This window comes from Megalops cyprinoides, chromosome 14 (genome assembly GCF_013368585.1).
Source record: "Megalops cyprinoides isolate fMegCyp1 chromosome 14, fMegCyp1.pri, whole genome shotgun sequence".
NCBI classification, from domain to species: Eukaryota; Metazoa; Chordata; class Actinopteri; order Elopiformes; family Megalopidae; genus Megalops; species Megalops cyprinoides.
In genome coordinates, this window is record NC_050596.1 from 32,494,115 (window position 1) to 32,619,149 (window position 125,035).

General features: G+C 44.5%; 3 protein-coding genes across 7 annotated transcripts; all 3 read right to left on the reverse strand.

Annotated features, from left to right (window-relative positions):
* Positions 1–4,253: 4,253 nt before the first annotated feature.
* On the reverse strand, positions 4,254–60,638 carry grb14 (growth factor receptor-bound protein 14). 5 transcript variants are annotated; one of them, XR_005005449.1, is made up of 15 exons: positions 50,582–50,903; positions 46,939–47,068; positions 28,284–28,440; positions 25,788–25,909; positions 25,172–25,246; positions 24,549–24,686; positions 22,495–22,605; positions 21,239–21,334; positions 20,775–20,837; positions 19,019–19,135; positions 18,471–18,540; positions 18,004–18,091; positions 17,319–17,412; positions 15,890–17,078; positions 4,254–4,273 (listed from the first exon to the last, which is right to left on the reverse strand). XR_005005449.1 is itself a non-coding variant. In XM_036545405.1 (15 exons), exons 2-15 carry the CDS (start codon positions 50,740–50,742, stop codon positions 16,932–16,934), a joined length of 1,569 nt encoding a protein of 522 aa, XP_036401298.1. In that variant the 5' UTR covers positions 50,743–50,766; positions 60,565–60,638; the 3' UTR covers positions 15,385–16,931. The 5 variants fall into 5 exon arrangements, 4 of the variants coding, with proteins under 4 accessions (XP_036401298.1, XP_036401300.1, XP_036401302.1 ...); XM_036545405.1 differs by lacking the exon at positions 4,254–4,273 and adding an exon at positions 60,565–60,638 and having other exon boundaries at positions 15,385–17,078; positions 50,582–50,766; XM_036545407.1 differs by lacking the exon at positions 4,254–4,273 and having other exon boundaries at positions 15,385–17,078; positions 50,582–50,766; positions 50,890–51,223.
* Positions 60,639–61,794: 1,156 nt separating this feature from the next.
* Positions 61,795–107,187, reverse strand: cobll1b (cordon-bleu WH2 repeat protein-like 1b). Its single transcript, XM_036545050.1, has 15 exons — positions 106,869–107,187; positions 106,351–106,447; positions 81,628–81,816; positions 76,316–76,523; positions 74,824–75,049; positions 74,404–74,445; positions 74,086–74,183; positions 73,374–73,601; positions 72,165–72,300; positions 67,347–67,599; positions 67,023–67,096; positions 65,311–66,342; positions 64,418–64,839; positions 62,406–62,549; positions 61,795–61,945 (listed from the first exon to the last, which is right to left on the reverse strand). The coding sequence occupies exons 2-15, from the start codon at positions 106,398–106,400 to the stop codon at positions 61,904–61,906; spliced, it is 3,144 nt and encodes a 1,047-aa protein (XP_036400943.1). The 5' UTR covers positions 106,401–106,447; positions 106,869–107,187; the 3' UTR covers positions 61,795–61,903.
* An 821-nt stretch (positions 107,188–108,008) lies between these two features.
* slc38a11 (solute carrier family 38 member 11) lies at positions 108,009–114,851 on the reverse strand. The gene is made up of 10 exons (XM_036544788.1): positions 114,777–114,851; positions 114,475–114,609; positions 112,972–113,037; positions 111,864–111,970; positions 111,697–111,776; positions 110,940–111,010; positions 110,560–110,721; positions 109,729–109,841; positions 108,971–109,102; positions 108,009–108,302 (listed from the first exon to the last, which is right to left on the reverse strand). The coding sequence occupies exons 1-10, from the start codon at positions 114,835–114,837 to the stop codon at positions 108,009–108,011; spliced, it is 1,221 nt and encodes a 406-aa protein (XP_036400681.1). The 5' UTR covers positions 114,838–114,851.
* Between the last annotated feature and the right edge of the window lie 10,184 nt (positions 114,852–125,035).

Sequence of the window (125,035 nt, forward strand, 5' to 3'; positions counted from 1 at the left end):
CACACATACACACACACATACACACACACATACACACCCACACACACATATACACACACATACACACCCACACACACATATACACACACACACCCACACACATACACATACACACGCACACACACGCACACACACGCACACACACGCACACACGCACGCATACACACACGCACACACCCACACACATACGCACACACCCACGCACACACACACACACACACACGCATGTGCGTGTGTGTTTGTCTGTGTGTGTGCCTATGTGTATGTCTGTGTGTGTGTGCATATGTGTGTGCTTGCCTGCATGTGTGCATGTGTGTGCTTGCATACATGTGCATGCATGTGTGTGAAGAGGCTTACAGGAAACTGTCAGTTCGCTTGTTCCAACACAAACATGCCTGGTTTAACGGGCCATCCTTTCTCTGGCTGTTCACTACCAGTGGTTCTCCTGGTTTTATAGCACCATAGTTCAAAATTTTCCTTGACTGTTGTACCCATTGTATAATTGTTCATAGTCCATAGTCCATTTTTATTCCTTTTATACACACTTTATTTTTCAACAGTTATTTTGTATTTCCTGGTTGAAATATGATTGTTTACTTTCTCATTTATGAATATTTTTCATCCTTTCAGTTTCGTGATCACTGCGCGTAACCCACAGGCCGATGGCACACACCTGGCTGGGTGTGCGTCCACCCGCGGCAGAGACACAGGTACAGGGCAGTGAGACGGGCGAGGCCTCCCGTGCCCAGAGCGGATGGGCAGTGTCAGCGTCCACCCGCGGCAGAGACACAGGTACAGGGCAGTGAGACAGGCGAGGCCTCCCGTGCCCGGAGTGGATGGGCAGTGTGAGACAGGCGAGGCCTCCCGTGCCCGGAGCGGATGGGCAGTGAGACGGGCGAGGCCTCCCGTGCCCGGAGTGGATGGGCAGTGTGAGACGGGCGAGGCCTCCCGTGCCCGGAGCGGATGGGCAGTGTGAGACGGGCGAGGCCTCCCGTGCCCGGAGCGGATGGGCAGTGTGAGACGGGCGAGGCCTCCCGTGCCCAGAGCGGATGGGCAGTGAGACGGGCGAGGCCTCCCGTGCCCGGAGTGGATGGGCAGTGTGAGACGGGCGAGGCCTCCCGTGCCCGGAGTGGATGGGCAGTGTGAGACGGGCGAGGCCTCCCGTGCCCGGAGTGGATGGGCAGTGTGAGACGGGCGAGGCCTCCCGTGCCCGGAGTGGATGGGCAGTGTGAGACGGGCGAGGCCTCCCGTGCCCGGAGCGGATGGGCAGTGTCAGCTCCTGTTCCGCCCCACTGCACGGCTCACACCACGCATCCACAATATCTCTGAATACATTACAGCCTGTCTGCTCGCATGGAAACAGGAATAAAACACCTCCGATTACAACACAGTTAATACAGAGATGAAGAATATGAAGAGTGGTAGCAACATATCCTCATTATAATAATCAATAGTAATACTTCAGTGGACATTTCCATGTGGACATCATGAACTGGAAAAAAAGGCGGGGGGCGCTGTGAACAGCTGATGGGAAAAGGATGTGGAAAGTGTCATTTAGTCATATATCAACAATGGTCATATACCAATAACTAATAATAATAATAATAATAATAATAATAATATACCATAGTTTTTTTTTTTATTTTATTACTACTGGAATATTTTTTTTCATGAAATGGTCCATGTTAAATCCTTATTAAGTACCTGGTTTTCAGAAAACAATCTAAATTGTGGAGGTGACTTTTTAAGTAATTTGTATTGGTAGAAAAAATATTATTATTTAGCGCACACATAAACACGTTCCTCTTGTTACTTCCTGAAACTTTTATTATTTGGATTGATATTATACAGGCACACTAAACCTCTATATGTCAAAACCCTTGGCAGTCCATAATGCATAAGCTATGTAAGAACATACAGGATATGTATAATGAAACTATCCTTAAAGGTGAATGTAATTCTGTGCTTGAGGTAAAACATCACTGTAGTGTTGGTACGCAAAGCTAAAGGATGTGTGTGAACACAATCGCTTCCTCGCATGACAGTCAGAGCAGGCTGTGAAGGAGTGGTGCTGGCTCACGGTCACTCAGAGACACTAATGACTGATCGATGGAGGAGTGTAACGAGTGAGTCTCGCGTCCTTCACCGTGTCGCTTTCGTGTGCCGCCTGGGGGCTCGTATCCCGCACCCCCTCCATCAACCGACATGGAGAGGGATCAGCCTGAGAGAGCAGGCCAGGCGTGGCCTGTACCCCTGACTGCACACGGACCACCGTCCCGGGGGCAGGGGTACAAGGCAGGCCTGCCTCTGTTAGAGCCATGCTTTAATCTTGGATAGATTTTTCTGGACATCATCAACATCCTTTTTTTAATTTTACTAAACGTAAATGTTATATATGAATGGTTTTCCCAGACCGTCTGCTGTTGTCATTAGATTCAGAGTCATCTGAGTACCCAGATAAATTATGAAATTGGTTTCTGGTGCTCGTTACCTGGTGGTAAGAAGAATGTGATATAGACTCAAAAAGAATTCTGTTATTTGATATTTCACATTTTTTCCCGGATAGTTCAGAACAATCATGTTCAATAACAGCCTTGGATTTGTGATATTCACTTTCAATAATTAAAAAATTATATATATATATATATATATATATATATATATATATATATATATATATATATATATATATATATATATATATATAATTATATATGTAGAATGTTATGTCCTTTTCCCACTAGCAATACAAGCACTGCAACATATAAAAGTCATCCCTAAATTTAAGGATCACAATTTTTCATTTTAAAAAATGAAATATACAGGACACAGTTCCCTGTGCCTCTAAATTAATATGCTAACATGTCAAAAGTAATATACCCTGAATAAGATTAAATTAATCATTTCAATTATAGTCAAGTGTACAGTTTTGCCAAAAATCTCAGGAATGTCTCTGTATTCCAGCAGCTCTATTATTCAGACACAGAGTGTGTCTGTAGGAGAAAGGGAGAGAGAAACGCATTCAGCCGTCTGTGCAAATATCAAGTGAAAAGAATGATACTGTAGCGGCCTTCTTTAACAAACACTGAATGATGAAAAATGGGACAGGGACTTATCCCCGTTCACAGTGCAGCCCAGGTAGACACAGTCACCAATCAAAATGTATGTTTATTTCTGAAGGATCATTTGTGACACTAAGCACATTACCATCACAGCAAATATACAGAGCCCTCTATAATAGTGTTCAGTGTCACCTCTGCTTGGGAAAATCTTCTGTAAACCCCAGACAAGGAAATACAATTTGATACGCTCCTTTTACTGCTAAGACATGTATGAGGCCGGGCTCTAATTCTGAGCTTGCCCGAGAGCTTTGCACACCAGCTTTGCAAGAAAGGCAAAAAATAAACTTAAGTATCATGTTTCATTTTTGACCGCTGCTGAAAACAAATTTTTCAAGCAAATTTTTTACGCAAAGGTATTTCTTAATGTTGTCAGTTGTCAGTTCTCTACCTGATCTTTACTAAGATGTGGTCAATGTAACATTACAATTATGATCATAATATTATTATCATCATCACACAAAATTTTAGTTTTCAATTTTTAATAAAAAATCCCATTGGCAACCTCTTAAATTATTGGATTTGATTTTTTGATGGTATGCATGCCATGTGTTCAGAATACTACATATTTTAACATTTTTATTTATCATCCCTGGTATAAAGACAAAGAAGCATAAACACTCAAATTCACAATGACATTGATATAAACTGTACTTTAAGGAATGCAATCACTGTTGGTTGAGATGGCTCATTAACTAACCGAAATTTGGCAGAGTTTTGAATGCAGAATATTTTATAAAATTCAGCAGAAATGCTTGTGCACCCTGGTGCAGTGCTCAGATGCTAACCGTTAGAGAGGAACGCTCGTTGATTTTCCCCTGCTCTGGGAGTGGGAGAGATGGAGATCGAGAGTGAGTGCGATGCCCACTGAAAGGTCAACCGCGTATCGAATTTTTTCGACAATTCCGCAAAACACCTCCTGGCGTTGCGAATATTTTTGACTAGTGCCTCTGACCGTGGGGAGGACCACGTCTCCCGGCACTGGAGGAACAGCGCTTTGGGGTGTTCATCGATCGGGTGTTTGAATCCCGGTGTACGCTGCACCCCTCATCCCCTCTCTGTGCCCCGCTGCCGCACACTCAAGCCACTCACACACCATGGAGAAGAGACAGAGACGGAGACCAGCGCGGAGGTGTGTGTGTGTGTGTGTGTGTCTGTAACTGTAAGTTGGTGTGACTGAGCATGTTTGCATGTGTGTAACTGTATGCTCGTGTGACCGAGTGTGTGGGTGTGTGTGTGGATGAGTGAGTAGGTGGGTGTTGGTCTGCATGCCCATATGACTGTATGCAAGTAGTGTGAATCTCCACGTATGTTTGTGTGACTGAGTGCATGTGTGCGCACACCTGTGTGTGCATGAGAGATGTGTGTGTATATATGTATCTGTGAATTTGTTAATAACAACCTGTGTGTGTGTGTGTGTGTGAATGCGTGTCTGTATACTGTGTATGTCTATGTATGAGTTTGTATATGAGCTTTCTGTATGTGTGTGTGTAGGTGTATTTGTACATTTGTGTACAGTTGTATGTGCATGTGTGTAGGTGTACAGTATGTGCAGGTGTCCAGTTCTTTGATCGTCTGATTTGAGCTCTCCATTGGCACTCTGGAGAGAGCACGCGGGTCTGAATCAGACTCACTGTTTATGCCCTCTGCTCTGTCACCAGCACACTGCAAGGCTGCTTTGTAAGAAGTAATTAAAGGGAACACTGTTTCCAATCACTCTGATGGACCCAACCACTGCTGTGGGTTGTCCTCAATATTAGTGTATTCATATCTGAGCTCACACATTTAAAATTACGTTCATTTTTGAAGAGCACAGTTTCTAGAATAAATTAGGGTTGATGTGGGTTGATGTCAACTGCACGAGAAGAATTCCAGCGTTGGAAGAAATACTCCTTGTTACATTCATAAAAAGATTATTTTTAAAAAGGGAAAGTAACGGAGAGAAGCCAGATCTTCAATTCCACTCTTCCTTCGTACAATTAAGAACGGAGCTCTGCTCTCAGTTCTCCGCGCAATAATTACCTCTCAACAAACGAGGGAGATGAGACGGCTGCCACAGCAGTCTGCGCTCGGCGTTCCAACCATTTCGTTTGCGCACGTTTAATCGCCTGCCTTATTAATAACAGAACAACACAAAGTAACAACAGGGACCCAGAGCTTGCTGAAGAGAAGTTAATTTGAAAATAAGCTCATTTCTGCCGAGTGCCCTGCCTGCCTCTGTGTAAGAGGACGCCAGGCTTGCTGTGGTAATGTAGACATATTATTCTCAATCTCTTCATTAGCAAAAGCGTTTCCCATTTGGGAAAGGGGGGGAGGGAGGGGGGGGGGTGTTCCCTTCTGTTCCCATCCCCCAATCCCAGTCCCCCTCACAGGCAGGTTGCTATGTAACTGATTTCATTTTCAAGGACCGCCACCCTTTTATAGAATTAATAAAACGTGGCAGTCTACAGGATGTTCTTACGATAACCACCAATGTACCTTTCTGCAAATTTGTAAAGGAACAATTTATTGTTTCACAGATCATTTTCATGTTTAATTACTGTCCTTTTTAAGTAGGACTTTAAATGAACCCACAGATAATGTCATAAATAATTTCATGAAGAATATGATACTACTAAAACAATGCTATAAAACAGCTATATTTTAAAATATAACTACACACTTGAATATATATATATATATATATATATATATATATATATATATATATATAAAAATATTTTTTTTTTACTACACACTTGAAAGAGAGGAATGAATAAATCTGTTTCATACAAATCAAATTGAAGATAATTGTACCTAGGTACATATGCCTCTAGTGAAGTTTTCCCTTTAAAAAAAGACTAATATATCTCAAATATATCTCAATTTGTAAAAGGAATTTATTTGTGCCAATAAGTGAATGATCAGTCTGACAACAATAGCATTTGACCCTCCCCGCTTAGCTGCACAAATTGTAACACAGCGTGCCCATCCTTAGCGTAGCGGCGTGTGATGGTAAAACCAGTCTGAGTTTGTGCTGTCTGTCCAGTGTGTCTCTGTCCGCCAGCATCTTCCTGCCCTTTCTCAGCTCCCTCCAGTTTTCCTGTCTGTCTAACAGCTTCTCCTCCTCCAGCAGGGCTTTTTTTCCCATCAGCCCTGCATCCACTCCACTCCCCGTCACTTCCCTTCTCATCTGGCTGTTTGATTTACTGCCGTTTCAGTCCATCAGTGGCTGCAGCTGTCTGTAACCCCCCTCTCCCTGCCTCCCCACAGGGCCAAACCCCGCTGGCTGGCTGCAGGATACCAGCGAAGAGCTGGAGAGCATTCAAAGGTGGAGTCCTCCTGATGATCTCACAGACTCCAGCCACTGAAGGATCTGTGCTCTGGAGGGGCCCATGTCCTGCTCTAGGCTGAAGTCCATCCCAGCGTTTAACCCTGAACACAGGCCATCAGAGCAGAGCACAGCCAGCAACCATCTGAAGAGTGAACCATCAACACCGAGCCTATGGGTTTTGAAAAGGTTTTCCATTGAACAGATTTTGCGATTCCGGAGCGCTCTGGTTCCCTGAACGAAATCAAACCTCCTCCGATGGGCAAGGCTCATAAAGCATCGTGCAGATTTGGTTTGTTGCCATGCAGCGAGAATGTGGCTGAAACACATTAGCTGAATCTGAGCTGCACTGCATCAAGCAGGCAAGGATCCAGCAGGCCGGGGTACACGTCATGCCCAGTTCAGTTCAATTAAAATATACATTTCCACAACCTTTTTGTCCTATTTTACTATATAATCTTGGGATGGCAAATACTATTATTCTTAGTAGTGGTGGTAGTAGTGGTATTATTACCTATTTGTTTTGACAAAATGCCAGTATCCACCTGCACTACATACATAGTACATAGTGGACCATCCACACATTGCTGAAGGAATTCTGGCTAACCAATGGTGCTGCAGCAGCTCCCTGTCTGGAATTCAAACGCACAGATTTCTGGTTTGTCGATTCAGGGTCTCTCACCATAAGGCTGGGATCCAGTTAAGACGTATACAACTAATACATTAAAAGATGCTGGTTCAGCCCTCTGAAAAGCCAGCTGTTTTCCTCCACAGTATCTGAAAAACTCAGACAGAATCTGGGACCACAGTGGACTCCCAGAAAAGTTTTTACTTTTTCTGCCATATCTAAATAACCTGGAACATATTTACCACACCCACCTTTCTCCTATTCATGAGCAGTATATACATGTGCAAGTGCATATCGCACAGACGCCCAGCTTAACCTGTTTTTTCCCCTTATCACCCTTCAGCAATGATGAAGTTCCCTCTTTTCAGCGGGGGATGGGGAGAGGAAGAGGTCTCCCTCACCGGGGTCCGACACAAGCAGGAATCACTCCCTCCATGCTAATCTCCCATGGGGCCGCAGTGTAGCAGAGTGGTAAGGAGCAGGGCTTGCAACCGAAAGGTTGCTGGTTCAATTCCCTGCTAGGGCACTGCTGCTGTACCCCTAGGCACAGGTATTTAACTCAAAGTTTCCTCAGTAAATATCCATGCTAAATAATGACAATAATGTAATGTAATTTAATGTTGGAAAACTGCCCTTCTAACAGGGCCACTTTCAAGAAACACAGCCACAACTTTCCCGCGGCGCCACTGAAAACAGCACTGCACTGCATGTTAAAGAGAAAACCACCTTCACCGCACCACACAGACCACAGGGGCCTCACCAGGCCACAGAGATCCACAGCCGTCTGGAGCCCTGGCAGCTACCGCATGAAATATCAGAATCTGGCACTGCACCAACTCTCCGCCGTCTAAAAAGCAAAAAAAAAAAAAACCCCAGAAAATAGACTGTTGCTTTAAAATGCGGCAGCCTCTCTCTCAGGCCGAGAGTGGATAGCTGCTCAGGTCACCATTTGCCAGATAGGCCTCTGCTTCTTATTATGCAGAGCTAACTTTTAATATGCCAGGTCTAAATGAGATACTTTGCAGCGGAATCGGGGTGGCAGAAAGCACAGGAACTGAACAGTCTCCTCCCTCACGGACGGTAAAAATAGAGCTTTTGACATCGCCGTGTTCCACGCGTTTTGTCTTTTGAGACTTAACGACTCTCCTGTGACTAAATGGAGAATTACTTCCAGTAATTGATTATTAAAACTGGAAATTGCAAACCATATCCATTATTTGATGAGTGTCTGCGTTCGCCTTGTAATTAAAAAAAAGCCGGGGACTCACTGTCCTCCCATCGTAAGACCCGAGGAAAGAGGGAAAAAAAAGAAACAGCCAGGGTTAGGGAGCAGATGAGAAATGTTACAATGAAACTCTGCAATTAGCTGAGAGACAATCTATCAGAAGTTCCAGAGGAAAAAAAGCAAGGCATTATTACACTTTAAACAAGCACCGTGTGTCTCTGCAATGCTACAATTTCAGCTTTACAGACTCAGTATTGTGGAGATCTTTTAATCTTCCAGTATACCCTCAACAGAGGTACAGCACCTTTCAATATTACATAAGAAATATGCATAGTCCCAGAGCAGTTAGTTATTTTACAAAATAATGAGTGTTCCTTGAAAAATTAAAACTGAGGCTTTAAAGGAAAGGACTGACAAGTGCTTTTTTCCTTGAATCCTTTCTGTATTGATACACAATAGTTATTCTAAATGTGTCTGTAGGTGTCTTGATCCATTTTTAACACCAATGAACATTCTGTTCATATCATATGAACTGAAATAAATAATTGCACATTTGCATATTTTACAGTACATACAATGACCCAGCCTATAACTATTTGAATATCCCTTTCTTTGCAAATCCTTTCCTTGAATCCTGACTGTGTCAGTTTCATATGTAATTTCCATAACTCAATGGTTTTATTTCTTAATATTGAGAAGAAGAATATTGGAAAAGAAGGGCAGACATGTAGAAATGGGCTGGTATAATTAATGTGACATGACAACTGGCAAGTTAATACCTCTCTTTCCACCTTAGTTACTCTGTAGTGAGCATCAAAATGGATGTTGTGCATCACCAAGAACTGTGCTCCACTGTGGGGATGAGCGAGGTACCCTCTCACTTTAAAGCCTTACAAATACATGAACAGTGCTCTGTAAACACAATCTTATAAAACCTCATCATTATACAACTGTTATTTTCAGCAATCTATAAACTGTACTGTTTTGGCCTGTTGGTGAGTTACTGTAGGCCAAGGAAACGCTATTTCAATTCCAATTCCCAGAATGCACCACATAAATCCCAAATGCCCTACAGTTGGAAAAAGCATGGTAGACAATATTCGGGTCGTTGGGAAATAGGTTAAGGGGAATCGCGGTAGTGCCAATAATACGTAAAAGCTCCCTGTTTTAAATGCACAGTAAACTAATATTAAAAACAATAAATGATGTACATTTAAAGCACGACAAGAAATGTTTTACTTACACTTAAGTGCACCCAGCAATACTTCCCTTCGTTGTAGCCACACGTGTCTTCATAGCTCTAAAGGCTAGTTTACACCCTCTGGTCCTTAGATTATTAAAGCAAAAACAGTGTAACGACGTTCGCCATCCGCCTAATTCAGGAGGTGGTGACAGTCTGTGGAAACACAAACCGACGGGGTTTGTGGGGTTATTAGTAACATCAGGCCTGCACGTGCGCACCCTAATTATTTTAAATCACATGCACAATTCTCCATTCGTTTGCAACAAATACTATTTTACAATGGCCGTGCAAATGGACCGCCACTGCGCCGATTTGGCTCGTTCGGTTGTTTTCGACTAAACGAGCAGGGGATTTTGCGACGTTACCTGTTTTTGCAAGCGGCAGATATGTGCAAATGCTAGTAACAGAACCAATATACATGAGCACTTGGAGGTCATCACCCAGTGAAGTTAGCAGGAATGCTATCTGGGAGCAAAAGCGTTTTTTTTTTTTCTTTTTCTAAGCATCGCCTATGTGAATGTAATGGGTACCATATCGCCGATGTTCGATGTGATTGTCCAAAGGAACGACTCGTCTGACGGTTTATTATTGGTGTTGGGCTGGCTGTCTCCCTTTTCCCTCGATTTTTTCCCCTCAGGGGCCACTAAGGACGCACTGAATGTTAGATTCAAGTTTGGAATGGAGACCTATATTAAATAATGCTCTATGTGTTGAAAGCAGCAGTTGAAAAATTCCAGAAACAGCGAATACTTTGTTATAATTAAAAAAATGAGACCTAAAGCGATTCATAATGCCACTTTATTTGATGCACTTCATAAATCATTCTGGATTAGAGCATCTGCTAAATGACAATAATGTAACATCAAATGGTTTCTTCTCCAGGTTAAAATTTTTGAAAACCCTTTGCCAGACCCATTCCGCTAATACCCGAGGACCAGTCTGCTGTAGGCCAGGGGTGTCCAAACCTCACCTGGAGGACCACTTGTCCTGCATGTTTTAGATCTCTCCCTGCTCCAACACAGCTGATTCAAATGATCAACTCATTATGAACTCCTGAAGCTACTGAATAACAAACTGATCATTTGAATCAGTTGTGTTGGAGCAGGGAGAGATCTAAAACATGCAGGGCAAGTAGCCCTCCAGGAGAGGTTTGGACACAAATGCATAAGTCAACTTTCCCAATAACCAAAATGAGAATGTTTGGTATGTTTTTATGTTAATATGACATTTTGAATGAAAGCCCAGAAAATGGCTTTATTTTGCTCTTGAAAATACCTTGGCACTGACTCTTACGTTTACAAACGTAAACATTAAGGCCATTTGTGACACACCTGTAACTGGACTTTTGAGGGAAGATTAATGACCCTTAAAACTGCACAAATCAGCAAATAGTTTTACAATCAAACCACTCAAAGTGAGTGACACCATATTGTTCAGATATTAGGACATCAGACTTCAGCCTCAGCATGACAGTGTATGTCAGCTGGCATTTAACAGGTTTTTATGGATGTTTATGTAGTGATTATGAGTGTTGTGTAGTGCTCATAAATGCATTTTGTAGCTCTTATCTAGTACCAATGTGAGATAGACCTACTTTTATGACGTGGAATTGAATTAAGTCTTCCTCGGTTTTACTATGAGGCTTTGACTCCAGCACATATTGCACATTAATGCCAGTCTGGGAACACCTTCAGAATTATGCTCAATCCTCAATTAAGCTATCTCTTAACAAATTTTCAACTAAACTTAATTGTAATTAAATTTACAAAAAAAGTTTTTTGTTTTGTTTTGATTTATTTTATCCACAAATAACTAATGTGAGCCCTGGAATTTGATGTAAACCAACTGTTTTATTTTTCTACAGGATGCAACCTAGTCATCAATAATTTTACAGTAACTGATAATGCATGGTGTGTTGCCAGTCAGTGAAATATGGCCCATGATGGAACGATGATGGGCCTGGATGAGAAATGCATCAGTGCGTAAATTGGCGCTGAGGTTTGCACGGTTAGCTGCTGCTGGTGCACCGGTCGTGTGCCGAGCTGGTCTCATTCAGACAGCCTTTCCCACGCCTGGTGACAACTGTGTGCTTAAGTGAGATAAGTACAGGCCGCCCTTAATTGCAGGGAGAGGCATTGCTTGTTACCCACTTGTCCCTTATGTAATGAGAAACGCCCACTGCGTGCTGATTGAGCAGGTGAACCACCCGCTGCTTTTGATTGCTTGGCCTTTGCGCATACGTTATCTCAGACAGGCATGTCACGGGGTGCGAATCCAGGCTGCCACTGGTGCAACAGTAATATTGCTCATGTCCCCTCCTCGAGCTAATGTCTCCGCTGGCGGTTTGGCAAAAGATGGGTAACGAGTTTTATGCAGCGTCATATAAGAACAATGTGGGCGGCTGTCCACTTTCATGCATTATTTAATAATGACTTTGCTTTAATGGGGCCTCCCGCAAACCCATGCATTTTAATAGATCACCACTGCTAGTTCATGCTGCTTTCGCACAGTAATCCAATTTATCACTTCAACCTATTTCACTGATCTAATTTTATGAATAAAGGGAAAGTTTAGCACAAAGAATGATTTTTTAGAACAAAAAAGACCCAAGTGAGTAAAACTGGTACATGCCACATTCGCTGCCTTTTTACCAAATGCAAGAGATTAAACAGATTTTATCCTTAGATTATCCTTTCATGTGCAGAAAGTATAAGTGATAGGTACATTATTTATAAATTATATTATATAAATTAATATAAATGTATAAATATATTATGTATATATTTTATTTTAAAAAAATCACATCCTTTTACTTAAATTGCCTTTACTCAAAAAGGGTGGGGTTTTTTTTGGTTTGTGCAATGCTGCAACACATTCTGTATCAAAGACCTGAAAGGAAACCTGACAAATGTATGTTTTCATGTAGTATGAATCAGCGTCTGGTGACTTTTAATCTTTGCAACTTTACAAAGGGTACAGTATTTCTTCATTTTCAGTATTTATTTGTACCAAGACACTTGGTTTGAAAATGGTTACTTATGTAAATTTATGTGAAAAAAATCTATTATTCTTCCTTTTCTTCTCATTTGCTGCTTTTGTTTTTGTAGTTATAGCCAGATAAATGCCATTTATTTACAGAGATACTCGCCTGGCTATTCCCTGGACATCTCACTGATTTATCTGAAATGCAGTCTTCTGAAAGCCTTTGCTCTCTCTTAATGAAACAATTGAATTTTTTTTGAAAAACAGTGCTGGACTTGGCTTTCTGTGTTGGCATAGTTCCACCCAGATATGCATAATTCCCACCAGCGTCTGCAGCAGTAAAGCCCTTATGCTCACTGGAGAACTGTCTGTGGCAACATTCAGCTCTTACAGTCTGTAAACTTGGAGCGAGTTTTTTTTTTCTTTTGCTTTGTGAGTGTATTCGGACTAGGTGTGTGAATGTGTATATGTATGTGTGCACTTGCATTGTGCGCGTATGCACGCATATGTTTGTGTGCTTGTCTCTGTGTGTATGCATGTGTGTTTGTCTCTATGTGTGTATGCGTACGTATGTGCATGTGTGTCTGTCTGTCTGTCTCTATGTGTATATGCGTGTGTTTCTGTCTGCCTGTCTGTATGTATTTTTGCGTTTGTGTGTCTGTGTGTGTGTGTGTGTGTGTGTGTGTATGTGTGTTATTTTTGCCTTCCCTTCCCACAAACCTTACTTACATCTGTGACAGTGCTCTGGTGGCAGTGGCCAGAGCAGTGACACTGTCTGACCTGCCCCCGGGGCTTCAGTCTCTGCAGAACAGGCCCTGTTAGAGCACCTCAGGGGTCACCTGGCCACCCGCCACGCGCTCAGGTGCGCCTCCCTCAGAGCGGTGCGGTGCTCCAGGGCTGGCCTCGGCCAGGGAGAGCCGTGGACCGGCTGCTTTCAGCTCCGTCTGGCTGCAGGAATTCATTAAAGGAGGAGCCGCCCGACGCCGCCGCTGTCTCCCCCTGCAGCCAGAGCGGGATCGATGTCGGAGGCGCACCTGAGGGTCCCGAACACCCCCAAACCTGCAGAAGGGGCCCGTTTCCCGCTGCAAGGTGCTCCCAGACAGACAGCGCAGACGCGCGTGCAGACCCAGCGGCCAGACGTTAAACATGCTAAAAAGAGGGGAGAACATGGTGTCGCACCTGTATGTGCGGACAGAGCTCATCCAGCCGTTCCCGTTAGCAAGGGTTACTGAAGAACTGCTGTCACAGACACCCAGTCATAGCAAAGATGATCTTTACCTTTATATAGAACAGCATTTTAAGACCATCCGCATGGGATTACCTTAATTCAGAGTTGACCTAATATTAAATCTTCCTATCAATAAATTATTAGTGCATTAAAGAAAAACAGGATTTGTTTAAATTAAATTTTGAATTAAAAAACTGAAGCAAAAATAGGCCATTTTTTGAAGCATGATCTGGAACAAAAGATTAAGTCTGAATTTGAAAAAAAAATAGATATCGTACAATACAAAAATATTCATAGAGTGTATCCATCTGAAGCTCTCTGAAGCATAAAACTGATACAATGAACTTAATTACTGTAGTGAACACTTTAAAATATAATTTATTTTGATAACAATTGAATTGTTTACTTATCTCACTGTTAATAGCAGTCTCAGTAATTCCCAAAAATGATGAGTGGATAGGAATACTTCCTGTGTACGTAATTTATCAGTCTCCGAGAACAGCAACGCCTGCTGCTGGAGAGCTGTTATATCAGCAAACGAAGCCTTCACAAGGTGAGAGAATGTTCTTCTAGCCAGCCCTCTTCTGCCATCTAGTGGCAACACTAAATCAAAAACGTTTTAAAATCAGTTTTGCCTGTCCTCTTTAGACAATATTCAGACATTATACAGGTATCTGTTAATGCTGAATTACTGTTTGTATTTCATGGAGGACCTATGAGTCTAAAGTTCTTGTGATGTAAAACTGTATTATCTTCATTGTATTTTAATATTAAATTTACTTTACACATCACGGATGCACATCAGATTGTTGTCTCCGGAGAAAACTGGAACAGAGAAACACAAACATGTACCCAGTGATGATAAAGTCTCAAATATATTGGTACAAACAGTGGGAATTAACACGTAATTATATCATATTATATTGCCAGGATGTGAATATTTTATCAGAATGATAAATTGGGAAATATGTAAACATTGCACCGGTAGTTTAAAACTTTTTTAAAAAGTCAATAATTTCATGATGGCCCAATAATAATAATAATAATAATAATAATAATAATAATAATAATAATATTTTGGGGTTGTGGAACATGATCTCTCCATTTTGCAAATACATTGATGCAATGTAACAGCTTTGCGGCTGCAACAGCGTAGCTGGCATCTCCTAAACTATTACATAAGACAGCAGTGGCTTTTTATACAAGGCAGACAGGAGAAGAGAACAAGGGATGCAGATTTAGGAAATAAAGAGCATGTCAGAGAAAGCTTTATGTAAGACATTCAATTATATGTACAGTGCATGGTCATTTTACATACATCTTAGGCTATTTAGGTCCATATAAAATGTAAGCAAAGCATACCTGACCACACATAGAAGAATGCAAACTGCAAGCATTGAACAACTCAACATATTTTAACAGTCTTTAACAGTCAATATCAATGATCAGAATTAGAACAGTTTCCAGTGTTTAAGCTACAGTGCCATTAAATTGTCAACTAAAACCATTTGAAAGCAATCCTTTTTTATCATGGATGAAAAACATTTTATAAACATACGTTTGCTCAATTCTAAATCCATAAAAATTACAAAACAGAACACATACAGTGCAAATTCACATTGATTTATACAAAACATTGCAGTCTGTCACATTCATTTACTGTTTTCAATGCACTGTTCTCAGTTTGTGAGAAAGATGAACCTCTCCACCCATTCACTGAGAGGACATGGCTTTGCGCCTCCCGTAGGTTTGAAATGCAACAGTCTGGATGTCTTAAAAATAGTTTTAGCATCAAAAGGTTTGGATATTCTTTTATTTGGATAGCTTGTCCTCCAGTGGTATTTACAGCCAAAGCAGCTGTGCCTCTTATTTTTTGGACAGTGGTGTTTCAGATGACATTATTTCAGTGATTAGAGTGCTGCTCGTGATCTTCTTTAAATTTGACACACAGCTTGTGCAGTGCTCATGTTGTGCAGTGCTTATGTGGTTTACTTAGACAAAGAGAGCAGTTCTTTTGCCTTCAGAATTGAATCTTACAGATGTAACCAACTGAACAACTTCCCCTCAATCCCCTCAAACAGGGGAACAGCACAGATGCTATGGATTCAGCTACAATCAGTACATTCCACATATTACAGTACAAGTGAGTGACACGTGTGAGTGTGACATGCCCTATAGTCAGCTTGTTTATATACTATTTATATATATGTGTGTGTGTGTGTGTGTGTGTGTGTGTGAGCATGTGTGTCTGTGTGTCCTTAACTATAGAAGGCATAGTTCATGGAAATCAAATCAAATCCTTGCCAGCCATCTCATGAAAAGAACGATCACGGTTATAAAATACCTGAATACTCTGAGACGTACATAAAACCACAAGCGAAGGCCGGTTTACCCACGAGATAAACGGAGTTGATACGCGAGCGTGCGAGTGGAGCCGTCAGAAGCTCGCCGAAGCAGAAATGGGGGGGGGGGGGGGGGTGTCTACCGCGTCCCCCTGCACCCTGCTCCAGGCGGTCTCTCTCTCACCTGACGCTTCCATGCCCGCGAACCCCGAAAACAAAAGGAAAAAAAAAAAAGCAGGCTGACTTCCTCCACACCGCCTCGCACACAGTGATCGTGGCTGTGGGGCAGCACTGATTGTACTGCAGCAGAGGAGCTGTGGATTTTTAGGTCTGACCGGGTTTATTTCAGAGGCGGTGATCCCGCTCGGCTTCCTACCGGACTGAAGTTAGTGCTAGCGCTCCCTCAGTCTCACTGACAATGCAAAGCCCCATGTGCTGATATATTATGCAAACAAACTGAGATCTACGTTATATACAGTACATTGACTGGTGCTGGATGTGTACAGTACGTATGGCCATTGTGCTCGTAAGTCCTCTCCTTTATCCTCTCCCAGCAGGCTGGCCCTCTCAGGCCTGTCAGTGTGAAGGGGAGGAGTCTGGCTGCATATTAGCCTACCTGTACCCCGCACTCTGAGTGTCCCTGACAGTTCATTCTCATAGCTTTGCCTGTTCTGTCCATCTGAAAATGTTCTCGTCTCAGAGCTCAGAGAGGAACTGCCAAGAAGGAGAGCCAGGCTGGAGGAATGGGTGGTGTCTGGAGGGTCTGGGCTGCGCTCGTTCTGGTGCGATTTGTGTCCAAGGCACAGCATGTGCTGGTTTCCTCCCACGCGCGCAGCTCTCTTGCGCCCCCTGGCTCACAGGGCGATTCTGGCGCAGTGGTGCTTTAGCCTGCAGGGCAGCACGCCGCGGTTCAGCTGGTAGAACTCCACCAGCTGGATCAGGTCAGTGAAGCGAGTGTGACCGTCATCCAGGCTGAAGAAGAGCTCGCCCTCGTCCTCCACCTGCTCCACACGCACATAAAAACACACACACGTGCATGGACGCCCACGCACACACACATAGACACGCACATACACGCACACACACACACGCATGGACGCACATGCGCGCACACACACACACACACACACACACACACACATACACACACAGGGGAAGCACAGTTGCTTAGTGTGCAAAGATCAGACAGAGAGGAGTGGAGTAGAGCAGGCAGAGGCCTGGGCAGGGGGGAACATACTCACAGGCAGGATCTGAAAGTGTTTGATTCTCTGGGCGTGACACAGTGACAGGACAAAGGTCTTGGGGTTGCTCTGACTATCCCTTAAAAGAAAAACCCTAAAAATAAAGCAGGGAATTGAAGTCAGTAGGTCCCATAATGTATATTTCTACATTACTTGCCTCTGTACATGCCTCTGTCAACAGGAGATATAGACACTGGAGGATCTCCAGACTGGTTATAGATAGACCTTCCACACAGGAGGTGGCCAACACACCTGATTTCTGTGTTACACTCCACGTTCTGCAGAAATCAACAAGCTTTATGACAAACTGTAGCAATGAGAGTAAGAAATGAAAACACACTTTTTCACACTACAAGTACCACAATGCACTGCAGGAGAGTGAACAATGATTGGAGGACAGCTGCTGCAATCTCTCACTTATTACTGCTGAGGGACCTATAGAGGGCGCTGTAGAGCAGTGAGACGAGGATCCCTGGCCAAAATAAGCTCACGCTACCCAGGCAGAAGGAAGCCATTCCCTCCTGGCGCTGTGGAGTCTCAGTCAGTACTGGCTAATGACACAGCTCAGGCTGGAATCGTGTGATGTTTTGGGCTGTAGGTCTCGGATGGTGTTAAGGAGTGAGCGCCTTTGCTGTCTGAACCCCTCGGGAGTCCCATGCTTTCTCCTTTTAAATAAGGCACCTACCCATCAATGAGACCTTGCTCGGTGATCAGACGGTGAGCCTCCTCTCTGGACAGCTTGCTGTGGAACCAGGGCTGCGCTCTGTGGATAGCTGCCGCAAAGACCAGCGTATTAGCCAACGTTTTAGCCAGCCTTAGCCTGGAGGACAGCCTTAACTGCTCTGAATCTGAGTAACATATTTTAACAGGCACTGTTGCCTGCAAATCCTCTTTCCCCTGTTTCAGTGATTGTGAACTCGTGTAAAAACAGAAACGCTTGGCAGGGGTTGTCTTTCAGATTCACAGAAACCATGAGGTATATTTAATCTTAACTCTAAAGAACTCATTTGGGTCTGTGTCCAGAGGGTACAAGGTAATACAGCTCTTAGAAATAGTATACTCTAGAGTAATAACTTGGCTGTGCAACCGTAAATTTGACAGACATTGTGAATAACACAGCGCATGCTAGAGCGATGACTTTGTTGTACTAACCTAGGTTTGACATCGGACTCTGGGAAGTGGAGGGACTCCCATGAGAACTCAGCCGATGGCAGCTCTTCCTCTAAGAAACACATAGGTTTAAAGTGTTAGACATACTTTTACAACCAGCAGAAGGTTTCACTTTAAATATTTTCATACTCTGAGTCTGAAACAATATCACCCTGGCCTCCTGTCAACGTAACTACAAAATGCTTTGCCCTTTACTTTGAGGCATTAACTCAAGCTAGTGTTGTTTTTTTTTCTTGCGCAGCCATTTTAATATTTCATTATTGTCATTGACTGCAGAATATATAATATTTTGTAAGTACTTAAAAACATGCTTCAGATAAATGGCTTAAAGTTGAGGGAAAATTACTCTGGACTTAGATATGTGTCTGGGTACACAACTCTCACGCAAAGTATGTGGGATAAGACCCCCCTGCTGTGCAACACTGTTACGTGATTGGCCTGCTGTACAATGCGGTCACGTGATTGGCCTGCTGTACAATACTCTCATGCGATTGGCCTGCTGTGCAGGCTTAAGCAAATCAGCGCCTCACCCTCCAGGAAAGCCCTTCCTCCACGGCCACCGACAGTGCTTCTGACGGGTTCTCGATCACTCGGGTCTTGTTTCCTGAGAAGTCCATGGCCACCAGGGAGTTTTCCGAGATGCTTCTCTGGAGAGGAAAACACGACCCCTGCATCATCAGTCTCCCAGACCAGCAGGGTTTATTTTCAGAGAGCACTACAGAGGGACCGGGGGGGAGGGCTGCAACCCACCAGCTATGGGGTTTGACCTCAACTTCAACTAAATAAAACCAAAATATGTACATTTATATGTAATATATAGTGCTACTTTTTCCTTTATTATGATTTTCAGCAACTGTCATCCTCACGATGTTGTGTGAGAAAGGACTAAAGTCCCCCCAAAATTATTACTCATTACAGTTGATCTGAATCTGAGGTTTGGAAAGCATGGCTCAGATTGTGGTACTGTGCTGCCACCTAGGGTGTGAAAAGGGAATAAACAGTAAAATAAATGGAATACTTTGATGGAGCCTGGTGGACTTGTGGTGACGAGGGTAAAACAGGATTGCTGCTAGACTCTGTTTAAGCTGTTACATTTGCTGGCTCTCTGATAAACTCCCACGCTAACAGAAAGCCCTCCTTCTCTCCAGATAACTGAACATTCTCCTCAGTATCCAGTACACGGAGCCCTGAACTCTGCGACAGTGACCAGTGTGTGAACACACCTGTTGTATACCTGCCAAACGTGATTGTGTCAGTAGCGTGGCAGGAACTGGAGCTGCAGGTTCAATTCCCACGCAGAGCTCTGTTTTTATAGCCTTGAGCACACACCTGAAGTGCTTCGGTATCACATCCATCAGTATATACATGTATACTATGTGTAGAAATGCAATCTATGTAAGTCACCCCTGCATGACTTTTAAGCAATTATGTAATATGTAATGTGATGCCATGATATGCACCCAAACAGGTAATAGACAATACTTACAGTAAGTGACTGTGACATGCCCTCACTGTGCTACACTATTATATTATCTATAATAGCGTAGCACTATAATAGTGTAGCACAGTGCCCTATATACAACTTAAATATGACATCCATTTTTTTGATATATTTTTTTTTTTTTTTACTGGAGCCAATCAGGTCAAGTGTTTCACTCAGGTATGCCAATCCTCCTTGCTGGGAACTCGAACCCTTCACCCTCCACCAGTCCTGTCACCCTGGCCTAATCCCCGCCCTGCCCCGCCCCACAGAAGCCCCATGACCCTGGCCTAATCCCTGCCCTGCCCCACCCTGCCCCGCCCCACAGAAGCCCCATGACCCTGTGCTGTCGCGGGCACCCCGCTCCCCCCCTCCCGGCAGTGAGGCCACAGCACTGAGGTGCTAAGACTGGGAGTGGTTCGCGGGGCGGCTATTTTGGGAGCGCCGCGGCTGCTCAGGCATTCTCCCCCGCCCAAAATAAACCTGAGAGTTTACTCGCTCAGCATTGTCTCACTGCAGCATGAGAATGGAGCTATTTCAGGCAGCCCGGCCAGCCCACACTCCAGCGAGACACAGTGTGCAGGGGAATATCTCCTGGCCCAGCTCACTCCAGCATTTTGGGTCAGGGCCACGCCCACTGAAGAACATCTTTACAGCAACAGAAACACTGTATCCAGTTCTATAGGCATGAAATGCTGGGCATTTGAGTTTGTATGCTTGTTTCAATAGCAAATTATATTTAGATATGTATTATTATATTATGCTGTTAATCCAGAGTTGAGACAGAGAAGATGCAGAATGCTTACCATGGGTGAGGCTCTCTGCTTCTGATGTGGCTGGATGAAGTTTTGGTAAAGCTGCATCCCATACTGCAAATACAAAACAGGAAAATCACCATGGAAACATCAGAAATCAAAATGGCTCCAAAGCTAATGAAAGTTGTGAGGTAAAGTCACTGATATAAATGAAATATTCTGATATATACAGATCTGTACCTGGGTGTGTTACACAGGGGACAGTAAGCACACCTTTATGGTGTTACTGTAAGTGAGGGTTACGTGCAGGTGCTTGGCGCAGCTCAGAGCAAAAATCTAAATGAAATAAGGACACCAAAACACCCAGCATGCACCACTGCAGAAAGGAGACACATTTTGGGGGAGCGGGGGTCTAACTTCGAGCAAACGTTCCTGGTCCCTGCGGCTGTGAGCGTGGAGGACCGCTGTCACAGTGAGAGGGCAGTCTGCAACGCAGCACGACCGCATGCGGTCACCTTGAACAGGCGAATGGCAGTCACCCAGCAGGTCCTGACGTGCTCCTCGTCTGCGCAGAGCAGCTTAAGGTCCCGCGGGGAGCTCGACTTGTTGGGCTGGAGGGTCACATCACAGCACAGTTAGCAGCACCTTCACACAGGCAATGCAGTGTATGGTGCAGGTCAGATTTGCAATATGGATTACGTTAGTGATACAGCTGCATATTCTACAATTCAGGAGCGGGAATCTTCCGAAATTGAAAGTGCTACACCTCTTAAGCTCTGCATCTGAAGCAGTTTTGCGCCCTCGTTCCAGTCAAGGTTATTAAAGTGCTTGTGGACTCATGCGCCATGGCTAACAGTATTCTGTGAGGAAAATGTTTTTGGAAATTCCTGTGGATCCAGATGATGGCTGAACACGTAGCTTCTTTAGTGACACACACACTGGAGCAAGGTCATCAATGAATATTTATATTTAGACTATTAAAGAACTGTATTTATGGTTATATGCTGTATTTATGGCACTATATAAAAGCAATCTATTATGGATTTATCTATTTATTATTTTTTTTCAGCACTGCAAGATATCATCAATCTTTTGGGAAGGAGGGGCTGTCCAACCTCACACACAGTATGAGGTAAGCTTCCTCTTTTATTTTAGGTTGCAGACTGGGTTGACCCTGTTTGACAAGTTTCTAATAATTGGTTGTGGGTCTGAAAATTCTTACCTGAATCCTTGCTTAAAACTCAGGAACAAGCATAAACAGCAATAATTATATGTATCTACAAGCAGTATATTTTGTCATATATTGTGTTGTAAACTAGTTCTTTTTAGTACTTTGTACTGTGACATATATTACTTTTGTAACCTTTTTCCTTGCACATGCCAAAGTTCACTGGCAGTGGTGGAGATCTGGAATCTTTTAGATGATCTTTATAGGATATGAATATCACCACTGCATCTTTTTTGACCTGTTTAGGCTTGGGTTTCCTTATCCTTATCACCCTGTTCCTCTTTCGTGAAACTAAGTTCAACCAATGGTGTTGTGTGAAGTATTCTGCTGATAACATACCAGACAGACTACAGGTATTTTACAGCCTGCTCAGGGCTTTCTGCCTCAGATAACCCTGCAGGTTAGTATTAGGCCTGAATCTGCCAGCCTCACAAGCTTGCCCCCCCCACAGCCCCCCCCCCCCCCCCCCCCCCCGCCCCCCATTTAATATATACTGTGTATTTAGTTAATATTTGGTATATTGCAAGGGTGAAAGTTCAATACCTTAATGCAGAAGCCATAGTCTGTTGGGGCCCCGTGTGTCTTTCTGGCTGACAGCAACGTGTACACGTCACTGTCACTGAACTCTGCGATGAACTGAAGGTGTCTCGGCTCCTGGAGCAAAATGGACAAAAAGAGGAATTAATATTTATATTTGCATTTTTTTTCCTGGCCACTCTTTTGATATGCACTATACATGTCCAGCCCGTGACACCTATGTAAGCAGCTCTGAGTTGGAGCTTCTGCCAGTAGAACAAAACATGATAATGTTCCCGTATCGGCCACATGACAGTCTTAGACCCCATGCAAAGAGGGGCGTCAGTCAATGAGGTCAGCTCATGGTGTTCCTGAGCAGAGTGAACTCAAAGACTCAAAGTCTTCAGAGAGAATGTGAGCATACTCGGGGTGGACGTGCAGTAAAAATGTTAAAAAATGTAGGTCGCCCTGAAAAAGTACCAAACCAAACAAACCACCCGGAGTGATACGGTGCAGCCGTGGTAAGTATGTCAGCACGGTGTTTTATGGTCCTCACACGCAACGACCCCCGTGTTCTGTAGGGGCGGAGCCAGGAGTCTGCTCGGCACACAGACAGCCAATGGCAGTGATGCATTCGTGCACTATGACCCCAGCTTTGAGGTTTCGGATATGCTGTGCTATATCTGGTTCAGTCTAGTTCTGTGGTACTTACAGTATTAAAAGAAAACAGCTCCAGAGCTTCTGGTCTCATTGGCGCTCAAAGGAGCTTGCAACATGTCAGGCATGCTCAAACACACTCAGATAAAGGATATCTAATCCAAACAACATCCCCCCTAAACACCATGTGGGTAATGGGTGCATTCAGAGCATAGCAACAGATATGCAACCCAAACAGGGGAAGGGTCATTATCCAATCACAAACACAGAGGGAGGTGAGTGTGCCAAAAAAAAACGCCCACTTCCACAGAACAGGGGCACAAAGCCAGCTGTTGTTCTGCTTTTCAGTTACGCACGGTAAATTTTCCTCCTATCTCCATAGCGACCCGTGACAGACAGGTGTGTGAGCGCTGTGCGGATGATTGATGGCTGGAAATAACTGACACATGACGACAGGGCAACGGCAGGCGATCCGAACGAGGCGGCTCCCGAAAAGGTCAAGTCGAGTTTGACTCCTCGGGCGTATTGGATTGCGGAAATCGACGAGTGCAAACCAAGCCCTCCCCATGCTCACAACAAAGGGCCTTTTGTTGCTGGCTGAGGAAAAGGGAGATGTGGTTGGCACGGTGACATGCAGGTGTAAGCTTCGTCTGTCAGCAGTGTGCAAGGTTCAGTCTCGGGCGTGCCAACAGGCCTGCGTCAGATCCAGCCCAACCAGTTCCACATCGCCAAGGGAACCACTGCTCTGCCAACAAAAAGCTGACTGCCGGATCCAATGATAACCAAAAAACACATTCATAACCTGCTCAATGATATCCGAAAGTCAGATTCATAACCTGCACAATGATAACCGAAAGTCACATTCATAAATTGCTCAATGATAACCGAAAGTCACATTCATAACCTGCTCAATGATAACCGAAAGTCACATTCATAACCTGCTCAATGATAACCGAAAGTCGCATTAATCAATCTCCTCTGAATAATGAAGTCTCACAAGACAATAAAAAGTCACATCTAAAAACCTTTTCTCAATGAAGCTAAATTACACAAACAAAATTCACATCCATAGGTGACCCAATGAAGCTACATAAGCTAATCAATCAAAATTCACATCAGAGGGCAAATCCAAGCATTCAAAAGAGCCATAGGTAGAACTCAGAAAAAGAAAGAATGCTAACTATTGTGATGCACAGGCAGGACTCAATAGGAGATCTGTAAGCAAAGCTTTCTAAAATTATATCAAAAACGGCCACAGATCAGTCTGAGAAAACAGCAGAATTGTGGGCCTCATAAAGCTGCAGCCCCTCTGTCTCGTCCCCAGAATGGAGAGCTGTTGCGCTGTACACGGCAGCTTCTGCTGCTGCAAACGCTGAAGCAACGCTGATGCAACGCTGATGGCACGTTAACACCGCTCCACTGACCTTGGACGCCCCCTTGTTTGAGAAGTAGAGTCCAGACCTCCTCAGCACGAAGTAGAACTTCTTCCAACACTTCCTGCCCTGTTCCTTAGCGTGAAGGTGCCCGTGGATCTCAGGACACGTGCTCAAGCTGAGGAACGTCTGTCCGACAACAAGACAGCGCAGTCACTTCACCGCTGCGTCAAACAGGCGGAACATCCACTACACCATCCGAGCCGCACACACGCACATATTCCAAAGCTACCTGTGTCTGAAAAGCGTAAGTAACAAAAATAAAAGCACACTTCACTAGTTTCCTTGTTGGAAATAATAATAACACTAACGACGCTAATACCACTACTACTATTACTAATACCACTACTACTATTACTAATACCACTACTACTATTACTAATACCACTACTATACTACTATTACTAATACCACTACTACTACTAGTATTAATAATAATAATAATAAGAAGAAGAATGCACAACTGTGTATAAATTGACTATAAATTATTGTATATAAATATATTTAAATAATTTGGAAGGACTTAAATACAATTTCAGTTTAGCACACACATACATTAGCTTGTTGTCTACCACATCAATAAAATAACTGTATTATTGTGAATGTTTCAGTACCTGTATGAGCTGTGAGTGGTTCATCATCCCATTGGTTTCACTTGATATGGACACCATGTGATCTGGGAAAAAGTCCTGACCGAACGAAGGAAAGCAGGTTGATAAGTGTTGAATGGCACCATTCAGATTCATTTACAACAAAATGGCCCTCATTCCTCAAGTTAGATTACAGCACAGCACATGCAGTGAATGTTTCAGTGATGTGACTAAAACAAAAAAAAATCCATACAACTATAATACAAAGATAATTCCACTGCATAATAGGACTGTAATGCTGTTGACTGGGAAGCAGTGTGGAATGCTGGGTACTGTAGTTCTGGGTGCAACACTGATTGCGTAGCCCTTTAAAGCAGCTGCAAGGTGTTTCTATGAAACAAACAGGGAAAGCGTTTCTCAGAGGGTACTGAGACGGCTTTGAATTAATTTCACTCTCTGATTAGACACATACGTTAAACGGTCATGTTGGGTTTGACTGTGGACAGTCCCAGCTGTGCGTTCAGTGGGGCCCTGAGCACACATTATGAATATTCAGCTGCATGACCAGGAAATAATAAATTATCACAATATGAGCACATCAACAATTTCCCCCAAAGCTCCTCCCTCCCACTGCACTTACCAGGGGTTTCTTGAAGAATTCATATTTGGCGTAGTTCTTCCTGAAATACAGCCGGCTGTCGGCGTAGACGTCCCAGCCCGACTGGACCTCCATGACGGATTCATGGTCTTCTATGGTTCTCTCTGGGAGGCACATTAAACACAGAGCACAGAGCGGCCTGGTGAAAAGCAGGAGAGGAAAAAGCCGCCCGCGTCTGCATGTTTATACTCTCGCTGTTTCCCGCTGCCTCGCGGTAAACCTGCTCCCAAAGCTCCCCGGGATCACACAGCGCTTAAAACGCTGTGGCAAATGGCTGTGGAAGGAGAGGGAAGTGAAGCGGAGGCTGACAGCGAGTGTGGCTCTGTGCTGCACAGGGCCCGGTGCAGCTGCAACCCTGGCAGCACAGCTCACTCTGAGCGCGCCGCGCTGAAGCCGTGATTAATTATTAACTCTCGTCTTCAAAATTATTCTTTGTTAATGAACAACCTTCAAAAATAATGAACCCATCGCTGGGTGTGCAATTAAAGCCGGGGGTGCGGGGGGCTGGTGCGCATTATTGTTAAACTTTATTCAGTTCTCAGAACCGAAAAATGAATATTTTATGAATCTGTGGAAAGCAGCTGTTTGTATCTTGCCGCCTGGAACAGGGCACAGTTATCTGAAGCTAATTAATTCCCATAGCATAACCAGAGTCAAGGCTACCCGATCATCAGAACACATTCCTCCAGCTCCCTTAAACTGTTTTAAATCACCTTTTTTAAAGTTTTATTTTCCCTGTCCTTCACTTTAATATGCACAGCAGTGACTCCTGTGTCTCTGGGCTTTGATTTTCATTCTGCATTATCCATATAAAATCCCCACACTTGATGGCAGTACCTGTTGGATCCTCAGATGGTTGATACATGCAATTACCTACGCAAACAGCATGTGAGGGCCCGTGAGAGAGGGCCCGTGAGAGAGGGCCCATCAGAGAAGGCCTGTCAGAGAGGACCCGTCAGAGAGGACCCGTCAGAGAGGGGCTGTCAGAGAGGGGCTGTCAGACAGGGGCTCGGCTGATGCATGGCTCCCTGGCCAGTGACTGGGGGTGAGTGAGGCCAGCGCAGATTTGGACAGGAACAGTGAGAGGCTGAATGAGATGAAGGAGCGAACAGATGGCTGGATTATGCAACGCTGTCGAGAGATCCTCCGTCAAAGGAGGGAGAGCCGTCGCCACGGCACTCTCCCTTTAACCCTTTCCCGACCGCACCTCCAGCAGCGGTGGCTGAACTGGACACCAAGCCACAGGAAAACTTCTAGTAACACTGGTCCCATTATACGCTAAATAGATACGGCAGCTGTTTTAGAATTGATAAGAAAGTTAAATTTTGCACTTCCCTCATTTGCTAAATATCACATTTGCGTATGTCTCATTCAAAGATGAGGCTCCAAAAACAGAACTTAAAGATGATTTTAAGGACAGCAGATGCATTCATTATGTAACATGAGGCAATATTATGTTTCCTTATTTGAATGTAAATTGTATTACCCATAGTATTCCTACATAGAGACCTCTGTTAAACCTTAGCAAATCTTGCCTGAGGCATTTTCTGTTCAGTTTAACTTTCTTCCATTGTAGTTAATATTTCTTACACATCTCTGAACTTCTTTGTTAGTTTAATAAAAATGATTCCCATTAAGAAGAATATCCCTCACGATTATATTTTATGCAGGAATGGATGATATTTTAAACACCAACATGTAAGTACTTAGGTTCTTGGGTCCTGAACGATCATAACTTTAACACCATCATGTTCTGCTTACATTGGTTGCAATATATGTGTATACTATATGTAAAAGGGAATTTGCACATTATCATAAACAAACTTGACATTATTTCATTGATATTGAAGCATCAGCTGTAGCGTCATTAATAATTATCATTATCCAGGCATCGTCTAGTTTGATTGACAGGATTTGGCCTCTAGTGATTTGCAGTTCTGCCACATCCAGTCACTCTGGATGCATTAAAATATTATTATATTCATAATTCCGTAAAGGACGCCCTGAAGTTTCTCTCCCACAGCCCACACTGTGTCACCCCTGGTTCAGCTAGTTGAAAGCAGGGCTCCCTTTAACTGAATGAGGAGGTGCTATTACTTTAGCGTTACAGAAAGAGCACTGAAATGTGCTGGGATGCTGGAATCTTCCACAGGGAGATACAATGTTAGGAGCCATATTTAGGATAGGAGTCTTTACGAGATGTTTAAAAGTGTAGGACAGTTACAGGCGTTCTGCGGCGGTCAAACCTTTTTGAGAATAAAGGACAGCACGCAATTCTGACAGCAGTCAGAAAGCAGACACTGTTGCTCACGGTTACCGCTGAATGGGAGCTTTAGACCGGCTTACAGCTTGGCTTTTTATTAAATTAGGAAAACATGACGTTGCAGTCTCAGCTTGGACTTTCTCTCGTTACAGTATCCGCACACACCCTCAGGGGGGTCCTGTCAATCACTGACTATGATGACACACGCGTCCTACCTATGCCCAGGTGTGCTAGCTGCTCGAACAGCGTCCAGCTGTGGTCGTCCACGCAGTGGTTCTTTAAAATGAACAGCTGGCAGATGTCCCGGGCGGTGATGTCACTCGGTACCTCGATGACTCGGCTCGTGTTGTCCTCGCTGTACACTTTGATCACCTGGAAGGACGACAGGGACATGCAGGTATGGAATTAAGGCACCGTTCTCCCTTAAAACCAACCCCCATCATAACCATTAACAATCCTTTTCTAAAACCACGTCAATGTTTTACTCCACTGCGGTCAAATGCAACACTGGCATCAAACAGGTGAGCTCTGAAGTCCCTGTAAATGTCTGATCTTGGTCGATTGGTGAAAGGTTACCAGTCTGGTCTGAACAGATGCTTTTCAGATTCGTACACCTGTAATTTACAAAACGTTCGCTGTCGAGTAGGAAATTTTCCCAGCCACAGCATACAGCCCTAATACCGCGAGACAGACAGCAACTCTTTCATCTTTCCAGAGCTTTCTCACACATCCTTTCACAGCCGCTGTGTGTTACATCTCAGTTATGTTGCAGAAACAGCTGCTCGAAAAAAAAAAAACTATTTAAAAACACAGATCTGTAAGCACAGCCTCCACCACAACCAGAAACCCAACAAAAGCCGAATAAATGAATGCGCTCCCCTCCCTGAGCCACTTACCCCTCGGTTTGGAGACAGCCAGACCTGTGAATTTGGGCTAGCTCTGCAGCTGATGTAGGACTGAGTGCATAACATGGTAAAGCCGGCTCTGTGCGTGGCACATCGACTCATGCATCAGGCAACGCACACACACAGACACACGCGCGCACTCTCACGCACACACACTCACACACGCGTGCGCAGCGCCGGCCGGGAAGCAGCGAGAGCCTTCCCTCCCTGCAGCGGAGCTGGGCTGAGGTAATCACACAGAGCCGCCTTTTAGCCCACCAGTTTTCCTGACTCCACGGATATATGTCACCGAGGAGGAGGAGGAAGGGGGGGGGGGGGGGGGGGGCGGGGGGTTGGGGGAGAACTGTGCGATCACCTGACACCTCCGCTCAGCTGAAAGAGCAGGATGAGGGAGGCTGCTCCACAAAAACCGGCACAGAGAGAGAGAGAGAGCAAGAGAGAGAGGGAGAAAAGTATCAAGGCTTTTGCTCCACCTCCCCCTCGGCCCGACCTGGCAAGTATAGCTCTCTGCATAAAACCCTGCGTGAGTCCACAGCCGTTTACAAAGGTGGTGGTTAAATGCAATGTTAGTTGGGTCAACTCAGCCCAAAGCTGACAAGGTCGGGGGAGGGGGAGGGGGAGGGGAAGGAGGGAGGAGGGAGCAGGGAGGGATAGAAGAGGAGTCGGGGGGGGGGGGTGTGTGAGGAGGGAGGGGCGCAGCAAAGATCAACTGGCTGCCACGCTGTTCGTGCCTCCAATCTTGGTTTAAGGCGGATCGGAGGGGCTGGACGGACCCGCCCCTCTCTTGTGGATGAAAAGGAGGTCACGTTGTTTCAGCGGGGGCTGGGGGTGGGGTGGGGGGAGGGGGGCTGTGTGTGTGGGGGGGTTGGGGCGGTGCTGGAGAGCACCCTTCAGAGGCCGGCAGCGAATGAGAGCCCCCAGGCATGACATCATTCCTAAATGAGGTAAACGATCTGCTATTTAATCAGGCAGTGTGGAGATTTACAAGACAAAAAAAAGAGAGAGAGAGAGAGAACAAAAAAAAACTTAAGGGTATTTCTTTGTTGCACTAACAGGAGCCAAGGGGCTGGACCACTCAACACCCCTTTTCACAAATGGCTGTCCCTGCAGCTCCCACTACCTGTTACACACACAGCGGGTAATAAATGCTGCTGTAATCGCAGTCCCAGCACACTGTCACCACAGCCGAAGGGCGGGGCCGCAGAAGCTGCAGTTAGCTAAAGCATGGAGGGACATGCTCTGAGTGCTCTGAGGGGACAGGGGCTGAATCTGGGGGACCGATGGCCCTGTGGAGGCTCCGCACGGGTAGCACTGCCCTGGCAGGTTTGGTAAATCAAATCGGGGAGGGACGGGGTTTTGAGAGAGACAGAGCGGCACCTGCTGAGAGGTGTAGAGGCCTTAAGCACGATCACAAAGATAAGCAAAAAAACAACTCTGCAGGCTCACCTTTCACACACAGGCAGAGGAGAGGACAGACCTCTGCTTACTAGAACTTTCCGCCTGGTCGCCAGAGGCATTCTTAAAATTGTGCCTGTGCTTAATTGAGCTTTATGAAACCGATCCGGGTTCTGGGAGCCGTCACCCGGGCTGGACGGCTGCGGTATATTAAACCCATCAGTTACACCGCAGCATCTCACTATCGTGTGCCATTAAAACGGAAATGCCGCTCTATATCCAGGTGCTTGCCAGAAGATGCTTATCATTTCATTAATTACAGACGGGTTTGTCAGAGGATCAGAAAGGAGCGAGCGTTTCCAAGCGCTGTTGCTACGGCGTGTTTGCGATGCAGTGTCTCTGCAGGGGAGATTCAGGCATCAGCAGCTGAAGCTCCTCAAACTGCTGCAAACTCTGGAATTTTCCTGTCAGAGCATCACCTGCCTCTCTGAGCACACACTGTATACTGCAGGTCCCTCCAACAAGCATCGACAAATATCTCATTAGGATCTTAAAAATGCCCACAGCGCTAGGCTGTACCTAAGTTCTGTGTGTCTATGTTCTTTGTGAACTGCGTGTAGATGCGTGTAGATGCGCGTGTGTGTGTGTGTGTGTGTGTGTGTGTGTGTGTGTGTAATTTCATGTCTGTGTCATTGTGTATGTACTGTTGATTTAGGAGCAGGTGGATGTATAAATACATCTATCTATCTATCTATCTCTCTGTCTCCATGTATATACACACACACACACATACACACACACACACGCGCATGCATACACACCACCTGAGAATCAAACCAGCATATCCCAGCATCTTACAAGCATCACACTGCATAATGTGATATAGCCTTGATGCAAAATACTGCTGCTGAGCCACCACTTGCTGTAGCTCTTGATATCACTGAGCACAAAGACCCCCATCCACAAATCTGTAGCTCTTGATATCACTATGTATAAAAATCCCTATTCGTGAAGCTGTCGCTCCTGATACCACAGAGTACAAAAACCCCATATTGATGCAGCACTGCTGCACCAGAACACACTTGTCTGACCTTTTATCGATCTATCCCAGAGGCCCAGCTGCGCCTGCCGCACCGAAGCCCCCCTTTCAAATGTAGCTTGATTGAGCAATGAGTAATGGCACTGTGATTCCTGTAATGTAACTCACGTAATGCAATCATTTACTGCAGGATTGTAATGACTGAAGAATCAGCACAATGCAAGTGCACATTACATGAAATACACATCCACAGCTTAATTCTATGAAGCATATTCATTCACTAAACACAGCTTACTCAAAGCGTTGCACTGCCCTGCGGATAAAAAAATAGCCAGCAGACATAACAACCTTTATCATGGTTAAATATATCGCAAACACTCCAGTACCGGGCAAACTGATCTCAAACAACAATCCCCACCCCTGAAAGCACTAAGAACCAAATGGGGTTTCTCAAGTGTGCTGCAGCATGATGGAAAACATAATGTTCGCGTCTGAAGGACATGAGTGTTCTCTGTGCGCCCACATTATGCAGAGGAGAACTCAGCCCTCTTTTCAGTCTCTGAGCCACACTACCAGAGGGCATCTCACAAAAACACACGGCAACCGATGACTGGCTGCAGGTAACACCCATCCCCCCGGAACCCCAACACCTTAACATAACAACATACACTCTGAACAATTGAGGTACGCAAAAAAAAAAAAAAAAAAAAATTCCATACGAGGCACGTTTGTATTTACAACAATTTTAACCCGTGTTCACCTCCGGCAGCCATTATGTAATACGTTTGTGAACTGTAAGTGACATTTCACTGCACAGGATTGGTGTATCTTCCAAAACCCTTTGAACTGCTATAAAGAAAATTTTGGAGAGATACTGAAACGAGCAGACAAATGGGCTCGCTATGTATTGCTCATTAGGCATGGGCTGTTCTCCGAGTCTCTTTATCTCAAGGACGGCATCACAGAGACCTCTTTGGCAGTTACTCTGTGCTGGGTTTGCCTTGAACTAACACTCCCCCCGGCTACAGCTGCGTCTATCTGTCTGTGCATGATACAGGATCCAATGCACTATTCATGACAGTAAATCACCAGAACAGGCTCTGAGCCTTTCAACCAGATGGACACACTTTCAAGGCCTGCAGCTGTTGTAATCCTGCCAGTCTGCCTTCATGCACTCCACTGAAATACACCAGAATGGTTTCAGCTCACTGCCTCGTTTCTTAAACCTCCACCTCCTGTTTTTTTTATTCTGCACGCTGGACAAAGCTCCAGCCTGCTCTGCTTTGTCAAGACACCAACCTTCCGGGCAACTCTTAAGTATGCAAAAGAACTATGTTGTGGTTCAGCTGGTTTCTAAGAGGACATAGATCAATAATCACCCAAATGCTCTCTGAAACCTCTGTTTATTTCTGTGTGCCTACACCGCAACGTGGCAACTGAAGCCACTGCCCATTCCAGACACCTCAGTCTGAGAGATGGCATGTTAATGTCAGCCAGCCGTACAGCTGGCGTTCTGACGAGGCTCTCGCGGTCCCACATGTCAGGAAGGTAATTGTCCGTTATTACAGTGTCCTATTCTGAGCTGAGCTTGTGTTTTTTGGCAGACGTTTAGGAATGAGGATGAGTTTGAATCTGCAAACTGCGGAAATGCCTCAACAATGCCTAGTGGTTACACGAAGGTGTCACTCCCCCGAGGTGAGAATCAGGACTTTCCTTGGGTCAGAAAATGACTCTTTGCTGTTTGAGGTAGTATCACACCTGAGCAAATTAATCTCTTATAGAAAAATTAGCACTTTTTCACTTTGGACATCTGGAATATACAGTACGTCACTGAAGTCTTAAAGATGCAATTTGCAGTCAGGCAAACCAGACTGAGTGCACTGGATATTGCATCTCTGGTTTTATCATATTTGTAATCAATTAGAGTCATTTGATGTTTTTTGTTTTTTTTGGCAATGAACCAATGCACAATTACCACAATACAACAAATTTAGATCCAAATTTACATACACATATACAAATATACAAAACACCTATCATTTTTTTCTTGATAAATTAAAGGACTTTATTTTTCCTTTCAAATGTATTTAAAACTACATGATCTTTACTCTCTTAAAAACATGGCTACAGTTCTTATAACAATGGGCTGGCACTGAGACTCTTATCTAAAAACACTGATAGCACACGACAATACATTTAAGATTGTGGAACACAGGCTAATATCAAAAGCATATAACGCAGCTAGGAAACAGTAAACAGTCAGCATAATCAACATGTACACAGTAACTTAACTAAAACTAACTTTAAAAAAAATCAACAACATGGCAGTGATTATTCAACTCATTCAGACACAGTACGTTATGCGTAGCCTGTGCTGTCATTCAGGATGAGGTTTACATGTGACACCATCACTCTGCTCGATATGTACTGCAGAGGCTCAGAGCTCTGTAGAAATGCTGCTCGAGGCGATGCAGACACAGGCGTTTGAACCTGCCAGCTTACAGGACCTGTCCCCTGAGCACTGCACTGCAACACTTCACTGGCCTCTGGCTCTCACCCAGACGTGTTTAGACTTGGACGGCTCTCACAAACCGTATGATTGGAAAGAGCTGATCTGGCTTTTCCTGTCAGAGACAGAGGGAAGAGTAACCATACGATCATGCATGGTGATGAGGCTGAGCTGAGCCGTACCAGCTGGGAGCCAGAGGTGCCAGGGAACCCATAACCACACAAACACCATCAGTGATTTCTGTAAGAATGTTTCATGACCAGAAAAGTCCTCATCTAGGCTCATCCTTCTCCCTTTAGTCTAGAGTGTATCTAACACTGTGTCAAGCCTGGTCTCGCACAACTCAAGGGTCTTCGGGAAAACTGTTCCATGCATTGGAAACACTCTGTGCGGAAGACTACTACCTACTGTCAGTGTGAAATTTACGTTTAAATAGGCGCCAATGGAACAAAACTTAAAATAACCTAATTCACTTTATTAATCTAATTTAAAAAAAATTAAAACCTTCAATCAAATCCCAGTTTTGCTATGCAGACACTAAAGACATCTACTACTTTAAAGCACTCTTCATAAAGTGCATGTTGGCTACCCGGGCCTAGTCTTGTTGCCCTTCTCTGTACTTGTTGATATGACTCAGACTCGCATGATGATAGTATGTTGTAGCTCTCTTACAATCTTGCAAAAAATTAATTTGTCATATTTGTCATATTTTCTTCTTTCTTATACAGCATCATTAGTTGACAATAAAGCATGGAGGATGTTCACTAATATGTTACTTCAAGAAGGGCACTGCACATTGTAGTTTGACTCAATATGGGCCTTGGTTCCTGAATGGTATTTACTATGCATGGCATTAAGTATACAATTATTTTTAGTTATGCATTACTTATTGTTTCATTAGCTCAGTAACATGCAGTTATAGAATGTAACAGCTCAACCAGCAAACACGTAGAATTCTGCTGGGTGCTTTCTGGTTGGTTAGCAGGCTGTCGGTGCTTTTTTACGGTTTAATATACAATGCTGTGTCACTCGGTCCACATGCAGTATTTCAAATACAGACATAGGCTTAGATTCCAAATTTAGTGTTTAATTATACATGTTTAAGATCTATGAGGTTTGTTTTCCTGCTATACCGAAACACAGCAGCTCAGACTCAAAGGCAATGCATCTACTTGTTAATGTATGAAATACTTCTGTTCAGTGCACTGCGCTACCTGTTCCAGACACCTGAATAAATCAAGCATGAGCACAACCCAACAGTCTAAAACTAAAGGTAAGCAGTGCAGTAGCTTCTATGAGAACGTTGAACCCAGGGAAAGTGCATTAGCTATGCATTTATCGAAAGCAAAGGAAAGGCTGTAGAGATAGGGTGTGCGTCCATCTGGACACTTCCCCTGGGGGTCACCTTCAAGAACTTGTTTATATTTTTCATGTCAAGCTCTTTTTTGTTTCATGGTAAAAGACAGTTGTACGGTAAGGTTCACTCCTAATAGTGGTCTCAGAGAACTACAGTACCTTGGGTTCCGTTTAAATGTGTCATTTAACGAGAGTGAAATGTCAGCTGAAACATAGAGAGAGGGTGGAGAGCCCAAACGATCAATCCAGCAGCAGACCCACAGTTATCAAGATTATTACCAGTCAGTTTCACAAAATTATATCACAAAAAAAACTTACAGATCCAGCCTGAGTGTATGTCAAAGGTGATGAAAAATAATAACATAACTGAAATGCCTGCTTGTTCACTGTTCGCTGGCCTTCCACAGAAAAGCCCAAATGAGGCCTTGGATTATACTGAAAATCTAGAACCACTCTGTTGTACAGGTGAGAGCTCATCTCACGTTTATTCCACAGAAAGGACAGACCCACAATCTCACCCGTTTCTGGAGCAGAAGTGGAGTAATGGCAGGCAGAGTGACCCTTCTCGCATGGAAGTTCATGCTGTTCTCTTCAAAACCCCACAGCAATTCAGTAAATATCCATACACACTGGCTGCTGACTCTGCTAATGCAGTAAGGCTTCAGCCTGAGACCAGCATACAGCTGAAGTATAATTAAAGTATTCAAAAGTGCTTATATAATCCATATAATTACTGGTGGCGTGTGCTGTAATGTACAGTGTGTCCGATGACACTGCCAAGCCGAGACGCAGACACCAGAAGGTCCTCTCCACAGATCGCAAACTCCTCCTTTGCCCTTGGGAATGCAGACTGTTCCTCCACAAAGTCGTCAGTTCATCTCTCTAATAAAAAGCCCTTTGCAAAATAACACAGACGCTCAGCGGAGCGGATACTTCCCAAAGTGGGCAGGTTCAGGCTGACTCAAATGCACTTTGTCCTTACCTCTGAGTAATGATTTTAAGCCAGTGTACTATTTTTTTGCTAATGTTCTGGCATATTTCTCATTAATTTTCCTGAACATCAAACTTATGATGTTGTGTAACTTCAGGGAAAAAAAAATGCTTGCCTAAATTTGACACTCAAATTTAAGGACAAGTTGCACATAGACTGAATCAGAACTCAAATGTTTCCACAAAAGGTGAAACTGAGTTGTTTTCCTGACTCCTTTCTGACTGTCCCATTGAGAATGTTATCACTGACTTACTTCAGAAACCACATGCAATGAACAGATTGTTTGTGTATTTTCAGAGACCGGGGAAGCCGCCATGCCTTAGGACTAGAAACGGGATGTGCCAGAAATGCTTCACACAGAGTGAAAAATAATAAATCAAATCTCATGCAATCTTGATGTCTGTGGTCTGTGGTATTTTACATTAAATGTTAATACAAATGCATCAAAGAGCAAACATAGCTCTTTTTTATATTTTAGAAATGAATGCAAGTATAATGTCCCGCTACAGAATTGTTATGTTTCCAGAGACAAACATGCCTTCAGTCCAGGGCCAAAGTCCTTCACTCTGAGTAACAGAAAAGTATTAACTCTTTTCATTATGTGCTCAACTTTGAGTCTGGTGTACGCGGAAATTAACTCCATCTTAAGGCATGACAGGTAAATTTGTTAATCCAAAATTTAAAAAGCCTAATGAAGGCTGAACAACGCACATTCTCTATACAAAAAAAGTAGGACAGACCTTTTTGTATCAGTAGATCTTCATTTTGTCTGAAAAGAGACTAAAAAAGCTATGAAAAGCAAGTTTTGCTTTGCGCTTTGTCATGTTTTCACTGGAATGGTAACGGGGGTTATATCTTATATATGTGTAGGCACATCATTTTCAAGTCATTACAAGAATACCGTCAACAACATCTTTACAAATTACAAATCATGATCAATTTTAGTCTAATTTAAGACAAATAATTTCACTGATACATCATAGGGTGAAACAAGTTAACTAGCAAATACAATCAACAAGTGTTCAATATCTAGCAAAAACGTATTTAATTTATTTCATCCTATGACACCTGTGTCTACATATACATACAATTTTTCCCCCTCTTTCTATGTAAATTTGTTACTCACAGTGAAGGACAGGCTTTGGAATGACACTGACCTGACCCTCAGTATATAGGTTTTAAATGCTGATTTTATACTGATATGTTATTTTAGAGTACTCTATAACTTTATTAATCCATCATCTTTTTCATTACATAATATAATTTGACAAACTGAAGCATGTTCTTTATGCTGTATGAGAGGTGTAACAATCTGAATATGTCCATGACTTTCCTGTGTTACATACTTGTCAGATTTACTGTTTCTCAACCAACGTTTCAATTTTTTTCAACGATACGTATTGTAGCATGTGGTCGAGGGCACAAACTCAAACTCCGACCTGATCGGGAGAAGATAGTTTTGACTTTCAATGCAATATAAGGCAGCATTACAGAGCTGATCTAATTTAATGTCTCTCCCACAGAGTAATGACAAAAAGAGAAGGGCCAGGAGTGGCTTGGGACTATAATGGCTGTGTGAGGTCATTGTGAGGAGGCAGACTGAACTGGGACGCTATGGGGGTTTTGGGGGGAGGGGTGGAGTGGGGGTGGGGCAGTGGGATTGAATCTCTGAGTTCAAAATAGCTCCACAGTGAGATTTTCCCACACCAACAACTGCTGCCTGTCACCCACTTCTCCTTACAGTCAGGGCTTCACGAAAAAAGATGACCAGGACAGCCTATACAGGAAAAAACAGCAGTGGTGCTGCCTTGACTTAATCTGGACTGGTAAAGAAATCCTTTTCGACAAGGATTCATCACTATTCAAACCACAGAATGCACTGTTGGACGGGTACACCGTTATGAATGTGTGGTCTGGTGCCAGGCCAACCTTTTGGCTTCACACTTCTGTCATTTCCAGCAGGCCTTTACAAAGAAAACATCCATAATTTGGCGCAGCTAATGACACCCCCGTGTCTGCGGTGCTTAAACAGCATGCAGGACGAGGCGGTGGCGGCCTTTCAGAGCAGAGATGATCAAAGACGCCGCACTCATTGGGTTTTGCCAGTTTGCTCAGAGGCAGCTGCCGCACAGCACTCTGCACAAACCCATTTAGCTGCTGCAAATTAAGATAAGAATCATCTCAGAATAACAGATCTGCATCTCCCAGTGATGCACCTGAAGGCAACAGTAAGTCACGGCTGAACGAAAAAACCCAGTCATTTAGCACTTAGGAAAGACCGCGCGAGCTCATCGCATTACGCCACTGGGCTGTTAAACCTCCCCTCCTCTTAAAGCAGGGAATCCAGAGCGTGTTCAGCTTTTCGCTTCATCCCAGTTTAAATGGTCTGCTGTTAAAGTGGATTACATATAGCAGTACAGGAGGTGTGAGGCAGGCCCACTGCACACACATGTCAGGAGGGAAACCTGAGCACTAAGGCTGTGCAGCACACACACTGATTGTTTTTTTTTTCCCATGATGCCTTTCTTCATGCAGGACAGGAAATACACAGGTAGGCTCCATGACGAGAGAACATCAGCTCATCCTGTGACGTTTCACAGAACTGTCCTCTTCTCAATGAATCTCTCGCATCTCTTACTGCTGTCAGCCCATGCAGGCCAGTACTGCCCATCAAGCATGACAGCACCGTGTACCTCCCACTGCCAGAACTGAGGCTGCGCTCCAAAACTCACCAATCAGGTGTTATGATACCTCCCAGCTATGCTGCTTTTATGAGAAAAGAGATCCCAAGAAAATGTTTGGTTGGACATAGCAAACCTTCACAAATGGGTTTTCTGTGTGCTTACAGGGAGTGTTTTTGCTCCCTCCCATGGAACACTGTCCTCGGGGTCTGTCTGCAAATATCTGCAGACTTTAAGCAGAAAACCTCACGGAATTCATTTCACCCGTTCCACATGCATGTTAAAAGGTAACTGAGGATGGCCCTGTGTGCACTATGAGCACCCCCCATTGCTCTGCGCTCCGCCAGCCTTCTGTTACTGGTGCCAGTGCGCTGTGTGACAGACGACGGCCCAAAGACTCCTTCACACATAACGCGGAGCTAAATCTGAGCCGGGCTGTAATGTGAGGAGACAGCGAGAACCGTCATCTTGCCTTGAGACGCAGGACACAGTGCAGGGCTTCCTGGAAAACCCCCCGCTGAGTCTCCACGCCGTGTTCATGGGAACGGCCGGGGGCCGTGCAGAGCCCTTCCCCTCCCCCTCCCCCGGACAGGGCACGCATGCCGAATCACAGCACATCCTCTCAGACAGGCAGACGCTGCCGGTTATCACAGAGATTCATGTGAATGAGTGGAGCAGCACAGATAAGGGCATCTCCACCGTGCCCACAGCCGAGCCAAGCCACAGACCAGCTGTCTGACTATGGGTTTGAACCGAAAGCACCCCTCCCCCCCACCCCACCTCCACCACCTGTCTGCACCAATCGCACAAACTGTCCACATGCACCAATCATACATACTGATCACAAGCACTGATGATGAATATAGCATGTTATAATAACTACCTGTACAAGTGTTATTGTGTTATAGTGTGTTTTGTTTTAATAGTGTGTTGCTTAGCGCTGCAGAGGCTCATATAGTACTGTATAGAGATCATGTGATCGATTGTTTTGGTTTTTGACCTTGGTTAGTAACATGAGAGCATTAAACTGCTAAATCAGTAGTTTTGGTTTCCCCCTGTTAGCTGGGAGCCCAACCACTCATTAACTACGCAGGGCATTTAGTGGGTGTGTCTGCGCAGAACCAGCAGCTACATCTACAAAGGCAGTCTATCTATAGGAGCCCTCCTCCGGGGGTCCACCTGTGGGGGTCCTTCTGTGGGGGTCTACCTGTGGGGCCCACCTGGGAGGCCCTGTCACATCTCCCATAATGAGATCGTTAATTAACTAAACTATGTGCATCTAATCCCATCCATTATTGTGAAAAATGAAAGGTTTTCAAGCATCTTTAATCTTGTTTTGAGGTATTTTTACTTAATTAATGCAAAAAATATCTGCCAACGGCGTAAGAAAATTGAACTTGCTAAGTAAGATCATTCTATGACATGTTTTATAAAAACAAGTCATAAAATCTTATGTGCACAGAGCTTGTTGAGTAAATTTATCTCATTTAAAGAATAATCCGATTTTTAGACAAGGAACCCGGTTAATATTGTTTGATAAGATGTCATTTTTTGCTGTGATATGTTGAGGTTTTATTTCAGTGAAGGTGTTGGTATGGTGGTGAGGTATACTGTGTAGCATTGCTGTGCTGCTCTGGGTGCACACTTCAGGTCTCAGCCTGGCAGCCTGGCCCTGGCACTTGTTTGTGTGGAATGGTGCTGCTCTTGACTGTGTAGCGTTTGGTGTCGCTTTGTTGGACGCACTTTGCGCACGATTTTGTAACTTTGGGAGCGGCTCTGGATGAGAGCGTCTGCTGGATGTTTAAAATGTAAACGGTAATGAGATGGTCAGTGGGAGCAGCTGGCGCTGAGCAGCTGAGCGATCCCAGCTCTGAACAGGTACGGCAGGAGATCTGTCCCAGGCGTGGTGGACTGGGACGGCTCTGAGGTCACGCTCCAAAGAGCACTGGTGTCCTGTTTCACCGGGACGGTCACGTAAGAGGCAACCTGTGACACCTCTGACTGACCGTGGAGCACGACTCACGCCAACAGGCCCACCCCCCACCAGACCAGCACGTCCCTCCCTGTGACTGACCGCTACTCATCCTGCTCACAGCGGGTTCAGAGCTTCACTCATCCCCATCAGAAAAGGACAGCTTTCCATGCACTCAACATATACTGAATCTGTTATCCATTATTCCAGTTATAACCTACAAAAAAATACAAGCTGTGCTGTGCACACACATAAAGCCTTTTGGCCTGAATTCTAACAGCACTGCATTTTGTCTGAATAGTAAATGACAGTAAGCATTACTGTTCTGTAACTTATTTTCACTGTTAAGTTTATTTGCTATTGTGGCGTAGCAGTATGTTTTTTTTTTTTTTTGGAACACTGGCTTGGCTAAGCAGCCAGAAATAGTGCATCAGACTCAATAAATACAGGAAGGGCAGGGAGCAACACAGTGCTGAATAGTACTTTTTAATTATGAGCAGAACTTTATTACCCTGAAGCTTTTGTTCTGTGCTCCCCATTATGCTAAATTAAAGTCGCAAAGAGAAAACATTTAATGGCCCTTGAAGCATTTTACATGCAAACATTTGTAATTATAATTTCCTTCCCTTTGGGAGTGCGTAACTACCCAAGTTTAACTACATCTCTAAAGTACATTCAAAATTCACACATCTAAACCTGACAGGTTTTACGTGCAGTTGAAAAACGCGCTTGCGCTTCACTTCTTAATGGGTGAGTGTGTTATCACGACCAACTTTCAGCAGTTGGATTTCTGAAAAGAGAACATCCTTACATTATGTAAAGCACATTGCTTACATAATAATGAACATTTAGACTTAAATGTGATTGGCTCATTTTATGCTTTATGTAAATAGGCACGTTGCATGTGATATAAGGAACTCTGGGAGACAAAGAAAGTAGCCAAAGTGATGAAATACCCTCTCATTCTTAAAGATAAAGCAACAACATTACTTCTTACTGGAGAGGGACAGAGGAATTACCTTTGACCTCACCTTTGATTTCCATGTACCATGGAAGCTCGGTCTCAGTCCTCACAAACCAGCAACTGTGCTCAAAACTTTGCTTTCTGACAGGATATCTTGCTGGGAGGACATTTTTGGGGCTGTTCGTGTTTGGATGATGCAACCTGAGGATGACGCTGAAGGCAGCAGGGTGGAGAGACAGCTTCCCAAAATGCCCACACTGAGGCATTTGCATAAAAATGATTTATTCATGTAGCTGTGTCTCTCAGCAGCGTCTCTCCCCGTCTCACTCAAAAAAGGATACAGAGAGGATGAGTCAACAGCTATCTGCACATGGCTGTACACTCCTTCCAAAGGACACCCAGTACACTGCTCCCATAATAACGTCAGAGGAGGTCACACACATTAACAAAATACTGCCACCGGGGTAAAATACAACACGAGAAAAAATTATGTAATCAGTTGAATGAAACAACCAGAAAAAGTAAAACCATTGGGATAATTATTATCTGAAGTGTAGTATATCATATTGCTCTAACTGCTTTGAAGCAGCTTATGTAACTGGATATCTCAAAGATAAAATACAGTCATATAAGACAGAAAACTCTGTTATCCCTTGTAGTTTCAGATGTGGCTTTACGTACCGTAATACGAGCTGAATGCAAATGAACCCGCTTCAGTTTTGCTTTCTAAAGGGGGATGTGAGCGTCACGTTTTATTATTGACAAAGTCAACAAGTGTCAGGTTTTCCGAAAGCCCCGCGGTCTCGGAACAAAGGGCCAGGTCCGCGTGTGCACAGAGGTCGCGGACAGCCAGGACCGGGGGGCTTTGTCATGCTAATGTCTCATGACACTGCAAACACACGGCCGGGGGGGGGGGGCTGGGGGACCGGGGGGGGGCCGGGAACCATCGCTTTCTCACGGCTAAAGATAGCCTGATGGGCTGCAGGAAGACAAAGCCAAGTTTACTGATGTGGGTCGCATCAGCATCCTGTTTGCCCACCGTAACCCGGGCCCTGTTGCCATGCATCCCAGCGAGCCCGGTCTGTCTCCATTGCCTCCTCAGGCACCGCGCCGGGGTCGTCATGGTAACTAAGGTAGCATTCCTCACAACCATAAAGGGGATTCTGAGCTTAAAATGCCAATCTGAGAATAAGCTGCTTCCTAAAATATTCATAAATACTACAGAGCAGCCCCTGCAATTAAAGAACTGGTTCCTGCATGATTATCTACGCAATATTTACACTGATCACCCATGCATGCATCAAGGCATTTTCTAAAAACCTGAGTCAAAAGCTATTCGGCGAAACAATATGACCTTTCTGTATGACAATACAGCTATTGTAGTCACTGTGAGGTCAGGTTTGATGAGGGGGCACGGGGGGTTTCAAAGTTTAAATATCTGTAAAGCAATGTGCACTTGCTGATATCCACAAAACCAGACTTCCATGTGCATTCTTTTTTCATCAGTTTCCCTTTTTCAAACCTTGTGATGCCCTGAAGTTGGAGCAAACCTCGATGGCTTTCTTTTAATAAATGCATCACTATGCTATTTTGGCCATTTTCAATTGTGTATTTCACTTTTGCTTATAACATTAACAATAATATTGTCACAACTTCAGCATAAACTGAATGAAGTACAAATGAAAAGGCATCACTTTCATCTTTTTGGCCGCTTAACTGTGTAAACCTTGCAAAACTGTATGTCTTAAAAATTATCTTCATCAATCAACAAACATTTAACATATGGATTATTAGCTGAAAATTCAAAGAAGTTATCCAAAATACAGGTATTATTAAATCCATGAGCACTGGGAGGTTTTGGGCCAAGGGATAAGCTGCAGCACAGCTTAACGGGGTGAGTCTTTTGGAAATGACAACCACTAACAGGTTGTTATCGATTACATGACGAACCTGTGCTGACTTCTGGTTTGATTATCTAGTGACAGGCAAACGGCAGCCAACATGACCAAAAATCTACCAAGATAAGCTACCCATCTCTATCAGACTGTATTTATGGCCTGAATCCTCATTGCACCCAATGTAAAACAGCGATGTATCCAAAACAATTGGTAGTAATCTATTCGGTACTGGAGAGTATCTGCTTTAATTATTTGCACACTTTTAAACATTTCTAAACAACCACAGAGAAAAATATTAAAGCATGACTCTGTGGATGTCCAAAAAGCGATTCCTTTTGATAACAGCCAATCAGAGGCTTAGGACCTCTGATGGCAGTTAATTATGATGGCAGTTAATTCCACCAATGGCGAGCTGAGGAAGACCAGCAGATGCCATTTACTCAGAGCGAGAGTGCTGCACAACATCACCAGTTTGCCCTCACCAAATGGCTGTGGAGCCTGAGAGGTGGCATGTTCCCTACCATTGGCCAAGCCATGCAGAGGCTGTACCCCCAGGGAGAAGGGGGAAGGGTGGTGATGTCATCCACCTCTCAAGTGCTGCTGGGATAGGTCTTAACCCCGACGTGAGGGACTGTGGCACTCAAACAGCTGGTCGTTCTGACGTGTCCTCTTTGTGTGCTCAACCTCCGTGGCTCGGAGGCCCAGTGTGTGAGGGTCCTGGCCTTCATTGGGGCATTATGTAAGGAGCGCATTGAGACCAGCTAACAAGGAGCAGCACTGTTCAGGCCCTGAGGTCACGGAGATGTCATTCTGCTTCTTCACCGAGAAACTTAAGGGTTTCACTTTTGAGAACCAAAACACAATGCACAACCCCACGCTAATCCCCCCATTTCAGAACAATAGAGAGGGAGGCATTCGTGAGGTGGGAGAGTTGCTTTTGCACTGAAGGTTTTTTTTTTTTTGAGTATGAAACCTGGGTCACGTACGGAGGGAGTCAGGTAGCGCACGCTCATTCACGAGTGTCCCTATTGAAAGAAAAAAAGATATTCTAATTCAAACAGATATTCACAAACAAAAAGTAATCTGATCGCGCATTACGCAAAGAGAACAAATAAGCAGATTGTTTCCCCTAGGGGGTCACGTACGATTCAAACTTTAAGTAACCTGCACGCCAGCAAAACCGAGGACTTTCAAAGACACCCTGAATGTGACTCATTAAAATAAAATCTGAGAGAGCAGAGCGGAGCCGGTATGATTTTGGTTAGCAGTGAGCTTTTGAGCTGTGTAATTTCAGGCATCAACCTGAGCGAGAGACCTGATGTGAACTCTCTCCCCCGCAGACAGGGACTGCAATTAGCACCTACACTGAGACAGACACCTCACAGAGAGGGCTGAGCGGAGGCTCAGGAGGCTCTGAACACATGGGAAACGCCGGGGACTCTGCACGGCAGCCTCTCCCTGTTTGAAATTCATTCATTTCTGCAGTTCAGCTGCAGATGCAGACCGCATGTAAATTACACAGCCCCCCTGTTCCATCCATTCCCCTGAGCTGCATATCACAATTACCACACAGTTTACTCAGGCTGCACACAGCTGGAATGCGTGTGCCTTAATCTCTCATTATCGGCAGTTAATATTCAAAACTATTTAATATGTGATTTCCCCAGACTTTGACACAGGGGTGTGTTTCTGTGTTTAGAGTGGCGTACAGTCCTTTAAAACAGCCACATACAAGAATGGAATATGATTGGATACTAATACGTGATATTGCTATGGGGTCACAGAGCTCAACACGGTTTTAGAATCGAAATATAATATTAATACAATCTAATATAATATTAATCATTGGTGCTCCCGCACAGGCAGTAACTGAGACATAACGGGCTTTATGACACAGATCCCTGCTGGGGGGCTCTGGAAAGCATGAATCACCACGCTAATTGTCATTTTAATTATTGATTTGGCTAATCAGTGTGACAGGAAAGTCGATATGATGGGTGTAAACAATGCTTTAGTATTTTGTGATCTCTGATCCAGGGCCGGCACTTCTCAACATTCTGGCTGTGCACCAAACCATCCCTCACTCCCCTGCTGATCCCAGATCAGTGATTGGCGTGTGAGCGCAGTGTGGATTTATTAAAGTTATTTAATGATTTATTTAGCAGATGATCTCATCTGGGGGAATTTATGAGGGCTTCATAGGAAGAAAGCGTAAATATTCACAGGAGTAACAAAAAGAACTGGAATAGAGGTATCGAACAGCATGACCCAGCATCGGGCTGAAATGATGTAGTGTGTTGAGCACTGATCTGAGATCAGTAGGGATATATCAAGGGGAGAAGAAGGGGCAGCCATGTTGGACCCGTGTAACCCAGAACATCTTCTCAAATAGCCATTAAAAAGTTATTCTAATTGCACATACATTTCCAGCATTCTGTCGACAGATGTATCACAACACTGCGTACATACTGTGACAAGAGTGACCCGTACTGTTGTGAATAGTAACCCGTTTGTCAGGGGAACAACCTTCAACACCATTGTTCTGACACCCCAAAGTCACTATGACACCTGAGCTCGCAGGTGGGACTCACACTCACAGGTGTGACACGTTCCAGGAACTGCCACCAGCCTGCTGACACAGCACTTCCTCTAAATCCACATCTCTCCTTTCCTGTCTGACACGACCGGTTCCACCACTCTGACCAGACTCCACTGAAGCAAACGCTCTGAATGACAAAGCTGCATGATGGAAGACTGTTCAGTCTGCAGTAAATTAAGAATTGCATATTCTTTCTGATTGTTATTTCCTCTGTTATTGGAACAAAAATGCACACAGAAATTGTGCTCTTCTTCCCTGCAGTGTGACATTACATTACATTATTGGCATTTTAGCAGACATTCTTATCCAGAGTGACTTACATCGGTTACAGTTTTTTCACCATGATATCCATTTTTCTACAGCTGGATATTTACAGAGGCAATTATGGGTTAAGTAATTGCCCAAGGGAACAATATCAGTGCCCCAACAAGGAATTGAACCAGCAACCTTTCAGTTACAAGTCCTGTTCCTTAACCGCTATGCTACACTGCCAGTGTTACACAATGCTTGGTAAGCCATAGCTGTGATGTAAGAGGCAAGCTGAATGCAGGTGCTGCCCACCTGAATCGCGCTGCTTTTGGTCCAGGGTAGCAGGCAGTCTGAGACGAGGGCTGAGTCAGAGGGAGAGACGAGTTCGGGGAGCACAGTGGGAATCGGGGACAGAGGAGTCTCCTCCACCTCTCTGCTCTTCCTGCAGGGGGAAAACAGGGTCATTATGAGACAGGCTCATGCAACAGTAACAATAAGAAACAATAACACTGCTTACGCTAATGCTGCATTCAGCAAATACTGATTCGTACAACTGCATTGCTTATAAGGACACTTGTTAAACACTGTGCAATCATCGCTATGATCATATTTCCATTTTATTCAATGCCATATGGCTATATTAGCCTGGCAGCTAAGTTCCTCTGGAAAAGCGTTTCCCTAAAAAATAAATGGTAGCAAAACAAACATGTCAAGCAAAAAGCGGCTATGCGTTATGTCTGGAACCTGCTGGGAAGCAGAGAGGCAGGAATGATGTCACAGTCAAAGGTCACTTGCGTGGAGTACCATTTAGGGGACTGGATGTGCAATCAGAGGGCTGCGGGGTCAAATCAGGGATGGCGCCCTCTTGTGGTTGCCACAAGAGAGCCACTTAATCACATAACAGTGAACACTGTTAAAGTTTTGAAATGGATGACCACATCAGCAAAGCTTATCAATAGGCTGATGTTGCAGAAGTAAAGGACGTTGCATAGGTGCAGTCCTATGCAGTAATAATGTAATATAATGCGATGTAATGTAATGTAATGTAATGTAATGTTATGTAATGTAATGTACTGTAATGTAATGCATGTACCTGTTGCTTTTGTGGAACATGTGTTCCCTTACATCAGGGTTTTGCTTTGAACCCTGGTCATATGAGAGCTTCTGGACACAAAGGACGCCTTTGTCGTCTACCTCACAGTCATTCTCTAACATGTATAATGAATCTAATCAGAACCTGACACTAAGGAAAAGATCAGTGGAGATGTATTGGAGAATACAGAGAGCGGCTTTGTGTTTAGCTGTACACACCGAGGCAATGGATTGGGCAAAACTCATTTGGTATGTCCAACTAAACACTTTCCCTGAGTTTTTATTTCCTCCTAGTGTCACCATAGCTGGCCTTTACCTTTTTATCTTAACAATTTTCTTCTTTGATGGCTGCACCACTTGTTATGTAACAGCTTATGTTATGTAACGTTCTTGCTATCAGTATTAACAGGGAGGTAGCAAAAGAAAGAAATTCTGAAATTAATGTGAGAAACAGTATTGGCTCGTGTCAGTTCATATGGGCAGTGAGAAACAAGCTTTCTGCTCTTGCTTTGTGCAACATTGGCGGGCCCCATTGGCTTACACCTGACGGCTACGCCAACAGGATTACTGTAACTTCTGGAGTCTGCTGTGACAGGCGTGCATTGCTGCTGAAATAAAAAAAGGCAGCACCGAGCAGCAGAAAAGTGTGATAAGGGCAGTCCTTTCTAAACATCACTCAAAGGGAATACTTCATGAAAGAGGTGGATTCATCTACAGCATGCAGCGTCCTCTAGATGACAAGCCAAAGTTCGAACAGCCTCTTGAAAGAGCTGCTTTGCACAATAAAATCCTACACAATCCTTTCTTAATTACAGTAATGGTATCAAAACCTTTACAACAGGATATGATAGACTGAAAGCCTGCAGATCAGGCCAAACATCTTGACCTTGCTTTCCCATTGTTCATTCTTGTGATGAAAGAGAACCTAGTTTATCATGGAGCAATATATTTATTTTTTTTCCCTTTAGGAGATGACAGATCAGAATTGCTAGGTTGTAATATATTAATATTTAACAAATATTTGTGTTACTGGCAGAATGTATATCAAAATAACAATTACTTACAATCTAATCTAAAATACAAGGAAGTCTGGATGCATGGATGTCATTAGAATCACATTATTCACTAGAAATGCCTGTGCTAAAATCTTAGCCCTAACCATAAACCGTAGCTGCGTTCCACTGCCATCTATAAGCTCTTCATTAGAGAGAAAACTGGAAAGCGTTTGAATGAAACACTATAGGGAAATAAAATGAAGAGGTGAACTGTTTACATCATCATACTACATACTAACGATAACCATGATAGTCTTTAATGCATGAGTGAGGGTTATTGATTTATTATGACCACAAGACAATATAGTGACAAAAAATAAAAAATATATCACCTATTTCCCAAGTCTGGAAAACATCAGAGTTATATCAGATGCCCTTACCCAGAGCGACTTACATAGGTTACAATTTTTACATGTTACTCATTTATACAACTAGATATTTACTGAAGCAATTGTGGGTACCTTGCCCAAGGGTACAACAGCAGTGTCCCAGCAGGGAATCAAACTGGCAACCTTTTGGTTACAAGACCTGCTCCTTAACCACTATGCTACACTGACTGGCCAGCACTGAGGTCACCCTCTCACCAACTGGTCACCTTCCAACAGACACTGGAAATAAGCACAGAAAAGCCAACGAACCCTGACGCACAGTTACCAGGAGATGGGGTTTGCTACAGGCCCACTGGTCTTGCGCAGGCTGCTCCTCTAGGGCGATCATGTGTGGGGGGTCTGCGTGACCTGTCTGTTTACCTGCGCGGATCAGCTGTGAAGCGTGAAGCCGGTGTGTTCACCATGTGCAGACGCACAGCGTATGCCTACGGAACGCCCTCATGTCCGAATCGAGCTGCAAATGTGGGGGCCTAAAAAAAGCTGGGGGAGATTTTACAGCACCAAGAGAGGCAGGAAAATCCACTTTTTCTGTAGTTTATGAGAGAGAGGGCCTCATCTCCACTGCCCTGACATTCACAGCTCCACAAACACGGCAGTTACTAAGTTAATAATTACATCCCAGAAAGACACAGGTGCTTGACTTCCACCCAGGGCTTTCTTTGGACTGCTGGAATTGGGTAAAATTCAGTCTTTAACGCCCAGCTTCTGTTTACAGGTACAAAGTCTGGTTTGATATTTCACCAGGACCTGTAAGGCATGTGGCTGAGAACACAAAGACCCCACTACTCGCCCATAGGAGAACGCACCCCCTGCTCCAAGGCTTTAAAGATTAACCTGTGGACAGAGGCACAATATAAACACACACACACGGGCACACACACACACGCAAACACACAGATGTAATGGATATGTTACGTTTTACAGAATATTATACACGGAAATAAATACACACACACACACAAATACACATACAAACGCACACTGATGTGTGGCATTTTACAGAACATTACACACAGTTATACAAATGCAGACACACACACAATGATGCGCTCATGGATCTGATTTGTGGTGTTTTCTGGAATATTACACACAAACACTCACACAAGCACAATTCACTCTGTGTACACAGATCTGATATATCTGCTTTCAAGATGGAAACAGAGATCATGCTGTGAACCCACAGGCAGAACGAGAGAGAGAGAGAGAGAGAGAGAGAGAGAGAGAGAGAGAAAGAGAGGAGAGAGAGAGAGAGAGAGAGGAGAGAGAGAGAGAGAGAGAAAGAGAGGAGAGAGAAAGAGAGGAGAGACAGAGGAGAGAGAGAGAGAGAGAGAGAGAGAGAGAGGAGAGAGAGAGAGGAGAGAGAGAGAGAGAGAGAGAGAAAGAGAGGAGAGAGAGAGAGGAGAGAGAGAGGAGCCATACCTGTTGGCTTTGAGGAGGGCTGGTCTGGGGGGCAGCGGCGAGCGCAGGGGGACGAAGGCCGGGCTGGAGAAGGCGCTCACGCCGCCCTCGCCCCTCCGAAAAATGGCGGCTTTGTCTCCCAGGCTTGCAGAGGTACGTCTGCCGTGTAGTGCGTTACTCATAGCCCTCTATGTCGGCCGCATCGTCTGTTACGGAGAGAGCAGACACACGCCGCTGACCCTGGGTTTCGTGTGGGGGCGCGGGGAGAGAGAGAGAGCGGCGGGCGCACCCCTCTGCCCACCCGTCTCCAACCAGCCTCCCAGACTCACCACCGTCCTGTCCCGTCCTGTCCTGTCCCGTCCTGGAGAAGGGGGCAACCGATCCCTCCTACCAAAACATGATCCGCTGCAATAAAGCTATTTTTAACGCAATGACTCCGAGACGGGCCGTCCTCTCGCAGAAGGGGGGGAGGGGGGGAGGGGTGCACCGTGACACGTTAAAACTCCTGCAGCGTCAGTCCCCCGACTGAACGCTCTCCACACGCACGGGTCCTCTGGAGAGCTTTTTTTGTTTTGGTTTTTGTTTGTTGTTTTTTTTTTTCGGTCAGACGCTACCTGGAGGCAGACCCTGCACCAAAGCACACTCTCTCGCACGGGAGGTTCTTCTTCGTTGGTATGCAACTCCGTGGCGTAATGAGCCCTGGAGGCCTGCCAGACTGTAAACCGGCTGCGTCCTTGTGCGCGGACTTCGCACCGAGTTCTTGAGCGTACTTTAAACTCCGCTCCGGGCGCGCGGCCGTTTCCCCTGCAAGGCTCCACTGGGCAGCTAAACACTCAGATCAGGTTTATAAGGGCTAATCAATCCCAGAGCTAATGTTTAACCAGGGCCATGCAGCACACATCTGAACAACACAAGACTGACTCGCTGCAGGACTGTCCTATAACACAGGGTCCCTGTACGCCATTTTTCCTTTTCCTGCTGGAATTTTGGTGACTCAAGGGGTATAAAAATATTGCCACTGTCAGAGGTCCGCCTACCTTTCTAATACGTAGTTATTTGGGAAGTATCCTTAATTCCTGTCACCTTTTAACATATATTACATAATATAACAGTGTATTGTTATGTTATATAGATTAAAGGGAAAGATAAAAAAATACTTTACATATGTTATAAGGTAAATGTAAATAATTGTAATATATGTTATTAGGTGAGGGTAAATAATTGTTACATTCTATGTTATATGATAAATAACTGTGGCAGTGGTTCCTTTGTTTATTTTTTTCTTTTATTTATTTCAGTACAAAAACAGCCCACTGCATCATACTGACGGCATTCAGATCAAAGGGCAAGAATTCAATGAATGTGAGAGAATGTTTGAATGAATAGATGTGTGAGTAGGTATATGAGTCAGTCAGGGAGTAATTGAGTGAGTCAGGGAGTCAGGGAGCGATTGAACGTATTACTGATTGATTGAACGTTTGAGTGAGTATGTGTGATAAAGAATGAGGAGTGCAAATGAAGAGTCCAAAAATAGCTCCAGGAATTCTTGTGTTATCAGACAGATTAACACTTTCTAATTACAGTAGAATAAGACAAGAGCTGCATCTTCTCTGCCTCTAGGTAACCGCATATTCAGGTGACAGAGTGTGATGATACAGACAGAAATACCACAGACTTCCAGAGTTGACACTACACTGGAAGGATCTGGTGTTGGATCCTGGTGTCAGGGAATCGGAAAAATCTAGCTAATCAATCATTAAATTAAAACTGCAAGATGTGCCCAAAGCATGCCCGCCCCCCACAGCCAAAAACACCCTCCAGACTGTCACCAGTGGCACATCCAGGAAGCTCACTGTAACCCGACTGATGTATTGGAGAGGACGGGTGGTCTGGTCTGACCGTATGCAGGTGGAAACAGGGGGGAGTTGACCAGGAGACCTCCACACTAACAGAGTCCCCACGTCACTGCTGCTGGCTGAGAGTTCAGGCGTTCTGTCATGGGGTGGGTGGCTAGCGTTACATGTAATCACGCACTGCTCTCTCTCCATCGCTCATGCGCCATAACCGGGCGGCAGCAGGGTTAGGGTTAGGAAACCTTCGTCAACCCAAGCTTCCTGTGGCTGTAAGGAACAGGGATTGTGACACCACACAGCCCGTGTGCTTCCTCAGTACGGCCCTGCACTGTAAGGAACAGGGTTTGTGACACCACACAGCCCGTGTGCCTCCTCAGTACGGCCCTGCACTGTAAGGAACAAGGTTTGTGACTCCACACAGCCCGTGTGCCTCCTCAGTACGGCCCTGCATGACTCACCTGGTGGGACAATGCAGTGATACGATCAGGCAAAGGTTCTTCACCTGAATGACCTCAGGACACAGCCAGTTATGGTAATAATAATAATATCTAAAAACTATAAGCCACATATGTGCTTTGGATTAGGGCAAATGTAATTGAAATTAATTGAAGTTCCTCGCTCATATAAACTACCCGCCAAGTCCTGACTGGGAGACTTTAGTGAAAGGGAGTCAATTTGCTCAGAAGCAATTACTTTACTTTTACAGGAGTGGCTCGAAATGAGAAATTAGTTAAGCTCTAGTTCAAACCCATCAGTTTTTCTGGGTTAAAGTTTTTTATTCAGAGGAAAGCTACATTTTATTCATTCGTTTGGCAGATGCTTTTATCCAAAGTGACTTGCAAGCGAGGCAGAGTACAACACAGGTGAAAGCCATACACAGAGTCACAAAATTAGAAGTGCCACGAGTTTCAATAGTAGCCCGGACAAAGGGTAAGATGCAGCACTGTGTTAGCCCATTTCTGCTTTAAATGTAAAACAAGGCCATTGCTGAATATGACCCCCTGTCTTCATGTATCTGCACCTAAGCCATAAGCTGAAAGAGGAGGTGAGTATTCTGATCATGATAAACTGCATTCATTATCACACCGATTATTGATTTCCATAACAGATGCATTATGGCCTGCATTCACTCTTACACAACTGAATGGCTCTGAGACCACAGAAGCGTTCTCAGAATCTCCTGTAAAATCAGAACTGAATGAATTACAGACAGCCTGTATTACCAAGCAACTCACACGTTTGGAATTTTGAGCAGGCTTTACGGAAAAGCCCATCACACCAAGCCTCTGGCCTCGTGTAACTCCACAACCTCAACTGCTTCTTCAAGAATACCTTACTGAACTCTAAAGCCACACATACACACACACACACGCACACACACACATTTATCAAAGCAGAAAAATGAAAAAGAAGAAGCAAGAATAACTGATAAATTGTCTAAATGATGCAACTCATAAATAATTGAATTAAAGACTGAAATGTTTGCTGAAATGCCGCATTGCTGTTTTGCAATCTCTTTCATGTTAGAAACTGTCTCAGTCCAGTTGAAAGAAATGTTCCTGATCTCCACCACTGTGTGCATGATTACACTTCAAGTATACCTCACACTGCGACAATAACAATAGAATCAATCTTCCGACAAAAGAGTTTTATGTAACTTGGTAGTTGATGCTGAAACTCAATTACTGCCACAATCCATGCTCAGTCCAACAGACAGAAACTTTTGTGTGCAAACAAGCACAGCCATTCAGACAGAAATTAATACTAAACATGTCTGCCTGTGTAAAACTGCATCCAAAACTGGGAGTAGGGCCCTGCCTAACAAACCAGGGCTCAGAGCCAAAATGGCTATCTGACATGATATACAAGAGAAGGCATTCAGACAGAAGAAACTGAGTGCTGTGTCAAACTAAGTTTGAAAAAACTACACTGATGAAGAAGCTTTTTTTCCCTGATTCTAGAACAGGACAATCAGTGCTCATTCGTTCCCCCTGGAAAGGAATTGTTGGGGTGAAAAGGTCAGAAACAGCGTGGTTCCTTTCGTTTGACCAGCCTCTCGCGGATTCTCTGTCTGTATGGCATGTATCCAATTACTGTATCCCAGAAGTGTGAGAGCAGTGACTAACCTGTGCCACTTTCCTCCACTGCAACATTCTTCCCCTTCACCTGCAGTGCATAATACAACTGCTTGCAAAACCCCAACCAGCTGGCTATAAACTATGACTGCCACAAATTATTGTTATCTTTGTCATTATTTTTCTGGAAGTCTCTCCACTGCCTGTCCTGGAGCGAGGGAATGATTTTCCAATTTTTCCCCACTTGGCCTGGATTTTCTGGCTTTTTTAATTCCGTCTGGGAAATCCACCATGCTGCAAGTACAGTGCTTTGTGACAATCTCAGTTGTAAAAATATGCTATAACAATGATTGATTGATTTGACTGATTGAGAGATTGATTGAATTATGGTAACAAGGCAAAACACAGACATGTTAAGGACAAGATGAAGAGAAAACATTCACTGTGCAGGAAGACAAACAGGTTTATACCATAAAATGTCAACTTTCCTCTAAAACCTCAAACTGCAAAAGGCCTCAAACTCCTAGTATTAGCTTAATGGACTTGCAATATGACCCACAGCATTTCCTTCATCGGCCCAAATCCTTTCAGGCTTTCCGAGGCCTGCACTTTTACTCAGATCAATGTGTTGCCACGGTTTCCCAAGCACCTTTATGAAATATCAACATAATATCTGACTGAGGGCCTGCTTTCTCCATCAGTGACGGGACCGGCTTCAGCAGAGCACTTTTGAGGACAGCTCAGCAGAGGAATGCAGGCTGTCCCGCTTCAGGCTCAGCGACCTGCAGCACCACTCCGCTCCATAAATTTTTAATGCACCAGAAGAAGATAGTCCTTATGGGATGTAGATGCCCAAGAAAGAGAATATCTCCCTCTATAAATCAGAGAGAGAGAGAGAGCACAATGTGAGATTGAGACCAAACGGAATCCAAGTCGAAGCGTCTGCCTGAAGGATTGCTGTGCATTAAGCCCATTGTCTAGTCAACCAAATTGCGGAATCTGCAATGGACAAGAAAAATGCGCTTTTGACAATTTCTTGACTGACTCACACTCTTACATAATTTCTACTCGCTTTATAGATGTATAGTTATATGTATATATCGGTATTCACTGCAATTTTGTTTAATTAGGCTTAGCAAAACAGATTATGACAGAAAAATGACAGAATGGATGACAGAAGAAATTAGTGAAACAAAGTCTATGTTTGTGAGTAAATGCTTTATTGTAATATTTTACTGATTTTCACTGAATCCTCTCAGTTCAGTTTTTTTTTCAAGTTGTGATACTGTCCTCCTCTGTTAGAAAATGTCCTTTGTCACCAAATGTTGCTCACATGACAGCAAACACATGTGTTGTTTGCAGATAAGCCTGTTGAAGGGTTTCATCATATCCTGTTACACTGCATTGAACCGGATAAACCAGGAGATGTCACACTACAGACGGTACAGGAACACACGCACGGTCACGGCACGTATGCATGCATGCACGAATGCACAGACACATGTACATGCTCCAGTAATACTAATATTAAATACTTACACTAATACTAAAGAAGCTAGTTGTTATTGCTTCTGTTGTGATGCTATCATCATTGCTATTATGATAATTATATCATTATTATTACTGTTACCAACAGCAGCAGGAGGAGGAGCTGCACGCCGTTTTGCCGTGATGGTTCAGTTCTCATGCTTCTGTTGTTGTCGGCACTGTTTTTAAGCAGCAAAGGCGTCAGCAGACAGCTCACGGCAAAGTGTTTAAGATGAGGTCATTATCCAGAGTTAGTTAAATCTGAAAACGTAGCAAATCAGATTAGACCGGCTGCGTGAGCTGGAGGCTGCGTGAAGGATTTCAGATAACTGTCCAGCGCGGGATTCCTGGACTGATTATGCCTCACACGAGCTCACAGAGTTCCTGCTCTGATGGGCTGCGACGTGTCATCTGTCACTCTCCATTGATGCACAAAAGACACTTTCCCTCGTTATTGCACATCGCACATTTCACCTGGAGGGGAGCAACAATACCATCCGGCAGAGGACCCTGGGGGCTGTCTTAATTAAGCTCAGACAGGAAACACACCTCACAAAGGTGCTCCAACAAACATCTCCAAACAGGTGACATATCAAATGGCCCTGCCCATGGTACGGTCAAGCACAGAACCGTGAAACGTTGCCAGTCTGTCTGGGTTACAGCACATGAACCACACAGTTCAAACAGCCGCGTAGCTTTTTCAAACAGTTGTGACAGGTACAGCCCCACTCATATAACGTTCATTATCCTGATAGAGCATTTCGTCAGCCAACTGGAATTTCAGGATCTGGCTAATTGTGTGTAAGCCTGTTAATCAGTTAACTAAACCTCTTTACCCCTTTATCAGGGATATAACACAAAAAAAGACTGGTGACTTCAATGGTCCACCATTTCTGACGTATATACGGATAGTAATTCAGCCAAATGAGGCAAAAAATGCATAAGACTTCTTTATTTTACAGTGGTAATCCTGCTTCCAGAGGGATAATCCACACAGAATCTACAAGAATAGCAACTACTGTACAAAAGCCTTTTTCCAGGGAAAGTAGAACTAAAACTGAGTGACACCTTCACAGGCCATGCCAATAAGGTTTTAACTGGTATACGGATAAAACAGGAAGTATTGTAAACACACTCACACTTGCCTGAATGAGGATACCACTCTTCAGATGTAACCATTATTATAAATAATTATGTATCATTGATATTAACAATAATAACAACATTGTATTGGATCAAATATAAGGTGGTACTTATAAGGAAACCACACAGACGATCACTGAACAAACAATAAACCATAAAAGGTGTCAGCCATCTGGTACAGTTTGCATTTCTAATCCAACTACAAATTTTGAAATGTAACTCTCCTCCAACAAATATTTAATTTTCCTTATCACCTGTAAAAGCTAGGTGCCATTACTAATATTACAATATCACTCTCCTTCGACACTCCTTGTTATCAGTAATATAGCTGTTTGATTTCAACCATAAAATGACCGAAATTATCTTAACTAATATCTTATCTATCATATCTCTTAGCTAGAATATAGCTAAATGCTATAACCGCTGCACATCTCACCTGTACACTAGAATTGCTTTGGAAAATGGCGCCACCTTTTGCCACTTAACACCAGTGCTACCATTTCTAAAATGCATATTCTGGTCTAAAAATCTTGTCGATATTCTAATGAATATAATGACAACAGCAATAATAATACTGATGCATTGTTGTATGCTGATTGGTAAATGACAAACAGCAAGCAAATGTGATAAATACTAATGAATTTCCAGTAGCATTGATAGTAGAAATATTTCTCAATTATTTCTATATTATTCAGCTGTCCTTATACAGACGCAAACGCACCACAGACACTTCCTTGTTACCCATTTATTTGCCTGGATAAATATTGAGGCAATAACACCAACCAATGCCCCACAGGAGATGTGAACCTGCAACCCTCTGGGTACAAGTCTGTCTTCCAAAGCCGAGGGTGCGTTTTAATATTGAATCATTTCTACCCTCACAGTGGAAGGATACAGACTGCATGGGCTAGTCTTCTGCTAATCTGTGGCTAATGAGCCACAGGGTGATGGGGAAATTTCTGTCCTGAAATCGCTCCCTTACCTTTTACAGGTGGCAAAGCCAGGAGACAAGCAGAGCTTCAGCTACCACACCCGGAGACACTGACACAGCCAAACCCTGCCACAGTCACTATACCCACACATACACTCCATAAAAATATTACCAGTCAATACCATTTTGCATACAAAAGCTATTTGGGAATTCCTTAATAAAGGGATACCTGTATTGTCTGAGACTCAAATACTTCGTTTCCAGTTCAGCAGTTCAACTTAAAGAATAATGTGAGACTGAAAGCGCAAGACTCTTGTGAGTGAGTGATCTGAAACTCTGCTGAGCCGACCATCACCTGTGAAGCCTTGCTGTATTGAAAACCATCATTAAACAGTCTTTTCTCTCTCTTTCAACCGAGGTCCAGACTAAAGTTCTTTGTGTCAACAGTTTTTATTAGTTAGCTTGCACATTAATATATTACAAGTACATTACAATACAAGTACATTAATATTGAAGCAATTTTACTGAATTCCAACGAACTATAGGCAAAGGACCCCAGCAAACAGGGGTCTGTCTAGGAGAGAGTATTTCTCTTCCCTGGAGGTGTGGTGGCCTCCAGAGAAACATCAAAGGTCATTCCATTTTCCATGCAATCTCTGTCTTACTGCTAACCAACTAGCTAGCAACTTCAATCATGCATTTCAATGCAACTGCTAGCCAGTGAAAAGTGAAATCACTGGGTATTGCCCCTGATCCCCCGCAGTGGAGAATGTCTCCATCTAGCCGGACACATTCAGTGTCTGTTTGATAATAACGGGCCTGACAACTTCCTCCTTCATCATATGATGAGGTTCCATAAAAACCCTCACCCTCACCTCAGCTATTAGCTGACTTATAAGTGGATATGTAAATTCATGGTCATTATGAAGTATCATATTTAGGACACCAGTGCCCACACATTCACTAACATATGACAGATAAAATATTTTGACCAACAGAGAAAAAGTTGTTTGTGGTGTTGTTTGATGACAAATTTCACTGGAATATCTTCATGCCTTCTACTGCAATGTTTTAAGTGAAGCACACATTTGTTGGATTATTACCATTTAGCTCATACTACAATGTCCGATACACAAAATAATTGCATTTCATCATTAATACCTGGACAGCCCACTCAAAATGTTAGACATGTTTACAGAGCATTATTTTTGCAAAGTATTTGTGGAGCATTTTTACATTCTACCAACATGGAAAAATAACATAAAAGCAATCCAGTACAGTGTTCCCTTTCAGATTTACAACATAGCTTGGGATGTTCCTATAAATAATAAAATTAAAATAAAATAAGAAAAATTGGTTTTTTTGTAAAAAAAAAAACCTAACTTCACGTTAAGGTTGAAGCTCAATTTAATAAACCACACCGGGTGAAGTGTCAAAATTTGTTTTGTTAGTTTGGCTGTAACGTCTTGCATATGAAAAACACCAGTTTGGTCCCGTGTAAAACATTGCCCGCTGGATGTATTTTGAGTGGTCTGTGTGAGACAGCTCGCTGTTATTGGCGGTAGGTGGCGCTAACAGAGAGAATGATTTGCACTGACAGCTTCGTGCCAGGTAAATGCCATTTCTTTTTATTGTCGAAGAAAATTAATATGCACAGATTTTTAACTGTGTCACTGATATCACGCCAGAAAATGCAGAATTAAAAAGTTTAGGGTTACGGTTTGGCTGAAGTAGGATTGTGTAGTGCAGACTTTTGGTTGAGAACGTTAAGTCTGCAGTGCAGTTTCGTATTCGCGACACCGTATATTCCTCTGTTCGTACCCCATAACACCAACTGAGGCTACAATTCATTCAACTACTTTATATGAATTAAAATTAAACTCTACTTTTCATGCTCTGTCACGATGTACAATCTGCATATCCCGCATATAAAAACTTCCTGGTATCCAGGTCCACTGACTGGTCAGCGCATTTTAAATCAATACGGTATGAATGATGTCTAAATGTGATGTTTTGTTGTTGTTTGTTTGCTTTTGTTGTTATCATTTCAAACAGAAATATATTTTTCATTAAACGCGTAATGACCTGTCGTTATTAGCGAATATTAACGTCGAAGGTGGTTGTGTTAATTACAGGTAGACGCAATATTTACAGAGGCAAACTTGCGCAGCTAATACAAGCCTGCGAGCTACGTTTGAAAGCTTTAAGGCAATGAAAGCGTGTAAGATTTCATCAACCCACTGAAGTCATAAACGTGAAACGCATCCGTTAGGCGTATGTCTCAGCTAAGTAACTTCAAAACCGGGCTATGGGTTTAAACGCATTTCATTCGAGGTACACCTTTAGATACTACACCATGTTAAGCCCATTTAAATTCTTCATGAAGCTTTCGCCAGTGAGCACTAAAGTTCTATATATAAAACATATATTACTATTACTATATAGTATTGGACAGAGTTGGTGATCTTGCCGTACCTGCTGTTTCCTGCATTCAGGGGTCCGCCTCTGCCGTACCCGTGCCCGTCCTGCTGCTCGCAGCCCCGGCAAACAGGTGCTCCTGCCTCCGCATCCGTTACGTCAGGTGGGACCGTCCCTCCGATTTTACCCACGAAGCGCCGTGCGTGACGGCATACTTCAGCGTTTTAAGCAAAAACGGGCAAGAAAATAAGCAGTCCTTTATACCGTTCTGCTGAAACAGCCCTGAAAAACATTTGCTTGCTCTCACTGCAAGCAAATCATTTAACAGAAGAAAAATGTAATCGAAAATTCATCTTGTACAGCAGGATTCTTTATTCGCCCATTATAAACGGTCAGCCGTAAGAGGCCGTCTGCATAGCACCATATTTAAAGGATCGGCTTCATATTCACTTTCAAATGCCGAACGTTATAATCTGCGGCAACCTCTGGCAGCCAGATCAAACAGTGGGTATTGACTGAGGGGCTAACCTGATTCTCCGTTACAGCTGGTGAAATGTTTATGAAACAGAGCGGCGAATGTTACAAAATATTACGGATAATTAAAAATGCTCAGCAATACCGCCATCGATGCAAAAAATAAAGTTCCACTTTTCTTCAGACAAAGTCTGAGAGTTATGTAAGCGGGGTGTTCTAATTTCTCCCCTGGATGCGGGTATAAAGTCACACTCAATGAACACAACAATAACAGGTCAGTCAAACTGAAATAAAATTTATTATGAACATCGACTAAAATGGGTTCCATTATTTTAAGTGTTTTCAGAAGAATTTCTTACAGTTATAAAGAAAACACTGCACTGTGTAGTGTACACATGTACCAGTGGCTGTCAGATGACATTTGTTTTAGTGTAATACAAAACAAAAAAAACAAAATCAAATTGATATATTGAAGAACATATTTATTGAAGTACCATATATTCAAGTCTGTCCAATGGACTTCTTCAATTCCTGTATATATACTTTCTGGAAGAAAATTACAACTTAATTTTTAATACTAATAATTTAACCAGGAAACCAGGAAATACATTAACGCAACTTAAGACAGACCTTTTAAATCTTAACATATACATAATTCTCATAACTATTATAAAACCAGCAACCCCAAAAAGGTCTGATATTAATAAACAAATTGCAATATATTATGATACATAATTAGTCAGAAAATATTAATATATAATTACTTGGAAACAAAGTCATCTCAAATAGTTGGACAAGAAAGCAAGCCACTCCATTTGAGTCAGACTGTCTCTTCCCGTCATGTGCAGGAGGCTTCCTCAGGTCATGTGACAGGGGGGCAATAAATACGAGTTCCGCTTGCGCTGGTGCGCCGTGTCTCCCGTTAATTTCCATTCAGAGACACTGAAGGCAAAGCGTCAGGCACCTGAGGACAGGAGAGAGAGAGAAACATGAATCTTTCGGTTGTGGGATTCTTGAGTAAATTTTCAGAAACAGTATCATGGTATCATTTAAGCCTCCCTCAGAGTGTGTGTGTGTGTGTGTGTGCGTGTGTGCGTGTGTGTGTGTATGAATGTGTTGTGTGTAGATGTTTTACGAAAATATTGCTTTGTAACATCAGCTAAAATTTAAGCACAGAATTTTTGCATCAGTTACAGATAATTTTGAGTTCAGGAGTGAACACAAATCTCTGCTCTGGGGAAACTCCTCAAAGAGGGCACTGCTGTTGCTGTATGCAATATTAAGTCTGCTACCTCAGAGGACCTTGTACAGCTCAACTGTGTGATAATCAGTCAGTTTTGACGCTGCCGTTCTTGCCTGAATTTGAGCGAACTTTAAGAGGCCACAGCACGGCACCCTATTACGGGCTTTTTGTTTGCACTCACTGTTGGCGGGTCGTTCTTTCCGTCCACGTGGGTCTCAGGGACGTCCCCTGTGTCACCTGCACCGGCCGGGTCACAGGCGGAGGGGTCCTCTCGCTGGGGTGGGGGGGCCATGTCCTCTTCCCTTTCCTCCTCCATCTCTCCCTCCTTCCCCCAGTGAAGTAAGACACAACACACACACAATCACTCAGGGCCACAGAAGACAGCACAGGAGGAGGAGCAGGGCAGCAGTGTGGTGTAGCGGTAGGGAGCAGCAGTGTGGTGTAGCGGTAGGGAGCAGCAGTGTGGTGTAGCAGTAGGGAGCAGCAGTGTGGTGTAGTGGTAAGGAGCAGGGCAGCAGTGTGGTATAGTAAAGAGCAGGGCTCGTAACTCAGTGGGCCACTGCTGTTGTACCTGTGGTCCAGGGCCTCAGTAAATAACAAGCTATATAAACAGACAAATCTGTAAAAACTGTAAGATGTGTAAATCACTCTGGGTTAGAGTATCTGCTATGGGAACAACTTTATCCCACAAAAAAGCCACTGAATTCGAGCAGTGTGGAGCGAGAGAGGTCATGGACGTGCACATTTCTGTGGAGAGGGGAGGAGGGGGACAGGGTGTTCTTTCGGAACGAACGGGACAGGCCTCTCCATGGCCCAATGCCACAGCTCAGACCCCCTGCAGGACGGGGACACTGCCAAAGGGCCAGGGTGTTCTCGCACGGCCTCGTGGGTAGGATCGCTTTGGCGTGGCACACGTCAGGGCGCGCACTGGCCTCCTGGGTGGGACAAAGGTTCTCTTTGTGGCAGGAGGAGACGGGCGCTGAAAAGGCAGGGCGAACTGTATACCGCACACATTGTCACCGTGGCGACCGGGACCTACTTTCCTGCATTATATCACAGGGCACACAGACACACAGCTGACTCCAGGGACACAGGGTGAGAGAGTTCATCCAGATTGAGGGGCGGGGGTTAGACTTTGCTGTCTCTATCTGACAGCAAAGCTGAAACCCCTCGTAACACAGGACACGTGTCTCCTATATCCTTCATTCTCAGTCCTCCCTCTCCTACGCCAGCGATGTCAGATATCTGCACGGATCTGTGGGCTGGATCCAAGGAAAGCAAAGATCCAAGGCCTTTCAGCATTCTTCTCCAATGATCTGTTTCCCAGATTACCCTCCTCAGTGGAACTTTCACGCTTTACGGAGCGTGAGCCGGGTCTGGGCGAGGCCAGATAGACAGAGAGATAAGAGCGACCGAGCGAGCCTTCTCCTTCTACTGTCCACACAGAGTTTACTGCCACATACAGCACGTTACTGTCCACACAGAGCTTACTGCCACATACAGCACGTTACTGTCCACACAGAGTTTACTGCCACATACAGCACGTTACTGTCCACACAGAGCTTACTGCCACATACAGCACGTTACTGTCCACACAGAGTTTACTGCCACACACAGCACGTTACTGTCCACACAGAGTTTACTGCCACATACAGCACGTTACTGTCCACACAGAGCTTACTGCCACACACAGCACGTTACTGTCCACACAGAGCTTACTGCCACATACAGCACGTTACTGTCCACACAGAGCTTACTGCCACATACAGCACGTTACTGTCCACACAGAGCTTACTGCCACATACAGCACGTTACTGTCCACACAGAGCTTACTGCCACATACAGCACGTTACTGTCCACACAGAGCTTACTGCCACATACAGCACGTTACTGTCCACACAGAGCTTACTGCCACAAACAGCACAACCATCTACTACTCTCAACCCTATTTTCAGTCTCCAGTCTAACAGACTTAATTAATAACACATCATGTATAATACATATTTCCCTTTCTCTCCGCTACATCTAATGTGTGGTGAGTGTTCTGATGCAAAATGGCTGCCGAGCATCATCCAGGTGTGGGTTACACATTGGTGGTGGTTTCACTGTGAGTCGCTTTGAGATCTGTGAAAAGGCCTCTGTAAATGCAATCCATTACTTTGAATGCGCTGGAGGGGACACACGGTAACTCACCGAGCTTCTGGAAGGTTCTGTCAGCTCTCTGATGGTGCAGTTTGCCCCGAGCGAGGAGCCGGGCAGCAGGTGGGGGGGCGGGGTATCCACACTGGAGGCGCGGGTGAGGGACTGGGACCTCCTGATGGCGGAGGACACAGCCTGGGCGAACCGCGAGGGGCCGGCGGGGGTGTATGGTTTCGGGGCGGCGAAGGTCCTCAGCTTCTCCAGGCTCAGCCCCACCGGAGCGTCCCGCGCCGGCAGGCTCCACTGCCGGGTGATCTTCGGGGGAGCGACCGGAGGTTTCGCTTCCTGGGGCTTCGGCTCGCCCTGCAAGACCTTCGACACCTCTGCCTCCACCTGCACAGGGGGAGGGGGAGGAGGGATGGACGGGTGTGGGGGCAGGGTTGGGGGAGGGGCCGAGGATGAAGGTGGGGCCTGGGCTGTAATTGTGGGTGGGGCTGAGATTGTGGGTGGGGGTAGGGTTGTGGGTGGGGCCATGGATGAGGGTGGGGCTGGAACTGGGATTGTGGGTGGGACCATGGATGAGGGTGGGGCTGGAACGGGGATTGTGGGTGGGGCTGGTGCTGGGGTTGTGGGTGGAGCCATGGATGAGGATTGGACTAGGGCTGATATTGTGGGTGGGGTCAGGGATGGGGGTGGGGCCGGGGCTGGGATTGTGGGTGGGGATGGAGCCGGGTGTGTGGGTGGGGGTGGGGGAGGGGGAAGGGTTGGATGTGTGGGTGGAGGTCGTGGAGGGGGCACAGATGGATGTGGGGGTAGGGATGGGGGTATAGCTGGGGGCGGGGAAGTGGGCGGGGCTGGGGACAGGGCCAGGGGTGGGGACGTGGGTGAGCTGTTCTCCTCCACGGTTCCCAAAGTCGGCTCGATGCCCAGTCTCCCTGGAGCCTCACCCTGCCCCGCGCCATGCACCGCGGCTACGCTCTTCTCTGCCGCCGAGGTGACGTAGCCGCCAGGTGTTCTTTTGTGCTGCGACAAACGGAAAGAGCCCGGCTTGGGTTTGGTTGCGGGCGGAATCTTCTTCTCTTTGCCCTGCGCCGGAGGCAGCTCCGCCCGGACTCCCCAGCTACCGGGGGACACGGGGCTGCTCGGGGAGGAGGGATCAGTGGGGGAGGAGGGCTTGCTCGGGGACGAGGGCTTCTCCACCTCTCCAGCACCCCCTGCAGCCACAGCGGGCACAGGAACCGGCTGGGCGGGAGGCACGTTGCCGGGGTGAGTGTCATCAGTGGTGACAGTCCCGTTGCTGAGCAGGGAGTCCCCCGCGGGGGGAGAGGCCGCTGCGTGGCCGTGCTGGGGGTCGGGGGGACCTGTGGTCACCTCCTGCTGCACGCCTCCCCCCGGAGCCTCCAGGGTCACCTCCACCTCGAAGAAGCGCAGCTTGTCCAGTGATTTCTGCGGCACAATGGTGTAGGTAGTCAGCCCCACCTTGGGGATGTAGTCCCTGGTGAGCTCATTGGAGGGCTTGGGCCGTGAATCCACCTCCGTGATGTAGACGGGAGGGCTCTTCGCCGCGGGGGGTCTCTGTCGCCGCGGCGACGGGGGAGAGGTCTCTTGAGGGCGGAGCTCCTCTGTGGATGTGGCCATGTCCCTCTTCAGCCCCACTGGCTCCGTGGGGGCAGGCACTTCCTGTGGCTTGGGCGAGGCCGTGGGGGGTGGCACGGGCTGCGAGGGGGTGTCAGCGGGGGCGTCCCCCGTTACTGCGGCGACCAGCCCACTGTCCGCTGGTGTTTCCGCCTTCTCTGGCTGCTCCTCAGAGGAAGGAACGGCGCTCTGCTGATCTGAGGTCAGCGTCTCGGCGTCCTGGGTGGCGGGCGCAGGGCAGGGCGTGCCGGGCGGTACAGAGCACACTCCACTGCCACTCTGCTGTCCCTCCTCCTCTGGAGTGGGGCCATTTTCAGAGACACCCGCCTGCTGCTCCTCTTCTGCTGCAGAAGGTGAAACACACACAGACACGCGTGCACACACAAAGACACGCGTGCGCGTGCGCGTGCACACACACACACACACACCACACACACACACACACCACACACACACACACACACACACACACCACACACACACCACACACACCACACACACAAACTCTCTTTAACAACCTGCTAATACCCAGAAAACCCTGCCGCTTGTTAAGGATTGATGCTGGATTTTTTTTTGTCCACAGGGACTGCAGCGGCTCTTGGCAGTGAACACCAGGCCTCAGACACTGGCCAGGCTGACTAAACCGCTGAGATCAGCAATTTATTCCCAAAATGCAATCCTGCCAGGCTGCATGATATCAAACACATTCATATGGAAGATGGATAGTTTTTTTTAGCAGCTAGCAAAATGTAAGAACAAACTTTATGATGTGGGCAATTTCCCAAGAACTTTCAAGGACAGTGGGCTATTTGAACATATGCTGACAAAAATGTACAAAAATATGTCTTTTATAAATACATATGAAAGAGAAAATGTCAGAGAAACTTTCACAAAACACACACACACGTACATATACAATATTCTAAAATTTTTCAAAGAGTGTAGATTTGTGCTGCTCATCAAACATAGTCGAAGTCGTTTGATTTCGTCAAACGTGAGGATCATTTATTAGCTGCAGACCCACCTGTATGCTCGGGAGCACCCATCTCCTCAACAGCAACCGGCTGCTCTTGTTCATTCCCAGGGTCCTTTGCTGGTCTGTCAAAAACAGAACTTATGAAAAGTTTTGGAAAACAAATCATCAGTCTCTCAAGTGCCTATTGCAAAGTTTTTGAAACGTGGATTTGCAATTCTCCTCGTCTAAAACATGAGAAGAGAAGAACCCATTAACTAGGATCTTTAAGGACACAAGAAGCCATTAACTTGAATCTCAAGCACAGAAGAATCCATTAAGCAGAGCCCCTGATCTCTTAGCGTGCTTCACAGTACCCGTGTCAGGAGTTCGTACTTGCCATCTGAGGACAGATCACTGGCATGATCTTCCTCCATCCTGTCCGGGGGCGAGTCGCTAGGCATCTCCACATCTGCAGGAGGCGGGGCCGGCTCAGATTTCCCAGAATCCATCTGGACGTCGGCAGACGAGTCGAGGCGGCCGTCATCTCCGTTGGCGTTGCTCACACCGCTGTGGTCCGGGACAGCAGACGGAGCCGTTTCCTCCTGCTCACAGATCCCCTCCAATGCCCGGCATGATGCCACGCCCACTGCACCACAGCCAATCAGGGAGACGTGATGAAATGACCTCACCAAGTATGTACAACTGACAGTTTATTCAACAAACAGTACTATATTCATAAATATAAAGTTATGCAAGTTTGAGGTTCTAGAAGTCACTACGTAACTCAGTTTTTACTTTGTATAACTAACTCTAGAGCGACGTTTTACATAAGTATCCCCTAATAATCCAACGCTAGTGCATTCATACCTCACCATTTTTTACACTTTTTTGTGTATTTCATAAATATTGTAAATAGAGCCTCTGTATACACCATGCATGTCAGACTTTTTTTATATTTACATATTTTAGATATTTTAAAAGGGTTTACAAATTCAAATTTATGTACATGGAGTCATACATACTTACAGGAACTACTGTATATCACATCAAACATTTGCTATATGAATAAATTAATGGCGTGGAGCTGAAAAATGGCAGTCTGACTCTGAAACCTCTGCCACTCTGAAGCAGAGGGGTGATTTCCACCTGACAGATCAAGCCACATCCCTGACGAGCGAGTCACGCAGCTTACAGGAGAGTGTCCCTGCCAGCTATCAGCCCTGCCCATCTGAGCATCGAACAGCTTCATTCCTCAGATAAGATGAGAACGTTCTCCTTTCGACCGAGTGCACGGGCTTATGTAACGCAATCAGAGCCCAAATCAGAGCCTGCTCTCAGCTTCAGCGAGGGGATCGCTCTGAGATGCTGACGGTCGCGTCCAGAGCAGTGCCGGCCGCAACAGTTCTGCTTCATTAAGGCATTTTCTGAATGAAAGAGTCTCGAATCTCCTCTATCACCCCCCCCCCCCCTTTCTCCACTCTGAACTTCAAGGGAATGAAGACGAGCACAGAGGGAGAGAGAGGAGGCATCACCAGAGCATCTCGGCTCTACGCCACCCCCTCATCTCTCCACTGCGTGACCCGGCGGAGGACCATAAAGGCCCATCATTACAGATGCTCACAGAGGAGACTCGCGCTCCAGACCTGCGGAGGTGGGGGGGTGGCTGGAGTGCGCACGGAAGACAGGGAGGAAAAATGGAGCAAAAACACAGCAGCCTTTGGTCAGCTTTTTTATTGTTAAAATCCGAAATACTCGGGTTAAAGTTAAAACAAAATGAAAGGGTGCTTACAAAAAGATGACTCCTATAAATGATTTTGAATCACTCAATTATTCTGAAACGTGAGCTTTAACACACACACAGAAAGAGTGGAAAACATAGAACTGAAGAACGGAAATTAGACACAGAGGACAACAACAGAAAATGCATTCAAATGCATCAAAGCAGTAAGATAAATACATTCACAGCCTCAGGGGACCGTCTCTGTGGAACACCACTGGGAGGGTCTGTCTCCAGATTGCAGGGGCTGATTAGAGTGCTTTAAAGCACTAAGATTGTCCATGGTGCAAGTTTTCTTTATGGGCCACTCGCTTCCACACAGTCAAATGAACGGCTTTTTTTTTTTTTTTTTTTATGAGTGAACTGATTGTCTAGTTCCCGGGTTATTCAGAAATGTTCTAAGAAAAACAATGCCTGGCGACTGGTTACAAAGGGGTTTTTAGGTTACTTCCGAAAACAAGGCACCACTCAGATCGGCACAGAAAATAAAGCACATTCTACACTAAACACACTGCTGATGTCTCCAAAAGCCAGAAGACTGCTCTAATCCAGTGGAAGTCTGTTTAGCATAATGGTCTCTGCCGTAACTATTTTACATTGTGAGTACAGAAATAAAGCAACAACAAGAAAATCACAAGAGTCTCAAGGGGTTCATTGCTACCGCAGTAAGTTCATAATCGTGGCCTGGTCACAAATTACTCCAAATAAACTGGAAGATTTGCCCTTTCACACTCTGCACAGAAAGGTGCAGGAAAGAGGAGGAATGACGCAGCAGGTACACAGTTAAACACACTAAAGTGTCCTTTTAACACACTGCAGAAGTAAAAAGGAAACCACTCACGGCCTGCTGTGACAGTTCAGTGTAGAAGAGACTGGGCACTTAAAAACACGACAGCCCAAAATGGTCAAAACATTTCCCATTGTGTCCGGTGTTTGGTTCAGGATCAGTAGCCATTTCTATGCTTCTACAGATAATTAAAATCTGAACTTGACTCTTCTGTAACCCAGTAAAAATCAATGGTAAACTACTGAAGCTGTATGCGTGAACCTAACATTTGCAAAAAGCTTCAATGGTTCCATTTAGCAAAGTGAACTCTGAAAGTTTGCTAAAAGTTATCACACAGACTGCTGAAATCAATACTTTGGCAAGGGTGAAAAACATTCAGGACAGAACATATAAAAACACACTTGAGACGTGTAAGAATACAGAGCATATTCAACACAAGGAAAACATGAAAAGAACAAAGGACAGTTAAAAAAAAACAAAAATGACACAAAAATGTAGAGGAAGGAGAAAAAGGAGAAGCCACCACAGGAAGCAGAGAGGCTGGCGGGGCGAAGAGCAGCAGAGGGGACAGGAAGCTGGGGACACGGACCACACTCAGGCGACACCCTCCCGTCACTCCGAGTCTGCAGGGCAGAAGAGAGAGGGGATGCTTGAAAACACCCGACCGTACCAGGAAATGACATCAGCAAGCAGTCCTCCAGGAAACACCCAATGGTACCAGGAAGTGACATCGGTAAACATTCCTCTAGGAAACATCCAGTCATACCAGGAAATGACATCAACAAACATTCCTCCAGGAAACATCCAACCGTACCAGGAAATGTCATTAGCAAATAACCCTCCAGGAAAAGGAAGCCAGGGGATAAAGCCCTACAAAAACGACCACTTTTACTGTGACCAACAAGAGCTCAACCAAGCCCAACTTCCCAATCTCACTTCATAGAAGTCTGTTCAACAGTGCAACACAGAGAGCAACAGACATACAGCACAAAGTCCTGTTTCAGATTAGCACAAGTTAACTTGTGGTGATGCTGGAAAGGTGTGGTGCATGAACTCACTGGTCTGGGAGTGTTAGCCTGGTGTAACACTGTTGCCCATTTAACTCGGAGGGATGCACTTCTGTTCTCTTTTGCTGGAAGTCACTCTGGACAAGGGCATCTGCTAATTGAACGTAATGTGTGATGTAATATTGTAAAATAAGGCTGGCTACATGGAAATATGGAGTTCTGCGCTGAAAGTTAATCAGAGCATTTACTCGTCAGCCCACCACCCCAGTACCATTACCAAACAGCTGAACTTTCTGGATCCGCCTCATGTTAACCTCAGCGCAGGTTTGTACATTCTGATCAGCACAATCTTCTCCCTGAAAGATAGGGTGATAAAAGCTGCCAACAATAGAGGCCCAAATTAGCCCCATCCAGAGGGCTGAGAGCGAGCGCAGCCAGGGGCAGCGGGAGATTAAAGTGCGGGTAGGAGGCTTTTAAAGAGCCATGAGAGGCTGCAGGAACAAACAGGAGGAGATCTGCGAGCCTCCGCTATATTCAGGCCCTCAGCACAGCCTGCCCGTGCTGACGCGGGAGAGACGGGCCGCCCATTATCTGAGGCAGAACCTCACCTGACCCCCGCAACACGGAACATTCTCCGCAGTAATTAACCAGCGATGGAGAGAAGCTTTAATCTCAAAGCCGGCAGATTTCACTGCCGTTTTATTCCTGTGATCTGATCTGCATGAGCTGAGGCTCCACCTGTTGTTCAGTTCCTCTCAAAGCAAAGGCCCCAAAGCTGAATCCCCACGCAGCGAATCACCGAAACCTTCAGCGGCCCTCTGGTCCTGCTCTGAGGCCCAGATTCAATGCACCTACAAATGTGTGCTGTCCTTCAAGTATCACATTTTAGTAGATGTTATTTTTTGACATCCCTTTAATCAATGGGAAAACTCAAAGAGTATAATAAACATCAAACTCACTCCAGGTTGTTTAAGTGCATTAGGGTTGCGTGGAATGTGGGCCATGGACATTATGCATTCTCACATCCCACTGGCCACTCTCCACTTGTTTCACAATAAATAAAAGTGGCTTCTGATGACTAGGGATATCAGAAGAAAGTCAATTTTCTCAGTGGAAAGATTCTCATGAAACTATTCTGTGATCCGTCACCAATTCTCTGTATCTGGTGTTTTCTAAATGGATCAACACACGGGCATTGGCTGCTGTCAGAAATTAGAGGGTGAACAAGTTTTTTTGTTTTGTATTTTTAGTTTTTACAAAAGAGAAAATGGAAAAATGCCAAACAGGATCGCAAACCGCCGAACTGCTCAGAAAAAGAGCTGAAAAGGGTTTCATTCTGACCACTAGGGGGCAGTATAAGTGTACAGAGATAAAGTGCAGCATTAAATACTCCGAATGTTTTACTTCATTTCCTGCTGTTGACATTCAGACCAGATCACACCAGCTCAAGACCTTGGCTTTGCAAAAAGTTCCGAATTATTCAAAAATGGTAGCCATGAATGCACATGAAGTCAGAAGCACCTCATTTAAGTTCTAAGAAGTTAATTTTCCACGGTCTGCTGTGCATACTCACATGAACACAGTATTAGAGATATGAAATGAATGTTAGCTTAAAATGAGGAAGGGTAGACTGCACAAACCTTTAATACTGCCATCCTGGGGGGTTTCATCTTGTGTGGGGAGGGAGGGAGGAGAGGTGGGGGGTGGTGGTGCCTTCCTCTTGGTCCTCTTCAGGGAAGACTCTGCGGACGACCCCCGACTGATCCCAGACATGTCCTAAAAATCACAAACACTGCACTGATCAGAGACAAAACCTCCACTGAATCCTGGACAATTCCTACAGATCACAGAAAAAACCCTGCACTGATCCAAGACACTTCCAGCAAATCAGAGACAAGCACAGTTGTAGCTATGAAGACCTCACAATCTGTAAATACAGTTGTGTAAAATGTGTCAGGGCATTGATTTGTCTCAAACAAGAGCTCCATTAAAGTGCCTTTGTGTGTCTCTGGTTACATTCAACACAAATTTGCTACTCCCAGAGGACCTCAGTGCTGAACTGCATTTCATAAAAGGACTGAGAATGGCAGGCTCCAGTTTATGCATCAGATGAGTTTTGGGCCTCCCGGGCTTCCTTAAACGTGCATATCAACCCTATTACTCACCTTCTCTTTGGCACAACACAAGCACATTCAAAAAAACACACCAATGATGAAAACAAGCATGCCACACATCCTGATAACAAAGGTTCCTGTGTCATCAAGAACCGTTAGCAGCTAACACCAGCCTTGAAAAGTGCCAGGTAAAGATCTCTCAGGTCAGACTGACAATCCTCTCTCTGTTCGACACTCCCAATAAATCTTAAACATGAGAGTGTTTCCACCACTGAGGAGCCTTCTCGGGCACATCAGATGTTAAAAATGTCCTCTCTAAAATTTGTATTATCAAACACTTTTAGGAGCATCAATCAGTGTGTGTATATTCGTTTCTTTCAGCTCTGAAGTTTAGTTTGGTTTATTGGTTTATTTAACTGGGACACAGTACAACTAGTCCAAATTAGAAAATATCTAACATGCATCTGCAGTCTCTGGGCAGGAAAACATTAAAAAAATGTGCCCACACACTATCGCTACAAACAGCAGGCTCTCTTATCTGGAGTGGTTCACATAGCTCACATTTCTGCATTATCCTCTGATACGACTGGATATTTTACTGAGGCAATTCAGGGTGAGACCCGCTTTCCCTGTGGTGAGGTTTGCTCTGGCACTCCGCCACACTGCGGCCTCTGAGGACCCCTCCCCCCCCGCAGAGGGACAGGTGACCGCAGGTAACCCCGCTGTCCCGCTCACCTGGTCCCCGTCACTCAGCAGCGTGCTCTGGGAGCCGTGCTGGTGCTGGCTGAGGTCAGACGGGAAGCTCTGGGAGGCCGTCATCGGGGGCAGGGGTGCCCGCCTCTTCTTTGGCACATCGGAGGGCATGGTGTTGGAGCTGTAGGTAGAGGTGTGGGCGCTGAGGGAAGGCATGCTGACCGGCCTCTGCTTGCTGGAGACCGGAGACGCCGGTGCGCTTGAGGTCGACTTCAAAAGACAAACATCACAACCTTATTACATTACAGCATTATCATTTAGCAGACACTCTGATCCAGAGCAAATTGCATAGCTTATAATTATTACGTTATCCATTTATACGGCTTGATATTTACTGAGGCAATTCTGGCTTAAGTATCTTGCCCAAGGGTACAGCAGCAGTGCTCCAGCAGGGAATTGAACCAGCAACCTTCTGGTTACAAGCCTTACTACTACTCCTTACTACTGTGGGCTATGTATGGGCTGCTTTTGTGGTTTGACCATAACAGGACAGTGCTGCAGAACATCCGATCAGGAGCTTAAAAACGTGACTGAAACTCTAACAAATACATTGGGTCACATCGTGTTCATTTATAGTGCAGCAGCACAACCGTATATCCTTCACTCAGGTAAAAAGCATGCATCTACCTGCGAAGCACAAATGTAAAATCACAAATGTAAAGTGAATATGATAAAGGACAGGTATGGTACACACCTGGTCGGGTTTCTTCTTACTTTTTCGGAACATGCTGAACAACCCTTTGTTCTCCTTCTCCTTGAGAGATTTGCCTCTGCTTGGCAGACTTTTATCTACTAAGAAAGTCAATTAGAGAAAGAGCTCAGGTAACGTTGCCAGTTTGGGATAGTCCCTGCACACAAAAGGGCTTTGTTAGCGCAAATCAAACACCGCAGTCAGAATCCAGCAAAACAGCTCAGCAATGGCAGGCCTGATGCGCATGTCTGCAGTGAAAATACAGACTGCATTCAAACCCACTTTCAGGTTTATTTTAAAAAGTTTTAGGCGCTGTGTTACCTTCATGTGTTGGAGAGGCCGGCAATTCTGCAGTGCTGACACCTATAAAGAAAGACAGCAAGTCAAAGCACACACATTCAGACTATTATTATTCAGACTCAAACTGACACATGAAAACAACAGCGACGCATGGTAAATATTTCTTCACTTATTTGTGCTAGTTCCTAGTTTCGAAGGACTATAAATGAATCACCAATTGAATCAATGTGATTTATTTCACACATATTTTTTCCACTTATTTATGCTGCCCTTCCTACTTTTGAAGGACAACAGCCGACTCACCAATCGCAATCAATGTGATTTACTTCACACGTTTTAAATATCAAAGAAACAATTTAATCTTCTTTGCGTACTAGAATTTCGACAACCATGGTGAGCGAGTACAGCCAAAGGGATGTTTCCCAGCCTGCCTCTGCTTACTTTTAGTGTCCCTTGCGTACACTTCTCTCAGGCCAAAGTCATTGAGGGACTTGGTCAGGTCCAGAGGCTCTTCTGAGCGGACGTCTCTCAGCAAGATCGAGGTCCGCTGGTCAAATTCACATTTTTCACAGACCGCAGGCATGAGCTCCTCCAGGGGCACACGAGGGTTAACTCTCAGGATCGTCTTCTGCGTTTTTTTGTAGTTTATGACGAGGCGGACGGTGGCCTGCAGAGGAGAGGAAAGGAGACCTGATGCGTGACTGTGCTGCCATGGCAACGCGAGAATCGAACGACATACCACATCTGCAGACCTCACAGTGTACCGTCACCCTACGAATACAGAGCATAATGTGCTTTCCTCACATATATGATTTATAATAATTACACAATAAACATCATGCTTACATAAGTTATTCTCGCACATATGCTTCCGACGGATGTGCTTAGCCTTAGTGTTCAGTACTACATCATTACTAAAAGCTCCTTTTTGACGTCAAAAAAGCTTCATGCAATGAGTTTCTAATGGTTTTTCCCTGTAGGTCAAGTGGTTTTAAAGTGCACATGGGGTGGTTTTATATAAATTTAAAAACTAAAATCATCATTTACATGCTGTGCGCATCACAGTAACTGGCAGCAAAGCAATCGTTTAAATTAGATTTAAAAGTTGGGATGAAATAAATCTGGTCTGTATCATCTCACATACAGTGGTGCTTGAAAGTTTGTGAACCCTTTAGAATTTCATATTTCTGCATAAATATGACCTAAAAAAATCAGATTTTCACACAAGTCCTAAAAGTAGATAAAGAGAACCCAATTAAACAAATGAGACAAAAATATTATACTTGGTCATTTATTTATTGAGGAAAATGATCCAATATTACATATCTTTGAGTTCTAAAGGGTTCACAAACTTTCAAGCGCCACTGTACATCTGCGAGGCACGGGAGATAAAAGTCACAGTAACGGATGACTTTATGCATAAAGAATCCACAGAACATGGACAGCAAAATTGTAGGGGACAAAAATCCACAAATTCTACATAAACTAAAAACAAAAAAAAAAACTACAGCCTTACCAAAAAACCCAACATCTGGAGAAAGAAATGGAAGTCCCATAATCATTCAATTCATTTCATCCACAGACACTTAACTTCTAACGGACCTTGGAAACCACCAGTAATTTAACACACAGACACACAAGGACAATCACATGGCCTCTGCTCCCTCTAGTGGTGGCAGAGGTAATTACATAAATGTATATATCATCTCTAAACTGCATTCACTCGACTCATTGTTAGAGAAACTGCTGCCAAACCATACATTTTCAGAAACAGTATATCCCCTTGTAATAATAATTATCATCATTATTTCACTTTCAAAACAACTTTCCCACACTCAGCATTCAGTACACTGACCATTGACCATTTCATTTACATAAACATGCTTGTTGGGGTTGTTAGGTGGAGGTATTTTACTAAGCGATCACTCCTGACCTCAGGCATCTGCGGTCCAGTCTTCTTGTTCTTTTCCTCTGCTCCTTTGGGTTTGAGCAGAACCTTCTCTGCGTCCAGGGAGCCAATCAGAGCGTTGGGCTTGAACTTGATGTGGTTCCTGTTGGTGGAGACGAGCTCGATGGTGTGGCCGGAGGGGTTCAGGTGATACTTGGCACACAGCATGACCAGCAGATCCATCATGGGCTTGCTGCAGAAACACCCGCACGTGACAACGTTACCTCAGTGCACAGGTATGAGGCCTGATGTCACACGGCAGCAACACAGCAAAACGTACCCCTGGCCCCATACCTTTATCACCATGACTTTGGAACTGGCGACTGAGACTGAAATACCCTTGTGGAACACAATTACATACAGACACAGGTATGAAGCCTGACGGTAGCAGCACAGAAAAACATCTCACCCAATACCTTTATCAGTGTGACTTCAGAACTGGAAAATGAGTGTTACTCTTGATTTACTAAGACAGAAACACCCCTGTGCAACATGATTACATACACACACAGGAATGAAGTCTGATGCAATGAGAACATCCCTGATACCTTTCTCACTCTGACTTTGGAACTGGCAACTGAACACTAAGCTCACTTTCCTGACACAACTCACACCCCCAGGCAGGAAACACCGCAGTATGGCACGAGCACTCCTCCCATGCACCCTACCAGGTATTTTACAGCAGAGCCAGCACTGATTGGATGCTAGCTGCATCTCCCACTGATGTCAATTTAGCTACTTTTAGGGGCCTGCAAAGTTGCCAGGAGGCTCCAGTGTGGCCGCGAGGTGAGGAACCCTGATCCCACCCTACCCAAGTGGGGCGACGTGCATCTCACTGCTGTCGGCTCCCAGTCACAGACAAACCGCTCCTATCTGAAGAGCTCAACCGTTGCCTGGAGTTACGGTCTCTGACTGAACCACTCTGGGAATGCCTGAGGGTCAAGCATCGTGACGTTGCCCTGACATTAACAGGAAATTTCACACAGTGAAGCCTTCATGTGATACCCACAGGGGGATTCCTTAAACCATGTCATGGAGGCACTTAGTCTGCATGTGAAACATGGAAAGACTGAGGAAATCTCTCAGGATATTTATACTTTATTGGTTTGGTTAATTTCCTACATAGAAGCTGAACAGAGTTTCCTCAGACATAAACACACACACAAATCCACTTCAGGGAACATTACAGTACACTTAGTCCGGTCTTCGACAACTTTGTATTTTCATAAAGTTTATACTTACTGATTTATGCCCTTTTAAAAATGTCTTGTGCCACTGGTAGATACTATAAGTTTTATAGTCCTAAGCCCAGCCAAGTCAAGCCATCATAAACAGGCACTTTGTCTATATCTAAGATAGCCAGAATAAACACATCTCACAGTAGTTTCCGTCACTCGCTAATCTTTAGCAAGTGACATGATACCTATTAAATTTTACTTTGTGTATTTAAATATAACTATGCCATTATGCTAGCCACCTATTCTAGCTAACCATGGGCTGTGACCTGGGTGGAACCTGTTTATCAGCTGAATATTCACCTGCGTACCCGCTTCAGCTCTGTCAGGCCTACGCAGAGCACAAACCACAAACCTCCGATCAGCAACCAAAGTGAACTTTCACAACGGTTTAAGACTCGCTGATAAATGAGGCTACATTTCCAAATGCATCCTATTATAACATGACTGAGTTTAAAATTCATGAAAGGAGATGGTAGCATAACTCATTTGTTGCAAGGAGTATGCTAAGCTGTTGTAATAGCACCAACAGACATCACATGACAACTGCATTTATTGGCAAAACTCCATGCAACTCTAGCCAAGAAAGTGTTTTTTGTTTTTGTTTTTTGGATACTCCTACTCTCATACATTTCAGTCCATAAAAGAACACACTTTTAGAATATATTGTTAATTTTCCAGAAATTACACAGATGTTCCATATAGTATCATTCCTGTACTATTAAATCTAATACAGACAACAATAAAAGACCTGAAATGGCCCTGTGTAGTCTGGCCCAATTTGTTCTTGACAAAAGATTTCATGACCTCAGCAGCCAAGTCAAATGGAGTCTTAAAGCTGGTGCTAAGATGGTTCTGAATCTGTGTATTTGTGTAACACACTGAAGTCTGCAGTGGTTTTCCTTTGTAAAGCGGTAGTGCAGGAGATTTAGCATAATAGGTAACAATCCAAATGTTGCCTGAGGCAGAAAATCAAAGACATATTGGAGGAGAGACAGATTACTATTGACGACATTAGAAATGATCATTATTTAAAATGGCAAAGGTGTGTCGCATGCATGAACGTCAGCTTTACTCTACTATACAAACACTAATATCTATATGCCACCAAAACATACATGCTTATGACATTTAGTTAATCACTTCTCATGGGAAAGTTAAGTGCACTGCATTAATGTACAATGTGTAATCATGATGGATATTTTAAGCCAACAGTACATCAATTGAACTGCAATGACCAGTGCATGATTACAATACTTTTCCACAGTATTCTGCATTCTCATGACGCACTTCAGCAAACGCACACATCTCCAAGTGTTCAAAGCCCTACAGTCACAGAGCTCAGAGGAGGTTTTCCAACAGCCTTTGACTGTTCCAGGATCAGAGAGCAGCTTTCGGTGTACAATGCCAACAATTTAATCCTGTCAATAATGAGCGCACTGTGCTTAGGAGTTCTTTGAGCAAATCTAGAACCAGAAAAGTGGGCAAAGAATTTGAGGCTAAACCCCTTTATATTAAACTTGGTTTCAGTTCTAGTTGGACAATGCTAAACTCCTGTTTACCCAAAATGTCTCTGACAAGCGAGAGAGAGAGACCGGGTATCTTAAATAAACTTTGGTGACAGAAAGCCTCTACAGCTCAGCCAGATTCAAGGTGGGACACAAGGTCACTGTTCTCCTGACACAACAAAGCCCTTTGCACCGTACACAACAGCTTTCCGGACTCGACTCGTTATTCCCGTCAAGCCAAAGAGAGCTTTCAGCACATTTCACAGCTGCCTCCATAAACACGGAAACTCTGACAGAGATAAACCTGTTTGGATGCACGTTAAATCATGTTACAGTAACACATGAATTTCAAAAAGAATCACTTCAGAGACTGTATCTACAACCAGCATGTTCATAGTGTGCTTCCATCTGTTTACCATGTCGTATGAGATTAGCATTAGCAGAAGTATGTGGGGAAAACTCAAGAGGTTAGCATTTTAAGCCCAGATAAGGTCCATAGCTGTATCATATGTGCACATCAGGTCATTATGAAAGTGCTGTTGTAATCATTTTCCCAAATATGAATGACACACAATAATTATATTATTATAACAATAATTTGACACAAATAAAGCATATTGAACACATATCATAATAATATTATGCATAAGAAAGAATACTGTGTTTGGGTGAAAACAGAAGGGCTAGAACATTAAACCTTTACATCTTATAAACTATACAATACCTGAATATCAAATTCCAATTAATAACTATTAAGACATATTGCTGGAAAAAAAAATACATGGTGATGTGAAGATTCACAACTCTGACACTATGGCAAAGATGAAATATTTCCTGATAACTCCAGCAAATCCAGGAAAATTTTACTTCTCCGTGAACACAGGGCCAAGTGTTCAGTTCAGCCGGTTCAGATCAGCTCCTGGTGGGCCAGTACAGTTTGGGAATGTGCCTCACACATATGCAAATTTAACTCTGTAGACAGTGGAGGTCTACTTTAGATATTCAATTAGCGGTTAGCCTGCAGGGAAAGATGACATTTTCTGAAAACAATGGAAGAGCAGCCTGGCCCCAGTGCAAAAGGTGTTCACTTTTTGCACAGATCCCGTCATTTCACAATCAATCCAGGTGTGGCTTTTGCAATTCCCTTCAAGCGACATACAAGTAATGGTATCATGCGTGAGAAACACACCAGTCATGTCGTTTTGATTTGTGTAACTGAGAAGAGCACAGAAATTCTGTCCTGGGTAAATGACTACCATGGAACCTACATTAGGTAAGAGCCAACTATTCAGAAACCACAAACAGGTGTGACGACCTCAGTTTCAGATGCAGGCTCAAGTTTACATTTATGTTTTGTTCCCACATACACTCTGGATCTGAAAGGAACATCAATTAGTCTCGTTTTTGAAGTAGGTGGGATTAGCACACAACAAACACAGCGCTCTTCAAAGCAGCTGTTGGGCAAATTGCCTCCATGCAAAAGGTGCGCTACAGCGCGCATCTGGAGTATCCTGTTCTTCCCACCTGCGCAAAGAATTGTGGGTTAGTGTTTTTAAAATAAATCAAGACAAACACGAGCTCTGTGGTGTTCTGTGTTGTACAACACAGAATTACACCAGCTCCTTCAATTCTTTTCCCCGCAATCAAGAGGTGTAAAATATCTACGCAATCACCTCCCACACGCACTGCACCATATTGGGCAGATACTTTATCGTAGTTATTAAATAAACAATAAAGGTGGTTGTGCGATGTCTTCTCTCACTCTGCCAGAGGGAGAGAAGGGAGAGAAGACACTGTTTAGCCTCTGCGTTCAGGGAGCACTTCATAAAGTTTCATGCGGCACAAGCACAACATAAATGATGCATGAGGAAAATCAATTCAACTTCTAAAGGAAATTCTGCATTTTGTGCAAAAGCATAATTATTTGGCGGTAAAAATCTAGATGCCATCTCTGAGTCTGAAGGCAACGTCAAACATGACTGCAAATCGTATGTGCGAGCGAGCCCTCAGAACCTCCATTTACAGTGTTCAGCATTCCCCTCAACACCACACAGAAAGCTGTGCCATGCAGCTGCCAGTCCATAACCTCTGCCATCATTCTCTCCCCCTCTGGCAAACAACCACTCCCTGATCTCTCCCCTCGAGATCTCTTCCAGATCTACAGCTTCTCAAAAATGTACTCAAAACAGCCAAGTGCTCCACCTTCACTGAGTCCTGTTCTTCTTACAACCATAATGCCTTTCCTCATTGGTAGACACCCAGCAATGTTTAACTGTGCAACAGGAATGCTGGGAGATGAAGTCCATAGCCAGAGGCAGCGGAGTGCTGGCTGACAAGCCCTGAAATTCAGATAAGATCATAGCAGGCGCTGCATAAATCTGACTATATTTATATTATCTGGATGTGTCAACCTAACCACTGATGTGTACTTTCTGTCTATATTGATGATGTAAAGATCAGGCAGAATCACGTGAAGGGGAAAAGTTTAACACTGATAATTGAATTTAACACTGAAATACACAGAAAAAAGTTTCACGGGTGAAACGTCTCTCACCTCCCAGGCACCGTGGCCATTTTCTCCACTCCCCCCGGCAGGACCACCGTCAGGTTAAGGTCCTTGTCGATGAGGTTCTCTTTCTGGTCCATGGCTGACAGCGGGCTACCCACGAGTCTCAGCGAGATTCTCGAACCATCCAAGCCCTTGGCGGTCGGCGGGGGAGGGGCCTTGCCTTTCGTCGATCTTCTGAAGGACGAAGGAGACAAGACATACCTGAGCAGATGCGGCAGCAACGCAGCGTGATTACAGGAGCCTTCCACTCTCACTCCTGGAAGAAGCGTTCTTTAGATCCCAGAGAACGGCGATGTCTGTTAAAGCTGTTCCGATAACTGACTTGTGTACAAAAGGAGATTTCTTCTCAGTACAAATTAACAAAGTATGACAAAAAATAGTAAGTGATCAAATAAGTAAGTAATGTGCTTTTGCGAAATAATGCAATGAACCGAACATAAAAGTGAGTGTAAGAATGGAAGCTGTTGGTGCAGCACTCAGTGGCCGGGGAACAGAGAGACAGTGGGGATCAGGGGGTGTTGCCCGCCGTGAGTATTTGAAACCGTGAATCGAGCGCAGACCCTACGGTGAGCTTCTCCTGTACTTGTTTTCAGCTTTTCTCATGGGGCCAGAGGAAGGTCAGCAGTGTTTTATGGGTTGTAGGCCACGGCACCACATTACTTATGAAAGATAAGGAAGTCGTCTGCTCTGATATGACACTGTTTATTGCCCTGAAGCAACTTAGAAAGTGTGATATGATGTGACGCAGTGGAGGAATCGGTGATCTTGCCCTGAGAAAATCGCTGGTGTCACATGGTAACAGCACCGTGGTATAATATCAGAAATGTAAAGCTATGCAGAATAACCTGCTGCCTTTGCCTATGATCACTAACACACAGTAACAGTCATTACGAAATGAAGGCCAAATGTCTCCATACCATACACTGTTTGTCTTCCCCAAGGTCACTGTCAGGGACTCCCAACTGAGTGTGACATCAGTTACGTGCCTTCTTCGAGTACTTTATTTCTATGAGACCCCAGGAGCACATGCAGACATTTTTTTTCCCTGTAAACCATAATCTGCCAATCATTCACTTTGCTGAAAATTTCCCTGAATTTCACTGAAAATGTCTATTTTGTGCTAAAATGCTAACACACTATGTAATGCATGATATGTAAACCTACTTACAAATACAGCCAGAGGAAAAAGTCCCCTGCTGCCACAAATGCTGTCTGGTGTGGTTCCACCTCACAGTGAGATGGCAGTAATTAGATAATGTATGAAAGGCATTTGATTATAGTGTGAGTGTCCAAATTTATCCCTCATTTCATAATGACCACTGTTCTGTGCTGTAGTGTAGTCTCTAACGCTTAAAGGTAGGTTCAGCAGAATGAAACATGTAAAGCAAACAAACTCGCTCCTTTATTTTTCTTTTTTCCCCCTCTGCCCTTTATTTGAATCTATTGAGACTATATACCTCTATCTTATACTGCAATGTGTACTTGTTTCTTTAACATCTTTTGGATAAAGACGTCTGGCAGCTGATATTGTTAGATTTACAGATTTCATTATTGTTTATAAAGAGGAGTACTCCTCTGCTGAAGCACTCCTCTCCCCCAGCAGTTAAATCTAATTGGGTTCTCTCCAAAAAGCACAGCTCAGCATTTTTGTTGTTTATATCCTGAACTCAGACATTACCCTCAGAGAAGCTGACATTTCTATAGGCACCGCAAGGCTCTCTGGGATTGATAACGGCAAGGGGAAGGAGAAGAGGAGCCACACACCTCTCCACTCAATAAGCAGTTAGCAGAAGCAGTAAACACAGCCATTTCCTACTGCTGGAAACCTACTCACCCAGAAAACATGAGAACATCAGAACTGCTGTGCTGAATGCATGCACATTAGCAGGCCTTTACGCAGTCAGTGTAGTGGAAACACAGGCAGTGATATGACCCTCAGCGTTGGGATGCCTGTCGTTTTGTTGATACTAGATAGCTGTCATTTACCTTGACGTCGTTCACATATCGTCACTTAAAAACTCCTATCCAGAGCCACTTGCAATATGAGTACATTAAATGTTACATTTGCATTTTTGACATCCAGCAGACACTTAGAAAATGACTCCCAAAGTCAAGCACAAAGTCCATCCAACACAACACCAAAACACCAAACATTACACAAACAAGGACACTACCATCCAGACATGAAAAAAAGCCAGAGTCAAACACAAGGCCAAGACAAATACAAATATATGTTTGCAGACAGATTTCTGCCTAAGCTATAACTGCACAAGAGTAATTATGAACCATGAAAAGTAACCATGTAGGACTAAAACATGATTCAGTCATGAGCTTATTTCCAATTCTATAGCTGATGCAAACCACCAATTGTACTGAGTAATTTCTATTTTAAAATGCAGTTTAGCACAGGAACTTCATTATAACAACTGGTGTTGAAAACAGGTGTAAGCAGTGAGATGTCGCCTCATCAATTCAAAATCAGATTGTCCAATTACATTTTGGCGAAACCCAGCACGGCAGGTGGGGTAGCTGATGCCAGCTGCAGATTTGCCCGGTGAGAACGTCTCACCCGAGCCACGCCATCCACAGATGGGACACCCACAGCTCATCTCCACAAATTCAGTTAAGGCTAAAGCCAAGGACATCGCACTGGTGGCGGCATCCACTTTGGATGAGACTGCCTTTCCAGACAGATCAACCTGTGTTAAGGCCAAACCCTTTACACTTCCTATCCCTTTCCCCCCCAAAACAGTCTGCTCTGTGAAATAATGACCTCTCATCGCAGGTCTTTAGGATAATCTGATCCGAAAAGTTTCGGTTATCATGGAAAACATTCTGATTAAACACAACTTTGCATGAAACGGCATGAAAGACACCCTTTCTTCTCAGCTTAAAGGGGGCCGTTATTGAATAAGGGAGCTGGGAACTGCTTTATGGCCGGTCACAAGACGCTGGAGGGAACAGGCCTATTTATTCAGCTTGGGGAAAAAGAGAGCGTAAACTCTGGCGGGATGCACACAGCTCTGTTCAGGTGGACCCCGGCAGAGGAACGCATCACCCGGCTATGATGAGCAGCTCTCTGGGCTCGGACTGCAGACACTGCGGGGAGAACCGGGGGGGGACACGTCAGTCCCCACACAACCACACCCCTCAGAGCCAGCTTCACCGTTTCAAACTGCCTGCGCAGATCGCTGAGGTCATCATTCAGACCTGTGGCTTGGTGCTTGGAAGTGCTCCACTGCCAGGATTTATAGAATCAGGAAGTGAGGGATCCCGCAAGACCAAGCTCCACACAGCGATGCATTCAAACAGGTCAAGCGGCCCTGTCTCCACGCTTCCTTACGCACACACCCTTTTGACATGACTTTGCATTATATGCCAAAGCCTGTTACAGTAATAACTAGTCATGGGCCAGCAGAGACACGTGGAGTCAGGGAACTGTGCTCCTCACCAGGAGACTGCAAGCTTGAATCCTGTTTAGGGCACAGCTGCTCCCTTGTTGAGCGCAGAACTAAAAAGTAGTAATGTAGTGGTAAAGTAACTGAGTTAAACAGTCTCACAATGACTTTACATACTGCAAGCATTTAGTGCCTTATTACATGAATATACAGACCAATCACTAACCAACATCAATGTTCTTATGCAGAGAGTGTGGCTGCATTTGTGTCAGGAACAAACCATCCCCTGCATGAGTCTTTCATATCTTTAATATCAGTCTTTAATGTCTGCATGAGTCTGTACGAGTCTTTCATATCGGCACAGTCCACCATACTCACAGACTGTCCTCTTTCATAAAGACCTCTAGAACATATTCCCCACAAAGGGTGATAATATGTAATGAAAACTGTTCCCTAGGTATCACACAACCATAGTGCTCTTCAACCACCCTGGGAAGGACAGTACCACAGTGAACAGTAAATACTCCACCCACGAATTAACTCATTGAGAGGAAATGGTTAACAGGAGACCGTGGACAAAAATTTCCAAAAAAAAAAAATCTTTAAATTAAGTTTCAAAAACCAAACCTGTTAATTAATAATTGTGAGATAGAGTAATCCTTCAGCAGACAGCCTCAGGTGACCATTGGTAATTAAAAGAGAGGACTTGTGACGCTACCCGGAGATTAAACCCTGAGAGGCCACCTGGCTCCTGAGAAACGCTGAGGATTAAATCATGTTTTGCACTGACTGTGCCATTGGTCGCACTGACTGAACTTGCTTAAAGAAAACCGGATCTTAAACAGCAGATGAAAAGGCTTTATAATCCAAACATTTCCCAGGGTAAGATCAAAAACCAGGCAGCACAGTTCCGGCAGGAGATGCTTTTAAACTTTAATCGTTGTTTTCCACCTGACCTTGGCTGTTGATTCAGCAAAAGCAAAAGTAAACACCCAAATGTTTGTCAAAAGGAAAAAAAAATCCGATTTTTCACTGTACTTTGACCTGCGAATGGTAACGTTACACGACCCTGTCCCTAACACAACTCAACCCTGCACCCACACAGAGGAGCTTCTCAGAAGAAAACCTACATCATCCAGCAACACAAAAGTTTGACCGGTCTGGCAAGAGCACAGACGAAGCAGCTGTTGGGGGAATACAGCTACAGTATTCCAGATATGACAGGTTGAGCCCAATGACCTACAGCTTTAGGAATTTCAGTGTGAGATTTTTTTCACTACTGGCACTCCCTGGGGGAATCTGAGTAAAGCTTCGCCTGCCTGTACCCCTCTAAGCCGCAGAATGGCGGGATTAAGAGCATGTTTTCCACCCTTTTGTCTCCGAAAACATTAGTTTCTCCTCTGCTGAGAGTGACTGAGCCTTACCCTTCCCTTACAGTAAGAACTCCGACATCTCCATTCAGCGCAAGAACAATGTCAACGACTGCTTCTTCCAGCTTCAAAGTCATGCTGTTACCGTCTATTTATAAATTATGTACATCAAAAGGTGCCCGACCACGCATTTCCTCCAATACATCTTTCAATTGAACAGAGAATTGGCGAGGAAACTGAGCATGTCAACTACTGAAAACAGTGCGGACTGACAACACACAAGCCATAATCAATGTGGAAACACTCTTCCCAAAGATAGGACGTGCTCAAACTGTACTACTTCAGGTGGTTTTCTTTCTTTTTAAGGGCGCATCTCACATGTCTGAGCGGCGAGTAAACAGAACGGAATGTTAGCGCCTTTAGTGTTCCATGATGCCATTTATCTCCCACTGGCCTCTACCTTTACTCTACGGTCCTGACCACTGCCTGGGCGACCAGCCTCTCTCTCTCTCTCTCTCTCTCTCTCCCTCTCCCCCTCTCCCCCTCTCTCCCTCTCTCTCTATGCAGCCTGCAGATGCTGAGATAATGGAGCTACATAAACAAAGGCATTCAGCACACAGACAACACTGTTCTAGAACAGCCAGAATCATCCACGGGGCGGCTGACAGCCTCCAAATGCATCCACTCAGACCTCATGCCAGGCGCACGCCATTACCCACACCTAGGTATGAAGTTCAAGGTTTTGCAAGATTGCACACTTCCATTCAAATAAGTTTAGCAACAGTCTCACCTGTGATTCTGAGAAGTGGCGTTTAGTAGTATTAGGAATATATCCTTTGTCCTTGGCAGTAATTAGGCTTTCCTGCTCTGTGCTCAATCACAGGAACATTAGTTCATTACTGAGATATGTAGGAACAAGGTGCAAGGGGCAGGGTGGAAATTCAGCCCTGTGGTGAAAGAACCTATACTCATGTGTAACCACATGTCAGCAAAGCCCTATAGCGCCTCACGCCCTGCACAGACAGCCTGTGGGCCTCAAAACGGTGAAGTCTGATCAGTTTTTTTTTTTTTTGGGAGAGGACACACATCCCTTCTGTTGTGGATTATTTGCATACACGCACATCAGAGAGCATGTGATACGCTGAGGCGTTTCCCAGCCGTGTCTCTGCCACGCTGAGATGACGTGGGGACGTGTCCCGGCCTGAGGCAGCGCTCACGGAGCGGCCTGCGCTCACAGGGCGTCTGCGCCCACGGGGCGGCCTGCGCCCACGGGGCGGCCTGCGCTCACGGGCCGGCCTGCGCTCACGGGGCGTCTGCGCTCACGGGGCGGCCTGCGCTCATAGGCAGCCTGCTGCAGGCAGAACCAATGACCGAGACAGGCTGATGCACTAACTGCGTACCCACACCCTGCATCTCAGCATCGCACACCCGTGCAAAATCACCCTTCTACCCTGAAGCACTGCACGTGGTGACCCCCCCCACACACACACACACACACACACACACACACACACACACACACACACACACACACACACACACAGAGTAACTTCTTAATGCACTCTGTCTACAGACCTGCAGGGAGGGATCATTAGCCCTGATTAGAACATGTTAACCCTCCTCCCTACCACTCAGTAAAACACACCACCACGCTTTCCTGTTTGGGGAGTCTTCATACCTCTTCATTCACCCTACATTCATAGACCTGTCACAATAGGGCATCTAATTTTAAACCCGCCCTGGAAAATACATCACAAACAAACTATAAACTGACATTGTGTAGCAGTGAATACAAGTTGGTTCAGCACAACTAAAAATATAGTCAAAACAGATGTTTGGCGGCAATGAGCGCACCACCTATTGTCTTTAATAACACCTGGAGTGGAAAGGAACCAAAGTGGTAGCTAAACAACTGCACGGCGGTTTCGCTATTCTGTTTGCAAGTGCCAGGACTCATACAACCATTCCACCCCCACACACACATGCTTTTCTTAATTAAAAGTAACAGCCCCAGCAACTAGCTGAACGTCAGAGAAGGAAATGACCGGAAGGTCACTGTGACTGTTGGTTGTCCCCTGCAGTCTGACGAATTTTCAATAAAAGCTGCAAGCAATGCTCTAAAACATCAAAGGCTCTCAATAAAATCCAGGTACTGAAACCAATCTTTCAAATACCTGAAATACCAGTTGCATAGAGGGGGGCCAGCTAACTTCATCTGAGGCTCAGCACATTCACTGGCAAAGTGAGAGAATTCTTGACCCTGCTGAAAAGGGGTGGGGGAAATATTAATACGGTCCCCCAAGGCAGGTTTTATGGCCTCTGGACTCTCAATACGGTGATGTGCAGAAAGTGGTTTCGGTCATGCATTCTGCCACCTGTTGCCGAGGCCATTTTTTATTTAGTCATCTTTAAATGTCTAAAGCACACCACCGGACGCAGATTGTGGGATCTTTTTTTTCTTCACCACGGTATTTCCTTCCATTAACTAACAAACTGTTCGGATAAAGATGTATAGTATTAATAAAATAAAAACCGGTCCACAAAGAATGCCTACATGCAACTCAAACTTAGTTGGGTTGTTACTCTATTATCTGTGAAATGTTTTCATTAAGAATGCAACAATAGCAACTAACTAGTACAACTTTAGCGAAGCAAGCCGGAGCCGCGAAATATGCAACAGTACATAACCTCAGGTGCAGAGAGCTACTGAAGTGTACTCAATCGAAAACGGTGAACGTGCTGGAAAAAAAGTAGTATTTTCAAGATTTGAAGTACGAGTTAGACTAGGCTCAACAACAAAGCGTGTATCGTTCTTACCTTTGAAGGTTGTTACCTCCCTGCACCTAACCCCGAATACGCTTCAGCATGGTGAGACGCCGAACCTGTTGTAACTCGTACCAATCACGCGAATACAGCAACTGCAACGCCCTTTTCCTGCGCTGCGCTGCGCAGCGCTCACAGGGCCGTCCTCAGACGCGCAGCGTACGTGTGAGGCGGAACGGCGTGATTGTTCACTTCACAGCCTGATTTCGGTAATTAAGCGTTAGATGAAAAACAACCTGAAGCCTCTAGGAAGAAACCGGTTACATTTTATAGGATAAACATAGTCATCACAATTGTGTGTTTTAAAGGGGCTGTTTTCCATTCAAGTAGTTGGTTTACGTACGCAAACAGATTTGTATTTTACAACATGTAATTTTTTGATATCCAGTCTAAAAGAAAATAGCGCTGTGATCCAAATGAGAGCAGGGCTTTTGCAGATTCCTTACATTCCGATGCAAGTTCTTACTCTCCATGACAACACAGCTGCCGCACTGTTTCCCGAGGGAAAAATAAAAACATTTAAAGCGCATCCATGAAATATACCTCTGCATAAAACGTGAATAAAATCCCATTCAAACCTTTTAAACCCCTAAAAAAAACATTTAAAAGTGATGGAAGGACTAAAAGTCAAAAAGCCGGTAAAAATCAAGTTTGGTAGAACTTTATGACTTGCTTTCTAACCAGGGTTTCCTAAATGTTCCGCGTTAGTAATTTTTCCCACACGCATTGTGTGTTAAAGTCAGAGATGAGAATATGTATTCAGATCTGGGTCGAGTTGAAACTCTCCTAATAAATATTCGGTTTCAATTACGTAACATTACAAGCTTATGTTGATATATATTACAGTCCACAAATAGTCCACCGTGTATTGTCGAACTAATGTACAGCTTTCATGTATATAAAGCTTCAAAAAGTGAAAGTGTGAAAGGGTTCGATTCCATATTTGATGAGTAGTATGGGATCCAAACGTGCATTTTTACACTTTCCTTTATTCATCCAGTTTTTCAGACTGGAGATAACTGGCATGTCCATACTGGCCTGACCATCTCCCATGAATCCAAGCACAAAAAGAAGGAACCATGACATGAAAGTGACATAAACATCACAAAACTCTAACTGATCATTCATCATAAATTTGTTATCAAAAATGGCGTAAGGTTAATTGCACAAGGAAGACCTGTCCTGCTATGACATCACAATCAATGACAGGGTGACGTGACGCCGCCTAAAGACTGGTGACAGCGTGTTTGGACACAGTATTCATTTCATGGTTAAAGGATGGATTTCAGAGGCCTGTTGTTACATCACAGTGTTCATTGGGTGTCTCACCATTCTGCTGACTAACTGACAACATAATACTGAATTATATGGCATGTGGTTACACAGCTAGATATTACCAGCTAGTTAGGTGTTCCCAGCTCCAGTCTTTCCAAACCCCAGGATGGAGTGTCCTGCGAGGTCTGTCTCTGTTTACCGCATGGTACAGAGTACAGCAACATGCTAAAGATGCTGTGATGTGCAAGGTGAGGCTATAACTGGAAAACTGGAAAACTGGAAAAAAAACTGAAAAGTTCCCACCGCCACACACAAAAGTATAACAGGCATACAGTTGAGCTTTGACCTTATTGGTAAAATGCTCCAAATCTGCAAATACTGAAAACCATGTTCAACAACAAAGTCTCATTCATTTATTACAACGTGATGTATACCACAAGCAGGAGGCCCAAAAAGAAAACACTCTTCATTACTAATTAGTTGATATGTATTTGAGCTACAGGCCTAAATGATGTCCATGAAATCAGTGTACTAATGAATTGTGTCAAAAGCAGAAGAAGCACGAAAGCACAGAACATGACTTACAAGATTTACAATTACTTACAATCCTCTCTAATCAAAATGCTTCAGCCTGTCAGAGCATCAGCTGCTGCAGGAGAGGTGGCATTGCCTCTGAGCCCCTCGGGAAGGAGGTGCACTTTCACGAGGAGCGAACAATATGCCATCGTGCTGAAAACAGGACAACACCCAGAGTATTTTCAGCAGCGAGTCTGACAATGCATAGCGCCGTGACGTTTGCGTGTCGGGTCTCTGCTCCGCCCCGATCGCGGCAGAGCCGGCCTGCTCCCTCAGGGCACACCTGCTATTGGCAGGACTGTGTTTGGATTTTAACGCGCTGCATGCACACTTTCACTGTCGGTGCTATATGGATTGTGCATCTGGGTATGTAGGATTAAAAGAATTGGCCATTAAAAGCAACTGGCCATTCTTTAACCAGAACAAGGCAATTAAGGGGGAGCAAGTGCTAGATATATACAAGTTATTTAAACATTTTTAACAACTACACACATTTATTACATAATCATTGTGGCAGTGATTTGTTGGTTTAATAAATTTATTTTTGGTATCATAGCTCCTCTTGATACAAAAATAAATGAACTCCTATCACTAATTTTTATGTTTATTTTCTTGATGGCATTGTTATGGTTTATGGTGAAGTGTAGTACACCTGCATTATTGCTGGCTAAAACCTGTCTGTATTAAATATTCACAAAACTGTTTGGTTTGAACCAGGATGAAGTTGCATCAGAATGTGATTCCAAAAAGGCTTTCTGAAAAGTACACACTGTACACCCAAACAGGAATGTGGGTTTGATATTAGTGTTTTGACTAAAATGTGTGTTATCAGATCCATATATTGACCAAGTCTGCAGACCGTGAACTAGGTCTCAGGTGAAGGTAAGGTTTCTGAATGTCAGCAAGTACAAGAACACACTTCACAGCAAAGATACCAGTGAAAAACTTTCCATTTCACTGCCAGCATGAGAGAAACACTGTCACATGTGCAGTAAGGATTAGAGTACAGGCAGACTGCTTCTTAAGAGCTAGACTACCTGAGCCTCTGGGTTGAAAAAAAGGTACCTACTTCAGGTTTGTTTTTTAAAATCACTGTATACCCCTGTCCTTACCTCCCCTCTGTCCCACGGAGTGATTTCTCCTCCTAAAGACCCACCATGTTCCTAGAGGTTCAGAGAAACATTCAGTAATCCCTGTTGCGCTGAGGGCCTACCTTCTCGCTCCGCCTAGCATTGTTACATCACCAGATCTGTCTCCAGTATTTATAGCCACTCAATGCATGACCCTATCAGAGAAAGCTCTTTAGCTTTAGCGCCAGAAAGCCCTCCCCATGGCCAACTGTGAGGAGTAATGGTAATCAGCTTTGCCTTCCTGCACAGCCAGAAACATGCAGTCTGGACAAATAACAACATTACAGCACAGTCCAACGTCATCTTTCACACACCTGTGTGTTCACCTTGCCTTATCTCTTACAGTGTCTTTTGCTTTGCCACTTACTGAACTGCTTTCCTGAAAATAAACTTCTTCCTTACTAAATGGAAAAACACCACACAAATCCCTCACCACACCTACTAATCAAAACGTGATTCACCCGTGATTTCAGGGACCTTGATTTGCAACGCCTTATGACATCATCCCAAAGAAAGCCAAGAAATGAGCATGTTTGAACAGAGAGGCCTGCATACGTCTGCATAAGTCTGTTTCCAATCACACCAAATAAAACAACTGCATGGCCTGGGATCTCAGCATTCTGAAGGCGGAAACATGATATCAACTCTCCAGCGCTGTGCAGATGACCAGTACCCGCCCAGTTCTTCAGATCATATTCATTTGGTTTGCATGAAGGGTATCATACCTACCTCTGTGTAAGGATTCAGGATACTCACCCAATTGGATTTAAAACCCAAAGTGCAATACAACAACACTATTCATGACAAACAGACAGGTACATGAAATTGAAAGGTGTACATGACTGTTTTAAAAGCATTCTATCTGAAGTGACAAACACCAGATAAATATATTTGGGTAATGAGGTCTAATGTGCAAAAACATATTCATACTCAATCAAACTTTTCATAAAGTGCTGAACACAGGGCATTTTCTATAGGGAATCAAAGAAACAGAAAGCCCGGGGCCAACTGGGCAAAAAACAGGATCATCATTCCCTGACCCTGGGAAAGTGTGGTCGGAAGACTCCTGGAAAAGAGTGGAAATGTTAACATCGGGATAACATGCAAGAGGCAACAGCTCATTGCATCACTTCCTGTAGGAGGTGTGGTGGACAGGGGATGGCATGGTGGCCTCACATGAGGGGGGGGGGGGGGGGTTTGTAAGACAGCGCTAAGTACCACTTCAGATTTACTAATAATGACCCATAATGTGATTCATGCACCAAACTAAATAAATAAGAAGGGACTGAATCACATTTACCCTTTGGAAAACAATACTTTCAAACATTGAACCAAGATGCTCTCAAAGAATAAGACATTGTGGCTGGAATTAGTTTGTACTTCACTCATGACGACCTGATACCACCTGGGAAATGCTTTATATTTGGGGGGAGAATCATGAGAGCAGAAAGAAGTGGTGCCAGGTTGGATAGGATCCCTCTTCACTGGAGGTGTCAATGTTTATTCTCCCCAACACCAGCTTCGGCAGTGTGTAAATGCTGTGCACACACTATGACCGCAACATTGCTGTGTCAGTTTGTAACTCAATATTAAGAACACTGAATACAGCCTTCAGACAACGGTTCCCATTTGTTATATATTAAATATAAGACCTCTTAATAGCCATGTGCTCATAATTTCCCACTAACACGTCACAAACAGACTGACCTGACAGCTGGACAATTCAACAGATGAACTTTTTCCACATCTACATCCACTACTGCCTTCTCACTCCAGGAGAAGGACACACATGTGTTAAGTATACATCCCAGGTCTGTCTCCTGGGGAATGTGTGGGTGACGTGTGAGAGAGAGAGGAAGAGAGACAGAGAGAGAGACAGAGAGACAGAGAGAGAGAGAGAGTGAGAGGGGGGAGATAGAGAGAGAGACAGAGACAGAGAGAGAGAGAGAGACAGAGAGAAAGAGGGGGGAGAGAGAGAGAGAGAGAGAGAAAGAGACAGAGAGAGAGAGAGAGACAGAGAGAAAGAGGGGGGAGAGAGAGAGAGAGAGAGAAAGAGACAGAGACAGAGAGACAGAGAGAGACAGAGAGAGAGGGGGGAGATAGAGAGAGAGAGGGAGACAGAGGGGGAGAGCTCCATGCTGCTGCAGCCGGCTGGCTGCAGCCTGCTGGGGTTTTCTCTGCCAGGAGGCCTGCAGCTCATTAGCCCTGCAGACGGGGTGATGAAACCCAGCATGCCGAAGATGACAGCTCTGTAGGAAACTCACCGGCATCACTCACTACCTGCTCTGGAGGCCAGCGACAGAGCTGGGAGAGAGACTGCCCCAGAACCGGGAGAAAGACCGCCCCAGAACCAGGAGAAAGACCGCCCCAGAGCAGGGAGAAAGACTGCCCCAGAACCGGGAGAAAGACCGCCCCAGAGCAGGGAGAAAGTGCCCCAGAACCGGGAGAAAGACCGCCCCAGAACCGGGAGAAAGACCGCCCCAGAGCAGGGAGAAAGTGCCCTAGAACCGGGAGAAAGACCGCCCCAGAACCGGGAGAAAGACCGCCCCAGAGCCGGGAGAAACACTACCCCAGAGCCGGGAGAAAGACTGCCCCAGAGCAGGGAGAGAGGCTGCCCCAGAGCAGGGAGAAAGACCGCCCCAGAGCCGGGAGAGAGATTGCCGCAGAGCCGGGAGAGAGACTGCCCCAGAGCTGGGAGAGAGGCTGCCCCAGAGCCTGGAGAGAGGCCGCCCCAGAGCAGGGATAGAGGCCGCCCCAGAGCCGGGAGAGAGACTGCCCCAGAACCGGGAGAGAGGCTGCCCCAGAGCCGGGAGAGAGGCTGCCCCAGTGCACCGCACAGCCTTCACACAGGACGGCCAGTCGAGACAATCTGGATATTCACTGAGTCTGTGAATGTAACAAACTCGGCGGGCTCGGCCTGAAATGTTCCACCCTAATAAAACTGTCGCACTCAGATTGTTTTGAGATTTAACTGCCCAAGACGAGCGTCAGCAGCTATTTTTGCAAACGCTGAAAGATTTTCTTACAGCGAGTTGTTCTTTCCCTGTACCAGTACATCTATAACAGAGGTGTCCCAGGGCACAATGACGAGCTAAGAGTGACCTTTTCAGTAACATTAGCTGCTTCTTGTTACAGGTGAATTCTCTGGGTCTGGTACACAATGTAGAAGATTTTTTTGGAAAATTCACAGACAGGATGCATTCAGTGTTAGTAAAAAAATATACCACAGAAAATATATCAAGGAAATATACTACTATACTAAATGTAATTATATGAACAATGTAATTCTGGTGATGTCAAGAAAACATTTTTATTTTTTCATTGACTGTGATCCTTACAACATAAATTTTCCCACCAACACAATCATATTAGTGTGAAATTATTTTTGACATCATTGCTTGTCAATCTTTAGAATGTTCATTTTGTTTAAAATCTGACAACCTTGTGAAATGCGTTATCTCCCATCAAGAAATTTCTAAGATGAATGTCTCTTTCAGTCCAAACTATCCTGTGGAACATATAAACACCTGTGATTGCAAGGTCAAGACATCAGGCCCAGTTACAGCGGGACTCAGCATTCAGCAGGCTCTCTGGCAGGTTAAAGAATCCAGCGATCACTTTCAGTTTGATCAGTATTTCAGTAAAATGAGTCTCACTGCAGGTTGGCAGTGATATCACTGAATGATTGCATCCTGTCCAAACTGGAAAGCTCATTTATGCAAAGCACTTTCAACATGCATGTTGCATTTGCGTTCCACTTGTAACCGATTGGAACCTTACGTGCAGCTCAAAGCATCAATTTGCCGCTTTCAAGAAACACTCCCTTTGAGAATTTAGCAAAAGCTCTTCATCTCGAAGTACTAGATTCTACTCCTATTTAGCAAAAGGGTAACTCAACCTAACCACACTCTTCGTGGCAGATTCCAGCGATTAAAAGCAATCCTATTGGATATGCAGTCAAGTGTAAGCCAATGAGATGCAGCCTAGTTGAGCCTAATTTCAGAATTTTTTTAGCGCCCTTTTGAAATGACACAATGACACAGATGATTTCTCCTCTTTTCTCCCTGCTCATAGTTAGAACTGTAAAAAAAATTAATTCATAGGATTCGTAACCTTGAGAAAATCACAGCATTAATGATTGGCCATTCATTGTTGAATCTGTTTGCTGATACAACATTATTATTACAGACCATCTTACACTAAGACTATAATTTCTCTCTTTAATCATGAACTGCTCTCTACAGCACCCATGCCTCATTAGCAGGGCTTTAAACGAATGTTTAAGATAATATTCTTTACACAAGGACAGACTTCTGTGGTGTTAAATATTTCAGCACTCATCAGCTAAACCACCAGTACATTCAGTACATTTTTGAAGCCATTTCATATCAAATTCATAGAACCTGTCACAGTAAAAGTCATTATTTTTAGCTTTTCTGCAAAGTATCAGCAAATATCTCTTGTTATCCCGTCAGAGCTATTCTATCATTCTTCTGTTATAATGAGGTGTCAACTACATCAGACAGGCACTGTTCTAGAATGGAGAATATTTCGCAGCAATCCTCCTTCGGGCCAGTTAGACTCTCACAACGATAAATCCCCCCGTCACATGATCTCCTTTATAAAGACCGGCTGTGTTGGCCATGGAAGAGCAGTAGCTCTCTCCCACAAATCAGGCGTTTGACTGAAATTCGGCCGCCTTTTTTCGCTTTGCTTGATCAATGGTGAGGTTGAGGGCTCACTGCGCTGTGGGGCAGAGGTCATTCTCAGTTCACGCCAGCCACCACAGACCCTGCCCCACGCAAACATCACCGCGGTCTCCGTTCAGCAGATGAAAAATAAAACCAGCCATGCTGAAAAAGAGGGAACAAAATGCTTGATAATCGCTTGAAGCACATTGCCTAAGAGGAGTGCAATTTACCAAAGTACTGCCAGATAGCAGTGGGAAAGGAATGCGTGTTCAAACACGCTCCCGTATCCAGGCCAGAACCTGGAAACGCAACAAAGCGTTGCTTATTTACCGGGACTTATTTTTAGCCAGGGTACAGTGAAATCGCCATAGAAATCGGACGACCGGCGAGCGGGATCTCAGCCTATTTCCCTATTCTATTTTGTTTTCCAGCACTTTGTTTTTAAAGCACCGTGTTTATGCAGGAGGTCCATTCAATAGTTGTGACTAAAAGCAGGAAGTCCTGACCTTGAGACATGAGTTTGCGATGACTAATGGAAGTTTCCTATGTCTTACAATGAGAGAAAACAGTCATTACATCGGTACGGTTCCTCCCAGCCGCTCTGGCCTGATTTGGGCAGGAGAACAGGGTTATTTTGTCTAAAATAATAGACTAAATGTTAAACAAGCTACTGTGAACACAAACACCACTTAAAATGATGCCAAAAAACCTCTGCAGAGGCAGGAGTGGGCTGTATTACACACTCGAGGGACAACACCAGACAGGCACGTTTTCTCCTGCTGATACAGTTTATAACCACGCTATGATGCATTATAATGCCTCTGCATTTCTTCTTCCTTCCTTCGTTTGAAACGAGCCCTTATCAGATGATAGCATGGCGGTTTCTGATTGGAGGATGGTGAGGGAGGGAACTGGATCGAGGGTTGGGGTGGGGGTGGGGGGGGGGGTGCACTTTGGGCAGTGGGGAAAGGGGAACAAGGGGAGGGGTAATCCCAGCGGATAGACAAAACGCAGAGCCAGGGACACATCTGGGAATTTGGTAAGAGGGGTCACTCACAGTAAACAGAATTTATTTAGAGAAGGACAGTTCTGGAAAGCCCATTATTCCAGGAGGCATGTGGGATGGGAAGAGAGGAAAAAAAGGACTACACAGCAACTGTCTGTATGAGAACTGCTTATTTCCTGTCTGTATCTGTTTGCTTTATGACAACCAGCAGCTTTTTTTCCCACAGTATGTGTCTGTGCAGGCTTAGGGCACTGTATCAGCACACCTGTGTGAGCCAATCTGATGAGCACCTAAGGGACCTGGATACCCATGCAGTGGCTCTGTCTCTTATGACATAACAGCCTGGAATTCCCCACATTCCTCCCACACAAAGGTAAAATTTTCCCTCCAAAGCTGCGCTGTTGGATGCGTGGAATGCAGCCAAAGCTGCGCTGCTGCCTGGTCTGCACGTCTGGTCTCAGTGCGCGGAAGAAACAGGGCGAGAGACGGGCGACCCGGGCGACCCAGGAGGCTATGCGCTCACCCCGGGCGGTCCCCGCATGCTCTCCACATGACGTCCCAGGGGAAAGGTCAGAGCCGGGGTCACCCCAGCACATGACATCGCCCCTCCCCCAACCCCCCGCTGCATCTCAGAGGTCAAAGGTCCTGTCCTCCCCGATTCCTGCCACATACCAGTGACCTGGCACAAGCCGGACTGCGTAAACACAGCGCCGTGTGACCCCGCTGGGGCGTTCGGCCTGGCTCGGAGGCCGTGCGCTGGCGTTCAGTTTACATGTTGATACCACATGCTGCTAACAGCAGCGATAAGCAGGGGGAAAAAGAGCTCCAGCAGGCCTCCGCAAACCATTACGAGGCTGCAGAGGCCATTTGCTTCCCATAATGCACCACTCTGTTTGTGTTGGGAGTGCGGTTCACACGGAGCAGCAGACAGACCGTAATTGTTTTAAACCATTTCCAAACTCACCGGGACAAACTCGACAAACGCCAGAGCCAAGTCCCTTACGCAACACGGGGGCAGATGGAGCCGGCGCTCTGTGGCTTTTATTCTGGCCTTTGCAGGTGACACACCCTGCTAAGCAAAGCTTCGCATGGGGCGGACGAGCGAAAAGACAGCGTCCCCCCCCCCCCCCCCCGAGTCATAATTATATCAATTACATGGCGGCCATTCCTGTAAGACAATGCCACACTGTCCCCTCTGAGGAGTTTGCTAATGGCAGGCTGGCCTGGGTTTTCTTTCTGTTCAGGAGGGAGTAATCCGAATGCAACCTCTCCCCCCCCCACCCCCTCCTCTCAGTGAGTGTATCTGTAAATGCCGCGCACCGGTCTCCGCTGACGAGGTCACAGTGGACGCAGAACCTCTGCAGACGTTTTGTAAGCAGTGACGTGCCGACAGCTGCATGATCACAGCCCTGCTCCTCACCTCTTTCTGTGGGAGTCTGGCTCGGGCGTGTGGAGGCACGCCTTGATGATGTCATCACACCGGCCCCCGAGGCTCCGACCATCATCAGCAGACAGGAGCCCACAGGAGGAGCTCCGTGTGGGTGTTTGTGTGACACAGCACACTACAGCACACGCAGCTTCAAGGGAACTGTCTCTGCTCATCCGTTTGCAACTATTTATGTATATTTTCACACAGGACAGTAACCACAGGGCTAAATGTGCAAACAATTTATGAATTTATACAAACATATCCCCAGCTGAATTGTTGAGGAATTATTTCTTTCTAGGTTTGAAACATATATGACCTTGGACAACCAATCACAGATGCATGAGAAAGTATCCCCCTCACTGGAGTTCCGTTTCATAAGTCTGATAATAGTGCCACCTAGTGGCTACTTTCAGCTGTGCCATTTCCTCTTGAGGTGTCTTATATTCTTACAGTGTGCATAGTATGTATTTCAGTCACACTTAAACAAACAGCAGTTATCCTTTTCCTTGACAACCTATTATGATGAACTGGCTGACCAAATGGAGAGTGTCACGTAATCTGCCCTGCAGAGAGACAGCCAAAATCATTCCCAACTTCGACTGCTAATTGAATTTTCTTTTTTTAGCCGGAGTTGTGACCACTGCGTGCAATCTGTCTCTGTTTCTGCTGACACTACCCATTTGTTCCTGTCCACTTCCAGGTGGTGCAACGCACTAATCCTTCCCCCCTCCCAGGCCTGCCATCTGTGACAGTGTGGCCGGCACCTGCAGCTGGATCTCACAGATCTGACCTAAAACGGATCATTCTGCAGCACAACTTTACAAGCTTACACCAAAATATTCAAAATCTCTGTGAATTATGAAAAATTTCAGCAGGCACACCGCCCTGTAGACTTCTCCTGCTCTGTTGCTGACGCTAAGTGGGGATTGATTAGTATACTGGCATGGGAAAAACCAAGTCGTTGCCGGATATCTTGGTGGGCCAGCAGGGGGCAGTCTTCCCTTTGGACCGTGTGGAAAAACCAGCATTGTGGCATGGCAATGGGGATGGGCACTGTGCTGCAGATGAGATGACCAAACAGGGTCCTGACTCCCAGTGGTCATTGCAGATCCCACGGTCCTTATGAAAAGAGCGGGAAGAGTCCCCAGTGTCTTGGCCAAATTCCCGATCCAGCTCCCTAAACCAGTTTAATTGGCCTTTCTCTCAACTTTAGGGAAGAAGAGACTCCATCTTTAAATCTTAAGGAGCAGTAGACGTGTCCGATGTGAGTCACGTATTATTCCTGTCTGGGGAGCGCAGTCACCTCCTGTCCTCTTGTTTTTAACAGACACCACAGGCCACCGCAATCTCAATTACAGACGAAGAAGATGATGATCACCAAAAAAGATGCTCTTATTCTGCGCAAATTCCAGAACTTTTGACATTATACAGCCACATATATACTGAGGCAATTTGGGTTAAGCACCTTAAGTACCTTTCTCACAAGCACAACGGCAGTGACCCACCTGAGTATCATGCAACTGACCTTGTGGGTCATGAGTCCTGCTCCTTCCCACTATGCCTCTGTTTGAAAGGGGGTCCCATCAGATAATAACATCGCAGAAAGCAGTGTGTAAGAACTGCACAGCTGCATCAAAGGCAAGCGAAGTCGGAACGCCGCCGTTCAGCCTAACTGCAAAGTGTTCCATCCTGTGATTAATGACCCCATGCGCGCTCTGCATTCCACAGCAGAGCAAAATCACAGATACCTCTGATGGGGTCGAAAAAATTCTCCGGAATATTCCGAGCCAGCAAGAGTCATAAACAAGCTATGCTCACAATGGCCAGATCACATGAACTATAAAACACTCCAGCGACTCGCGCCGGCGGTGAGATACAGTTTCTCCGTTGTTATGGGGGGAAAAAGTGAAGTCACAATTGTTAAACGCTTGAGTAGCGCGCCACAGAACGACTGCACGTGCCAAGCTGACCTCAGATCTGCCAACAAATACTTCATCTCTTCAAATCACAATACAGAGGACTCCTGGCAGCGGGGAGTCGTGTTATCGGCCTGGCCTTCCCCCGTCCGTGCGCTCATATACAACAGCCCTTAAAGAGGAGGAAAAAGCCAAATACCAGCTCATGAAATATTTGCCTCCGGAGCTAAGCTGAGCATATTCTTTCCACTGTTTCACACAGCTCTTAATTAGCATGCACTGGTATTTATGGTCATCGCACTGACTTTCCCAACATGACAAAGAATGTGTATTATTCTCTCCTTCTGGGGGACGCTCAAAGTGTCTGTTTTATCCTTCTGGGACATAAAGCATATTTTCCATAAGACATAAAAGGCCTAGTATTCCCCAGACAAGACCAGCTTTGAAAACACACGCTCGCACTGCGCTTCGGTGATATTTTTGTTCCAGACGAATGTTGTTTGCTTTCTGCTCTCATTTAGCAACTGCACTTTTCTTAGCGATGTTTAAAAATTGGACTGCATGGCTGGAAGAAGCGAGGGTTGGAAAATTGCATTATTAAATAAAATATGTGTCCAGCGGTGCACAAAGGGTGGTGACTGCGGTCCCCAGGGACTCAGCGTGAGAGGCGCTCTTTGACAAAGCTGTGGAGCATTATGTGGGAAACTAGTTCGTTATGTACAGTACTGAGGAATATATTTAGACTGTATTCTATACACAAATGTGAAATGAAATCTTGGATGTAGGGCTGCACTTGACCTACATTACATTTACATTTAGTTTTTTAGCAGATGCTCTTATCCAAAGCAACCCACATGGGTTATATTTATTACACATTACCAATTTATACAGCTGGATATTTACTGAGGCAATTCCAGGTTAAGAACCTTGTTCAAGGGAAAAACAGCCGCGCCCCAGGAGGGGATTTACCCAGCAACCTTTTGGGTTACCAGCCTTACGAGCAGATTTGACAGAGTGATTTTTTTTGTTTGTTTAACACAACATTATATGTACAGAGGTCAGCGCAACCAGTAAAATGGGATGAGTTAGAGAGGAGGAAAAAGTCGACCACCCCGTCCAGAGCAAAAGCACATTCTCATTTAATACCCTGGATTTAATATTTAAAGACTCCTGTCAGATTAGCTTAAGTGTAAATTTAGTCCCTGGAGCTACAGCAGGCTCAGTAAAACACAGCTGAATTGTGCTCTCTGCCTCAGACCTGAAAAAGGACAACAAACAGGGCAGCTCCCTGGTGGCACTGCCCCGCCCACAGCCCGCGGCTCCCTGGTGGCACTGCCCCGCCCACAGCCCGCGGCTCCCTGGCGGCACTGCCCCGCCCACAGCCCGCGGCTCCCTGGTGGCACTGCCCCGCCCACAGCCCGCGGCTCCCTGGTGGCACTGCCCCGCCCACAGCCCGTGGCTCCCTGGCGGCACTGCCCCGCCCACAGCCCGCGGCTCCCTGGCGGCACTGCCCCGCCCACAGCCCGCGGCTCCCTGCCTCTGTCTCTGCCCCACTCCTAAAAACACAGCTCCTATTTGTCCTTGAGAAAGTTTCCAGAGGCAAACGCTTTGAGCGCGAGGGCTCACTTTTTCCAAAGCTGCAGCAGCAGCGTGTGAGCGTGTTGAAGGCCACCTCACTCCCGCTCCACATGGTGAAGCGGTGCAGGGGCTGATGGGATAGGGATATAAATAAATGTAAATGTAAAATAGGGAGTCCTCCTCTGCACACAGCGCAGGGTGTAGCGTACTGGCGATGACCTCGCGGCGCAGCTGTACGGTCGGGCTGACTCTCCGCCCGCTCCCAGCCGCCAGGACACACCATGCCTCCATGTGACTCCGCTCTCACCCTGTGGGAGGCCGGTCATGTGACAGCCGAATCCTGCACGGCATTTCCACTGCCTGCCCCAAGGGGGCGCCATAAACACCGACAGGGCTGCTGCTGCTGACGAGAGCTTGCATTCAAGTTTGTTAATTCCACAAACATAACCACATACACACACATATACACATTTTATCTCCTTTTCACTCTCTCTCTTTCTCTCTCTCTCACACACACACACACACACACACACACACACACACTCACCCTCTGTCTCTCTCAAGGACACAAGAACACACACACAGAGGAGCATTAGAGCACACATTCATACTCTCTCTCACAAACATGCACACACTTTCGCTCCATCTCACACTGTCTCGCTGTCAAGGACACAAGAAGTCTCTCACACACACACACACACACACACACACACAGTTTTTCGTCAAGAAACTGAAACATGACAACAGCTGCAGTACTATCAGTACCCCCCCCCCCCCCCCCCCGTGGAAATAAAAGTGTTTTTCCATCATTTCATAGGATGTAGTATTTTAATTTTACAGCCGGTGAATACGTCGACACTTGTTTTCTATAGGCTTCATGCTACATTTGCACGCTCCCGGGACCCCAAAACGGGAACCCCAAAGTGTTATTTAATTGCGTCCAAATGGTTTTCCATATGATGAGGACGCTTTTCGTTAGACCTAGATTATAGTGTGGTATGTGGTATGCAATGACATCATCACGGCAGTATGAAGTCGTTGGTCTCTAAATGTCACACTGCACAATGGAAATACTGCAGTCTCCAAATATCATCACACTCCAGAAAAAAAGTGGCTGGATTGTCAGGGGCAAATTGCAAGTGGTACCCGCTTTAAGCAACCGCAAATAAATAAGGAACATGTGTCTACTACGACTAATAGGGGGAGCTGTTTTTATTTCCATTTTGCAGTTAAACCACAGACAGACGCAGGGCTGTCTGTCACTCAGAGAAGCCAGAGAAAGCACCCTAGCACTGCTTCTGAATTACACAACATGGTTCCCACTTGATTACGAGCTCAAATTAGGAGGCATTCCTTCGCTTCAATAACTCTGTCTGCAGTTTTGCACGGGTGTTGAAAAATGTTTTCAAGGTTTGGGGGGTAAAGCTCAAGGCTTCTGGAAGAGAGGGTCCAGAGAGGCACCACAGAGAGTGAAATCACTATCACATTCTCCATCTCTGTTCTAATTAAAATCAAAATAAGACAGCCGGACTGCGTGCCAATAGCTGGATCAGTCTGTGCAAAGGCTCATGAGCTCGCTGGAGCGACGCCCAATGCCTCCTCAGCACTACGCCCCCACGCCTGCACAGCGCTACGCCCCTACGCCCTCGGAGTGAACGCTCCCCTAACTCTGGAAGAGCGTCAGCTGATTCCATCTCCAGGCGGCCGATCATGAGCCAGAAGGAAATTCCAAAGTCTTCTGACCCACCGCTATCGAAGCACACGAGCAGATCTCATCTGATACGAGCCACACATGTGTGACAAGACTGCCTCCCTTTTAGAGGTCTGCTCTGCTCCCGAAATCTGGAGTTTAGCCCTGTGCAGTGACTGGCAGAGGATGCTGTGGTTTCCCCGGTCCCATTCAAGTGGTGCACATGGGCTCATCCTTGTAGACCTTTGACCTCTAGGGCTGTTGACCTACAGGTGAATGTGGTCAGTGGGAGTGATGAATAACACTGAGACTTAAAGGGGTTCTGGGGTCACTTAGCGAGGAAATATAATCTTGTGTTAGATGTTGTAGATGACAAACTCTTGCAGGCCTGCACTTTTCTTAGGGTGCCCTTTTAGATACTTACTAATTTTTGTTTTTGGTTTCAATAAAATCCAACTTCAAGATGAAATAAGACATACATGTTAAGTGGCAACTGTAAAGGTATACGATATGACTACTGGTCATATTTCAAAGAATTGTTGATGTCATCATCCGTAGCCCGACTACATTCTCTTTAACACAGACAGGCCACAGATGATGACATCACCGATACTGTGAAAACAGTTACAGCCAGTTTTCATTGATATTTATGATCAATATGTAAACCACGGTGTGATGGTTTCCTCCTGCCAAATTACAAAAACGCCAGGCTTGGAATTGAACTGTTTGTGCTAGAAAGCGATGAAGGGACCTTGCATTTCCGTTCAGATGTGTAGTAAACATATCAGCACCCCTGTGGAATGATAGCATGCACTGTTTCCCCGGGTTTCCCATGACTCTCACAGATGGTGCCCTGAGTTTCTCACTGCTTCTCTGAACTCAGGAAATGAGCAAAAGTTCAAAGGTTACTGCAGTGGCTGCAAGGACTCAGACTTCTATTTAAGACAGCCGTCGGCATAAACAATGCACAGGAATAACGGATGTTTAAGCTCAAAATAAGATGCTGAACCATGACCCAGAATGCAATGCTTAACCCATGGCATCATTTGACACCACGCATGGACGTCTGGTGATGTCATCAAGACTGCAGTATGGTTTCTCACTTGATTACCGAGGCTTTCTGTTTTCTTTCTCTGCTTCCAAGACAATTGAATTAGTTACACCCCATGTAACTAATTACACATGCTGGGAGATTTTCAGTGTGCGAGACTTACAGATCGCAGACTGCAGAGTTATGTCACCATATCATCATTTCCGTTCAACATGTGGTGTGTCTAGATAACTGCCTTTAAAAGTCTAGCTCCTTGGTGACAAAGAAGCGAGAACAAAAAAAAAAGTTGTAAAGGTGACAGAAAAGCTTTGCAGAATCCGAAGAACGGGCGAGTGTGAGACGTGAGGTCACTTCACTGACTGCCGGCTGTGCGATTCAGTATTTAAATATTTCAAACATGTTACGTATCATAACACGGAGTTGTGCTTTCCGAGCGGCATCGTCGATCTGCGCAAAACGTATTGACAGCGTGACCACGTTACAACAACACTATGACCATGTCGTTACAACGTTGATACAACGTAAAATTAACGTTTCCATTTAAATTAAATTTTCAAATTCTCAGAAACAAACATTTTTACCACAAAAATACACTTTTTTGGTTAAGAGTTTGGAAATTAAAGAGCTATGGTAAGGCTTTCACTGAAAATAACAGATGCACATTCGTAACAAGACATTTTCAGGCTACAGTTTAACTATATCACAAATTTCTGCAAAATAAGCAATGGAACTCGAAGCTCTTAGCAAAGTAACTGCCAAAAAATGGACAACGTACCTGGTAGTAGGAGGTAGCGGTACGGTACCCTGAGATCCATGGTCGTCCATTCCTATGCCTATATATATGTACAGTAGATTTGACTACATCCGTCGAACTAGAAAAAGCAGGCAACAACACAGTTAATCAAATGTAGTGCCTCTAAGCCATACACAAATTCTGTTGAAGCTAGCTAATATAATTCTGATTGTGCGCTGTGGGTGGAAGCGTCTGTTACAGTTTGACAGTCACGTCATAGTTTCCCAGGAGAAACTCTTCCACACTGTATCCGCCTTTCCTATAAATTCCAACGTCTAACTAAGGTCATCGTGCGACCCTTCTCGAGCAAGTTCAACCGTTATTATAACAGCACACAACTCAGTTACACTACGATCCTGTCAAATCGACTCAATTCTCCAACCTCGCTACTTATGACTAATTAATACACAATTTCGCTTAGAAAAGTTTACAGCCAGATTAATTTTAACTCAATATTTATTTCCACGTCAGTTCCACGTACTGAATTCTGGAACTCCCACCTTTCCGTCCGACGCGTTGCTCCTCGCTAACAGTCGATCCTCTGTTTCAAGCCGCTGCCTGGATTTCACTCGGTCTGTTTTCACTAAACCAGCAGCCTACATTTTCAACTCATGACATGATGGCACGATTCAAAGCCAGGGACTCTTTTTCTTTTTCACATCTTGCCGTTAATGTTCTGGGGTTGGCAACGGCGCCGCAAGCCAAATATATCGTGCAGCTCTGATTTGCAAAGGAAAGTATCCAGTTTATTAAAATTCATATCACACTGCCCGCTCACTGGTGCAGGCGAAGTGACTGGAACAGTCAGGTTCCCCTGTCTTTGTCCGGCACCAGTCTGTGCGTAATTCCCACGCACCGTTAGTTTTGCAACAGCCGGTTCAGCTCAGGAAGTGGGCTGAAATGGTTTCATTTACTTTAAAACCTGATTAATTGTAAATGGTCGTTTAACTCGCACATCTTCAAGGTTCAGATTGCATACACTGATTTCCTCTGCCTATTGATTGGTATGTCTTCACAGCGTCGCACAGTTGCGTTAGATATTCTTTAAAACCGCATTCACTTACATGACATGTTTGTCTCCCTGGGAAAAGTGTCTCTGTTTGAACTTCCAAAAGAGATAAACAACCATGTGAAATACTGTAGCCTCTTTGTATTTTCGGTACATGGGTAATTAATTTGGGACAATGTATTGTTTGTAGCGCCGTCCTGCGGTAGAAATGCTTTGGCTCAAAGTTTTCAAATTATCGACAGTACTCTGCTTTGTTCGTTTTTTCTCATCCATGCATTCAGGTTAAAAATTTTGTCTTCGAAAACTACTTATATCTGATATCCCTTTGTGTTAACCAGACATGTTCACAAAATGTCGCAAAGAGCCCAAAAAAAAAAAAATTAAACGCCAAAACGCTAAAAAGCGAGGAAGGAATAATGATGACAGACAGCACTGGACATCAATAGGTTTATATCGACAGTAACAGTAAAACCATATTGCATATGCTAAAATCATAACATCAATATAACTATGCTGAAAATAAAAAAAAATACAAACTGACATCACAAGTTACATATAAATTACAAAAAAAGCAGAACCAGGTCACTGGAAAATCCTACAACAACTGGAACGGAGAATAAAAAGCACAGTGTCAGGTGGACTGGGAGGCGTTCTGCGACACGTTCTGGGTAGGAAGCAGGCCGCTGGACGGGGTTGTGTGGATGACGGACAGGTTGGAGGGGGAGCAGTAGAAGAGCTCCGCCCCGTGAGAGCAGTCCTGGGGGTACAGGATGGTCATGGTCACCCCGATGAACATGACGAAGACGCCAGCCAGCAGGATGACACAGGAGACCAGGTTCTCCCCCTGGAACCAGCGGCTAGCCGACAGCTTGAGGTAGCAGGCCGACGGGATTATAAAGATGAGGGGCACTGCACTCAGGGCTCCCTGAAACACGCAAAGCCCAAATCACCCCGAGTCTCACTGCACACAGACAAAGCTGCATTAGAGCCCCAGACTGCCGAGCCAAAATTACGGCTTGTTACTCTTATGCTCACACTCACTGGTCTGGGGGTGTTGTTAGCCTGGTATGACACTGTTGCTCATTCAACTTGAATGGATACACTTCTGTTCTTTTGTGCTAGAAGTTGCTCTGGATAAGAGCATCTGCTGAATGTAATGTAATGTAATGTAATGTAATGTAATGTAAGGTAACATGGGCAGATCAGAGCTCTTTTTTGTCCACTGGGAGTTCAGTGCAACTTAATGCCACACGCCCTGAACCCTGGCACGCCCGCTGCAAGTTTTGCTCTTATCTGCTGGGGACCCTCTTTGAATACAATTTGATTAAAAACGTACCAATAATCTGGCTGTATTGTCAGTGACAATGAAATATTTTCATATTTAGTACTGTTACTAAGGTCGTTGACTGATAATACACACAGCTGTGGGATAATTTCCGTTAAGGGAGAGTGCCAATAACTGACATAGTTGCACTGTGATGTCACTATAATGTGATATCTGCATGTTTCTAAACCGTAGGGAGTGCTGCTGGTGCAGAAACGAGGGTTTTTTCCATGAAATGTCCAGCTTTCGCACACAGACCCCTCACTCACGTTTAACTCCAGCACAATGCCCAGGCAGTCGTAGGCTAAGGATATCGCCGTGGCCACGGCCATTATCACCACCGTCACCGCCACGTGGGCCGTGGTGCTGAGAATTCCGCTGAAGATGACGTTGGACACCACCTGTGAGCAAGAGCAAAAAGACAAAAGCGCAAAAGGTGAACAGCATCATCGTTGATGCTAAACTCACAAACTCTTCCCTTGATGGTTCCTGTCAAACATCTCAGCAGTCTCAGTAACTCTGCCTTCATGCTTCTCTCAACTCCAAAATTCACGCTGCCTTCGATTGGCCATAGACAGACGCCCCCGTGGACATCAGCAACACCTGCCAGCACAGACCGTCCAACGCCGTCCGTGAATGCAGCATCTGTCTGTCCACAGCTACGTCACCCGTGTGTCCACAGCTGCAGCATCTGTGGGATGGGCCTCAGCTGTCGCTTGATGAACAATGGTCTCCATGGGTAACCGAAGAAGAGGAATTGTGAAACTACATCTCTGTTACGTAAACCAGATGTAGACAGCACTAGTCCCAGAAGGCCTGAGGTGTGTCTGCATGTTCAGTTGGAACCCTTAATTGCATTGATCTGTTACTGGACTTAACAAATGCAGATGACAATGCACACAAGGTACAAATCATTCAGAGAATTCTAGAAAATCTCCAGGGTTGCACCACTCTGGGAAAGGGGTTGTGTACCCCTGATGCTAACTGCCACGTGATTATCAGGGGACTGAAAAATGTGAAATTTTACCTCTCGTGTCACAAAGCACTCCAGAGGAAAGGTGGTAATTATGCTGACTCCATAGCAGAAGCGACCAAATGTAGCCAGGTCATCGTTCTTGCAGTAGTTTTCAAAAATGTCACCTAAAACAGAAAATAGCCATTGAGCAGTGAACACGGGATACAGTTATGGTCAGCAACATCTAACTCATCCCTAAATGCCACAGTATGTACTGTAACATTGCTCATTTACTTAGCAGACAATTTCACTGCATGTTGCATGTTATCCATTGATACGGGTGGGGTTTTACTGAAGCAAACCTGTATAAGGATACAGAGGAAGTAGCAGCAGCGTCTATGCTGAAATTCCCTCCTGTGGGAATGTGTTTACAAGGCCATGTCCTTAGCAGTGGGATTCTGACAGAGAGTCATGTCACGTATCGAGCCATCTCTTTCTGGGAAGAGTCATGCTGTTAACATGCGGCCCTCTGCACTCTATGATTATATTTTACACGAGTGTCTGATTGCGTCCGATTGTCATGGCAGTCACACAAGCCTCTGGGAGAAGGTGATGACAGGCAGTGAGGGGCTCAGTTCAGGCCTTCATAAATGGAGTGTGCCTCAGAAAGTTCATCCTATCACATGCACGCGGCACCCCACGACTGAAATACGAATGTGTCAATTATGACGTGCAGTCGCAAGCCAAAAGAAAAACAGGACCAGACTTTCTGTACTGAGAAGTAAGTACTCAAAATTATATGGGTAGGCTAGGTCTGCACAAGTTTACCACAACCCTGTCCTTCACTGGATTTGAAACTGCGGTCTTGCGGTTTTAACAGCATGCGGGCCCGTCCGTGTTTACCTTGTGTGTACCCGGTGAAGGTGGCATAGCCCGCCGCAGCAAACAGCAGGCTGAGCACCGCAGCAAAGCCGACCGACACGTGAGTGACGCGGGACCAGTTCTGGAGGGTGGGCTCCTTCATGGACCCGTAGATCATGAAGCTGTTATGGTGGCAAATAAAGGCTGCAAGACATACAAGCAAACCCGTCAAGAGGTATGCAGGTCACACCATTTAAAACCATGCAGCATTTTCAGTTAATATCTCAGACATGAATGCAATGTTTTGTTTTGTTTTTTTTTTTTTTTCAGAAAGTCTAACATAAGATGGCATCTGATTCACGAGGCAATGTAATCAGAAGCACTGGTGTGAGCAGTTGGATGAGCGGATTATCAAAGCTCACCAAAAGACATGACACCGACAGCCTGGATCACATTCCAGTGGGCGAACGACCATGCATTCTCTGTGGGGGGTCTGGAGACACAAAGCGGTGACATGCAAAAAAAAAAAAAACTGAAATAAAACATCTGATGGGTCAACATGAGTTCTCAACTCCTGAATGGCCTCTCATGAGCATTGGACAGTTTACAGAATGTAATATGTATCCATTAATGTTTCTGCACCCACAAATTAACCACAAATCTGATGAGACAGATGTGTTTGAGCAAGGATGTGTACAGCAGGAGCAAACCTCACAGTCCAAACCCTTTCACTTATGTTTGCCTCTCTCTCACCTCACAAGCGTGCCTGCACGGCTTCCTGAGGATGCCTATGAAGCTCCCTCATGTCTGTGCTATATAAATGGAGCAGCAATGTGGTGTAGTGGTCAGGAGCAGGGCTCATAACTAAAAGGTTACTGGTTTGATTCGCCACTGGGACAATGCTGTTGCACCCTTGGGCAAGGTACTTAACTCACAATTGTCTAAGTAAATATCCGGCTGCATATATGAATGAAAACTGTAACCTATGTAAGTCGCTCTGGATAGTCTGCTAAATGGCAGTACTGTAATGTTGAATGGGAGCAGTATGTTTCCTCAGAAGATTCTGAGCCCTACATGCTGGTCAGAGCCAGTCTATCACACAGGAAACAATGAGATATGGAGGGTGGTGACGAAATGGACGGTTAACACTCAACACAATGGCGACCGCACCAAACATACATCTGGGGTCCAAGTGTAGCAGCTCTGATCATAACGGTGATGAGGATGGCCAGGGTCAACACCATGGAGAGAAGGGACACCTGCCAACACAGAGTCCCTGCCTGTGAACTCACAGTCTGCACACACACTGATGGGGCTGCCGAGTGTCCGGGAGAGAGAGCCCTTACCTTTCCCAGCTTGGATATGTCCCGATAGAGAGACAAAGGGAGAGTGAACACAACCGTGGAGATAAGGATGACAAAGCGGCGATCCGCGAGAAAGTGGTCTGGGCCCACTGCGAATGGAAAGGAAATAAAACAGCAAGTTTTACAATCTCCTGTTTTGTGTGGGGGGGGGCAATAAAAATATGAATTCATTGTTAATTGATTGTTAATTCTATCTGAGATACAAATATTGTATTACTATCTTGTATATAATGTGCTTATCAACCCTAACATGAATCAATTTCGTTATTCAGTGTAAATAACAACAGGGCACAGAATATGTCAAAATAAAAACTGACAGTCCTATGTGGTCTTATTACTGTAAGTTATCAACACTCTTTCTAAGAGACAGTTGTGTTTTTAACAATCCCAGAATCCTTTACTTCTGTGTTCTCACTTGCATAACATACAAGAAAGTCTGGGATGTTGTGCCTAATTTGGAGCTGTTTAATTTAATGTAGTTGTTTAATTCAATCTACAGACAGATTTTTCAATTATTTATCACATTTATGTTACATTTCTGGCATATTTTACCCAAGGTAGTGTCTTGACAAGTATTGAATATCTTGCTACTGTACCCATATGCTGGTAGCATCAATGCTACCTATCTAAAGTCTTATTATATTTCAATGTAATGTTTACACCTCAAACATGTTGTATTGTCTGTCCTGAAATCCATACCCAGTTTGTGCCCACATTCAATCTAACTGCTGTTTTATATTTTAAATTTTATATTATATATAATCTATTTCGCTCGTTGTCCTCTTACATACTTTTAGAAAAAATGACAAAATGTTGTAGTGGAACCAAATATTGTGGAGAAGTAGTTGATTTAATTCACTACAGAAAGTGCGTTTTGGTTAGACTGAATCATGACCCCAGATTTGGAATCTAAGATGCCTGGTATTCATTTCAAAGTTTTGCACAATGCAGGTGTCTATATATGTCAGTAGAGGGCGCACTCCAAGAGGCCCGAACACTTTCTAACACTGCGTCAGAGCAGAATGGTACTCATTACAGATCTCAGTGAGTGGACAACATGAGTCTTATTACAGAAGACTGAGGTGCATACCTCCAGGTATTCTCTGAAACACTTTGGTGAGGGTATCGCCGGTTATGATGTTGTAGCTGATCATAGCTGAGGGTAGAGGAATACAGAGGTATATTAGGACTCATCACACAAACACCCTTTTAAAACTCTCACCTGCCTGTATTGCCTTGCTTGTATTCTGCCACTTGCCACACAAGTCACCATACCTAGATTTGTTCATCTACTTTTGCTGCTGCTTGATACATACATACACACTCACACCCATAAAGTTTTTTTCCCCAAGCAACTGATCTTGGGTCACAATGAAAATTTTACACTAGTTGGCTGGGGTTAGCATTAGCGGTGGGCAATCTTATTTCAGATCAGTCCTTTGGGGCATAAATACCCTGAGCAATCTTTCCTTTGAGAGCTATTCATTACAGCAAAGCCAGTCTTGTTTGAAGATTTTTCAAACAATCAAACAAAAAAGGGCAAAAGGCCACAAAATCTACAGCTGTATCTTATTCTCTGATCAGAATATATTTCCCTTAGAGATGGCAATCTGATTAAACCAGTTTAATGAAAGCCATGAGGCACTTCAAATCATGGCACAGTGAATGAATATTGGCCTGGGCTGGAGGAATACAGGTATTCAGTGCTCTTAGCCTTGACAATGTTCAATATTACTGAATTCTAAACTATTAGGTCCTCTTAATGGCTGAACTTCAAAAATGAGGTATGTTGTATTATTGCTAATATTTTTTACAAAAAACTAAAACCCTGGATTCAGTCAAACCCGTCAGAAGGGAAGGTGCTATTAAAAAACTGACGAAAATAGCACCAGTCTCACAACAAAGTCAATTATAATTAGAATGGCATGCAAGGTTAGGATAGATTGATTGAGTGACCCCATTGATTCCAGGGGTCACTTCATTGCAACTTTATCAGTATTTATTTATTTTTACATATTTTTGAGTAATTTGGGTGAATCGGTGAGTTAGTTAACTAGCTGTGCGCTACATATGCATCGTGGAACTGTCTTTGGGAGACTTTATAGCTACCCAGCTATTTTTTGTCCCCCCAGCATAGACCACACACCTGACGCACAAACAGCATTTATATTTCATAGCAATGGTGGAAAAAAAAGATTAACAGTCACTTGTCACTCTCCTCTCGGCATGACAAAGCTCGCACTGCTTCTCTCGGCATCTGTTTCACCAACCGCTTTTGGTTGTCAGGTTCGTCACATCGAGTCAAAGACGTTAAACGAGGTCCTGCCCTGAATTATGATCGTCAGATCCGCTTTTATTTTCCACTTATCTCTTTTTGATGTCTGTATATATCCATACACCCAACTCTGATTGCACTTCATAAAACGTGCTCGACTCAATGCATTTCAATCTTTTCCGCCCATCATACGACATGCAGAGCGCCTGCTCAACGTACTCCATCTACCGCAGTTTGTCTTAACTCGTTTGAATCACTGGGCTAACAGCGTCGGATCACGGGTCGGTCTGTAGCCTGCTGTCGATATCCCACACTTACCAATGAAAGGATATAAAAACTGCAGAGCAGAGAGAATTAAATAGCCCACAAATCCAAACGTGTTGTGCACTAATGCCTGATAGCTCCTGGAACCTGAGAGAGTTCCTCCTTTAATCAGCAATATGATAGAGTAATCTGCAGAAAAGAGTAAAATATGGATAAGAATAGTTTAGGACCAGTAGACATAACTGTCAAGTTTTATGTGAGTTTATAAAGGTAAGCCCAAGCATTAAGGTTTGAGCCAAAAATGATCAATTCAAAGTTTATTTATATAATGTTGTAGTTAACATTAAGCAACATACCGGTAATAAGAGCAATTACAATCAGAAGCAGCATCCCAAACGGAAAGCCCGCTTGGTTCATTGAGTAAGGCAGACCTGAAAAAAAAGTCAGTTTATGGTATTTGCTTTCAAAATATCTGACACATTATGTAATTAAATTCAGTGTACTGTATAATGTGTTATTTTATCAATTTTATCGGTTTTCTTTGAGATTTCTGACAAACCATTTTAACAGGCTCTCTGAATTCATGTGCGCCCTTGTGTTCAAGATTTGTCTATTATATAAAAGTCATGTGATTTGCTGCCACAAGGAATTAAAAACTTAATTTTAGATAAATTGTTTCATCGATTGGTATGCACTGTTGCGATTGAGTGACTTTTCTGTTTTAATTACGTGAAAATGCCTTTTCCAGATCAGAATCAATCCAGGCAACCTATTTTCTAATCACCGCGTGAGTCTGTTTGTTAATCACATGATCACCGAATCGCCAGGCGACGTTTTTCTCCTGTTCAGCTGTAGTGTTTTTATGTTAAGCATTAACAGTAAAGCAATACATTAATCGGTATTTTCCAAACATTTAAAGGCTTTTAATATAATTGGCACGGGCTGTGTACCTATTATTCCCGATCCGACGATAGAATTAATAAAATTAAAGGAGGCTGAAGTCAGGGAACTGCCTCCACCTTCTCCAGGCTGGTTTTCTGGGAAGATTAACGCCTTCCTTTCACCGGACTCTGTCTAAAACATCATTAAAAATATCAACCAACTTTTCAAAACAGACCTGGGAAATTTACCTTCCAGCAATTACTTAAAATACACAAAAAGTCAGAGGACGACTGACAGGTTGAAAGACGTTGGTTTACCTGATGCATTATGCTGTGCGGACGCTGGTCAGCGCTGCTTTCGCGGTCCATGTCTGGGTTTCGGGAGAGTTAATCAACCGTCAGAAATCGCAGAAGTTTTCCCTTCCTCCCATCTCCTCCGCCATTGATTGAAATCGGGCGGCGGGGGCAGTAGAGTTTTCAGTCCGCCCAGGAGTCACCTGCCAACGTTTTCACCAAACAAGGTGATGGCGAAAGCGTCACTGTGATCCCGTGTTGTGCCGGCAACATTATTAATCATTATTAATCATACTACACTACATACACTACAAGAACTGAAAGCATTTATAATTGGTTTGGCGATACACATCAACTGACCTTTCCCCCGCTTCCCCGCTTGTTAACCTGAAAAAAAATGAGTATTCCTCCTCTCTGTGTGGGACTGGTAAAATGATCAGATGTTTGTTATTTATATATCGCAGTTAAAGTTCTGCTCTCACCATCATTTCAGCGTCATGTTCACAAAGTGCAGGAATAGTGACGTAATAGCGACGTAATTTCACTACGCGTGGTGTGCAGTGGTGTTTCCTTTTTTTCTCGTTCGGTTCACTAAGCAGGCTAGGCAAGGCATTTTTGCATGAGCGAGCGGCGATCAGTCACAGGTTTCGTTTCACACGTAAACCTCACTTTAAGCTGCGTTTGACACACATACCCAACAAAGTGAAATTAACTGGGGGCGCATTCGCAGCGTATACTGCGGCTTTGATGGTCCCTACGGTGGGAAAAAAGCCAGTGAAAACTAGATGTTGATACAGTAATGGACGTTTATAGATATTTTCTGTTTACAATGATGATGTGTCTTACATAAACCACCTTGATCCAAATCAAAACAGAATACATGGCCAGTTCAAACACAGTGTTATTCCAGGAAAAAACTTTGAGGGGACACAATAAATTACAAGCAAAGGATACAGTCAATTAATGTAGATATAATTAATGTAGATTAACAGCAGATAAATCTATGCTCTGTAAAGGGTACCGGAGTGCTTATTAGTGGGGAACCCTGAGGAATTATAACCACATAGAACATTAAATATGAATTCATCCTGAATTATTTAATGTTGCGGTGATTGCCGTTCTGGCTTGGAGCATGTGGTGTGTGTTCTTTTGGCCCATCAGCTTAGTGATAACGGTCTGGATCTCTGCTGATCCAGACGAGCTCCTTTACATACTGTCTTTAACACTGAGAAAACCACTGTCTGAGAAACCCAAAGCGATCATCCGTGGAGAAAATGCACTGATTAACCTGTCTTCTGCAAATTCTGTGTGTATTCAGTTGGTATTGTTTCATTACTCTGTCTGACAGGGCACTAAAAACCTGATCAGCTGACTCGTTAGAGGTTAGTGGAGGAAGGTCCTAACCTTTGGCCCAGGGTCAGAAGGTCTGTGTTCCTTGGTAACTGAATGCCAAGGACGAACTAAACCAATGAAGTCGCAAAATACAACCTGCCATTAACACATGCCCATAGACTGGATCACAGATCATTAGGGTTGCTTTAACAATAGAGCTGCAACTTGATTCGCTTTTTGTGTTTGATTTAATCATAAATAATTTAAAATATTTGGTTCATGTCTGTATTGTATTTGTTTTTGATGTACCTAATTTTTGTTTCGTTCGTAGATGCATTCTTTTTAATCACACCAAGTACCATCTGCTATAGTGTGGACCTAATCTTTAAAGGATCCTAAATTGTTCTCATTCATAAGCTGAAAAGAGTCTTTGTAATTGTGCCGGGACATTTACATGACCTTACTGTGGCGTTTGAGTATTGTACAGAACGAATAAAAAAGCAAGAGATGTCTGTAGAAGAAAGGCCTGTGGATAGGCACACAAAAATAAATAAATATCTTCGCAGGAGAACAATCAGGGCAGTGTTCCCGAGGTCATTCAAGCCCAAGCTGTGTAACAGTAGATCTACTGAACTCAAGGCCACTGTATCTTGCAAATGTATTTTTTTAACTTCCTATTAAAAGACATCAACAACTTGGTTACTTTGAACAATTTTGATCAACATAACAGTTTGTTCCTGCCTGGTTGTACATGTCCAGAGGGTGTTCCAGAATGTTTGCAAAAAATATTCCCTCATTAATTAACTAGTTGCAAAGATGCCTGAGGCATTGTGTATTGTTGGAGGCCTTAATCAGATGTATCAGGGTGAACTTGTTCAAATGCCTTGTTTGTCCAAACCCCATGATAAGTGAGACATTTTACTGGCAACATTCAAAGGGCAACGGTTTTGTATCATTTGAAACCATATCCACTCTACATCTGTGCAACTCCCAGTTTAATCTGCAATAGTGTTGCAAGTCTTATTCGACTCAATACATACATATCAATCCTATTGACTGCAGCCAGATCTGAGTAATATTCCGTAAGGACACGGATGCATGCCATTGGATTCACTTGATTGAAATGAAAAAATAATAATAAAGCAAAAAAGAAAGCGAGGACATTCATATTGTGGGAAAATAAGTTCAACTCATTTAATACAAATTTTGGAGTTAGATACTTTGATATTTGAATGAGGAAATAAAATATTTAAAAATATACAATATCAACATTTGTAAATAATTTCCATGACATGTTTTTCCTGTCTTTCTCATCCAGTTTAGCAAGAAGCCCACCTCACCCAGAGACCTCCCACACAAAGCACATGCAAATTCACATTACACCTGCCTGCACCTAACAGCTATTTCATAAACTACAAATCCCACAGCACACTGCAGCAGTTCTGATTGGAGGATTTTGTGTATTGGTCACTGATGACAAATAAGCAGCCTATGGGCACCAGACATGCAGCTAGGAGGTGCTAATATGGCCCTGCCTGGAACAAGGACCCCTGCCGAGATCCTCCCACGGGACAAAGCCAATTATATCCCTCTGCTGTGGACCCCTGGTGGGTGTTGTCTAATGACATAGCCCAGATTTGAACCAGCAGTGTTCAAGGCTATAGGGCACAGCCTGAGCTCAGAACAAGCATATTTACCACATGAGCCACTACCAACACATGCTCTGCTAAGCTGACCAGCCAGGCTCACCCAGTTTCGTAGCATGGCTCTGCTTGCAAGGTTAGCCTACAAACGAGTAGGTAATAATAAGCATCGTTTTCACCAGTATCATGATCATCGTAATCTCTGCTGGATTTATTTTAGAGTAAATATCACTGTGAGAGCAGAGAGGTATGGAAATTGATTGCTGACTACCTACACATAAACCGCTCACCAGAACAGGTGAGGAAGAACGAGATGTCATTTCCAGCGCTGTCGCACAAAACTAGCCATCATTCAAGCAAAGCCAAGAACATGCTTATATAAGGAAAAGTTTTCTAACAAGAAGAACACCAAAAATAACTATGATCAAAATGAAACTAGGCAATCCGACCTCATATCGTTTAATCAGTAGGAATGGTTGTGGCTTTATAATTATCCGGCAGATGCTTTTATCCACAGCTCAGAATTTTTCTGTGTTATCCATTCATGCAGCTGGATATTTCAGTCAAGCAATTTGGGCGAGCCAAATTTCCCCAGGGTCCAACAGCAGCGCCTCATCTTCTCGGGTTCTGAGCAAATAGAAGTTTGAAACGCCTGCCAGTGATTGGCAGAAATCCTGAACACGTCTCCAACATACCCTCCTGCTGATGACAGCCTGGAAAATAAAGGAGGCCAAACAAACAAATAAATGGGCATGACAGAGACAGAGACTGGCCACTTATCCTTCTTTCATTTTGCAGAATGAGAGGATTGAGAAGTTCAGTATATTTCACAGTGTAAGGGGCATCACCTGTAGTCCTGTAACACTCTGCTCTCCTCCTTTAGCTGGTTCCCTGAATAAGGCTGAACGCTGTTCCTCTTCAAGACAAATGTTTGATCTTGCACCAGCGCATACAGTGTGTTACAGGTTAATTCCCGCTGGGGGTGGAGCTGATGCATGTGGGGTTTTTTGAAAGCCTTGTCCTGTACCTCGTGCAGGCTCTTTTTCCGTGCGCCTTTGTCATCAGCTCCCTCCCTACACCCACGTAAACAAACAGAGGAGAGCCATCCATTAGTGGCAGCAGGACAATGTGTTGCCAGGCCCTGCAAGTGTGCTATTATGATCCTGTGTGCCGTGGTGCTTCAATCATGCGCTCTCTGTCTGCCACACCAATACATCTGTGAAATTGCCATAGCAGCTCATCTTTTTTTGTCCATTGTGTGCTGTTCACTTTGCATGCTGATCTCACTGTACCTAACGCCAGTTGCTTGTTTGTCAGCTGATTTGGAGCATGGAAAATCCCATTTCCAGTAGTCTCCATGTCCAGTAACATCCCCTGCCCCCCAAAAAAAGCATGCATGATCTAAATGACTCCATGACCTGTAACAAGTAAACATATTGTTCATCAGTTAATCAGATTTTAGTTTTAACACAGGTTTAAAAAGTGAAATTTTACCAAAAAAATCATGTACGTTCAATAATTGTAGCAATTAGCTAAAGATCCCTGTGCTGATTGTGTCAGACAGAGAGAAACTTAGACAGATCACCTGCTAAGCAGTGGCTGGGTTTCAAAGCAACTTCATCGCTGCACCTTATAACCATTGACCTCACTGTAACTTTTTGGTTCATCCTGTTGAAACTCTGGAAGAGGTGTGAAAGCATCCTGCTGATTTCAGACCTGTTGTTTCTCTCCTGCCACTTTGCTTTCATGTCTCCCACACAAACAATATACAGGAGAGAATGTATTTTAGAGATTAATTTTTTGAGCTCAAAATCCTGTGGTGTAACAGTGAATTACTTTAGGTAATTGTGGATGTTCGCGTTTAATAAGTCTTGATTCTAACACACCATCAGATCCACAGAGGAAAAACAGCTCTGATTGGCCAACCACCACCTGTCAGTCATTTGAGAAGAGCTGGTTTTTTGACCACCTGTTCAGAACAACCCCCTTTTACGATCTGAGAGTACAGTATTTAATTGAAACATTTGAACTGACATCCTAGACATTGGTGGTTGGCAACTGCAAATACCTGCATTTTAAAATGATGTGTATTTTTGTTTGGATAGCTATTCAATTTAGATTAAACTCTATCATTTTACTTCCCACGTTTTGTTGACTCTTGCAGTCTCTGATGGGTTGTGAGATGGAAGGTTTTCACTGGGCCCCAGAACTGAAATGTTTAAGAACCGCTGACATAAGCTGGCATCGTTTGGTACTGCCTGCGATCCGTGTATCTGTGCTGCTCTGTGATCCTCACCAGCCTGGAGCACCCTTTTTAGCCCAATGCGTATGTAAACATGTGTGACACTTCACTGCACCCCGTCAGGGGTTCCTCACTGTCCTAAAAATCACAGGACGTCTCACGGCGCTGCTGACGATCACAAGAAGTGGGTCAAGGCAGTCACACACACACACACACACGCACACACACACTAGCTAACCAGTTCCATATCAGCAGATGCAGTGCGGTGCCGGGCGACGGGCGGCTCCGGGGGGTACTTGATGAGAAACTGTAAATATCAGGCCTGGTCTGTTTGTCATGCGTCAGCCCCCGGCCCCCGGCAACACGGTGCATTTAGGCGGAAAAATGGCTGTAATGCAGCCACTGTAAAACATATTGTTTCTAATGTCCCTGTGCTGTAGAGAACCACCCTACCTTTCCACATGCATTGTTACCATGGTATTAAATGAACCCAGAAAAGACACTTTTTACCAATGGAATATGAGTGAAAATTTAAGGTAAAAATCAAAAGATTATATCAGTGACTGTCCTGGTTTTGGCTAAGCAAAAGTACAGCGCTTATGATATAACCTCCAGAAAAATGAAATTAACTGCAAGGCCAGGAGAAAGGGCTATATGTTTACGTGTGTTTATAGCATAGCATTGTGTTGCTAAGATGCGGAGGTTGCAGGGTTGTTCTGAGGTAGAGAGAGTGCCCTTGTCACTTTTAGCGCTGCTCACCAGCCATGTGGAAGGCCTGGCAGACACGAGGCCGGCTGGAAGAGACAGACCTGATACACGCCGCTGTTTTAGGCCGGGCCGTGTCACCTCGGCTCTCCTCACTCACACGCCACAACATTTTGACTCTGCGAAACAAAGGCTGGAGCTCGTGCTGCAGTCAGCTGCTTAGCGGGGACTCACATGGGACGGATTCCTCCCACCGTCAGCCTGAAGAGCCGCGGTGATGTCTGCGTCGGCCCGGCTGGACTGCTCTTTCTCACTCCCAGGCCTAAAGGTCACCGCCTCCCAGCTGCAGAAACGGACACACGTGACTCTGTTCCACCCCGGTGCTCTCATTCGTTACAGTGAAACCACGGAGACAGAGGAGGCTGAAAAATCATCTTCATTAAAAAGCGATGTGTGGAAAGCGAAAATGTGTCAGTCGCCATAATTCACTCCACCATCCCAATATTTCCTGTTCCAAGCAAACACTTATAACACTTCAGTTGCATAGTTTCCTCTTCCAAGACCCTGCCATTAGGACTGGCACACACAAGCCACCCACCTCAGGCTACTGTGTCACCGTGTTTCCCCAGCTGTATAATCCCTTCCCCTGTTACCATGAGCCACACAGTTAGCTTTAAATGCACAGGTGTGCTGCAGGGTTGCAGTATGGCAGTTCCCCAGGGAAGCCAAAGGGGATCTAAACCGGCCAATCTGTTAATCAGAAAAAAAAAATGACTCATGATCGTTAGGGGTTCAAAGTTACATTACCTGCATCTCCTGGGCAGGCCATACTTCATGGATTTATTCTGCTTCTCGCTGCATGGGGTATTTAGGCACCTTGTTTAAAATGCTGATATTCCAAAATGAAATGTTGCTGTTTGTTCTCTCGGGTCTTATTCAGGTGTATCTGGCTGCATTCTATATTGGCTCAGAGTCATTCAGGGTTAGGGTTAGGCTTGCATTTTTTGGGTTTTTTTTTTTCATTCCCCACAGGTCTGTCTGTCCTCAGATCCCTTCCTGTGGGGTCAGAGGTCAGCTGTCTCTCATTCCATAAAGCACTGTCCACAAATGTTACAAATTTCATTTCTGCGTGCCTGCATTTAACATTAAAGTTTTCATGGAATCATGGCAAACCACTGCCATGCTCTGATTAATTCTATTGAAGTTGGCAACAGTATCATGCAATTATCAGTGCAGTTTAGTTTTACAATAATAACTGTGTTTGATGTATGTTTAAATGTGGTCTTTGTGGAAATTTAGGATTTACTATTTGGTCATTTTTCAGCTGCGTAAATACTTCAGTGAATAACCATTCACTCACCTCATGAAAATATGTTCCACCCCTGCACATAAATTAAACAGAACTGTATGTCTGTAGCTAGTTCCCTGTATGAAAATGAATCAGAACACCCACAGAACACATCACTTAATCAACACATCCTCTGAATGATGCTGTTAAAACTCCATTTGCATTTCCAAGCATTTGGCAAAACTTCATTCATTACTGTGATACAATAAATCAAATTCATTTTCAATACCTTCCCATCTTTAAATACTGTTCCTTTGTGCAGCTAATTGTTCTTGCAAAAAAAGTGAGAAAAGGCAAATGAATCTTTTTCTTTACTGTTTAATTGTGGAAAATGTCTGAGAACAAATATTTCCTGATTCCTCATCTAACGCACTTAAAAATAAAACAAAGGAACCCTCCTCTGTCTGGCCAGCTCTGGTCTGGTTGAATATTGCATCTCACTGAGTTTATGCCACAGAAACTGCTCTTAACCTGGGCTAAACTGTACCTGGGAGGTCATTATCACTATGGAAACCAGAGGCAGTTTGAGATGCATCTGAAGCCAGGGCAGTGTGTAAACACAGACAGCAAATAGATAATGCAAAATATGTGATGAATGCACTTCTACATTATCGATACCCTGATTACTGCATCCATTGATATTTGTGTATACATGGGATGACACTGTCAGATGGAGGTCGAGTTGAAAGACTGGAATGGCCCAAATTAATCAATACTATATCATACCAAAGAGAAAAAGGGGGGAATTAATTGTTTTCAAAAGCTAATCGGATTAGACAGAATTTCACCTTGTTACCGTACTCATATAAGCCACACACACATGCACGCACACACACACACACACACCACCTCTCCCTCTCTCCCAGGATCCACGTGAGCCACGCTGCTATAGCACGTCCTCACCTGCTGCTAAGCAACTCAGCCGTGACATTTGGAGGCCTGTGTTAAAGTTGCCTTAAAGATCTTCCTGTTTGACCTCCCCTCACTCCGTCTCTCTGCTGGTCTCTCCCTCGTCTTGTCTGCGCCACGGTGCCCATCCACACAGCCAGGCCAATCAGAAGCCTGACATCACTGTATTGCACAGGTTACCTTTCACAAGACGTCACTATGAAATATGGAGATTAATGAAAGAGAAGTGACAAAATGAGTCTCTGATCTTTCAGTAACATATCTGGATCTATCAATAACGTATCTGAATTTGAAAATCCATATACATGTTAAACATTACTGGATGATATAGATATTTGTAAAAATAAAAAAAAAAGTATTTGCTTGAATGACATTTGACTGCTGTATATGAGGGCAGCTACATTTCACATTCCAGCACAAAACTTTACTCTTCTTCACAGGGGATGGATTGGCCGTGGACAAGCCGATCTCAGATCTGTATCGAGCCCAGAAAGGACCCCTTGCGTGTAAATCACGGTTCTCTGCTCAGGCACCGATAGCAGAAACACTTCTTCTTACAGCCGCTAGGTGGCAGCTGTTCCCTTCAAAGGACCGTCAGCTTGGGCGTGGGTGAGGCGCGGCAGTCTGTCCGTTTGGGCAGGTTTGGTCTCTGCATCTCAGGCTTAGTACTGGCAGTAAAAGGAATGGGTTTGTGCCTCTGTTGACTCAGTTTGAATATTGTGTTGAAGTGGAACGTATCACACACCTGTTTAAATTTTGCCAAGAACCTAGAAGAAAACAGCATCCGTTCAAAGAAAGGAATTCTCACAGAAGGTTCTTGGAAAATATCATGCTTATTTCAGTAGAGTTGACATTTCAAAGATTAAATAATTTCCAAAGTTTGTGGCATGATCCTTTAATTTAATCAGTTGCATTATCGTAAAAAAAAAAAAAAAAACAACAAACAATTTATCTGTTTAAGAGTTTTAAGAGACTATGCGTTATGTTAAGCCGCAGTGCACCTGTACTCACCAGTTGTCACTAGATGGCATGTAATCGTTGATTTTACATTTTGTGCTGAGAGTTGGAGGGAAATGTAACAGCTTTATTTCTCACTCACTTTTACTTGCTCCTAACACTTATAACAGGTGGTAAATGTATAAGAACCGTTTAACAGGTTACTATGATAAACTTAACTCATGAAACCACCTCTGAAAGTTTGATTTGTTTAGTTCTACATTTGTATAAGTCCTAGTGTGTTCATTATAGGTAAGTGAACGCA

Excerpts from the sequence above, each read along its gene's own strand:
- slc38a11 (XM_036544788.1), bottom strand. The coding sequence starts at position 114,837 with ATGAACCAAGCGGGCTTTCCGTTTGGGATGCTGCTTCTGATTGTAATT. Across the intron at positions 113,038-114,474 it reads GTTTTTATATCCTTTCATTG|CTATGATCAGCTACAACATC; the intron begins GTAAGTGTGGGA and ends CTCTACCCTCAG. Across the intron at positions 111,777-111,863 it reads ACATATCCAAGCTGGGAAAG|GTGTCCCTTCTCTCCATGGT; the intron begins GTAAGGGCTCTC and ends CTGTGTTGGCAG.
- cobll1b (XM_036545050.1), bottom strand. The coding sequence starts at position 106,400 with ATGGACGACCATGGATCTCAGGGTACCGTACCGCTACCTCCTACTACC. Across the intron at positions 64,840-65,310 it reads GGTGCATGGCGCGGGGCAGG|CCCAGGCCCCACCTTCATCC; the intron begins GTGAGGCTCCAG and ends CCACAATTACAG. Across the intron at positions 62,550-64,417 it reads CAGAACCTTCCAGAAGCTCG|GAGGGAGAGATGGAGGAGGA; the intron begins GTGAGTTACCGT and ends CACTGGGGGAAG.
- grb14 (XM_036545405.1), bottom strand. The coding sequence starts at position 50,742 with ATGAGTAACGCACTACACGGCAGACGTACCTCTGCAAGCCTGGGAGAC. Across the intron at positions 22,606-24,548 it reads CAAACAAGGGGGCGTCCAAG|GAGCCGAGACACCTTCAGTT; the intron begins GTCAGTGGAGCG and ends ATTTTGCTCCAG. Across the intron at positions 21,335-22,494 it reads ACTATGGCTTCTGCATTAAG|CCCAACAAGTCGAGCTCCCC; the intron begins GTATTGAACTTT and ends GTGACCCTCCAG.